Source organism: Electrophorus electricus, chromosome 9 (genome assembly GCF_041902795.1).
Source record: "Electrophorus electricus isolate QZ-2024a chromosome 9, ASM4190279v1, whole genome shotgun sequence".
Classification (NCBI taxonomy): Eukaryota; Metazoa; Chordata; class Actinopteri; order Gymnotiformes; family Gymnotidae; genus Electrophorus; species Electrophorus electricus.
The window spans coordinates 20581693-20725871 of NC_137505.1; the positions used below are offsets into that span (position 1 = coordinate 20581693).

The 144179-nt window shown below is 43.5% G+C and overlaps 5 protein-coding genes across 25 annotated transcripts; 4 read left to right on the top strand and 1 right to left on the bottom strand.

Moving 5' to 3' along the window:
* Window positions 1-7348: 7348 nt before the first annotated feature.
* mrasa (muscle RAS oncogene homolog a) lies at window positions 7349-16067 on the bottom strand. 11 transcript variants are annotated; one of them, XM_027032884.3, is made up of 7 exons: window positions 15929-16067; window positions 13302-13375; window positions 12516-12722; window positions 11424-11577; window positions 11009-11108; window positions 9955-10034; window positions 7349-9394 (listed from the first exon to the last, which is right to left on the bottom strand). In XM_027032884.3, exons 3-7 carry the CDS (start codon window positions 12706-12708, stop codon window positions 9292-9294), a joined length of 630 nt encoding a protein of 209 aa, XP_026888685.2. In that variant the 5' UTR covers window positions 12709-12722; window positions 13302-13375; window positions 15929-16067; the 3' UTR covers window positions 7349-9291. The 11 variants fall into 11 exon arrangements, with proteins under 11 accessions (XP_026888685.2, XP_035378735.1, XP_026888678.2 ...); XM_035522842.2 differs by lacking the exon at window positions 15929-16067 and adding an exon at window positions 14204-14302; XM_027032877.3 differs by lacking the exon at window positions 13302-13375.
* Window positions 16068-16729: 662 nt separating this feature from the next.
* tmem177 (transmembrane protein 177) lies at window positions 16730-18479 on the top strand. Its single transcript, XM_027032848.3, has one exon. It carries the CDS (start codon window positions 16730-16732, stop codon window positions 17678-17680), a length of 951 nt encoding a protein of 316 aa, XP_026888649.2. The 3' UTR covers window positions 17681-18479.
* Window positions 18480-19458: 979 nt separating this feature from the next.
* Window positions 19459-52824, top strand: ptpn4a (protein tyrosine phosphatase non-receptor type 4a). Of its 7 annotated transcripts, none has more exons than XM_027032999.3 (27): window positions 19459-19595; window positions 26612-26766; window positions 30958-31065; window positions 31633-31675; window positions 31771-31849; window positions 32315-32359; window positions 32519-32571; window positions 33898-34018; window positions 34559-34646; window positions 35658-35746; window positions 36649-36712; window positions 39226-39398; window positions 39597-39665; window positions 40814-40948; window positions 41377-41547; window positions 43468-43612; window positions 43950-44033; window positions 44176-44232; window positions 45070-45226; window positions 45683-45849; window positions 47081-47171; window positions 47255-47316; window positions 47415-47561; window positions 47768-47896; window positions 47983-48131; window positions 48540-48675; window positions 49320-52824. In XM_027032999.3, the coding sequence occupies exons 2-27, from the start codon at window positions 26629-26631 to the stop codon at window positions 49443-49445; spliced, it is 2826 nt and encodes a 941-aa protein (XP_026888800.2). In that variant the 5' UTR covers window positions 19459-19595; window positions 26612-26628; the 3' UTR covers window positions 49446-52824. The 7 variants fall into 7 exon arrangements, 6 of the variants coding, with proteins under 6 accessions (XP_026888800.2, XP_035378790.1, XP_026888788.2 ...); XM_035522897.2 differs by having other exon boundaries at window positions 19494-19595; window positions 26575-26766; XM_027032987.3 differs by lacking the exon at window positions 19459-19595 and adding an exon at window positions 20363-20447.
* Window positions 52825-54494: 1670 nt separating this feature from the next.
* epb41l5 (erythrocyte membrane protein band 4.1 like 5) lies at window positions 54495-83513 on the top strand. Of its 5 annotated transcripts, none has more exons than XM_035522814.2 (26): window positions 54496-54711; window positions 55249-55451; window positions 59914-60018; window positions 60711-60753; window positions 60968-61046; window positions 61142-61186; window positions 61781-61833; window positions 62887-63007; window positions 63585-63672; window positions 63816-63904; window positions 64200-64269; window positions 65209-65378; window positions 66479-66585; window positions 66696-66714; window positions 67631-67670; window positions 68018-68133; window positions 73956-74107; window positions 74558-74649; window positions 75139-75267; window positions 75458-75522; window positions 76158-76277; window positions 79657-79741; window positions 80022-80099; window positions 80287-80349; window positions 81207-81340; window positions 81711-83513. In XM_035522814.2, the coding sequence occupies exons 2-26, from the start codon at window positions 55272-55274 to the stop codon at window positions 81757-81759; spliced, it is 2292 nt and encodes a 763-aa protein (XP_035378707.1). In that variant the 5' UTR covers window positions 54496-54711; window positions 55249-55271; the 3' UTR covers window positions 81760-83513. The 5 variants fall into 5 exon arrangements, with proteins under 5 accessions (XP_035378710.1, XP_035378707.1, XP_035378708.1 ...); XM_035522815.2 differs by having other exon boundaries at window positions 81787-83513; XM_035522816.2 differs by having other exon boundaries at window positions 73956-74098.
* A 1546-nt stretch (window positions 83514-85059) lies between these two features.
* ramp1 (receptor activity modifying protein 1) lies at window positions 85060-108330 on the top strand. The gene is made up of 4 exons (XM_026995700.3): window positions 85060-85076; window positions 87429-87543; window positions 100382-100517; window positions 107437-108330. Exons 1-4 carry the CDS (start codon window positions 85074-85076, stop codon window positions 107690-107692), a joined length of 510 nt encoding a protein of 169 aa, XP_026851501.2. The 5' UTR covers window positions 85060-85073; the 3' UTR covers window positions 107693-108330.
* The last annotated feature ends 35849 nt before the right edge of the window (window positions 108331-144179 follow it).

Sequence of the window (144179 nt, forward strand, 5' to 3'; positions counted from 1 at the left end):
GAGTAAACATAGTCAGATAGTATATGAAGGATTATCTCAGAATTCCCCATCCAGAGCATTTCAAAGTATAAATGCATGGGCTTGTGTCTCCCATTTCTGTTATATAATATTTAGAAACTTTGCTTTGAGAATTGCCTCAACGAGAATGCGCACTGGTTGCATTAAACACAGCTGCCCCTTTGAGAAATCAAATTCTCGGGACTGCGCATTCATTGAAAAGCCGGCACCGGAAGGAAGAGGCTCACGAAAGGGTTTATGGTCACGTTGTGCCTCATTATTGGCGCTAAACAATACAACAGCATTAAGGTTGAAAATATATGTGTAATGCAATGGTTTTGCATTTATTTTGATTAAAAAATATTTATTTATTTCGTTTTCCGAGATGTCAGTGCCCCCATCGTTTGTCAAAATATGAGCATGGACATTTTCTGATTCTGTCATTGAGAACATGAAACATAATAGCAGATTGTCACTCGAATTATCACTGAATAAATTAAACAAAGCCATCTGTAGGGTAAACCAAATATTTTCAGGATGTACCTTCAAAAAAAGTAATGGGGACAAACTTAACATCCACAGCGTAAATGACCCCTGCGCTTATGAAGGGCCCTTAATGTAAGTGTGACCTCTTTCTTCCAGATAAGTTACACGGTGCCTCTGAAAAGCTGCAGTAACTAGAGCTCAATAAATAAAATCACCTTTACACTGATGGAATGTCTGCCACATTTAATAACCTCTTTACCAAATTTAAACTCCCAAACACAATAGCTTCAAGTGAACCCTGAATAGCACCCATGTTTAATCATGTGCAGAACAAATGAGAGCATTACCAGACAACCAGGCACTGCATGCAACTGCCATGTCAATCAATGCAGTGCATTCTCTTGAAGGGGTCTGAAGCGCTGTGGTTCAGCAGCACAATGGCAAACGGAGTGATGGGGCTTTCTGAGACACTCCAGAAGGTGATCACACGACATTGAGTGGGAAGGCTATTAACCGTCTCTGTGGTGATGAGTGTGCAGCGTCTCACCGCCGCGATGCGCTTTGATGGGAGTCATGCCGTCTGTTCCCTTGGAAGAAACGTGGGCAGCCTAACGGAGAGCCTATTAATTGCTTTGCTGGAGAGACAGAATGGAGGACAGGGGAGTGGGGCAAAAGGCGAACTGAGACACAGGCACATACACACAAACTTGCAGACACATGTCCGTGTGCACGCTTGGTTACTGATGAGCCTAATTAATACTTGAATCAAGGCACCATTCGGGCTCTAGCATGTCCAGGACAGCCCATGTTCCACAGGGTAACTGATGAAGGCAGAACACTGCTTCTGCCGTCTAAGCACTTAACTACTAAAAGTAGCTATTTGTAAAAACAATTAGTCCTATATTATCTCAGACAGATATGGAAGTTGCCTGTTTTGTCTGTTTCATGTTTGAAAAGTAATGATATTTCAAGATGCATTTACATTTCAAAAGGAAAAATCCTAGAAATAAATATAAGAAATATCACAGCAAAAAAAGTGTTGAATAAAAAACCGCAGTATAGAAGTAACTACTGTACTGAACTAGGAATTTTGATCCTATACCTGTTACACGGATGCTAAAATGATGTGCTGTTGCTTGGGTGCAGCGATTCCTAGGCCTGGCCCTGGGAAGCTATCCCCCTACAAGCACTTTAATCCAATGATATAATCTTAATCTAATCTAATTTTAGTTGCCACTCTATTGCAATGATCCAGATTTTTAGGAATTCACACAAGTCGTCCTATATATAAAAGTTGTGGATGTTCTGGGACCAGGTACTGGTTTTGGATTTTCTTCTGACTCATTTCAAGTCAGCTTCCACTTCTAATTCAATATGTATTCTAATGAACAGTAGAGAATTACTGGTTCAGGCGCAGTGCAAACACTACCACTAGGTGTGTTATAGTCAAATCACACTTGGCAGGGTGAAAGATCTCAAGGAGCAGTAAAAGATTATTTGTTCCAACAAGAGTGCCAGACTTTGTTGAGCGCACTGGTTTACTACACCAGTCCTCCATTACAGCTACAACAGTACGTACACTTACAGTTCTGTGAGTGGTTTATAAGTGGTCTGCATTCATCAACATCTCAATCCGGTGCCTTAGACCCGTTCAAGTCTGAATATTCAAGACTAATTTTGACCAAAACCAAGGACTGGTGCTGCAGAGAGTCAGGATTTGTAAACCTATTTGTGCTCATTACACAGCAGCAGAACACTTTGATTGCTTCCCTAAAGGCAGGGAAGCTATTTATCAGTTAAGATAAAGCATTTGAAAAGCATGCACTCAAAATCATTAAAGTTCAAAGAGCTCCTTGGGGCATCGTTTTGTAATGTCAGTAGTTCATTTCTGACAGATGAATGTGAATTCCGTGTGTTTTTGAGTACTGTACTCAGCATCAATGAAGAGGTCAAACGAATGAGCTCTCCTCTCTTCAACAAAAGAAAAAAAAAGGAAAACTTGAAAATGCTTTGATACTGATTTTATGGCTCTTAAAGGTAAAAATATTTGGCTCCGGCTGTGTAGGGGATGAAGTTCATTTCTTTTGAATCCTCATTGTTTTCTCTACTTCTCATTCAACACTGATTGCCTTCAGAGATTCTGATGTTGAAATTAATGAATACCCCTGAAATGTTTAACTCTAAAAATACCCTCCAAAAATAAACAAACAAAACAAGTAACAACCAAAGAAATGTAGAATCCTGCACCATTTGAGTGGCACGCTAATCAGGCAGGGGGATCACTACTCACAGCTAGATGGTGGGTGAACTGAGCAAAAGCAGATATCAGGAGCTTCTGAGTACTGGTATCCTACAGGCAAAAGGCAAAGCTGATAGAAAGGCAACAGTAACTGAAATAAACACTTGTTACAACAGAGCTATGTAGAAATTGGACAATAGAAGATTGAGGGAAAAAAAATTGTGCCTGGACTGTTTGGTCTCAATTTAGTATAATAATGTGGGGGATATTTTCACACTTTAGGTCCCTTAAGACCAACTGAGCATCTAAATGCGACAGCCAACCTGAGCATAGGTGCTGACCATGTCCATCCCTTTATGACCCCCCAGTGTAGCCACCTTCTGATGGCTACTTCAGCAGGATAAGGTGCCACGTCACAAAGCTCACATCACCTGACTGGGTTCCTGAACAGTGGCAACGAGCTCGCTGCGCTCAGACGGCATCCACAGTCACCAGATCTCAGTCCAGTAGAGCACCTTTGGGATGTGGTGGAACAGGAGATTTGCATCATAGATGTGCAGCCACCAAATTTGCTACAACTGTGTTATGCTGTTTTATGTCAATATTTACTAAAATCTCTGAAGAATATTTCCAGCACCTTGTTGAATTTAGGCAACAAATTCTGAAGGCAAAAGGTGCCTTCAGAACCTTGTACTAGCAAGGCGTACCTAATAAAGTGGCGTGTGTGTGTGTGTGTGTGTGTGTGTGTGTGTGTGTGTGTGTGTGCGTGTGTGTGCGTGTGTGTGTGTGTGCGTGTGCGCGTGTGCGCGTGTGTGCGCGTGTGTGCGCGTGTGTGTGCGTGTGTGTGTGTGTGTGTGTGTGCGTGTGCGCGTGTGCGCGTGTGTGCGTGTGTGTGTGTGTGTGTGTGTGTGTGTGTGTGTGTGTATATATATATATATATATATACAAACAACACTTCAAATGTACAGGAACTAGCTTTACTTACCAGAAGAAAATAAATCCCCACTATGAAATTTATAGTGCTTTGTTGATAAATATATAATGTCCACATACAGTATACACACTAGCAGGAAAACACATCCCACACAAAATGCTCCATGTGCTAATGCACAAGGCCCAGCTTTTGCTAACAAGCAGGAAAAAGGAGACAACCAGTGGCAGTATACACGTGAATAACTATTTTTGAAATATGGGAAAGATAGCAGCCAGGTCTGCAGGTTAGGGCTATTCACAACACACTGGTGAACACTAATAAAGCAGAACCTAGTTCTCCTATGATTCCACCAGCTATTACAATTCCCACTTCCCACCTATTCCACAGGGTCCCATTTAGTAGAAGATGTGCAGCTTAACAAAGGCTTACACCTGGTTGGCCCAGAAATGTAATAGGAAGTGAACTGCTGACCTACAAGTTACTGCTTTCCCAGCAGTAAAAATAAGTGGTGTACAACAGCCTTGCAATGAGAAGTCAATGCTGCACAAAGAAAAGTAAAAGGCTGGCCAGCTCATGATGGCAGATTCAACTATTGCACACTGACAACTTTCTACACTCAGTCTTCTCCACAATATGGGTGACAAGTCAAAAACCCCACTAAAAAAATCTAGCATCTGCTTGTAGAGCTTTAATATAGATGATCTAATATAATCTTAAAATAAGCAGGGTTGTACATGGCACCAAAAATACCGGCTAGAGTGAACTTAACACCATTTGATCTAGTCCAGCACATATTTCCCTCCACTGAAGGAACATATGGATACATCCCTTCAGAGATGTAGAGAGATGTAGTTCCATTTCCTGTGTTACTTTGTCTGTGATATGCACATCACTTTTCAAGTATGATTTCTCACAAACATGAACTTTTACCAACAATTCTATACTAACCAAGATTTCATAATACTAAAAGCAGGAAAGCAAGCATCACACGGTTGTTCGTCTTTATGAACTGTTTTCCCTCCCAGCACAGTGATTGTAATTTGTTCTCAGTGGAGAATGTGTTCACACCTTTGAAATTACTAATCAGAATACATTTTTATTCCCCTCTTTAATTTGCTAGCATGAACTTGTGTCAGCCTCCAAGTAGATTTCCACCTAAGTGTTAAATCTTTTAATCTCTGAGGTTGGTGCACACCGTAACATAAATCATCATGGTAGAGAAATTATATCAATGGCGTATTATTCATTATATCAATGGTATATTATTAGTGTTAGTGTTTATTTAGTTTATTAGTTTTTATTTTATCATTTATTTTAGAATCATTTATTATTAGAGTGACGAGTTGAAATGAGTGAAAACTTGTGAAGAGTATGGTCAGTTGCGCTCGGGGGTCCATTGTCCACTGGTGGGTGTTTAGTGACAGTGGAAACTGAAGTGGCTTTTCCTCTCTTATACATGAAAATTCTAGAGATAAGCAAAAATTGCATCAGTTATAGAATTATATCACTTATAAAAATTATATCAGTGCTTCATAAAATCCAGCCCAAGCATGTCGTATGAAAGTACCACGTTGTCATTCATTTTCACAACTTGATCAAGATTAATCTCATCTTCAGATGTTAAAAACACCAGGGCATTGATTGGTGTCAAAGGAAGATCAGTGAAATCCATGTACTCCCCAGGGACCTTAAGCAGTGCCTGCTCGAATGGGCTCACGGCAACACGAGCAATGTGGGAACAGGGAGTTTCTGTCCTTGACTTTCGATACTTTTAGTTCTTCCTTTAGTTTCTTTGTGTAGGCTGTTTGTCACAAGAGCTTCAGTGCTGGACGTTCATGCAGCATGTTGTGAGCTCTGCCATGGGCCTTTATAAAAAGCACTTCACTCACTAGCTGAAAGAAAATTGAGATTTTCCACTTCATATTTAATGCTAAGACTAGGTTTTAGGATATATACTATAGACTAGGATCTATACACATACAATAAGTACTTAATGCTGCATCGTATGTGTAAACCCTACAAATGCATACACACAGACACTCTCTTTTTTCTGTCTCTCTCTAATAGAAATACAGAAGCGTTGCTGTATGTATCCCTCTGTGACTCTCTCGATGCTCAGACAACATAAGCATGTATTCGGCTGTTTTTGAGGGCTCCGTTAATCAGGCTCTTTGGCTCTTATGTCCTTTGGTAATAACTTGGTGGCATTCTGCATGCAGATGCAAGAGGAATAACAATGTGCTTTTGTACATACATTGCAAGAGTGCTAGAGCACATATTCACATGTGCAGTACAAAGGCAGCACCCATGGATTCGCCACCCAAGCCTTAGCTTTTGCAATTTATTGTGTTGATTTATTATTGTGCTGACATTGGTAGCAGACCAGTTCCAGTCTAATTCCCATGTCACGAGTAAGGAACATTATAAAATCTGAAGTATTATAGCAGGCAAAAAAGGGTCCACCCACACCAGCATAAGCCGGACGTTCTGACAGGCAGGTTATGTTATAAGGGTGCCTGCTGCATGAGAGCTGTTACAGGATTTGGCAGATGTAAAGGACTTATCTGAGAGAAATAGACCTTGGCACTGTTCATTAGCATAAACCAAATAAGTAAAAACAAACGAACAAAAACCTTGAAGACTAATTGATTCCGTCACAGAGCCTGTATAAATTATGAACATGTATATGCTGATTGAGAACTGAGTATACCAGTACACCATACATCAAATAGGTATCTTATGCAATTGTACTGTATCAGTTTAGCTGCTGTACAGTTTATTTGTTGTACACGCTTGGACACGTGACTTTTTTAAGTGGAAAGGGTGTCCTAAGTACACCAGGAAGGAGAATGTTAGAAAACACGCATTGTTAGATGTGTTGATAAACTCCCCAAAATATTTAATTTTATATAAAGGACTTAGTCTGTAGGTTCCCACCATAGCCTGCATACAGTCTATGGTTCCTGCCTATCTGTAAGAGCTGTTTTGCAAAAACTACATTTTCTCAAATAAATCAGTTGTAATTCGGAATGACAGGAGAGTAGATTAGATCCATCTTTTTGGAATTAATTTGTTCAGATGCCTGACAAGATTCGAAGGGAAATATCAGCAACCTCTGGCACTCTCTTCATCGACTGTCGATTACGCTAGATACACTCAAACTTTAATGCTTTGCTGCCATCTAATGGCCATGTCCAGTACTGTAGTTTGGTTTCAGGCTAAAAAAAAAATGAGTAGCCAATGCTGACTGTAAATACCAAAACCAGTAACATTTCTGTAAATCTCTTGATTTTACTTCTAAACCTTTTCTGAAAGTTCCAAATCCTCCTAAAATGTCGGAAATGTAAATTTACGGTTAATTGAATTAGTCTAGTGAGCAAAGCATCATTTTGCAGGCTGCTGAGTCATATGAAGATGACAAAAATAATCGCAACCCCCCCCCCCCCCCAATTATTTCGAAAATAAACTTAATGTATAGGCAGTCTTCTTTTTGTAGAATAATCACTTGCATAATTCTGCTGGGTGGATGAGTGTCTTGGATTAGCACTACAGAGTAACAGGTGCTTCTTTTAAGAAAGGCTCGAGAATAAAGCAGCGTGTGTTTTAACCAAGCCTCTCAAATATGAGTGCTTCTCAAATTCACATAAATAAACTAAAAACACTTTTGCTTGCAGTTCAATAAAACAAAAGGATGTCGTTAATCTTCAATTGTTTATTACCTGTGCCAATGAAATAAATATGAAGGTTCATAATAATCAAAATTATAAAATCAATGCATACCAAATACTGATGTACCAAAAAAATGTTTAAAATATTACATAAATAATAAGCATGCGTCAAACAATGCACAATAGCACCTTCTCTAAATTTTTGTTTTATAATCAGATGTGTGTTTAAATGACTGGTTAGTAACAGCACAATTTTTACACTGCAAAACTTAAGAAAAACTAAAACACAAACTTTTACATGTTTTGACCTATTGCATGTGGGAACTGGTAGTAATTATTAAGAATCTCAGACTTAGCCAGTGGTCATAAAACAAGCATACACAAGAATGTGTTTAACGTGACTATCATTTCAAAAATCTAACAGAATGGAGATTTTTAACTAATTTTTAAAAAGCCTTCTTTTGACATTGCAAATAATATTACAATTCAGCCTCTGCCACAAATGTACGACAACGAAGTAATACTAACTTTGAAATGAGCATCTGTTGAAACATTTTTATCATTGCCCTGTAATTCTTTGTGTGTTAATGCACTTAATGTCCCTTTGAACGCAGGATGTAAACGCTGGGTATTAATATCCATGTTAATATCTAAGGCATTAAGTCTTTGAGTCCCTTGACGTGAGCAGTAAAGCTGAGGGTTGACTGCCTTATACTGTGAATCGGGCACAGTACGCTTCCTGTACATCTTCTACTGTATCCTAAACAATGCTATTGAACCTTACACTTACACAGAAAGGCCAGCTAATGTCAGGTGATGCCTTATGACCTGTGGGCAAATTTGCATACAATATGCAAACATCTTTCAGTGCTCGTCGAGCCTTGATTCTTTATGCCATGCACGTGCTCTTCATTGAGTGTAACAGTTTTAGACTTTTACGGGCTGGTCCCGTGCCGCCTGGGCCCAACACGATCTGACTTACCCTCAGGCACCGATCTGGGATCAGCTTTTCCTTCTAAAATGACTGCTAAGATAAAAGGCCTGAAGGGGATTCATTTGAGCCCCCTGGAGAGAAAAATCAGCCAGATACTTAGAAACAAAACATTTAGCAGCTTATCAAATTAAAACAGAGGCAAGCAGGTACAGCCAGAACACTGTAGAGAAAGGACAATATATCAGGATATACAGCGTATTGGGCCTGTGTCGTGTGGACCATGTCTGCAGAAACTGCCAGTTTGTGAACTTAAGCCTGAACATGGCACACTGATGAAAAGAATACACTCTCTCTCTCTCTCTCTCTCTCTCTCTCTCTCTCAATAGCCATGGGCAAAGATGTAGGTCAACTCTGACAAGAAACAGTGTACTGCTTTTAGGAGCTGGCTCTTGAGTTAGTGGTGTAGCAAAATGATCACCAGATTGTGGAAGCAAAAAGCGCCCAGATTCGGGTGCAAAAAGACAGGCATGTGTATTAGTGCAAAAGGGCAACTTCCATTTAAGCAAACGCTTGTACTTTTGTGCTTAAAAGTGAAGGCTATTTTTGAGGAGGTTTCCAATGCACCACAAAAGAAAAAAAAAAAAAAAAAAAAAAAGTCATCAATACAAATGACTGGCTCTGTTTCGGCCAATCTACTACCAATCTACCAACACTCCAAATGTGCCAAGAGTCTCAAAACGACAAGGCAAAATTCTGTCCATTCCGAGTCACTGGAAGTTACACTCATGACCAAGCAGACAGGAAATCAAACCGAGTTAGGCTAAATGGTCGCAGGGCGCTATGGAGGGCAGAATCCCACTTCCCAAACTGTCCCTCTTCATCGCCTCCGCATGTGTGCAAAAATGCTGCATCTCTGTTGGCGTTTCCCAGATGTCACCGTGCCCCCCCCCCACGCCCCCATGGTGTTCTGAGAGAGAGGATGAGCTGGATCAGCTGGGATGGGGGTCTCAGCCCCGGGGGGGGGGTACGGCGGTCACAAGATCTGGCAGCGGAGCCTGGGGGGGGCTGTGGCTCGCTCTCCACGCCACTTCATTTTCTTCTTCTTCTTCTGCAGGCTCCGCTCCGGGACTTGTTGCCTGGGAAAGAGACGGCCGGAGGAGGGGGAGAGAGGGAGAGAGGGAGAGAGAGAGAGAGAGAGAGAGGGAGCAGAGCGAGAGGAGATCGCAGTTACGCTGAGATAAGTGCCTTTCCCTTTCGCTCCTCCTGGACAGCCCTGCACACTGGTTGCGTGGTCCCTTAAACAGGATATGACTACATTTAATGCCACTGTGTGCTGAATTCCACAGAAATGACAATGCTGGCCCGTTCAGGAAATAGCAGACATGCTGGTTAGTATCTCTTGAAAGATCCAGCTTTTCGAAGGTGTCACTCCAGCGCCGATGTATTCAAAAGTGAAGGGGTAGGGAGCATGCTCTCCTGTGGGGATGAGTTCAAACTGTGCCCGACACACCTGCATCTAATACTCAGCAACACAGGTGGGAGGACTAAGGCATGTCTAAAGAAGTGGCACCAATGTCTGCCTATCTGAGCCGCACACCAGGAGAAGTTATGCCTAACCCTGCACTAAGCCATATACTGTCAGGAGTAATATAATTACATTATTAGCTAGACATTCAGATGGAACCATTTTACCTACCTAATTACCCTGACCAGTTCATGAAAGGCTTTGTCAACATTCATTGGAGGGTCCTTGGCACTTGTCTCAATGTAAGTAATCTGTTATGTGAATGAAATGAAAAAAGATACATCACTGTATGCAATTCTCGGTCTCTGTGACTCACTCAGTCTGTAAATAGGACATTCAAATATAACGGGGCCGTTTTTGATTGGCTCATCACATGGCAAAACAGCCCGTTTCTAAGGGTGAGTCAACCCTAGAACTCACAACCCCATGGAACACCCGCCCCCCACACACACACACCCCAAAATAATACATGGGCTTAGTATCTACCAATCCCACTGCTGCTGGAGAAAGCTCCCTACATAGGCCTCTTCCTGTGGTGGTTTCCCATTTGCCAAAAAAGAGAAACTGTATTTTGACCTTATTCATCACTTTCTAATTCAAGGAAGAACTCCGGGTTGAAGTGTGTGTACTGTTTGTCAACACCAGTTTTTTCATCAACATACAGTGAGTGCTAATGTAGTCATCCTTGCATTCTAGCCATGGCTACTGATCAGAGAGCGATGGCATATATTTATGCTGGATTACATTAGTTAGAATAGTTGTATGTATATTAATAAAGCCATCAGGAGACCATCTCTTAAAGGTTATTTTTTTGACTACACAGCCTGGCAGTAAATAATTTTACACAAAGCTCATCTGTATTCAGACCCACTGAAGATGTATTAACTTTTTATAGGTCAATGCATCACACTGAACGTCCATTAACGGAACCAGGAAAACGTCGCTAGAAATTCACCCGAAACAAACATCTGCGTCAGACTGCAGAGCCAAAGTGCCAGACGGGAGCTGCACACGCCACACACCTCATGCTCCCACACCCACCTCACATCCTGTGCACCCATGCCACACACCTTGCACAACCCCTCACATGACCCACAAACCACAGACCCCACACACCCTTTAAACATGCTCCGCACACACCTCACATGACCCACATTCCCAGCACACACCTCACAACGCCCTGCACCTACACCACACACCTCACACACAAGCCTGGCAGACTCACGCTGTGTTTGGCTGCCATATCACAGCCCTGCTCACTTGTCACCTTCCTCAGATGCACCAGGTCCACTTTGTTAGCCACCAGGATCATGGGGAAGGATTCTCTGTTAGACAGGAGAACACAACAATGGATCATTTATACAGCCAGCACCATATTGCACCAACTAGCAATGCACTAAAAATCAAGGTGGGACGCAGGAAGCCAAACACTTCTGGGGATCAAAATCTGATTCTTTTCTGGTATGGAACGAACTGTTTTGATATAATCAAGTATGAAAAGATGTGTTTTGTTACCAAATTAAAAAAAAAAAATTTTTTAAAAAGGCAGTCTTATTTAAGTGTCAGAGATACACCCAGCCCTCGCCATGCCTGCAGATAGATCCAAAGTTACCCAGAAGAAAAAGGAGAGCGCCTCTCACCGGTCTTTCACCCGAAGGATGAGCTGGTGAAAGCGGTCCACATGCTCAAAGCTGGCCTTATCTGTGACTGAGAAGACAATGAGGAATCCATCTCCAGTCCTCATGTACTGCTCACGCATGGCACTGAACTCCTCCTGACCTGCCGTGTCCAGCACTGGGGAAGTAGAGCCACAAAGTCTTTAGCAAAGCACAGGGCAGGCAAGACAGATGGGTCCTCAGCACAGCACAGCTCAGCACAGGCAAGACAGACGGGGCCTCAGCACAGCACAGCTCAGCACAGGCAAGACAGACGGGGCCTCAGCACAACACGGCTCAGCTCAGCTCAGCACAGGCAAGACAGATGGGTCCTCAGCACAGCACAGCACAACACAGCTCAGCACAGGCAAGACAGACGGGTCCTCAGCACAGCACAGCACAGCTCAGCTCAGTACAGGCAAGACAGATGGGTCCTCAGCACAACACAGAACAACACAGGCAAGACAGGTGGATACAGGCTAGAAAAGAGCTCATGAAGAGATTCCAGTACACTAGTTTGACTGTAGAGGGATAGAACTACTTTTAATTTGATTATCTGTCTTTTTTAAAATTAGTTAATTTAATAAATAAGCTTGTCATAGATTTTTTTTTTCCATTTTGTATATTATTATCTCTAGGTTATTGTCATTAAAGCTATAAAAGAAAGTAAGGGAAGCTATTTACACAAATGTAGAAATATAGGAGCCATTTCTGGACTTGCAAAATATTCAGTCCAAAAACATTTTCAGTGATGAAAATGACCACAAACAAGTGACCTTGTAAATTAAGCCAAGACCGTGTCTAGACCGTGTCTAGACTGTGTCAGGCAAACAATAGGCTGAAACTAAAATCTTCATAGAAAACTACAGAAATAAGATACTGGATTTATGCACTAATTTTATACTGAAACAATAGTATGTCCATTGATACGCACTGTAGTCTAAATATTGCACTACAAAATAAACACATTTAGCAGTTGCATAAGCACAGTGAGACAAAAAAAGCCTGATCTAAAAAAAAAAAAAGAAAAAAAAAAGGCCAACACAGAAAAGATTAACACGGTGCAGAAGGCCCTACCGTCCAAAATAGCCCACTGGCCATCAATCTCGGTATGCTTCAGGTAGGAGTCCTCAATGGTAGGATCATAGTCAGGCACAAAGATCTTCTGGAAAAACTGGATGGTGAGAGCACTCTTGCCCACACCACCGTCCCCCACCACTACTAGCTTGTATGTGGGGAGGTTGTCACTAGGGACTGCACTAGTTGCCATGACAACGGCTACACCTGCAAGACAGGGGAGGAGAACACACCACTAACCCTACTGCTGAAATCAACTATCTCCTTCTGGCATTAAAAAGGCAACTGGTTATAGTAGAAGAATGACCCTCGTCGGGGCACAGTGGCTGGACACTTGGGAACAGACGTCTATCGTTTGAATCTGGTAATACGCTTCCCAATGAGACACCGAGGTTTGAAGAAACGTTGTAAAATAAGTTTGGTTTTCTCTAAGCTCATTTGAATTATGTTCCTTTCCTGGAGGGCACATTTTTATTTTTTGCCCCATTGTTTTTATGCATAATTCCATTAGTGACTATGTTTTGCGGCATGCGTGATTAAAACAAAACTGCGTTCTGTTAGTGCTATGGGGGCCCTGGATGAAAATGATGAAAGCTGTTTGGAAAGCCCATCAGCTGTGATGAAATGAAATTACTGCGATTCTTTTGATAACGGGTCACAGCAAAAAGCCTAATAATGAAGCCAAGTCTGAATCATGAAGAGAGACCAAAAGAAAGGGAAAAAGAACATTGATTATCGATGCAAATATTCTTTTCTCCCTGAAAACTTCTTTGTAATCTGAAGAACCTTGCTTTTGCTGTGGTGGGTCCAAGCTCTTCACATCTGCAGCCAAACCATGGGTCTGAAGCCTCTGATGGCACCTCAGAGTAAAAAGAAAAATGCAAGCTCCAATATCTACTGTCCTCTGTGATATGTACTGTACTTGGTGATTTACACCTCATAAGGATTTTTTTCACATGTGGGGATGCAAAACATCAAACAGATCATTTCTGGGGTTCAGTCAATCTTTGATGTACAAGACCATAACATGACACCAAAACATGTTTTTATAGTAACTGGGAAAGCCCAAAGGGTTTGATTCTGTTCTTCTATGCACAAAATAAACTGTAAGTGCCAGCTTTTAAGTTCTTCTCCATGTTCCGCAAGAGATAACATTATGATCTAGTGAAGTGGTAGTTAAATGTCATCATCTTTCTGCTTCATTAATGTAGAGTCTTACGAAAGACCACGGTTAAGATTCCTTTCCCTTAAAATCACCTTCATGTCTGATGCGAGCTCTGCAGCATCTGGTTTCAAACATTAAATCAACCGTTTTGCACATGCGCTGACATACAGTAGCAGTCAAACATTTGGACACGTCTGACATGTTTTTAATAGTAATGAAGGCATTTTAATCTAATAGATTATGCTTAATTTTGCTTCCAATTTAAGAAAGGCATCACAGCATAATCACATATGTGATATTTCATTGGTTTGATAACTTGCCTGTTTTATAAAATGTAGACAATAGTAAAAATAAACAAAGAGTAGGTGTGTCCACACTTTTGACTCGTACTGTAAATCCAGGTGTTATCCAGCTACTCCAGGCGTAGCAAAAGTAAACACTTTTTCTAAATCCACAAGCAAAGGTTCGGATCTTAGTGGAATTCTTATTGACAATTAGATATGTATTGTATCTTGATTCTTACCTAAAAAGAACTTTTCTTTCTTCAACAGGAAGACTTCAAATATTAAAATGTTGAAATGACCCACTGATACTGCCTTCTTAGACACTATTTCAACAGGACAGAGTCCGCAACCAACTGAACAGGGGGACCCTGCATTGCTCTGGGAGGAAACACTTGTCATTGGTGGACGACCGCCCCCTTCCTGCAGTCCACAATGTGAGGAAGATGTCAGTTTCCTCTCCAATTCCAACTCCAACTCCAACTCCAACCCCCCCGTTCATATCAGTACACCCTCCTTCAAAGGAAATCTTAAGACACATCACTTCTAGACAAACCCAAGACAGGGGACCTCAAGCTGCCTAGTTAAACTAAAACTTCCTCATCCTGAGAAAAACTCCTTACAAGACTAATTCTTATAGACCAAGATTAAGACAAAATGTTTAACACAACCCAGCATTGCAGAACAATGGTGCTAACTGTGTTAGTTGTAGATAAGTTATTAAAAATGCAACACTAATGTTGTGAATGTTTAACTTTTATTGATAAAATATTCATGCTCAATAAATAAGTTTAATAACAAAACTGATGCTTTCATTTATGAAAAGTCTGATCATGCAGAACCAACAAGGTCTGACCATTTACAATGTTTACATTAAAAAAAAACAACTTTTCACTCTGTGTGGAGTACAGAGCAGGAGTTATTTTTATTAGTACCTGAAATGTGTCAGTGTGTTCCTGCTCCACAAACTGATATCCCACAGCACAATATATCTTTTGTTTAGCACAGCTGCATGGCAAAATGGTCTGTTTGTCAGTTGGGTTTTTCCATCTGAACACAGGTCTGCATCACTGTGTGCAGGCTATAGATATCCCTGCTTTGTAATTGCCAGTAATTTCATTTGGTAGTAGACCACAACACTGCTTGCTTGCTCTCAAAACTTTCCATGAAGTAGCCTGGTGTGATAGTGCTACTGGCCCTAGAAGCAGCTTTTTCCACCTTAAATAACAAATGATGCTACAATAAAGGTAAAGGGGCATTTGCAACATAAAGTTGTTTCAAACACAGATCGGCAGTGCTCATTACACCGGGCAATGTTTCAACTTTTTTTTTTTGTCCCACGGACTAAAATAAGTAAACTGAATTTTGATGCTGAATTCAAACCTTTTTATGCTAACTGAAACCCAATTTTTCTATTAGGGCTTGGTTTTTAAATGACAGAGCGGTTTACATTTTACAAAATGTATATATTACTTATACAGAATAAAGCCGGTGTTACACTTCAAATATGCACAGTGGTGCTTCTAAAATGCACAGGTGTATCATTTTCGCCTATATTTGACCTAAGGAACATTCCTCTTCAGTGTCCAGTGATAGTCTGACCTGATACCCTTTCCCTGATACCACTTTTCCATACTATATATAAAGATATGCAAATATACTAGAACAACTTTAAACAAAAACTATGGGTGATTCTGAAAACATTTAGATTCACCAGACAACAAAAATACACAATAGCCGCTTTTTTTCCCTTCTTGCATGGGACGAAATCTTTGTTAACCACTGCTAACTGACTGCATAGTCCCTGTCTTTTAGACAGGACAATCCCAACGAACATCGCTCGGACCACTTTCTGTCCCTTGCAATTTCGCCCGGAAAAATAAAATCCTCTCTATCCTAAATGCCTCCCCCTCCCCCTTTCTAAACGAATAACATAAATTGCATCAGATTTCGGGGAAGGAACTTACCAGATAAGGGGTGAACGCCTTGCTTCGGGAGCTTATCCCCAAGTCAAATCCCTTCTCCACATCTCTTATACCGCAGTCCAACGTCGTTGTTAATCAACAGGTCCTCCACTTCGCGAAGCCTTATGCGCGCTTGCGGCACTTTATTCCGGCGTCGTAGAATTACGGCGTAACAGCCATTATGTCGTCACCGAGCATGCTATAAATAGAATGGTCTCGCCCGGGAACGCGCGGCTTTGTAGCAAACTCCGGAGGGCATTTGCAACGCCTGGCCCACAGACCCGGAGAGGCCCGTTCGGAAAGGTGCGTAAACGAAAGACGCAAACGGGACCTAAACCTCGAGTTTTATAATGAAAGTAAAAATGATTTGGTAATCGGAGTTTCCGTGGCCCGAGCAGCCGTGTGTGCTCGGTTCTTCCGGAGTCAGGCGTGGTGTCCGTGTGATGTGAAGATCAGCGATCGCAGATGAACTGCGCGGACGGAAAACTGTCGTGACATCGGCGTCTTCGCGGCGGATAGCTTACCCCGCTGTGTGAAACGTCCTTGTGGAAACGCGCCTTGTCTAATGTGTGGTAAATAAAAGTAAACATCAAATGTAGCGACTTCATGAATGCGGAACATGGATCGCGAACGAGCTACTTTCTTTATTGTATAAACATTTTAATAACCTGTGCGACAGACTCGAGATGATTAGCTAGCCAGGGTATCTTGCGCTTGACACTGTCCTTAATATCGAAAGTAAACAGTTTAAGTTAATATAGAAACGCATTACATTCACAGATACACCAACAGCTAGACGAGCCCATGGCGTCTGGCTTGTTGAAATTCTCTGTGTTGGTGCTGAAGTATCGGACCCCTCTTCTGCTGACTGGATGTTGCGGCGTCTTTGCAGCAAACGTTTTCTACCACGTGTTTCCAGATTACACTTACAGAAAACTGTATCAGGCCTGGAGCAAAGGAGAACCAGCCGTCCTTTCTGAGAAACTAGAGAACGTATTTCAGACGGTATTGAATGATTCAGCTGTTGGATCTCCTGATAACTACAGTGCTTTTGCTGCATATGGCTTTCACCCTGTCGGGGCAGGAATTCCATGGCTTCCCAGTGGTGCCCAGATTGGCATCCCAGCCAACTTTAACAGCACCCCAGATGACTCAGCTGGAATCACTGACCGAACTGTTCTCATCAATGGCCGAGAAGTGGAATGGGGCAGTGAGGCAGGTGCTACTCTGAAAGACGCCCTAGTGTTGTCCTTGGATGCTCAGAGGTTCTCTGTGGCACGAGAGGTAGCTCGGCTGGAGTGTGGCGGGCCCGTGTTGCATGCTGCCGTAGCGCCGGCGTGCCTGAGTGGGGCTTGGATCTACAGCATCGCTCTCAAACAGATCTTTGGGCTCCATGCTGGATCTGTGGTCTTCAGAGCAGGGGCTAATGCACTTGCATTAGGCCTGGGAGCTGTGTCGTATTTTTTAGCCACTGACGCAGTAAGCCAATGGCTGGAGTACCGCTCAGACAAGCGGGCTGCCGGCCTGTCCCGTGACTATGCAAAAGGCGGTGTTGAGTTTTATGAGAAGATCTTGTCTCGGAATAAGACCCTGCGTGTACTGATGGGGCCAAAGGGAGAAGAAATGTACGCGCCAAGTGGAAATCTGTTTCCTTCTAGTCTGCTGAGTCTGAAACATGCACCATATACTTCAAGGCGAGATGGTATTCTGAGTCTTCTGAAAGAAGAGAACATAAAGGATGCTGTGGGGACTTGAAATAAATCAACTAAACCAAATTACTGCTTCAGATTATTAGGGGGGGGAAATTATTTTTTGTGTATTATTTGCTCAATATTTTTGCTGTGGTATATAAAAGACAGCAGTTCTTAACATCTGGTACAGTACATGTGTGTAATATACTGTACATGTAAGAACCTGTGTCCAAGCTCATATGAATCTCACTGTCTTGTCCGTGACATTAGAGTCCTAAAGACGGACCAAAATTACTTTAAAAATGTTGAAAATTGAGTTAAAGAATCCTAAAGATACAAAGACCATAATCTAATGCTGGGAGAAGTCTCTTCCGTCCTAAATATGTTGTCTTAGTCTGGTTATAATGAAAGTTTAGTTGAGGTGTGCATACTAAAAAAAAATATATTTGAAATGCATATTCATGTTGGTCAAGTAATGTTTGATAACCACACAGTGCTACATTGATGTCTAAGTGATGGAAGCAATGACAAGCAAATACTCACTTTGTATAAGACATTAGAAACATCTTATTTAATTGCTGACACTTTACATTTTGTTTTGATTCACATTATTTGGGGTAATTTTAATGTATTCTCTATCTTGAAATGGACCAAAAATGTTGACTGTGTTGGTGCCTAGCGTCGAACTCAATTAAAAAAAAAAAGTCATTGTTTAAATATTTCCATACCAAGGTACACTAGTGAACACTTTACAGTAAAGCTTTTACAATGTCTGTATTTCTGTCTGAAATGTAGACAGTGTATTTTTTTTTTGTCTTTCGGTTTTGTCGAATAAATTCAATTCCTACATTTTCCAACAAGAATTCTATCAGGAGGGCTCTTTAATCTCTTCAGTGGGAAATTCATTGTGTCAGTCAGGGTGAGGTTGCAAAAATAAGTATTTTGACTTAAATTTGAATTAAAGAGAATTTGGAATTAAAGATAATAAATTGTTATTAAAGAAAGTTCTGGAGCTTTTCTTTATAACATTTTATATGCTTGGTTTTTAGACTTCACCTTGGTATTTCGGAGTTTCCAGTAGGCTATGCTTTGCCTACCGTATCGGTTTTTAAAGATCTCAGTACTGTCTGAATTGAACGTCATAACTTGGTGTACCCTTACCCATTTAACCCCAAGTTACTACCCGTTTAGTCTATTAATAAACTACTACATATCTTAACACGGCCGCCTTCTGGCCACGTAGTAGGCGCAAGTGTCCACTAGATGTCCCTGTTCTTTGCAGAAACAGTTTCACACTACCACACTGGCCGCGTTCTACTTCTTACGACACTAAATCAACTTTTTATAGCGTACCCGTTCATTTTAACACAACACTATCATTTTTGCAATTGTGCAAACAAAAGCAAAACCTTTCGTTCGTTCTCGTTTTTTGGGATCTGTAACTACATCGACCTTTTTCACCAGCTACATGAATCGCCCAGTTCGCTCGTTATTTAGCTCTGATCAGGCTTCATAAAAACCACGGTAAATGTGTAGTCCTGACGTTGTCTCAGAAATGACTAACTACCCCCCGCTCCCCGGGCGCTGCCGAGACTCCCCCGGTCCACTCCCTGCGCTGGAGCCCTGGTTGGGTCTATGAATGGAGAGAGAGGGGGCCAAGCTCTCCGAAAAGCGCGATTCCGGCGGAAAAAAGCCCCTACGCGGTGGTAAACGCAGGCGTTGGTCTGCGAGGCTGCTCCCACGGCCGCGTCCGTCCCCCCATGCACCGGACCTGCGGGGCTGGATTCGTGACTAGTGCGGCGGTCTTGCCGCCCCCCCCCCCCCCCCGGTGCGAAAGTGCGCGCGCGCGCGTGTGTGTGTGTGTGTGTGTGCGTGCGCGCGCGCGCGCGTCTCGCGATGGGTTTTCTCCTGCTAGCCGTTTCTCGTCTCTGAACAACACATTTCCTCAAAGCTGGACACCCCTGAGGCAGTTTATGACGGTAAGACTTCTTTTTACATCGCCAAACACCCGAACAAGAGGAACCTTTAACTCGTATTTCAGTGTTTGAGGTATTATTAGCATCATAACTTGGATTTTGAAGACTGAAATGCTACCGAAATAGCTAACCCAGCTAGCTAACCTAGCCAGCAGCGCTAACTGCCAGGATCTCTGCGTAGCTCGGTTAGGTTAGTAAAGTTTTAGGCTGACAGTTCCAGGCTCTGTCCGGCAAAATCCAGCATTTATTACTTAAAAAAACCCGGTAACGGTAAATAACGTTGGAAAAAAATCAACATATGTTAGTAGCTTGCAATGCCCCATTTTCAGTATATAGGTGCAGTACAGTAATGTTAGCTAACCTAAAGGTATTGAGACCGTGTTTTCTGATTAAGTTTGTCATTTAGAAGCTTTGGCGAATGTAAATAAATATTTAGCGCTGGATAGATATAGTTATATTATCCAAACTAAAGATATTCTTTGCAGTGCAGCCTGTTCGTTTTCAGTAAAAGCGAGTTCTTCTGTTATGGTACGTGCACAGTAACAACACGGTGACATTCCGGTATAGCAGAATAAAGCTGATCTTTATAGCTCATCCACCCTGAGAGTCGAGTAGAAAAACGGCCCCAAAACAGGTTCCCACATGAGGGGGTGTGTGTGGGTGTGGGTGTGGGTGTGGGTGTGGGTGTGTGTGTGTGTGTGTGTGTGTGTGTGTGTGTGTGTGTGTGTGTATGTATGTATGTATGTATGTATGTATGTATGTGTGTGTGTGTGTGTGTGTGTGTGTGTGTGTGTGTGAGTGAGAGAGAGAGAGAAATTTCAGCCCTCGAATGATGCCTTCGCATGGGATGTGACGGTGAGTTTGTTGCATCGTTATGCTGCAAGTGCAACACACCCTGCCAACATTGGGAGCTGTGGGCCTTGCATATGTTTGGCCTGTATATGTTGGCCGTAATGCATTTGCATTGCAACAGCTTGGCCAGTGTTTTGGGACGCAAGATCTGAACTGATGGTGCATTCTCAGTTCATTTGAAGAGGTGAATTCACTAAAAGTCCCGTTGCTGGTGTTTTTGAGTGAGTTGGCTTGTGGTGCAGGGTTGAGTAGGTGCTGGCACACACCTGAGCTGAGACCCGCCGGTGCCGACGTGGGGGTCGACGAGAGGGGCTCAGCAAAGACAGTTGCCTGGGCAGCTGTTTAACACCTGCCCACTTTTTACTGGTAGTCTAAATATCTGGCCAGGCCCATCTGAGTTTGTCATTAAAGGGTTAGGACATTGGCTTGTTGTATTTTCAGTCTGTGCATAAACAGGTTATGTTGGATTTTTTGTTTTCTTTAATATTTTAAGGCCAGCGTGGCAAAGAATCAACCATCATCAGTAACCAAGCTACACATATAAACAAAGTTAGGCCAAAGAAAGAGACATTACCTTGAAAATCTATTTATTTATGTATAAATTATTTCAGAAATATTTGTCCAGCTATTAAAAATACCCAGTTTGGCTATTTGCTAGTGCAACAGTTGTCCAAGGTCTCAGTTTGTAGCAGTATACATTCAATTACCTTATTGAATTCTGATTCTTTTCAAGACCAAAGATTAGTTCAGTTCTATTCTGTTTTCACCCTTTCCTTACGATATAATCAAGACATGAGTCATATGCAAAAGCTTTCTGATGACACATCACCTCATTGTTGTGTTTCAGTAGTGATGATAGTCCTTTAGAATATTAGTGAATCAATTGTTTTGTTTACCAGTTCAACATAACCCATTTTTTCTTATGTATTTTAATTGTATTTCACTGTACATAGCCAGAGTTAGCTAGCTAGAGATAAGGTAACTGGCATTAATAAGATATTTGATAGAATTGCTCTGTTACTACCCAAACAACTCCCCACCACTTCTGCCCCCGCCCCCTGTAAGCCCTAGTCCTGACGTTGCCTGTCCAGACGGAGGGTGAACTGGGGACTTGTCCAGGCTGGATCAGAAGGAGGCATGCCCGATATGGGGAAATGCCTTTCTGTGCATGTTCTGTCTGCCTCACCTTACCAAGGAAAGCTTCCTGTCCCTATTACAGGACAGATGATTCGTCCTTTCCTCATGCAGCCCAGAACAGAGAACCAAATTCCTGTCATGCACATTTCAGTAGCTCTCAGAGAGATGGCACGCAGCTGACTGTCATCCTAATGAATTACACAGAATGAGTAATGCAGAATGTAGTTATACTGAACCTGGCACCAGGTGAGACATGGTTAGCTAATCAGGCAGAGGATGAAATGCTGAGTGAGGCCTTGATTATTAAGTGTTCAGGTAAGACTCCATTATTTATCCAGCTTAAACAGTTATGAACAAATCATTTGAAAATCTTACAAATGATTGGTTGTGTGGTACTTTTGTTTTCTTGTTCTTTGGGAGACACAATCGACATGTTTAGTGAAAGAACGAGACCAGTCTCTTTCACCTTAACTCCGCAATGAACACTTTAAGTGGGAGTGCAAAATGACATCTGTCATACTGATTTGTATTTAACATGACAGCTAAGTGTTTATGGATAAGAATGGGAGATTAAACTGAAAATTAATGAGTTTCACGCTTTTTAATCTTTGATAAAGGTGCCGCATTCAACACTTATAATAGCTAAACAAAACCAAGGAGAGTCACATACAATGTATTGTCTGCTTACTACTCTCCTTTGTTGTAATGTTGCTGTTATTAATTCTACTGTTTGGTGTTGTAATCATTGTTATATCTGACTTTTTGTGGGCCACCGTTGGTACCGTTAATTAAGGAGATTTGTAATGGTGTATTGTGAGTAATGACAGAACTGAGTTGAAGTAACATTTGTCATGTCCATAACATCTTAGTTGCTGGTCATATTGAACATGAAATAAGAGCTACGTCTGAAACACCTAAACCATCCGGTCATCAGGAGTTTATATGTATCCTAAAAAGTGGCTGGAATTTATTTCCTTGTGATAACTGGGAACAATTACATAACATGCCACTTTTCATTTTGACCAGTCATTTTTGAACCAGTTTGAGGATGTACTGTTTGGTGCCATCATCTTAATGCTCCTTTGTGTTACTTGAAGCAAATAGCTGGCAAATCTCTATCACAGTCATCCTTGAGTAAATATTACTTGTTTGTTAAAATGGGTTAAAAGGTTCTAGAGTACTGGAACAGGTCTCAGTGCTGCTTTGGGCTTCTCTAAAACAGTGATCTTGGCTCCTTTATCTGCCGGCCCATTAGGAAAGGTCACCAACTACAGGCTACTGCACTGAAGTAGATGCTGTTTCTTTTTTGTAAGCACCTGTGGGTCTGTAAGTATAACCGTGACATGTAGATAGGAAATGTGCAGCAAACAAAAAAAAAGGGGGGGGGGAACTCCTAAAAATCTCCATGTAAATTTACTGATGATGTCTTCAAGCTTACATTTCTTTCTGATCTCATTCCAGCATAGCTGGGAATGTTTTGGCTCAAGACAGATTGTGTGTGTGTCTGTGCGATTGTGTTTGTGTGTGCGTGCGCACACACACACACACACACGCGTGTGCGCACACACGCACCCCAGGGGGTTGGAATGTGACTATAATAGAAATGACAAAAACAGCCCAGATAGGAGGAATACAAATGAGAACTTGCATCTTGCTAAAAAATGTCCTGCCTTCACAAGACAGCAGTGTGAATTTCTTCATGAAGTGTTATGTTAGTTAAACGTTCTAAGTGAAGGAGAATGCTTGAATACTAGTTTCCTTCAGACGTTTGCAGCGTGTTTCAGATGGGCAAAACCAGGCTGCTTCCTTTTCCCCCTATTATTGTTAATTCAGTGCTCGGACCGAGAGAAACAATGAGAGGATTTAAGCAGTAAGCAAAAAGCTTTCATGTCAAGAAAAGGAGGGGGTGAGCTGTATTTTGTAGTATATAATTTTCATTAATTTAATGTTAAAATGTTTGCCCTCATGTGTCATCAGAATTCCTTTGCAAACCAAACCAGTCCATTTGCTGAGTAATCTGACCTGCACCTGTAGGCATGCAGAAGCCCTGCAGGAATTCCCCCTGCACTCTGATGCTAATGGAGGCAAAATTGATGTCATTATTGTATTAAAGATAATGAGCATGGAGCATAAATGCAAAATGTCATAATTTTATCTAAATGGTGTTTGTTTGTTTGCTTGTTTGTTTTTGGGTGGCTAGTGTGGGTGCGCTGTCGACTGGTTAGAATAGGTTTGGACTATAATAGGTTTAAACTATGTGTTGGTCTCTTGTACCAGCCGTTGGGTACTGTCATGGTACTGCCTTACCTGTGGCCAGAGTTCCGGCACTGAGCTCAGGACAGCAGCGGGACAAGTACGACTGGAGCAGCGCTTGTTGCCTTGGCCGAAACAAAAGTAAGTGAGAGCAGCCAGCCTAGATGGGCTTAATTCAGGTAGGATTAAGAGATTAGGTAGATTTCGCTGCTATAGTGGTTTCATGTGTGGCAAAGGTTACTGTTACTCTGCAGATGAAACAGGGAAGCTTGTTAAGAGATTAGGGTAATCTCTGATGATTACTCTTTGAGAGCAGGCACCACCGGGCTGGACTCGGCCGAGAGCCCGTGCTGACGGTGCACCTTCTGAACACTGGCGCACTGAAACGGCTAGTGAGGATGCTGATGGATGATGTGAAAGGATTTTTATTTTTTGTTAATGGTTGTTTAAAACTTGCCTTTTGGTAATACTACAAACATTAGTGTACTTGAAAATGCTTATTTGTACAAATTCCCCACCGTCAGCAAGGTTTTCTTCAGCTCCTCTATATCCAATCTGTTTGGGGGTGTGTGTGTCTATTTTTCACCCCCTTTATAACTTCCTTCAGTAGTTACGCGTGGGTGCTGTGCCATATGTAGCCAGAGGGTGCAAAAATATCAGGCTCTGTCAGAGATTGGCTACAGAGGTGTGCGTGCTGTTCAGATCTGGTTACAAGCGCCTGTGGACTTGGTGGATGTGTGTGTGTGTGTGTGTGTGTGTGTGTGTGTGTGTGTGTGTGTGTGTATGTGTTGTGTGTGTTCATGCATGCGTGTGCACACCTGAGTCAGGAGAAACGCCTGGTTGACTGGAAATCCGCTGCACATCATGTTTTCTGTGAGTTTGCCACCGGCTGGCATTGGCTGGCTGCACTGCAGGAAAGTGTGTTTGTCCTACAGAAGTCAAAGTTGGTGCAAAAAAGCAGCAAGTGTGTGTTTGGGCCACAGGATATCCTATGATTTTCAGTTCCCATGATCCACCGGCCTCCCCTCAGACAATAACTGCCATACCCTTTCTAGGTTTCTAGCATTTACTCATTTGGCAAAATTACTATTGATGTTGAACTCAGTTTTTAGGTTCTTGGACAGTTTGTCAGCGGACCTACCCAGTCCGCCACTTGTCAGTTTCTGACCAGAGGACCACTGCTGACTGGATAGCATTTGTGCGGTGGGAAATCGGCGCTGCATTAAGGCTTGACACGGGAGTGGAGGTGTGCTGGTATGACTATCAAGCTTAGTAGTGTTACCGCTGCGAGCACACAGCCGCACGTATCCGCAGGGCCGAACAAGTGGTCTTTTGAATCTGTGTGTGCACAGTGCATCTAGAATTTAGTGATCGACGGAATAATCAGATAAATCTTGTGGGGTTTTTTAACCATTCCGTGCCCAAGTGATTGCCCATCTCTTGCCTGCTCCGAAATGCCTGTTTTTAATGAGGGTTGTTAGCTGATGACTAGCTGATGACCTGAGTTAGGTCTGTTGGAAGCATTCTCAAGAACGCTTCAAGTCTCGTTTAGGAAAATCCATAGTGTAATTGGAATAATGACCATTTGACATTCAGCCAAATGGGGTGGGAAAAATGGATTATAAGTAAAATGACTGGATTATGCATGCAGTCATAAGTGATTCACTAGCAAATGAGTGAGATTTAGACAAGTGTAAAGCTCACCGAGTAGGTGAGAAGAGAGAGGGGCCCATTCTGTTACATTCTAGAATGTGCTGGTCCGATTGAATGGTAGGGCAACGGGCAACTTGGCATTGTGGACAAAGTTTCATATATGGACATGCACAGACACGTACAGACACCTTTTTAGTATGTACTTGTAGACCAGCAATTCCCTAGTAGGGATGTCTGGCAAAGCGCAAGGCTGAGAACTCCATGACGTGCCTCTCCAGGTCAAAGTCGTTTTAAATCGACCTTGATGAGGATAAGGGTGTGAGGATGAAGCTGAGGGGGTGTTTGTGGAGGGGGTTCTCCGAGGCTTGGAGACAGCCTGATTAGCATCAGCTTACCATGCCAGTCATAACTGCTGCTCACACAATCTCACTGGCCTGCAAACCCGATTTGGTGTGTGACGGATCTTGCAGGACTCAAGGTTGACAGCAAGATTGCATTCAAATCCTTGGCCCTTGATTCTACGGCCACTGATTCTGCAGTTGAGTGGTTAATTTCAGCTTCCATAGGTATGTCACGGTTCACATGCTGTTACCAACAAACTACAGGGCTCCTTGTTTGCCAAAGGGCTTGTTTGTTTGGGGAACAGATTTCTTCATGCTGCGTGTTCTTTTTTTTACCACCTTAGTTTTGTACAAAGCCTTCTGGGCCTACAGGCCTTAACTAGTTTTAACACTATCCCGATTCCCATCATCTGAGCCTCCATGGCTGCTAGAAGAGTTCTAGTGTGGTAGACTGGTGCACATGTTTACACTCAGGAGAGCCCTTGGAAAAACTGTCCTGTCTTGCTTACTGTATCATTGTGCATCTCCTTGGCTTGCTTGGTCTTGTTGTTCATGAGAAAGTGCAAGAGCTTATGTACCTGTGCACGTGTGTTTTCAGCTTGATCTGGTCTGCATGCTGTCGAAAGATTATACGTCTGAGTATGGTGATGGTGATATGGCCGAGTATGGTGATAGGATTATGGTGATATGGCCGGGTATGGTGATAGGATTATGGTGATATGGCTGAGTATGGTGATGTCTTGCAGTGTGTCTTCATGAAGTGGCCTCATCCTTGTGCTACAGACTCCGGCTGGACCGTAATGAGCGCCCGCTTCCGGTTGCCTGCTAGCAGATCCTACAATGTCCGGGCATCGGAGCTGGCGCGCGACAGGCAGCACACGGAGGTGGTCTGCAACATCGTTCTCTTGGACAACACCATCCAGCCCTTCAACGTTAACGTAAGTACACCCACATGCTTTTAGCTTATGCCTGTTTCCGTTCAACCTTAATGGGGTAATCCACACGAGCACATGCTTTAATGGTGTCTCTAGTACACAGAACAACAAGGGCAGACAAAAACCTGAGCCAAAAAGATTGGCTCTGATGGTAAGCAGTGCTCTGCCTTGAAGAAAGTAAAGGCTGGGTTTTTAGTAATCTGACACAAAGATGAGCAGTAATTACTTCAATAACAGGTTAATAAGTGTTAAGCTTTTGTGGTCTTTAAATAATTTTTTATTTTTATTTTCCAAATACAGCTATGTCAACAAGAATAGATTTGCATTTGTGCACCTGATTCTTTAAAGATGCAACAATACTGGGTGCTAACACTGGCTAAAGTGAAGTTTGAGATTTCCCACCCAGGATATTGTGTATAACGCACCCATGTGCACGCAGCCCCCTGGATGGTGGTGGCTACATTCTGCACACAGTTTGGTTACGTGCCTGACATTCCTCCAGAAGGCGGAGTCTCCCTCGGCGTTCCTCCAAGTCAAGTACAAGCGTGTACCTGTGGCGTTGCGTCACTGGTGCACATGCACGCCCGTGCGTGCCCACGATGCTGCCCTTGCACCTCATCTGGGCAACTACACCACAGTGAGGTCATGGGGTCACGCTGATCGCGATATCACTGCCTTTGCCCGGCGCTTTAACTGGACCCAGTGCAGGAGTCCTGACCACAGAAAAACACTCGCGCAAGAAGGCTTTACCTTGCTTAAAAATAACAGTAATCACAAAGTGTTAAGACGACTTTGTTAATAATGGTAATAACAGCTCAGAACGTTGGTGTCCTTTGGGAAGTTTACTGGGATGTGCTGCCGTCCCTGTCCGCTGCTCTACTGGTTCCTTCCCACCCCGAGGTTGATGCGTGTCCGCATACAGAAGCACGAGGATGAGGAGGAGAATGTCCATGGGGGCGGTGAACACACACAAACAGGAAGGCCGTCGTTGGCGCAGTGTAGGTCACCATGGCGCACGTCGTTATTGTGATTGGGTAGGCCTCTATAAATATTTCACACCTGCTTGTCAGTGGTGGTTTGAGTTACGTCTGCAGTGACGAAAAGAAGCCAAAGAAACCCGAGCATACCTGTAAATATTAGAATTGGGTGACGACATTTTGTAACTCTGCACCTAGCATAGGGGACACTGTCTTCAAGTGCATTTGTAAGTAGACACACAGCTTGCACGTCTCTGTGGGTGATGGGAAACTAGTCCTAATTCACCCGAAAGATGTGTGCTGTGCAGTAAAGCAGCCGTGCGCTAAATTAAGGGTAACCTTAGTAAAGGTGATATTTCAAGAGCAGAAAACCTTCAAATCATGTAGCAGACTCAAGCTCAAACTCTACTGCCATTTATGAGAGCATTATGTCACAGTAAAACACTGTTGTTGCTGTTGTCATGTCCTAGAAAGTTTCCAAAGTAATGGAACCCTACGCCACTTGTATAAACAGATGTTTCATTACAATATGGAGGATAAGGGGAAGTTGTCGCGCATCGTGTCTAACCTTGGTAAAGTGAACTTGGTATCTGTAGCAGAAATACCCAGAAGTGTTTAAGAAACAGCTAGTGTTCTAGTTGTTGATGATTTGGGTAAATGTTTTACATGCCATCTGTAAACATCCATATACCCCTGTGTACTCCTGGTACAGAGTACCTCATCTGGGATGATTGACACAAGGAAGACAGTAGTCAAGGTGGGAACCGTTTGGCGAAACTACATCAGATGTTAGTTTGAGGCAGATTGGACTTTATTTCTTTTAGTGCATTTTGCTAAGAAAAATGTTTTCATCACGTGATTGTTGAAAGCCTTTTCAGTTAAGCTGAGTTGTATTCAATGTTTACAGTTATTGTGAACTTGATTTTTAAAGTTTACTGTAAATTAAAAAAAAAAAGGTTGTTAACGATCATATAAGCCATGCAGCCTATTGCTGAGAGGAGTTATAGCCCAGCGATGTTCGAAGTACTGCCAAGTATCGCTTTGTTGCGTCACTAGTTTACCACAGCTCTCCCTCAGCAGGGAGTCTCCATTGTTGGAACCGTTAGCAGCTTCTGCTGTTGTGAGATGATTCTAGGACAAGCTGTTTCCTGCCAGCTCGCATGTCTGTCATTCCGCCGCGCGGGCCCTCTCCGTTCCCGTCCTCTCCCGATACTCGACCCCCATCTATCTCTCTCTGTCAGCATTACAAGTGCTGTCTGATCCTTTTATTACCCCCACCCACACCTCCTCTCAGCCCGGTCCAGACGTTGCAGCTGGGATCCGGGGAGCTTGCTTTCTGTTTTACACGGGGGTGCATTTATCCATCGGGAGGCCATGGGAGGCATTTTACTGCTGTTTAGGATCCGATACCATTCCCTGTTCTACTCGACGCTCCTGCTGGGACGCTGTGGGACTCTGCTTGAATCCAGTTCCTGAGTGCCATTTCCCTTTATTTGCAGAATTTTAAAAACACACACAAACATATTTCATCATTTATCCTTTGTCTTCCGCATAGTTGTGGTCATTTAGATCTGGATGTTTGAGTAGGAGCCTAATGCCAGATCAGCTTCTCCACATCTGCGGGGCTTCACAGCTTTAACATACGTTTCCTTCCTTGTCTGTATTTAAGGCCGTTCCAGGTTCTCCTGAAAGCCCAGCGTCCCTGGCCACATCCACAGCCATGTGGAAAATGGAGCTTTTGTGAGGACCAAAAGTTCCCAGAGTGACAGGAAAATAGCAAAATGTTAACTTTTAGTGTACAAGCCTTTAGAAAGAACAAGAAGAGCCCAAAAGTTTCCTTTTGCTTACTGAGGATAGAGTAAGGGTTGGTGGACAAAGCAGTATTTAGCTACTGTAATACACATGTCAATGGAAATAGAGAGAGAGAGAGAGAGAGAGAGAGAGAGAGACCTATTGGGTGTTGCCTTGGCCACAGCGACTAATTCTGCTGAGCGTGTGTGAGTGTGGCAGCAGACCAGCAGCTCACTAAAGCAGTACAGTGGCCCCTTTGCTTTTAGTGTGTCTCACACACACTCTAGAAGATCCGCTGCATATTCCTGCTTCCAGTTCGTACTGCCACCTCAGGCAGGGCTTTAGCAGAGACACAGACACACACACACAGTAAGCTTGCCCTTATAGAATAGGCTGCAGTGGTGTTATAATCTGTCTCATTTTGGCGAACAGCTCAAAGAGCCATGGGCATGGGAGGAAGCAGAAAGGACAGGATCTGTTCCATTTCCTGCACCTAAAACACTGAGAAGTGACTAATGCGCAATAAACGCCTTCCGCCTTGGATGGTGGAAACATCCTCCAAGAATTTGGTGTTAACTTGGTTAGAGTCAGCAGAAAAACAGTTCTCAGGACTGTACCATGATAAAGGAAGTCTTTGTAACTTTGATTGCTTCTTGCTTTAACTGATTGGTAACATGACCTATAAGTCAGAGCTCATGGTGTGAAAGGCTTGATAAACTTTGATTACACTTCAGTGGTTGGTAATTTGATATTGTGCATGATTTTCGTTTGATTTGCATTTACATTTACAGCATTTGCAGTGATTTATAGGCTTCATCAAATATATACTCATGAGAATAGATAGGTCAGTGTTACATTACATGTAGAGATGCGCGCACACACACACACATGATTGTTCAGTCTGTAAGACATAGCTGGAATGTTGTTAGACTGTTTCTGTCTGACAGAGAAATAAGAGGGCAGTGAACAGAAATTGTAAAGTATTTAATTGAACAGCAAACAGGACGAGTCCAGTTGTCTGCACTGCCAGTGTCTCCCGAGTTCTTCTTTTTCTTGAGAAGCCGTCTCTGCCAGAGATGGTGCATGCGGTAGCCTAGATACAAAATCAGAATGGGCTGTATGCAGCTTTGTAACGTTGTAAATGTCAATACGGAGAAGAAGGATCACCTAGAGCCACCAAGATCTAGAGCCACCCAGATGTAGAGCCCTCTAGAGTGCAGTGTTCTGTTACTCGAGTCTTTTGGCTTGTCAGGTCTCCTTGTTGTCTTTAACTCTCAAGCAAGTGGCTCAAAACATACTTACTGTGGCAAGCTTGAGACAAAAGTGTGTAAGAGTGTGTGTGTGTGTGTGTGTGTGTGTGTGTGTGTGTGTGTGTGTGTGTGTGTGTGCGCGCATGTGTGCACGTGCGTGCGTCCTCGTCCTGCAGAAACACGATCATGGACAGGTGCTTCTGGACACAGTCTTCAAGCACCTGGAGCTGACTGAGAGAGACTATTTTGGGCTGCACCTGGCTGACGAGTCCTCTGACAGTCCGGTGAGTTCAGAGGTCACACCCGGAGCCGGGCAGGGCTGACGCAGCTCCCTCCCACGATTGGCTCTTTTGAAGCGGTTGTAGATTATCCTCGGAGGGGGCGCTCACATGGCTGCTGGACCAGGCCTAGATTTAGCAATGTAGGGCAAAACGTGGCTTCACACCATTCAGTTTGAGGCCACGGCACCGACGGCACATGGAATCGCCACTTCTACACATCTGGGATCCTAGTTTTCCCCACCCCCCCTCTTTCCTGAAATGTTTGACCATATTTTTTTTTTCTTTTGCATAATGAGCAGAATACTGAAGGAAGGCCTTAGGGTGTCAGCTAATGCACCATCAGTGGGTCGATAGCGTTGTTCTGCAGCTGGGGCCAAATCGAAGTTAAATGGCTACCTTGTCGAAAAAATAGTCTGGCTTTTTGTGCTGTAACTGCACATCAGAACACCCCCACCTCTGTATATCAGAGAGAGCCAGCGTAGTGAATTATTGAGTACAATTGTGTTGCCTTGTTGCTGAGGTCTTTTTATTTTTTCCCCGTCCCTTTCGCGTGTCATCAATATTTCACAGAGGTGGCTGGATCCCAACAAACCCATCAGGAAGCAGTTAAAAAGTGAGTAAACTGAATGATGTCTCTTAACCACACAGTTAACGCGAGCCATTGGCTCCCCGTGTTCACTGGCATGCTCATGCGCTATTCTGCTACAGGGGGCTCTCCTCATCATTTGAACTTCCGGGTGAAGTTCTTCGTGAGCGACCCTAGCAAACTTCAGGAAGAGTACACACGGTGAGTCTGAGCGAGCAAGCAGTCCTTATTGTGACTGAGTAACCGATTACCTGTCAGACATGCACCACAGCAGCACAGTGGACCCTCTACACACTCCGCCCAGTGGGCCCCACAACACTTACTGCTGCAGTGGGCCCCTCTAAGCGCACCGCTCAGTGGGCCCCTCTAAGCGCACCGCTCAGTGGGCCCCTCTAAGCGCACCGCTCAGTGGGCCCCTCTAAGCGCACCGCTCAGTGGGCCCCTCTAAGCGCACCGCTCAGTGGGCCCCTCTACACAGACAGCCATCATCTGAACCATTTGAGCCTTTAAAAGTGATCATGTATCCCTGCATTGGGAAACAAGTGTTCATTTATTTAGTTGTTTATTTTCTCTGTGACCACAGGTTGTCTCAATGATTGTTTCTCTTCTACCCTCCCTCTCCTTCTCTGCCCATGTCCTCGTCTGCCTCTCTCCCTGTCTCCAAAGGTACCAGTATTTTTTGCAGATCAAGCAGGACATTCTCAGTGGGAGGTGAGTTGGGGTCATTGAGTGTCCCGAGCCTGCTCATTATCGGTTTAGCCCGAACACGACTTACAGATCGCCACTGTGTTCTAATTATCCAGCACCCTGAAGCTGCCGCCCTTGCATGGTCGTTGTGTGTGTTAACCCAGTTCTTATGGTGTCTTTTAGGCTGCCCTGCCCGCACAATACTGCCGCCCTGTTGGCCTCCTATGCTGTCCAATGTAAGTATGAACTTGTATAACAGCTCCAGGACAATGTACTCTGGCACCAGACTTGTACATGAGCCAGAACAATGACCAAGTTAAGTCAGTTAAGAGGTTTTGATAGTGCTGTTCTGTGTTATGAGGAAGTGCAATGAGGCATGAAGGCATACAGTCCTCCCCGCTGTCTCTGCTGCTGAAGCAGTGATGCTGTTTGAAGGCCTCAGTAGGCCATTTAGCATATCTGGAGCGATTTATAAGGGTATATTTTGTTTGATGATTTACTGCGTGTTCGTCTTCTGTTTTCTGAATCATCGGTTTTTGAAATATGCTGGGAAATTGTTCACATAAGCACTTGTGCCGCTCAGTGTCCCTTGAACTCTCCCTTAACCTTCTCTTCCACAGATCATCAGTAACCCTTTAGCCTAGCAGCGGGACTATAATTAGAAACGCTCTCAAACTCGAGGATTGATGTGCATCTTTGACTTCTTGACTTCGTCTGAATTAGAACTCTCCCGCATCCAGATATGTAGTGCAGCGCGTGACTTCCCCCGTCGGGCACAGCAGAAAACTGGGGTGATGTGCTGTATTGCATGTGAGTGATGCTGTACTGCCTGGTCTGTGGTTCTACTCCACACAGTCCTTCAGGGACTGTGATTAATGATTACCATGATTAATACTGGTAATTATGGTAAGTGAAGCCGTTACAGTGCGTTGCCCGTTAGGCCGGGGTTTACAATGCGTGTGTGAAGTGTCGATCAGAGAGAAGGCGGCCTCTCCCCTATTTAAGCCTCCCCTGTGTAAAGCCTCACGCCTGGCCAGCACGGAACATTCCAGCGCCGCACAGCCTCCAAGGCGCACAAGCTCCAGCTTGTAAGAGTGTGAGGTACGTGCGCTGAGCAAGCCTCCCAAAACGCGGCATTAACCAGCCGGAGCCCACTCAGCTTGTGCGTGCGCGCACAGGACCGTGGCGTGGCTTCTGCTGGGGCAGCTCCTAGCAGGCTGGCGGCAGGCCGTAAAGGATGACCGCTTTGGCATCAGAACCCACAGCCGTGCTCACTTGTTTGCGTTTGACAAGCTTGCTAGGCTGCGTCGTAGGCTGGTGAAACCCAAGGACCGAAAACCAGTAGCAACGCACTTCCCTCGTGTCGGAAATTTGACAAGAATCAATCTTCCTGGCTTTGCGCTTCAGAGTTGCACCAACCGCTAAGTCCAAGGCATTGTTAACGCGTCCTTTCGAGGCTGTCTGGTTTCGGTGGTCGTTAGCAGAACACACGCGGTCACAGTCGGGTGATGCGGCCGGTACCCTCCGTATGCATTGACTGCGAGGCGTGTCTCGCCCTCCAGCCGAGCTGGGGGACTACAGGGAGGCGGAGAACGCGCCCGGCTACCTGTCGGAATACCAGTTCATCCCCAACCAACCGCAGGGCTTTGAGAAGGAAGTAGCCAAATATCACCAGCAACACAGGTGAGTCCCAGGGGATTGTGACACACGATATCGTGCTGCCGGCTGTATGGTGCATTATATTAACCAATTACATTATATCAGCCCATGGTCTTATATTTACACATTATATATAGGGTGTCGGAATCACTCCTTATTAACACTGTTTACGGAATATCACATGCAGTTGTTAATTTGCCCTAATCTGTCCTAATATGATTTATCTGAAGTGTGTAAAAACAGCAAGAAGCTCAGGGTGGGGTTAACGCTTATAGTGTTTACAAGTCCAGCTGGACAGAATTAAACACTGTGAGAGTCTTAATGCAGAACTCCAGCTTTTGCTTGGTGTGTTTGAGGAAGTGGGAGGTGGGGGCGGGTTCGTCTGGCGAGCGCTGTCTGCCTGTGCTGCGGCAGCCTGGCAAGAACAGTTGTCTCGTTGTTCTCCGCGCCCTGGTCTCACGCTTGTAGGTCACAAGTTGGCCGGGCCAGTGGTGCCCATGCCAGCGCCCCCGCTCCCCCCGTGGAGCTTCTTCTCATGACCCTCCTCTCCGACTCCTTCCGCAGCGGCCTGAGTCCGGCCGAGTCCGAGTTTAACTACCTGAACAGAGCGCGCGCCCTGGACCTCTACGGAGTCGAGCTGCACTATGCAAGGGTAAGCATATGCGCCGTCGCCCCCTGCTGGACAACAGAGACCAGTCAGTCCAGTCCAGATGCCCGGACGATGCATGGTTTTGCTGTGACCCAGCTCCCAACACACCTGAGCATTTCCAGCAGAACTGGAGATTAAACAGGTGGCGTTTAAGTTGAGGTTTGGAGGTCTTGGCATGCATGCTGTTTTCTGAGGGGCAGGAAATGTGCTCGCGTCTTTATGAACGCACCACACAAATGGTGTGGAGAAAACAGAAGGTGTTTAAAGAATATGCTGAAAGCTTTTCAGATCTGTCGAGATCACTGGCTGTCTCCACTCCGCATTAGCTGGGCTGGAGGTGTTCGATAGGCAGAGTTTTTAGCACCAGCGTTCAGAGTGCCGCTTGCGTGCAGAGACATTAGCCTCTTTTGGGAACTATCACATCTAAAGGGCTTCGTCAAGGCCCTCTGTGCTGGAGAATGGCTTTGTTTTTTCCTTATTTTTTTCCCCTACTGTGACTATCAGTCACATTCTGTAACGTTCTGCAGACTCCTGGCACATTGGGCTCCAGGGAGACGACAGAGGGTTCGTAAGAGAGAGAGATGGAGAACATGATACAGAGGTCTGGCCGGAAGCCCCTTCGTTTCGCTGGAGCAGGGGAAAGGGAGAATGCGTAATGATGCGTTTCTGGGGAAGTGTGTCGGAGAGACAGGATTAAGTGGGCTGCTCTGTGTTCTATGCCACTGAACAAAAAAAGAGGAGCCCCAGTGTTCCCGCGCTTCCGTTATTAGAGTGACGTCTCCAGTCTGTTTTCAGCTGGGCCCCAGTGACATTTACACACCCTTCCGTGGAAGAATGTAACCTTGATGACAGATTATACTTTCTTCCACATTAGATCAGATCTTTCCTGCAAATCCAATGTGGTGGTGTGTATTTTTCCACTTTAGCACAGTCTTCTTGCCTGATGTTTGAGTGTTTGGACATCGATGATATGTAGTTTCTTTCCTGTCTGTTTGCTTTTCCATGTTCTTCCAGGATCAAAGCAACACTGAAATTTTAATCGGGGTAATGTCCGCTGGGATAGGAATTTACAAGAACAGGGTACGAATTAACTACTTTCCGTGGTAAGTGAAGGAATGGAACCTTCTTGTTTGGTCGACACTTTATTAGAGTTTTGTATCATGTATTAAAATGTTAAGTGTGTGTGTGTGCGCACGTGCACACATGTGTGAATGTACCTGTGTTTCAAAGCTTGTATATGTGTCTCAAAGTTTGTTGATGTGCATTGAATGAGCATATTGATGGCTGAAGGAAGTCTTGTATAAAGAGAGAGCCCCACGCAGCAGCCCGAGAGCCCACCCACGAGCCCCTTCCTCCCGCAACAGAGCGGCAAGGGCTGTGCATATTTACAGCACGCGCTCTTATTTTGTCTTTAGCTCGGGGGCTTTACCATGCTTAGAAATTCCTGAGCTCCCACGGGTGTGCTGAGCTGTGGAGCTCACTCGAAATTGCAAGGGCTGGGATAGTGACACCCAGATGCCTGCCAGATGACGGTTAATTCCTCACTCAGCCACCCCAGACACACAAACGCTTGCACGCGCACACACACACGTGCACACACACACGCTGAATGGCTGCCCTGAGAATCTTCTTTTTGAAATAGATGCACAGTTGCTTGTCCTGCCAGGCTAAATTTAGCCCAGGACAGGGACCCGTTCCATGTCTTCCCATGGCATGTGCTTGTAGGTATCGATTATTTTGTCCCTGGGCCTGCCGGTCCAGAGAAGGCTTCGTGTGGCTTTGTGGGGCATGAAGACTTTTCTCTTGCCCTTGTGTGTCTTTATTGTGCTGCCAGCTCAACAGGCATGAGTCATGGTGTGTGTGTGTGTGTGTGTGTGCGCGCGCGTGCTTATAATGTGCAATATATTGTTGCTCATTGCTGTCACAGAGCACATCTCAAGTATTCCAGCCTGAAACGTACTTCATGTTTCCTTTTTTCTTTTTCTTTTTTTTTCCATTCTGGCAGGCTGAAGATTGTGAAAATCTCATTTAAATGCAAACAGTTTTTCATCCAGCTGAGAAGAGAAGTGGTAAGTGCGTCTCTCTGGGTTCTGTCCACCCGGCTCGAGATGTACTCTCAGACCAAAAGGGACCTCGGGCACGAGTGTGCACATAAGATTTCCTACCGCATGGTTTAAAAGATGTGCAGTCTGAAATGTGCCAGTCAAACCCTGCACTTTACCCGCAGGGCACCAAGCGCCAAACTTACCTTGGCTAGCGTCACAAGTACTGATTTGCCTGTCCTCATGAGCACTTTTGAAAATTTTTCGTTATGTTTTTAGTGAACATCCAGACTTTTCGGACCCCCCCCCCCCATGCCAGAAGTGAAATAAAATCAAGTTAGCAACTGCCTACAGCTAACACAGAGAAGATAAAACCAGTGTCATCTCCGTAGCCATTATGGCGAAACTGGTATCAGCGTTCTTCCTTTAACCCCTCACGCCCAGTAAAAGCCTGCCGGTTGTCACACCCGCCTGCAGCTGTCAGCTCTTCCAGTGAAGCGGTTAGCGCGAACCACCGCGGTCAAACCGTGGAGCGTTAAGCTCTGTTTGAAATGCACAGCACATCACTGACTTCCTGCCATCCGTAGTATCGTGGAGAGCGACAGACGGGGGGGAGGGTGCTTGGGGAGAGGGAGGGAGAGTGAGCGAGGGATAGGGGGAGAGAGATGGTGAGTGTAGGATGGAGAGAGGGAGCAGGGGGCTCTTCACATCGTATTAATTATGAAGAGTAGATACTGCACTTTGCACATGAGGGAGTGGGGCATGATCTGAAACCAGAACTGTGGTGGAGGCTCCTCAGTGACACACACACACACACACACACACACACACACACACACACACACACACACTTCCTGGGTCATGAAGGCTCCTGAGCAGTGTGAATAATGCACCATGCAGCCCTTTTCAGTGGTAGTTGTTCTAAGAGCAGGACTCAGTAGTGTACAACATCCCACTTGTTTGAAGTGTTCGAGTGTCCAAGGTTGTGGGTGTGCTTATAACCATCTTACCAACAGAACTCAAAAACCTGGAAACCTAGTGCAGAGAAATGCATTTTTGTCCCCTGCCGCAGCATCTGATGGAGTCCTGGAGCCTGCTGCTTTAGAGTTGATGGGTCTTGCCAGAGCGGAGGGAAAAGCGGGCACATGTTGACAGCGTAACAGGGCTGTTGGGTCAAAAGCGGGCATGGAGCCTGGAGTGCCAGCTTGCTGGGTTGATTGTTTATTCTGTCCAGTTTATTCCCCACCAGTTGGGTAGGTCAACTGGTACAACCAAAGCGTTCTCATAGTAGCACTGCTGAGCTCGGACGAGCTTGGACAAGCTTGACAAAGGTATTGATTAACATCAACAGCTGTTTTTGCGCACAATATCACTATAAATGGTGCATGTGCGGTGAGCTTGATTGCCTGGACTTGCAGTCTGTAGTAAGGAAGGCTTTTGCAGGGGTGGGAGGTCTATAAACCTGAGGTGGCTGAGGTAGTGTATACACCAGTGTATGAATGGTGTATGAGAGACTCTTACTTCAGGATTTACCTTTGACCTCAGTCATTTTGCTGTAGGCTTTTCTAAAACTGGAGATGTATATAATACAAGTCAGGAGTCTTACGTTGGTGAGTTAATGTTGGGTTTACTTCAGGCTTAGATCAGTATCAGATATGTTCAATATGTAACCGGCTCAATTACTTTGGTGACATTCACTCCACAGCTATCCAGCTGGGATAGGGCAGGGCAGGTTATGTTTCAGTTTGGCCTCAAGTAAGCAAAAAAGTCAAAACTGAAAAAAATCAATTGCCTTTGCTCAAAGCAGTGGACCCTCAATTTAAGCATAATTTTTCCCCATCTTTCTCAGTGTGCTATGATCATTTTTCCTTTTGTTCAGACAATTAAAATGTTCGTTCTTACATTTTTTAAATGAGTAGCAAGTCTGGAAAAAGTGTTGCATACAATTCTTACTCTCATGTCATCATGGGTATAAATCACACTATAAATCTAAATGTTCCACTTGTATTCTATTTAACGTTTTTTTGTTTTTTTTTTGGGGGGGGGGGGGTGGGTGTATTTCTAAATCTTGGTGTAACCTGTCTTCAAAATAATATTTTTTTAATGTAAAGGTAATCTGATATTTTCCTGTGAAAACCTTTTTCTTTTAAATCACCAAAAGTATTTGCAAGCAATTTAACCAAATGTAATAACAGCACGGTTTAAGGCCCTGGGTAATCCATGTCATTTGACTTTGAAACACGAGCACGCTGCCCTCAGGGAGATGATCAAAGCCTAACTAAGCACGTTTGGTTTAGTGAAACACTGACCCTGTTGAGCCAGCTCTGTGGCACACTCCTGCAGGCGTGACTTCACTTAGTTACCCTTCAAAAATGCTGTGATGCTCATGCAGCATTTCTAAACTATATGACTGGAAGAAGCATGTGATGCTGACTCTCTCATGCCATGTTTTTCGCTACATTTCCTCTTCTTCTTCTTTCTACCTACCACAAGCTGAAGGTTCCCTATTACTCTCCACCCCCCCCACACCCCTTTTCCAGAATGAGACGCGTGAGACATTACTGGGCTTCAACATGGTCAACTACAGAGCCTGTAAGAACCTCTGGAAGACGTGCGTGGAGCACCACACCTTCTTCCGGCTGGACCGGCCTGTGCCGCCCGAAAAGAACTTCTTTGCGCACTACTTCCGTCTAGGGTCCAAGTTCCGCTACCGGTGAGGAATTTCCTGCCCACAACCTAAAAATGCGACGGTCCAGTCGAGTCTACTTTATTGTACATGCCAAGGTGTTTTGACAAAACAGGAAAAAAAAAAGGTGCTATGGAAACCATTGTTTCTGCATGATCAGTAATGGGTTGTGTGTAAAGCAATCTTCAAATTGACACGCTGTGGTGAATGTTTGTTTCTTCCCAGTGGCAGGACAGAAGCCCAGTCTGTGCAGTATGGCAAGGAGAAGGGAATCAAAGACAGGGTGTTTGCGAGGTAATGTCTGAGCTGACCGTTTCGCCTGCAGCCCAAAGGCACCATACCTACCACGTAAATGTAAAAAAACGTTCACTTACAGCAGTGGTCTGAAGTAAGCGACCACCCAGCCAGCAGCAGTTTTAAATGCTCGCCAAATCACTTGGGCATAATTGTGCTAATTTGCCGTTAATCATGTTGGCGGCGCAGTCAACACGCCCTGCTGGAAAGGCATAGTTTTAAAAAGGAGATTTGTAGTTTTTCTAGCGTTCATTAGGTGTGTCATCTCTCCAAACGGCCCACCGTGGCGTGGCTGGAGTTATTGTAATGTTTGATGCTAGCAGGTAATTGGATGGAAACACATCTGAATCATGCCAGATTCCAGATTTACCACTGCCAGGCTTCTGATACAAGAGTTTCCACCATTTAAAGGATTTATAAGTGTATGAAAGGATGTAATCAGCTTCTTGCAAGACAGTAGAGGATCTTCATTGTTCTTTTTGATCTCGAGGGTCATAGGTCAAACTATTAAGTATATGTATCTATGCAAATATGTACAATAACATGGAACTCTCATCTGCTGGTAATTAAATAGCCAATGTGTTTTTGCAGTTAAGATCCAAAGTATTCAGAACTCATCTTTTGTTTTCTGACTGAGAAAGTATTCAGGACTAAAGTCTTGGAATGAAACGTTCTCCTGGCACGTCTCTTCTGGAGAGATGAATTACTGGTGACAAGTCAAGTTGCTCCACACTCCTTAAATGTCCATATTATTCAAATGAAACGCTTATTAACTCTACAAGAAAAGTATGGATCTCTGTGAGATGCCGTTTGGAGTTTTCCTGGGAAAACAAAAACATGCCATCATCAAAATCTCAGGCAGGAAATGGAAATACTGCAGTTCCGTTGAATAAACAACATCGGCATCAAAAGAAAAAAAAAAAAAAAAGCTATCAACCTGTTGCCATTACGAGAGACAACTGTGACCTTCCCTAGTGGCCTCTGTCAAAGAGGGTTTTGGACATTGTTCAAGCTACAGACACGTTTAATGTGACTTCTTTTGGCAAAATCAGTTGTGCCCGAGTTGTTGTCAAAGTGGTTTGGCAACCCTCTCCTTCCATGTGACGCAGATGCTGCATCATGAATGTGTGTGTATTGTGTCCACCTAGATCTCCCAGTAAACCACTGGAGAGGAAGATGATGGCCGTGACAGACTGGGAGGTGGTGAGCAGGAACTCCGTGTCCGAAGAAAGGCTGGAGACGCAGAGCCTTCCCACGCGTTCACCTCCCGGAACCCCCAACCAGTGGGTGGCGCTCAACACTGTGCTCCTACACCCATGTACCATAGCTCACGTGCTGTAATCGATGGTGTGAAGGTAGTTGGTTACGTGGCGTGGGGTTAAGGAGTCCGCGGTCTAAGCCACTTTAGAGAAAGATTGCAAGGTGAGCTTAGTCAGCAGCCTTTGAGGAGAGCCACGGAAACTTGGCTTAAGCAGAGCAGATTGGCAGCAGCTGTAGTCAAGAAGAGGCTGCTTAAATGGGGGGGGGTTGTTCAGGTGAGGACTTAGCAATTGAAAGTCGAATGAATAAAAGAATGATTAATATTGAATGAAAATGGTAGTTGATGAAAAGTCAAAAGATTTTCCCCCTTTGTTCTAAGCCTGGCCTGCCTGATTTCGTAAGTTAAAGGTGAATCAGGTCGAAGCCTGCACGTTCTGTTTCTTACTCACAGCAGGAATTCAAGGTTCGTGCAAGAGGGGCCCAGGACGCGGCCGTCTTCCGTGGGCCACCTTGTGGAGCACATCATCCACGCCTCTCCCAGCCTTCCTGCATTCACCAACCACCGAGTCTCCAAGTCGGCCTCGTCGACGCAGGCCAACAGCATCAGCCTGGATTCCACGCCGTAAGTCTCCCATCCACGCACGAGCCCATCCGCAGGTCCTGCTTCAGGGTCGCCGCACCGCCGCTCTGTTTGTGCACAAACCTCGCTTGGACTTAACAAGACTCTGGCACGAAGCGAATATTACCGACAACGCCAGCAGAGATGAATGCGCCAGTCAACGTCGCCAACTACCGTGCCCGTGACCGCGTCCCGTTTCACAGCATGGGGTTTTGAAATACGTTTACCTGTGAAATGACGGCCAGAACGTAATGATCCCTAAGTGATCGGGCACGGAATCAAAAGTTTAATGGCGCGGTAACCAACACCCTTCAGAACATCTACAGCTGCTCCAGCAGCGGCTGTGAAACGTTCAAGGGTCAGCTGTGGACCTCTGAAAGGGAACGTTGAGGGGATTTGGCGAATGTTTGTTTCGAGACTGCTGCCTTCGACACGGTCCCGGCTGTTGTAGTTTACAGTGTGAATTTGACAGTCCATGTGCCAGCCCCCTCCTCGCGCGCGGTCAGCCAAAGCTCTACTCAGCCCCACTGCCTCTTGACGTCTGTTTTTACTATTGCATAAAACCTCCTCGTTTTTGTTGTGTCTGTGGCTCGCAATTATGTTTCGCACTCTGTCACTGTCATTAAAGAGTCTCAAATGGAAACTGTGCATGTTCAGAGCTGCTGTTATAGGTGTTTACTGCTCTGAGAGACAGCGTATTGCTTCGGTCTAGGGAAAACGCACCACGTTCCTCTGTGCTCTTTCCGTAGGCTTGCTATACACCAAGTCCTAATGACATTGGCAGGTATTCTTATGGCGCCTGGCTGTTTTTGAACAGATAAATAACTCCCCCTTCCCCACTGCCTATCTGTGTTCTTTGTGGCTGTCCCCCTTAAACCGTTGCTGCAGTAGATGGGTCTGAAAATGTATGTCCTGCTGTGGAAAATGATTAATTTTTCCTCCTTTGCCCCTTGTTACACAGATATAATCCCGAGGCCATTTTAGAAGGGCTTTAGTAGGTTCGCTGCATTTACATAAACGTGAATTTGGTTAATTGCGTTCAGACGTTTTGCTGTCGTCCGTTGTTGGCCAATGTCCACTGGATCCTGTGGAAGCTTCACTTCACACTGCATCAGGGAGGTGCCCAGAAAGACTGAGCTAAGTAAAAGGACACAGGTCTACCCCACCCCTCTCCCAAACTCCCCCCACCCACGCTCAGTAGTCTTTGCTCATCTCAGCTCACTCTGCTCCAAAGGATGACACAACCACCTGCTCCGTCTGCCTGAGCCCACAAGCCAGGCACGTATCGGAGCTGCTCCACCCAGCCAGATGGGCACGGACATATACATACTGTACGCTTTCTCTGCGTGTGTGCACCTGTGCAGGCGTGTGTGCAGGCATGTATAACCCCCCCCCCAAAAAAAGGCCCCTTTTTCCATGCTTGTCTCACCCATGCACACATTCCTACACGACATATTGGTGGTAACTGCTTTCAGTAGAACATTTAAAATTACATACAAACCTCCACTATAGCACACGTTGTGTAAGGGCAGTGACCATGGCACTCTTGAGAGTAGCGTTTAGTTGTCTGTAGTGACATGCAGCTCCAGGGACAACAGTTGGAGCAGCTCTGGGTTAAGTGGCTTTTCGGAGGGCGCAGTGGCGATGGGCGTCTGCTCCGATGCCGACTGCCACCGAGGAGCAGCCAAGACTGCTGAGCTGGCACCACTCTGCTCCCCGCCGCAGCACTTCCGCTGCGTGCACACATGGCAGGCGAGAGCTGTAGCCCTGTCTTACGTAATTCGGTGGACCATCGATTCTGGACTCTGCTGCTGCCGTCCACTAACACCAGCACCTTACAGAGTGAACCGTGCTGACCCAGTATGACCCATGGAGGTACCCTTTATTTCATTAACTCATTGTTGGTTTGTGGTGTTGATTCAGGTCTCCGGAGGGTGTAGATGGACTGCCCCCTGCCCTGCCACCTAAACAATCCAGGAAAAACTTGAGCCAGCTCATTCTCTCCCACTCCCAACAGGATCTGGACAACCACGTCAACGAGCTATACGATATTCCTGGGAAGGCGACGGTACGTCATGCGTGCATCGCATGCTCCGGTGCCGGAGGGACGATTGTGAAGTTCCTGTTATTGAAGCAGGCTGGCACACATCTCAACAGTGTGGCTGCTCTTGTAATGTGGTTGCCCTCTCACAGCGTAATAAAATGCTTAGCTGTGTTTATGCGTGTCTGTGCATCTAATTAAGTTTCACTGTCTCGTTGTAAAGTACTGAAAGCACATTGAAGCAACGTGTTCTCCTGGGCTGTGGAAATTAGAATTTGGCCACTGACATGCGTCAGTGGCCCTGGTTGATGTGTTTTAAGGGATCTGCATAAATAATGGTGTTTGGGTTGATTGTTCTCCTCAGCTTAATGGGGTTGTTCCTCATGACAATCTTGTGCTGATCAAGATGACGCCTGATGAAAATGGGAGATTTGGATTCAACGTTACAGTAAGATGTAGTTTTAATTTAAAACAAGAAAAAGAGAAGAGCGTGGTGGGGGGGGGGGGGGGGGTCTGAAATTGAGATCTTACTGCTAATTTTCTAAACTGAATGGTGATGAACATTCTAGCTTCTGAATGCTCTTTCCTAGGGTGGTTGTGATCAGAAGATGCCTGTTATTGTGTCTCGGGTGGCCCCGGGAACATCGGTAAGTGTCAGTCATAGTTTGTGTGTATGTAACCTTCTCCTGTTGGATTGCTTTTGATGAGGTCACTACCAAACCTTATTTAAGGCTGCTACTAAACTCTGACATTAGTTTAGTTACTAAACATGCAAAAGACAAAGTAGGGGGACTTGACTTTATAAACTTTATTTAACCCCACTGGGTCAATTTAAGTAGCAGACATTAAAAGCATATGGGAAGACAAAAAAATAAATAAATCAATAAATCTCAGCCTAAATCAATCAGTAGTCCTTCAGGACTAATGAAAACATGGATAGATGGTTGTCCTAACCCCAAACGACCTCAGCTTCCTTACAAAATACTGCCTCTATCACATCACTATTCAATTCAAATTTAATATTATTGTTAAGAATAGTTACTAGATGTTTATACTGATTAACTGTTTCAACAGCTGCTCCATAAATATGTCAGACTCGATAGGAAAATTCCATGAGCATTTGTTTTGTTTTAGGAACATTTTAAATTGCTCTGACACACCAATCACCAGAGTCACCTTAAAGCAGGCCAGTGATCAGAATGCTATGCCAGAGAGGCAAATTTAACGACATGCAGATTAGGACCTCCTACAGTTGTTGAAGCCAAGAATAAAAAGCAATTGAGATTAAAAACTTGACTGTCACTTGCTCATAGAAATGTTCTAGCAATTTGAACCCTTCAAGGACTTCCTGGATACAGCACAGAATCTAGGCCGTAGCATGTGACTGCAAAGGCGTTCACTCGATTCCTCCGGTGTGCGGCCTGTCGTGGGGTTTTTTGTTTGCTGTTTTATTCCCATCGTAACCGTGCCCTTCGTCTCCCCAGGCCGACATGTGCGTGCCCCGCCTGAACGAGGGCGACCAGGTCGTGCTCATAAACGGCCGGGACATTTCCGAGCACACCCATGACCAGGTGGTCATGTTCATCAGGGCCAGCTGCGAAAGCCACTCAGGGGAGCTCGTCCTGCTGGTCAGGCCCAATGGTGAGAGCCGAGCTCGGGCCGCCGGGGCACCACAGATAGGCCCGCCATGTTCCCTTGGAGCGACTGTGTCGGATATTTTAGGAGTGGTGTGCCTGTTTTATAGGGGTTATAATTTTAGTCTCTGCTATCGTTAAAGTATACATTTCCACTCGTCTGTCTTTTTTTAGCAGTACGTCTCCTAACGGGAGCTTTATGTATCTTCCAAATGGCTGAACATGAGGTTATAATTCAGCCATCGCTCTACCTGCTTTACAGGGGCAGGTTGCGTCTTCCTCTCTCAAAGATTAATCTAAATACCAGATAATGTCACTTAATGTAATGCACTGCCAACTATTCAGCCTCTGATGATGATTTGAGAGTGCTTCTGTACTGATTTATATGTTGGAACTTTCCTTGAAGGTTTCTAATGTTATTCCTGTATTTTGAGTCCAATCAACCATACTTTTAACTCTTTAGCTATCTATGATGTGGTGGAGGAAAAGCTGGAGATGGAGCCGGACTTCCAGTACATCCCAGCGAAATCCCCGACAGACCCTTCCCAGCTGGACCAGAACGCCTGGACGGAGTCCATGCAGCAGCTCCGAGAGGGCCTGAGCGGTGGAGCTCTGCTGGCCCAGTTCGACGTGAGTCTTGATTGGCATGGGTTCGGCCAGAAAGACTAACCCTGTCGGCAGTGAGCGTTATGCAAACTCTTGAAACAGTTTTGATTTTAATCTCCTCTCAGTAAGGGGCAAGTCGTCTGTGTGTTAATGATGAGGGAAAATGGACGTTACTACGTTTGTATCCATGATGAGCAAAATCTCTGATGGACTGCTTGTTTACTTTAGCAAGGTTTTTGGGACTTGCTTGTTCAGCGATTCGTTCTGAACTGTATTCTCTCAGTGTTATGCGGTTATCTGGAAGCTGACATAAGAATGCAGGAAAATGTAGGAATGTAGAAAAGTAAGGAAGATTTTTAAAAAACTAACAGGGAACAGCTACACCAGACAATCTGTAGACTATAGTAGTGTTATAAGCTTTGTAGTACCAAAACAGAGCACCAGTATGGGATTGGATTTAAAATGCTGACCTTACAGTAACAGTTCCCTGAATATATATATAGACACTTGACTTTGTGTAAGGTGCCTGTAATCGTAAACAGTTGGGTTGATGCGTAGTACAGTGTTGCATTAAGTTTGAACCCTCCTAAGGGTTATGTAAGCAATCACATCATTTATCAGGATGTGGTCATATCTACAATTTTATTCATACAGGCTGTGTGTGTGTGCGTGTGTGTGTGCATGTGCGTTTGTGTGTACGCGCACGTGTGCTTTATCCACAAAGTATCTGCTTCAAGCCACACAGAGGAAGAATGGCTGTAAGAGAACCTTTTTTTTTTTTTTTTTTCGGTCATGGTTTCCTTGCAAAATCTGTGGTAGACGTGCTAAATCCAGTCGGTACTCGTGGTTTAGCCTCATCATATGCAAATTTTCTGTGTTTAAAAAAAGAAAAGGGAAAAACAAGATAATGATGGTTTTGTATTCTTTATTTCATTGCACTGCATGTGTTACATGTAGAACACGGCAGGTACATTCTCTTTAAACATTCATTTTGGCATTATACTGTTTTGGAGAGGTGAGCTGGACTGTAGAACATGTCTCTAATGTAGAACTTGTCAGCTGTCCTTAGACTTTTTTTTATTATTATTTCTTACAGAAAACTTTTCAAATCTCTAATCTCTACTTGCTTCCTTATATAATCAAATTATCAGGCAAAGACTAGGCTCTACAAGGAGGATGTGTCTGGTGTGACTACATCTGTTAATTTATGCTTTGGAGGATGTATACTCATTGGTATTTTTATTTTTCTTTGAAGCAACTTTACCGTAAAAGGCCTGGAATGACAATGTCATGTGCCAAATTACCTCAAAACATTTCCAAAAATCGCTACAGAGACATCTCACCTTGTGAGTATCATCATGCCTCTTTTTAATACGTGACTTGGACTGGGGCTTTTATATTTACCATGTTCCATGACCTTCTACTTTAGACGATGCCACACGGGTCATCTTGAAAGGCACAGATGACTACATCAATGCAAATTACATAAATGTGAGCTCCAAATTATTACAAGTACATACAAGTACAACTGCATAGTGATTACCGTACACTTCTGTTTCTGAGTTTGTCTTTGGCTGGTAAATTTTCAGATGGAAATTCCCGCTTCTAGTATCATCAATCGCTACATCGCCTGCCAAGGGCCCCTACCCAACACATGCACTGACTTCTGGCAGATGACCTGGGAGCAGGGCTCCTCCATGGTGGTAATGCTCACCACTCAGGTGGAAAGAGGCAGAGTAAGGGTTACCCTCCACTTCTTTCCGACAAGGATTCTGTAAAGAGGTCCCACAAGGCACAGTTCTAAATCCATCTAATTTGCTAATGTTTACTATAATTTAAACTCTTTTCCCATTGTTGTTGTTGTTGTTATTGTTGTTGTGGGGTTTTTTTTTGGGGGGGGGGCATGTATTCTCTTTTTATAACCCATACTTCCTTGCTTCAGGTGAAATGTCATCAGTACTGGCCCAATTCCTCAGGGACTGACACCTATGGTGGATTCCAGGTTTCCTGCCAAACTGAGGAAGGAACCTCTGCTTTCTTGGTTCGAGACATGACTCTCACTCACACTGAGGTAAATTTTAAAAAGCACACACACAAATGGTCCAAACCTAAAACTCATGTTTCTGAAAGATGCTTGTATTTGTTTTGTTACCTCAGACTGAAGAGAGCAGGGGGCTGACCCAAATTCAGTATCTGGCCTGGCCCGACCACGGAGTGCCTGATGACTCCACCGATTTCTTGGATTTTGTGGCTCTGGTCCGGAGTAAAAGAGCAGGAAAAGATGAGCCGGTTGTGGTGCATTGCAGGTGATTAGTTACTGTGGTTGTGACAGATCCCAAGGAAGGTCCATGCTCCTTTTTAGAGGTGAATGATACAACATTATGAATCAGACCTATGTTCGGGTGCTATTTTCAGATCCATGTTCCCCAGCAGTACAGTGACTTGTTTGTCTTCTCTCTCATCCACCATTCTCCTCTACCCAGACTCTCATACGAGATTAGCTCAATATTTAACAAGGAGTGCATGTGCTCTCTTCAGATCACCAATTCCAGAATTTAAATTTTTCTTTTTCTTTTTTTTTTAAACTGTACTCAAGACTGAGACCCTGGGGCTCAACAGAAATCTCTAGTCACTCATCCCCATGGCCCCTCCCTTTCTCTCCTTTCTCTCCTCCTATCTTTGCTCCTCTCCCTCTCCCTCCTCTCTCTGCCCAGCGCTGGGATTGGCCGAACAGGAGTTCTCATCACCATGGAGACAGCAATGTGTTTAATGGAGTGCAGTCAGCCAGTGTATCCGCTGGACGTTGTGAGAACCATGAGGGACCAACGAGCCATGATGATCCAGACCCCTGTGAGTTCTGTTTTCCAGCTCACCCCCCTTACACAGAGGATATTCGACATTAAGGGAAGAAAACAGTATGGGCTCCAAAGATGTGAAATATTCATTGTGTTGAAACTTGGACAAGGAGAACATTTGTCTTCCTGTCATCTTTTTTTTTTTTTTTTTTTTTTTTTTTTTTTTTTTTTACTTTGTCCTTTTTATTGTTTAGTTTATTTTATAGTCATCAGCCACACCTAAGAGCGTATGGATCCAGAACAGGGATAGATGGTGTGTGGCGTGTAGTGATGTCATGTGGCCCCGAACAGGGCTAGCCAGGTCTCCACAACCGAGCTGCCGATGTAGCAGCTGCTCTAATTCGGTTGGGTTATGTAATGACCTTAATGAAGGCTTCCTGCCCTGGGGCTGCAGCACGGCTGCAGGCTAATTAGACACGGGGAGAGGGGGAAGGCCTGCCCGCAGATGTACACACACACACACACACACACACTGAGCCTTACTGTTTTCCTCTCGCTCCCACCCCTTGGTAGATACATTTGCCTTTCCAACGCATGGCAACTTGTGCACTATAGTTTTAAAGATGCTAAGTTGACAAGTCCTACTACACCTGCTTGCGTGTCATATGTATTTGTGTCTTTTGCTTTCTTTTTTCTCAGAGCCAGTTCAAGTTTGTGTGCGAGGCCATTCTCAAGGTCTATGAGCAAGGGCTACTGAGAGCAGTGAAGCCCACAGCGCCCAAGGCCGACCTTTCCAGACAGAGCCCTGGATCCTGCTCTACTTGAGGATATTCAGGGCCTTGAAAAAGTGTTGCACCGCAGATGCCCCCACATACAAGGAAAGATCTTAGATTTGAATGTTTTCCGGTGGTTCCAATGGCAAAGCTTTGCACATTTGTCATAACAAAAGAAGAGAAATTTGGAATTTCCAACAGTAATACAAATACCAAGCTGAAGTTGTATCACTATTATTATTTTTATTTATTTTTATTTTTTTTAGATGGTGTGCAATGCCTTTTAGATCTTTGAAGAAAAAAAAAAAAACACCATTTAGGGCAGATTCGGACCGTTAGGCAACGTAATAAGGGTGTTCGGTACTGCATAGTTTTTCAAGGCACCGCGCAAAACCCCAGGAAACACACCAAAAGCAATGGAGAAGAAAAAAAAAACAAAAACTGTTGAGCCAGAAACATAACCTACATAGGACATAAGCACTGTTGCACTTTATGCTGGCAAATGGACTATTTGCCAAGCTTCAAGGAGAGGGAGGGGAAAAACAAGACAAAAACAAAACAAAATCCAATAAAGTTGAATTTGGTACTTGTAGGGACTTTTTCTTCTGAGTGTCCAGGGTTTGAAAAAGTATATAAAAATGTATGTTGAACATGAAAATAATGGAGTTTGCTGTAGTGCCATATGTGAGTATAGAAAGGCAGTCCTGATTGAGGGAGTGAGAAAGAGTTGTGTTGGGTGTTTTTTTTTTTTTGTTTGTTTGTTGTTGTTGTTTTAATTATTAAATATGTGCTCGCCTTGCTAATGGGAATAGAATAAAAATGGAGATGCACCCAGTGGAAATGCACTCAAGGCCTGGGTGCCTGTGTGGCAGATGAACAAATGTATTTTTTTTTAAGGGTATTTATTGTGCTTTAGTTTTAATGCCGAGCCCTATCCGTTGAACAAAAATGCATTTTATAAATTGATTTGTGTTACTTATTCATTAAGAGAATAATAGTACTTTAGCTGGATGTTGTTAGCACCCCATAACCCCACCCCTATTGTGGTGGTTTGGTTTGTTGTTTTTTGTTTTTTTTTGGGGGGGGGGGGGGGGGGGTTGGTTGGTTTGGGGCTTTTTTTTTGTTGTTGTTTTTTTTTTTGATGGGGGTACAGGTGACAGTTTTTATTTATTAATTTCTTTGTTTTTATTGAAATCCATGCGATTGCCAAGAAACCTAGAGCACTTTGAGTTGCTGTGTGTGCGTGTGCGTGTGTCCATAACCCTAAGTGACCATGCTTGCTGTCTTTTTTTTTTTTTTTAAGCTTTTTTTTTTTGCTTGACTTAATTGAGTGTTGGGATGGGATCATCACACGTCACTGAGCAACTTTTACAAGACTTTGTGCACAGTACTTACGTAACTGGATCTTTAGTTCTATAGTACGGGGGGAAAGGGGGTTTGTCATGGACATGCATCAGTGTTTACATTTGTGCCTCTTCAAGTTACAGGTAGTTCACATGGTCTAATCGCTACAGCTGCGATCACTGATCTTTTATCAGTCTGAATAGGCCCACAAAAACTGCTTTTTGGGGATTTTTCACATTTTACAGCTACTTAACAGAGCTGTTATGCTGATGGAAAAACCTGATTTGTCGTCTTGACGACAGCATGTCCAGAATTCATTATGCATTCACACTGCCACTGAACCTTCTTCGAATGCCTCAGCTCAAAAAGACAAATTGGCTATCATCATACAAGCTGTACTTTTATAGAAAAAGTTCTATTGACATTTGCCAGACATATCGTTTATGCCTACAAATCTTGAATACATTTAAGTTTATTCATGAGGCCCCCTTTAAAAGTTTCGTATGCAATAGCTTTGTAAAAGACAGGAGACAGGAATTGAACATTCTCTTGAAATAAACTGTTTCCACTTAAAAGCTCATCTTCTGTCAAGGGGTGTAGTTGACTCTTCTTGCTGCAGGCAATTTTGTATGTGTGCATTTTTTTATATAGAAATTACTTTATACATACAACTATATTGTAAAGTTGGTGCATTACATGCTAAATCGAACATCATGGGTATAGGCCCTGGGGTTTTTTTTTGTTGTTGTTGTTTTTTTGGTTTTTTTTGTCAGCCCCCCCCCCCCCCCCCATGTGTTGGTTTTGTACAAGGGGTGTTTTTATACACACACACACACACACACACACACACACACATATGTATGTATGTATGTATGTGTGTGTGTACGTATGTGTATAATCTGACCTTTCCATTTCTGGTCTGTAGCTAGGAGATCACATATGTTCCTGGGTTTTGATCGTGCTGTCAGCACGGCTCAGTGGGTGACACTCTTGTGCATATGCAGCACAGCATCTAACTATGCCGAGCCTGCATGACGGTGAAATCATTGCCAAGCCTATTACCCAACACTGCACAAACAGAGAAAGGGGACTGTGTGCACGAGCGTACACGCGCATGAGCGGGTGTTCTGGCTTGCTCTGCTAGTACTGTATGTTTGTGTATTTATGATGCGGCCATTTGTGGTGTTTGTGTTGTGGTGGAAATGTATGCGTGCCTCGTCATGACCTTTCCCAGACCCTGGCCTTAGGCGATTCAGCAAAATGATTCAGTGCGGTGTATGCTTCAGGATAGCAAGTTGACTTGTTCTGTTAACTGTTTCTTGTGTTTTCTTAGCCTAGCCTAATTATAGAGAGCCTGATTCAAACTAAATATGCTAATATATATTTGTACACAACAATCAGCAATTTATGAGCTTTACCTACATCAAAAAGCCCATGTCCCATTCCGTCAGCTATTTCACACGCCCTGTTCAGCATGCTGCATTTTCAGGTTCATCATTTCTTACTGAGGAAACCGCTGGACAATAAGAAACAATTTTGGACTTGCGAGTCTTGTGAACCCTGCACAGCTCTGCAGAACATGAAATGTTACATGTTAGTTCTGTTGCATATTCCTCTAATAGTACTGGAAATTAGTCCATGGTCAAGCTTGAGCCCTAGTAGTGGGTACCGTATGCATAATAGAAATGTGGGTTTTTGCTTGAGAATCAGGCATTTTAGGGACATGAGTTAAGGGGAAGGATTAATATCTCTCTCCTCCTGAACACCCAAGCAAAACCCATCCAGCATAAAAATTCAGGTTTTGATATGTTGAGGCAAATGGAAAACTGAGCAATTTTTGAAAAATTAAATGTTTCATGCCTTGTGAAAAAGGACAGCACTTTCCACCAGAGAAGTTCATGAAAGCTCCTCAGACATACATAATGAAACATTTATAAAGTCTTGTTGACATTATATTTTTTTGTTCCCTATGGACACCTGTAAGAAAGAAAACTTGTGCCAATTGTTGAATTTTGTAAATATTCTGGACAGTGTGAATACAATATTGTATATTAAAAAATCTTTTAAATAAAAGGAATGTGATGTTACATTCAATTTTTTTTTTTTTACTTTGCCAAGGACGTAATGTTTAAGTAGATAGGATAGTCTTTCCCTTCCTTTCCCCCACTGACTTACTCTAATCATTTGTTTAACTGCTTTCACTACATTTTCCCCCCAGATTGGCCTCCCTTATTCATGGGATGCTTTTACACTCCATAGACCTCCATTCATCTTTCAAATTCCTCTTAACTGACCGATTTCACCAACCACCAAACTCAGTGTGAACTACATAGAAAGGTAACTATATTCCTTCCCTTGTCTTTTTGGTTTTTCATCTTTATAAAGGCTTTCATTGCTCCTACTGCTCCTTCTGCTTTAAAGCTCAAGCCATTAAATGTGGAATGTAACTTCAGGCTATTCTCCAGTGTTTTCCTCCGTTTTCACACACTGACTTCGGTGGGGCGTCCAGGGTTTCTCCTTCTCGTTGCATCCAACTCTGGCACCCCCTGCTGGCAAAGGCAATAACAGGAGGTTCCCAACACATTTGTTATGCGTTTAGAAATCAGTGGCATCATAATGAGTGAAGAGGGGAAAAACTGGCTTGAGGTCACGTAGTAAGAGTACGATCTCAAACGCTCTCTTTGCCTCTCGGGGTTATCACATTGCACGGGACTGCCTAAGGCTATATGAGCGTCTTATTTTATGCCAAGTGTTTATATAACTTCTCTTTAGTTTGTAGTCAGTAAACACTCTTCCCCACCTGTGCGTCCCTGTATCATTTGGGAATTTCTGCTTCCTACAGGTGGTAAAATCCTCAAAAAACCCAGTGGGTGGCACTGTTGTAAAAACCAGCAATTGCCTAGAAATGCCTGGCCAGCTGTGTAAAGGGAGGTGACAGACAAAAATGGGGAGAGATTATGGCACAATTCTTGATGCACAGTGACATTTCATTAAATAACGTTTTGTTGCATATGGCTTGCCTTACTATTTCTTTACCAATTTCAGATAATGCTACAGACGTTTACACAAACGATTTATAGTCTACATTGCTTTTTAATGTTAATATCCTTGTTTGTGTTTATAACACTTTATTTAGTGTTCATCTGTCAGATTACAAAATATTCATTAATGAAATAAAGAATGAATACTTCAAAACTTTGAGGTGATGTTACAGTTTATTTGATATAAGACTGCAAATATAAACCTTAATTTATGTCCATGTGCATTAAGGCTAGAGGACATTTCTTACAGTTCAGTGTCTGACTGAATAGGATATTCTGAGAGGAAGAAAAAAAAGTATTATACCATTAAACAAATTCCAGTTTAGGTGTAACAAATCCATGCCAATTGAAAGTATAGCTAAGGCCGTATCTGCCAGCTCCTCTTAGCTCAGTTATAAACCAACCATGTCTTTGCTGACTGGGTAGTCTTGGGATAAAAAGATTTGTGCATTGTAGTCACCAATCCAGTCCAACATCAGCAACTCACTGCTTTTCCATTCAGTTTTATGATGGAGTCGTCAGGGGGGAAATAACATTGTGCCTCATCACAGAAATGGGTTAGTTATGTGACTGGAAACCTTCAGCATATAGACACTAATCAAAACAAGGCGATATGCAGCCATTAAACATTCCACTACCTAAATATTACATCCAAATGTGGTTTGCATGTAAATTCTGGCCCTTTAAATGTAAATCCACTCTTAGGGATGTAGGTCAACGTCATTTCCTGAGGGAAAAACACCCTCCTAACGCTACATGGGAAATTAGCTCGCGTTTGTATTTCTTGTTGGAGGAACACCGCATTAAGGAGGGCTTACGCGATGGGCATGGGTAATGCAAAACACAAGGCTGGTTTCTGATTAGTTCCGAAGTGCAAGGACTATCTGCACTGGGATCGTACTGGGATCGGACTGGGATCGGGAGAAGCCACTGGTACGTGCCGCTTTGTCTCGGGACTCCGGATCAACAAGTGGAGTCGCCACAGCCATGCAGCCTGCACATGCAATCCGCAAATCTAACCATCTGTTTGAGCTATGTGGCGTTTGTAAATGTGCATGTTTGTTGTAAACAAACAGGTAATGATAATGTAAGCAAGTGGATAGTTGCATTTGGAGTTTGCATGAATTCTGGCAGTTGTCAGCTGTATTTGCAGTCGGATAGGTCGCATGATGGATCGCTGAACAGCAACAGGCTTTTTGGGGTTTTTTTTTTGGTTTTTTTTTGGGTTTTTTTTTTTTTTTAAAGTTGGAAACGCAAGTGCCGTCGTTGGAGAGAATTTGGCAGATTGCTACCTGCATCCTAATCTTTAACTTCCTTACAATTCCTTAGAAACGCTACAACGGCGTGGCTTCCTCCTCCTGAACACCCACCAGTTACTTTTGTGCCTTAACCAGCTGACGCTGAATGGGTAGTGTCCTGTAGTGTCCTGCTGTTTAAAGCCACTGAGACCCGTCTTATTCCTCTTCACAGGGAGTTCACACGGTTCACCGACCATGCTCAGCTTTCTCCGCCGGACTCTGGGCCGGCGGTCCGTCCGCAGGCAGGCGGAGAAAGCCCGACACCGGGAGGCCCAGCGCGCAAACACGCACATCCCTGCGGCTGGAGACGCCAAGTCCGTCATTACCTGCCGAGTGGCGCTGCTGGACGGCACAGACGTTAGTGTCGACTTACCGGTATGGATATATGAAGACTCTAAAATAGCAGTTTTTCAGATGAGTAGTGTACCTTTTTCAGGCTGTGTTAGTTCTTCAGAAGATTCATTTTAATAATAATTTGTTGTTAGGTTATTTTTTATGGTAAGAGCTCTTGCAATGCCAGTTGGGTTGCGTTTGTTTCGTGACTAATACTGTAATTATGAAACGCTTTCGTGTTGCCCTCCCAGTTTTGCGCAAGTATTGTGGCCTCTGCAGTTCCAGCTTATTATTTAAGGGCCTTGTTAAAAATTCTTGGACTTCTGGCCAGGAGGCTGCAGCGAATGACAGAGTTAACAGGAGTTTGACCAACTGAAGCCTCTGTCGAGGATTAATTTTCCACAGTAGGCCACTGAACTTTCCCTGCACATGCTTTTCATGATGTGTCTTGTAGACAGACGATTGTCCTGCTTATTCTGGACTTTACAAAGGTAAAGTTCCATCATTTTAGCGTGGCTTGTATACTCCAAACTGAGGCTGGATTAGGTTTAGTAGTCAAGGTCAGTGCTGCTTCACCAAGCTCTGGAGTGGTATACTCTAAGTGTATAAACTGAGTTTATATAAGAAAAGTGCAGATTAGCCAGAAAGAGGAAATTTATAGCAAAGTATATGGCTGGAGATTAAAAAAATAAAAAAAATCATTTAAAAATAATTTTATGAGGAAACTAACCCAAAATTAGCTCACAATCCCTGAAAACTCAGTTCACTTTCCAAACCCCTCATATTACAGTTGTAATTCTGGTGATTTCCATCTGCAAATGTTTGACGGATATGAAAAATGTGAAAGTCTTAATCAAATTCCTTGGAAGTTGATCTGCCCAGAAGTGGTTTGGCCGTACAGGCTTTTTATCTGGACTGGTTCTGCATGCTGTTTGGGTTCTTTCCAGTTCACATAGGTGGAGGATGGAAGGCCATACTGGTGCCAGTGAGCTCCAGTGTTAATGACTAACAGAATCAGGCTGGAATCACTTGGCTGTGACGTGACCGGCACACGTCGCACCACGTTCCAATCAATTGCGGCCTCGCGATCTGCTGCAGACAGGCTCACTCCTCTCAGTCTCCTGCGGGGTTTACTGGGAGCAGGGAGTTAGGCTGCCACCTCAGGCCACTTCTGCAGGGCCTCAGCCTGGGCTGGCATGCCCAGGGTGGGCACCATTTGGTTTCTTGATGGAAGCGTGTGGGGGAGTTGAAGCGGTGCGGGGACATGCAGAGCAATCCTCGGCTAAGGGCAGAGCAATCGCTAAAGGCATTTCACTGCCAGTTATACTGTGCAAATAAACTTTGAACTTTGATGCTTCATATCCCTCACGTGAACCGGGAGGATTATTACGCTCCTGAATGTGTTTTTGCAATAACAATCTTTTTTTTTCTCCCCCCCCCCATAATTTTTATGGCTTGGTAAGATTGTTCTTGTTTCTTGTGATCGTTTATTCCTAATGTGGGGTATAGCAGAATAAAAGCTTCGAAGACTGAAGTTTTTCAGCAGTTCAGAGAGCTTCGCGTATGTGTATCTGTCCGAGGGTATGCCTGCATCCTTAAGCATTGATGATCCTAGGCTAGGTGTTGGGTGTTATACACACTCTCTCCTTTTAATGAGGGCTAACTGCTCCAGGCTGCACCCACCCAAGGCCTGCGGGGGTTTTTTCTGACCGCACTCTGAGAGGTGTCCACGGAGATGTTTGCCTGTTGGCTTGCAGGCTGGAAGGGGCCCGCATTGAAATCGAATATGCGTGTCTCGTTTCGGTCTGGTTTCAGCTGGCATCATAATCAGCCTGGGCTTGCTTTGTTCTCACCTCAGACGCACGTTCTAAATTCCGCACTGCTCCCATCGTTATCAGCAAAGTGCTGAACGATTAGCGGATGCACCAGGGATACATGACTAATGGTTGCAGGAATGTTTACCAAAAGTGTCCCGTGCGGGTGAGAAAAGTAAATAAAAGCATCGAGGGGCGTCGGTGTGGTCACTGTTGCCTCCTTTTCTGTTTAGAGTCTAAAATGGTTCATGCATACATGTCTCAGAACTAGCGCATTTCCTGTAAATATTCTGTTACTTTGAATGCAAGCCATTATGGGAGCTAGCAGAAGGCCCCTGCATGAATCTGGGTTATTTGGCCTATCAATCAAAACTCCCATATTTTATTTGAGGCGGAGATTTATACTAAATCCTATGTTTTCTGTTATATGTGGGCTGTTTTACATACACCATTCGCTCATGTTGATGGTCTTATTATATCACAGTCTCTTTCACAGTTTGAAATCAGTAGACTAATGTTTTCCATGTGGTATCTAATTTGTTAGAGTTTAATAACTGCTGCTGAAATTTCTATCTGTCTAAATGTCTTGTCTACCTGTTGTTAAGACACATACTACAGAAACTGACAATAGGGAAGAAAGATTCATCTTATGGAGTTGAGCATGATTTTTCAGGCCTGTATTGTCGTTATTTCAAGTACTTGTTAGACTGAAATTTCTAAATCCAGACAGATACAGAATCAAGGGGTCCATTTCTACTTGACTTGTCCAGAAAAAAAACAAAACAAAACAAAGCATTTGAATCAGCTCGCCGACCAATGAATCGTACTTGTCAACAATCCAACAATTCATACCTTTAGAGCTCACTAGTTGAACTTGCCATTACACCTTAATAAATCCCATCAGGGCAGCATTTACTGAGAGAGAGCATGCATTTCTTCAGGCCAGAGATAAGCAACTCAGAAGCAAAAAAAAAAGACCACGTTTCCACGGGATACCATGAAAATACTCTGAGTCTCTCTCTCTGCGGCCGAGCCCTGTCTGCCGTCACTTCACAACATGCCCAGGATTCACTGCCTTGGCGTCCCATCCGTCACCAGACGTGGACCCCGGCCCGTGCGGCAGAGGCCCCAGTGTTCGCGGGCCTCCGTGCCGAGGGCCGTATTTCTTCATCCCCTCTCGCGTCCCTCCCGACGAAGGGAGCCAGCAGGACGCCCTCTGCGCTGCACTGCGAGCCTCAACGCTCGCCGCAGTGCACAATGGGCCCTTTGTGTGCATCCCCAGGATCCTTCTAGGGAGGTGCAATTAATCGTTTGCAGTTATTCACAATATCAGGCACAGAAGTTCACATTGTTAATAAACAACAGCAAATAAATGTTCTGTACGTAAGTTGATTGATGAATCAAGGCATTTGTGTATTTCAACAAGCAACATTTAAATCTACTGCAGATAATTTTTTTAAAATGTCAGATTAAGGGTTGCTTTTTATAACTGCATTTCAAAGCATATCCCGAATGCTGTCTGTTTTGTGGAGCTTTCTGTTTTTTTTTTGGGGGGGGGAATGCTTATTAAGACTCCACTTTGGCATTTTCTAAATCATGAAAGCAATGTTAGGTGTGGAACTAATGAAGAATGTGCATTTGGTTCAGTGAGCAGTGGTAGCTCAGTGGTTAAGGTAGTTGACTTGTAATCGCAAGGTTGCTGGTTCAAGCCCCTCCACTGTCAAGTTGCCACAACCCTGAGCAAGACCCTTAACCCTCAATTGCTCAAGCTGTACCCAGTCATAATTGTAAGCCGCTTTGGATAAAAGCGTCAGCTAAATGCCATAAATACAATACAAGCAAAATATCATATGACTGTTGTATTGTTCTGCATTGTGCTTTGTGGTCAGACATTGGTCTCCAACACTATGATGCACATTCCCTTTGGTTCTGCTAGAGGTCGCAGGTCAGGGCCTAGCTTTTGTTTTGATGAGGCTATAGGCTGTGACTCACTTGTCTGAGGAGAAGTTTCAGTTGAGATCCCAGTTCAAAGGTGCCATAGCAGTCGCTAACGTCCTTCCTGTAACTCTGAAATGGATGTGTCATACTGTGGGGTGGTGCTACTCTTCTCCTGAACCTGCCCTGCTCTGCTGTGAAAAATGAGAAGCTTTGACCTGTTAAGTAGCATTTGCTTCTGAACAATCACTGATGGGTGGAAATTTTAATGGAGGACGAATATCCTTTTTTTTTTTCAAATCAAAGCTTAGAGTATTAGTTTTCAGACCTGAGTTATTTACGTAGCCACATGCATGTTTAGAAAGCAGCTAGGTGCTATTTTCAGCGCATTCATTCATAAATAAATGCCTTTTGGCTTCAAATCACCACTCTGCTGGGCTCAAAGTTCCTGGGCAGTGTGGGCATCCTTCTCGGTCACACCCTGCCACTTTAATGTAGCTTTAATAAACAGTGTAAAAATGCTAACTTGATTATTCTGTTGAACTCTTGCAAATTCATATTCTTTTCTCCTCATACTCAGTCTGTCTAAAAATGTGCACACACACATTTACTAGACTGCTTGTGCAATGTAGGTTATTTGTGTAGTATAAAACACCCCGTTTTAAGACCATGAGTGACTTTTGGTTTGACGCTGATTAGAATAGTAAGCGATGCCCGGGTCTTCAGAATTCTGAAGCTGGCTCGTATCTCGGCAGAAAAAAGCCAAAGGTGAGGAGCTGTTTGACCAGATCATGTATCACCTGGACATCGTTGAGAAGGATTACTTTGGTCTACGCTTCATGGACTCCGCACAAGTGCCGGTAAGACCAGCGGCTGAGATGTATGAAAACGCCTGAATTTTGTCTCTTCCTTTTTTAGGTCAGATTTGGATTTGTTCATCTGTTGGTGGTGTGTTCGTGTGTGTGTGTGTGTTTGTGTTTGTCATCAGCGGTCATACCTTCTGCTGACCGACTTTTTAACTTAAAGCTTTCCTTTGGGACCTATAATGCGATAGCTTGCCTGTTGGAAGGCCTGAGATGTCGTATGACCATTAGACTCCTTTGTGTCTGTATATATTTACTGAATCGGTAGTCCTCTCCTTGGTTGGAGAAGACTGAGCCAGAGCGAGGTTATGTGGAATGTTATGTGCATGTTATGCGGAAGGGAAGGAGAGAGCGAGAGAGGGAGAGAGGAATGTGGGAGAGAAGAGAGCGAAGCCTTTTATTCTTAAATCCCCCCCACGCACACTTGTCACGGCCTTCAAATAGACAAACCTAGAAGGAGAGCAAGGAATCTGTGTGTGTGTGTGTTCGTGTTCCTTCCAAGTTGTAGTGAGTTCTTAAAGGCTAATTCAGACCTTTTTTTAAGTTCTTGAACAGTCTGCAATATCAAAGGTGAATATTTCCTTTGTGAAATAGGACATTATTTTTGAAATACCATATTCAGAATGTAATCTATTTGCACTTACAGTGACTTAAACTGGTTTTGAAATGTAATTTTCTTATCTTTTCAGCACTGGCTGGATGTCACAAAAAGCATTAAAAAGCAAGTCAAAAGTACGTTTTCTCAGCTCATTGCGGTAAAATGTTTCAAGAAAAATTATTCTTCTTTCCTGCATTCCACTCACTTCATGTTCATTTGGTTAGTAGAAATGGGTCGGAATAAATCTGAAAATGAAGGGGTTTCTGGCATAAATGTCTCCTTTGGGGCAAAAAAAGCAGAAGTCTTAAGGTCTTAACGTCTTCTGCTGATTTCATGTATTTATTTCAGTCGGACCTCCATACTGTCTCCACATGCGGGTCAAGTTCTATTCCTCAGAGCCCAACAACCTACACGAGGAACTAACGAGGTCAGTTAACCCGCGAAACACACACTTCGCGTGGCGACGTGCATTTCCAGACGAAGGAGGCTGCCAACCTTACCACCTGACCGCTTGCCTTACAGGTACCTGTTTGTACTGCAGCTGAAACAGGACGTCCTCACTGGCAAGTAAGGGAACACATTCAAGGTGCTGGAGGAATATCCTCTATAACATGCCGCACGCTGTCCCCATTTCCCAGGCACAGCTGTTTATTTGGACAGCCTCAGTTCTGTGCATTATGAACACTGGTTTGAAACGGTATTCTCGTAGTAATTTGTTGCAGTTTTATGCATGTACTGATGCTAACAGTAAGAACACTGGGTAGATTATATTTTGAGACTGGAATGGAATTATTTAGATAAGAAGATTTAGTGCTTTTGTCTGTTCACAGTACACGGTGTTGGTATCATCTGGGATCCCTTAACATTGTGCTGTATCTCCAAACCCCTTAGCAGCCACTATTGACTTCATTAGAAACTCTCAAATGCGGTTCGTTCTGGTTTTAGCCATAACAAACAGACCTCAAGTGCTTCAACACCGTGCAAACTGCATTCTAAATGCACATGCTAATATATGTTTGTCATTTGCTTATTCTAAAAAAGGTTCTGCTAGCACTAGGTTAGCAGGCCACTGGGACGCGCGGTTGTCGTGCCGCGTTTGTAAACAAGCTTCTCTTTCCCGTGGACATGAAGCTGACTAACCTCTGTCCTGCTTGGGCCCAGGTTGGACTGCCCCTTCGACACGGCCGTGCAGCTGGCAGCCTGCTCTCTGCAGGGTGAGTGGAGGCCCTGCGTGGCCACGCCGGCGCTCATCAGCTGGGCCCCTCCGTCACTGGCATGTGAAAAGCCCCTCCCCCTTTGGCAAAACGTGTTTTGCCTTTTGCAGGTCGATGGGGCGGTTTATAATGAAACCACCCTGGGCAGAAACATTATTGCTCATTTGTAGACTCCACTAATCCCAAACTGCAGACTGAATGTGTCAGTGTCTGGATTAAGTGCTGCATAACAGTGGTAAGCCTCCACTGGGGATCGTTTGAAATAATTTGCTATGAAAATTAATGAATAATTAATGCTAATATAATAAGCGGAAGATATTCTAAAATGAGATTTTTTTTATTTTTTTATTTTTTTGCCTTCTATTCATTTCCTTTTTCTCTCTTCCTGTTTTGCCTTGCGCTCTCTGTCTCTCTCACTGTCTGTCTGCGGTCTCCAGCCCTTTTCTGTGGGGTAAATGCCCAGCTCATTAGTGGAGGCTTACAGCAGGGCCCCTTAATCCAGTACCTTCGCTCTCTGTCCTGGCACGCTGCACTCCATGGCCCTGCGCGCCTGCTGCGTAGCACTGCGTGCTTTGGCTTTGGTGGGCAAAACCTAGAGACACGCAGTTTAAAAAGTCGTGCCTAATTCATAACGCGCCGTGCATGTCTTTGACCTCCAGATGGCTACGTTTGTCATTTTATGGCATTAAAGGAAGGAGCCCATTAACTGAAATGCTCAGGCAAAACCTGTTTTAGAATCTCATTTACCTTTTTGTATTGTATTAGAGTATAGCACCTGATTTCCTAAACTGAAACACTAACAGAAATGTTTAGCCAGAAAATGGGCAATGAAAGCAATTTATTATGTAGGTCATTACTGTCAGGGGTTACGATGATTATTTGGTGATTATTTGCAGTTCTGCTTCAAGGTTTATAGGTCCTGGCCAGGTCCAGTTTAGATTTTCTTTGTCAAGCACATTAGAGCTGTGGTCTCCACCATGGCATCCAGGTTGAATGCACTACCTCTTCTGTGGTTCACCTTTGAACTCTTGGCACCCCCCCCCCCCCCCTCAGCTGAGCTGGGCGACTGCGACCCTTCAGAGCACAATCTCGAACTGGTTTCGGAGTTCCGTTTTGTCCCGGAGCAAACAGAGGAGATGGAGGAAGCTATCTTCAGCGCTTGGAAGGAGTGCAGGTATGTACGGCGGAGATCAGACCAGAGAACAAAACCAGGGCTCTGGGAGAGGGAGCGAAACCGGGAATCGCGCACGGATCGAGTGCGGATGTCTTACGTAAGCCATCGCCTCGGTGGTGCTGCTGAAGGACTGTCAAGTTCAGTGCACATGAGTTATAAACACTCATTCCACACACAGCAGTGTGTAATCAACAACACATGTAGCATGTATGTACACCACTGTCTTTTTGGACATATAGCATAAAGGATTGTATTGTTAAGACAGAGTAATCCTTTATGAATTGTGACTTCAGGTTAAAGGTTCGTTATTTCATGCATGAAATGTTTGTTAAAATGTAATAAGTGTATTATTATATATTGTTATTACTAAGGTGTTTATTGCTAGGCCAACATGACATGAAATCACAACATTAGTAATTGAATTCATGTGTAGGTGCTCTTTTTTGTAGTGTCCACATTGTCCTCTCAGAGAAAAGTACATTATGATAGTTAAGTCCCAAAAAGGAATAGTTAGGAGGCATATATATGCAGGAACTCTGTTCCTAATTACCTTTTCTCTGTTCTCGCTGTCTTGCAGGGGCCAGATGCCAGCCCAGGCTGAGATAAACTATCTCAACAAAGCCAAGTGGCTAGAGATGTATGGCGTGGACATGCACATGGTCAAGGTAGGTGAACACTTCTCTGTAAATACTGTGTTCAGCAAATAAAACAAAGGCATGTACCAGACAGGAGTGGGTTTCCTGGGGCTCGGCCTGGTCCGCGTAACATCCCGACACGCGTCATTTCCTTCTGCTGCAATCCCCTCCAGGCCCGTGACGGGAATGAGTACAGTTTGGGACTGACCCCTACCGGAGTGCTCGTGTTCGAGGGGGAAACCAAAATCGGCCTGTTCTTCTGGTACGATGGCCCTGTTCTCTCAGGCAGAGAAGAGTAGGCCTGGGGGAACGGACAACCATGGCCCACTTCCTGCATATGTTAGATGGTTTTGGGTGATTTTTTAAAAATATTTTTTGTATTTTTGTTTTTTGTCTGTAAGGGTTTAAACTATCTAGCTTAAGGTGTTTAAGCTGTAAGGTGGTAGTACCAGTTTTTTGTTGTGTTTTTTTTGTTTGTTTTTTTTTTGGTTTTTTTTGCGTTGTAGCTGGGCACACGAGGGAGATTGTGATTGTGATTGTTTTCTTGCTTCCCGCAGGCCCAAGATCACACGGTTGGACTTCAAGAAGAGCAAGCTAACCCTGGTGGTGGTGGAGGATGACGAGCAGGTAACAGCAGACACGCCCCCATTCCCGCTTTCGCTCCGACATGCACGTCTGTTCCTGGGAGCAGCAGGGATATCATGTCCCTCCAACCTTGGACGCGACGCCCCGGAGCTTGTAATGCTCCCTTTCCACCTCTCCACAGTTATCCCCACAGTCCTTCCTTAAGCCAGGACGCGGCTGTCCTGCATCATTGGATACCGCCAGTGTTGGGTAGAGGGTATGCATGGAAACGCTCCACCATGAGCTGTGCGTGTCCAGCACAATAGTCCCTTTTGGTCACTATATTCTTCCAGGTCCACCTGGGTTCTGAAGTCACCATGCAGCCCTTTATTGTCCACGGCGTCAAGAGCCAAAGGCGTGCAGAGTGAGTCAAACGTCTGGGCTCTGGAAAGCCCAGTGTCGATCAAAGCCAACTTGAAAGAGACTGTTTCTTCTCTGTTAATGCATCCAATTAAAGGGCTTAAAGTACAATGGGTGCATCCAGGGAAGGTGTTTGCATATGTAAGTTTGTGTGTGTGTGTGTGTGTGTGTGTGTGTGTGTGCGCGTGCGCCTATCCAATGATGAGTGGCTCATGTGTCATGTTGACTCTGGTGCTGCGTGCATGTGTGTGTAGCCTGAGGAAGGACAGTGGTTTATTACCTCCTGCTTTCAGGCATCACTACACTGAAGACCGCAAACCCATATACCACTAGTCAAGAACCTGTTAGCAATATATAATAATATAAAAAAAAGAAATAAATGTTCATGAGCATTTTGAGCAAATACATCACTCTTGTATTGAATCACTTCCTTGCGCTCTATGGTGCTTTCGAAAAAGGTTTAATCTAACCTACAGGGGGAAAATAAACAGTGTTCCTCCTTCCTTGGCACTCGCGGCTGTTGCTGGAGGGAATGATTCCCCGCGCGCGTGCGGCTCTGACCGCACGTCTGCTGTGTTACAGGGGAAGGAACAGGAGCACACGTTCGTGTTCCGCATGGACCACCCGAAGGCCTGCAAGCACCTCTGGAAGTGCGCCGTGGAGCACCACGCCTTCTTCCGCCTGCGCGGCCCCGTCCAGAAGGGCTCCGCCCACTCCAGCTTCATCCGCATGGGCTCCCGCTTCAGATACAGGTGAGCGGGGAGACGCCGTGCCGCTAGGCACGCCGTCCGGACCCACGGAAATCGAGCGCCACGTGCCAAACTGGCTTGTTTTGAAGCTGATGTAAATGGCTAGCACTGTGTCTCGCCGACTGACTGCGCTGATTTCTTAACCACGCAGTACTGGCCCGGCGCGGTGGAGCAGAGCCCAGAATATGCGTCAGTCATGCTGCTGAAGGGTCTCCTCCTCTCAGATCTTACCGTGGTTTGGAAAGGGCGCAATTCATCATTCAGTCAGGGGAAAATGTCCAAGCCACTTTTACGTTTGGCCACTTTTCTGTGGGCTTAGGGAACTAGGTGTTAATTTTCGTTCATTACTTTTTAGAACATTCATTACTATAATTTTTTTTCCCCGAACAGTTATATAACAGAGTTTTTTTTTTATTTAGTTTTTTTTTTAAATGTACTACTTATGACTAATATCTAAGTTTCTCAATCCTTGCATTGCCCTGTTGTTTCAGTGTATGTTATTAGTTTAGCACATCAGTAAGGAACGGGGCTTCCCCAGGGTTTAGACTAGTGGTGTCTTTTTACATTTCTGCTCTCATCAGAGAACAAAACAGCACACTTGTTGTCATATTGGTTGGAATGTCCCCTTGCTTGCCTCTCTCTCTCTCTCTCTCTCCTTCTCTCTCTCTCTCTCTCTCTCTCTCTCTCTCTCTCTCTCTCTCCTTCTCTCTCTCTCTCTCCTTCTCTCTCTCTCTCTCTCTCTCTCTCCTTCTCTCCCTCCCTCTCTCTCTCTCTCTCTCTCTCTCTCTCTCTCTCCTTCTCTCTCTCTCTCTCTCCTTCTCCCCCTCTCTCTCTCTCTCTCCCTCCCTCCGTGTGTGTGTGCGCGCGCAGTGGTATTTGTTTCTTATCTCCAGCTGCCATCCTCTTGCTTTGACACAGCGCTGTCAGATGTCCACTGGGCCAGCACTCTTTTTACCTCCCCCCCCCTCCCCTTCATTCATATTTGCCTGTTACGGTTTTAAAATGCACTCTTAAGGGTATACACACAAATCTCCAATTACACAAACAAATTTTGCATATAAAATCACCGTTATTGTTGAATGAGTTTCCTGTGCTCTTTGCAGTGGAAAGACAGAGTACCAGACCACGAAAGCGAACAAAGCCAGAAGGTCGGCCTCGTTCGAGAGGCGACCCAGCCGACGCTACTCCAGGAGGACCCTGCAGAACCGAGGTGACTGAAGATACCCCCCCAGGATAGAAACCTTTACCTGAACCGTTAGCTCAACCTTCTACTGTACTGGGTCATTGAGCAGTAATGCCACTGGTCATCTCTCTTCACAGGTGGCCCTAAATCCCTAGAGTAAGTATGTCTAATTCTTTTACTGGGTTTATTGTGCAGTGTTTAATATGGGAGCTTCTGCAGTGACCTCTGAAGCTGTACTAGTATGATGACTGAAGTGTGTGTGTGTGTGTGTGTGTGTGGGGTGGAGGGTCCAGTTACTTGCTGAGAAGCTTATGTTTTGTGCTACCAAAGCCCTGTTGTGTTCATAAAGGCCACTTTAGTACACTTACCCAGAGCTTTCTGTAGTGAGCTTGTATTCGGATCGAATACCAGACATGATTTGTAAGTACTGTGTGAGGCTAACCATGTCTGACACCCTCCTTATTATACTGAAGTGCAGTATAAACATTTCTAACTAACGGGTCTGTTCCATTCGGTTTTAATGAATTAGAATATTTCTATTTTGCATTTTGTCACTGCTGTCGCATTCATTTGGGCATATTTGCACATTCAGTGGAAATGATTTGAGCAGTTCATTGTGGAAAAAATAGCTAAATGAGAGGTCTTTTAGATTCCAAAGTTCTGAACTCCTAAGTCAGTGGTTTCTTATCCAGCGAGTCTGAGTGCTGGAAAGTAGTAGCGGTGTGTAGAGATCAGTTACAGCCGACACCCACGAGTCACTGAGCAAGACTTCAGAACAAGACTTCAAAACCTAACCCACTAAGAGGGACTAAACTTGAGTAGAGCGACTTTCTGTCTCGTATTCTGATGCTGGCAGACACTGAATGTAAGAACGTGGCTTTGTGCAGAAGATGAGGGGGGCCGAGGAGCACGGTGTGGGGGAGTCTGCTATCGCATTACCTCGTCACAAAGCAGACACTCAACCTCAGCTCGGTTCATCCAGACCGAAGCAAGGTCTATAGCCAGGCTTCACGTGCTCAGGAGTTCAGTGTGTTGCTGCTCATAATGTCTGTTGCATTTCTCCTCTCTCCAGGATGCACAATAATGGAGTAAGTCCCAGTAAAGAGACACAGGTACTAAACCGTCAAATGTTTCATCTAAGAATGGCACTCAGTTGGATTCCTTTTGTTATTTAATCTTAAGGTGCAACATATCTGGTTATTAACTACTAAACTACATCTTACCTTTCAGATGTAGTCGATGTCTTAAATTATTTTAGGCTTACATGCCTCTCAGATTAAGAATTAGGCTGCTGGAAGAATAATTTGAAACTTTTGCCTAACTGGGCGTTCCATGTTGACGTGTAAAGATTACAAGGCTATCCAAGTGGCTTCATTTGTAGCTGCCTGGCTTTGCCGATGCATCATTGCCATCCAGTAGCATTTGTTATGCATCTAAGCCTGACCACCCCCCTACGCAGCTGGCCCATTCTCGACCTCCCTGGTCTGTTGTCCGTGGACCGCCCTTGGCCCAGAGCCCCTTAGAAGTCGAAGTTCTCCCCAGGAGCCCAGGTGGCAGCCAGTCGGAAAGGCGAAGGTGAGTCAAATGCGATTTTAATGTACTAAGACAAATAAGCTGGGTCATCTTTGGCCATCCTTTCGCTCCAGGGGTCCTGGCTGGCCGGCTATGTGCAGTACTTCCTTCAGGCAGCTAGTGGGCTATGTGGTGGGAGTGGTTTTGGTGCTGTGGGGGCTTGTGATTGGTGGTGAGAGCAATACAACTTTGAGCAGAGGGTGATTTTTCACGGGAAAACCTCCCTGCTGCAGTGGCAAGCATGGACATCTTTCTCTTCCTCATGCACCCTCTCTCTCTATCTTTCTCTGTCTCCCACTCTTGCTCACTCTCCATCCTCTCATTCTCTCTTCCCCTTAAGGCAGCTTTTGGTTTTACTGTACTATGAAACGCTTGTGCCTAAACTTCCTGCAATATTGAAAAGTAATGAAGTTGGGCCGTTGCATTAGCGCTGTGTGTGCATGCCTGTATGAAGCCCAGAGATGAGCGTGGATGTTTTTATCTCTCATGAATTTTTATCCTGATTCCTGGTGTGTTGTTTTGGGGGGGTGGGTTCTTTTATTAAAACTGTTGTTGTTTTTGTTGTTGTTGTTGTTGTTGTTTGTTCTAGTCTGATGTTCTGAAAGCATGTGGCCTTTTCATAAGGTGAGGTATGTACTCTTACGGCTCGCGCTGTGATTGAATTGTGGGTGAGCTCTCATGATTGGCTTGGGATCAGTTGGCCCTCTTCTAGCTGAGCGAATCAACTTCTACAGCACTGTCTTGCTGTGCTTCCAAATCAAGCCAATCAACAGACACGACAGACTTGTCAAATGTCCACAGTGCTGTGGGGTAAACCAACAGTTCGCACTGATTCTCTTCTCTCTCTTCCACGATTTATAAGCCTTGGGTCTTTCTGGTCTGGATATCAAAATTATTTATTTATTTTTTACCCTTTCAAATCTTAAACGGGCCAATGCTAACCTGTAACTGTCTCCTCTGTGATTGCTCGACTAATAGACTGATGTACTTGCTGTCAAGAGCAACTTCCATGGACACACACACCATCGACGGTTCGGGATCTTGCTAGCTTCAGGGGCTGACTGAAGTGGAGCAGTTGACAATCACAACACAAAAAAAAAAAAAACATTTATTCATATATAATGCTGAACAGCTATATGACACATTTTTGAGTCAACATGCATTTAATGAAGTTTAAAGAAAATTTTAATCAGAAAGATTTCTGCAAGTTAGGGCAGATGAGATGATCTACAGAGCCTGGGTCAGATCTAATTGCCATCTCTTTAATTACTCCAAGAGCTTTACTGTGTTTGCCCACTCATGCATATGATACCTTTTCCTGAAATGGTATATATAATTACATTTAGACCTCAGGGTCTTACAGAGTAGCTCCCATTTATGATTACACAAAATTAGGCCTATTTTCCCAAAGAAGAATAAGGTTTGTAAGATGAAGATAGAGGACTTTGAAATTTTTTTTTTTTTAGCAGAATTTTAAAAATGCTTTTGTCTTTTTCTCACACACACACACACACACACACACAAAATACTAATAATAAATAATAATAAACAGTACGCTTCGGCATTTTTCTTTTTTGGTCATAGAATGATGAATCGTCATGTTAAAAAAATGTCTAACCTTAATAAGGGGTGTGAGACAAGTTAATATCTTAATTTATTCAGAGTTTAATGGGGATGTTAAACTAATGAATGACATGAAGTGTTCATGAATGTCAAATTATGTTGACCACTAAAGGGTCTTTGAACCTTAGACTCTGGCCAAGTATAACATGCCTGTGTTTCACAGAGACAACAAGGCGCTTTAGCAAGCTGCTCTGGACATCTGCTAAATTGTGTACATGCAAAACGAAGCATTACAGTATAAAGTCCTTTACAAAGAACTATTCTGCACTTACATTGTAGAGTTTTTCTAACTGTATATTTGAATTCCATTGTTACTCATCATGTCTTTAATTAAATGTTTAAAAAGTAGACCTTTCCTAATTTCAGCAAAAATGTATATAAACAACAATTTACAATAATAACAAAAGGGTTATCCACTATAATCCACCCTAACAGCAACATTGCTATCACCAAAGTCTCGGACGTCATTCTTAATTTTCCCAGCCTGAAAAACCCAATTTTCTCGCAGAATAGAATTTAAAGCAAACGAAGTAGACTTTGCATGCAGGCTTCTGACCTGTGTGTGTGTGTGTGTGTGTGTGTGTGTGTGTGTGGTGGAGGGTCCAGTTACTTGCTGAGAAGCTTATGTTTTGTGCTACCAAAGCCCTGTTGTGTGTGTGTGTGAGAGACAGTAAGTGCACATTTTTTACCAAAGACATTCATCATCACTGACAGAGAACAGTTGAGCAGAGCTCCTTGAGACCAAAGCAAAGGGCAGAGCTTGTAAGTGAAACCGTATGGAAGAAGTTGAGTGCATCAGTGCAGATGACCGCGTCAGCTTACTGAAATAAAGCAGGGCTGGGGGGGAGGTTCGGACCTCCTCCTCGGTCAGCTCTTCTTCATCTCACTGAGGTTTGGGGAAAAACTACCCTTACCGGCCTGACTGCGCTGGTGGACGTGTGCGGTAAAGCACAGTTAGCACTAATGCATTCCGCTTTAGCATCATCTCTGTAGGTTCCCCTCTGTTCTGTGTGTTTCTGAGCATGCACGGTTGAAAACGAATCTCCTCCCACTCTTCTTAAACTAACCCAGCGCATCATTCAAGGAACACTCCATGCAAGTATTTTTAGTGGTTTGCTTCAATTGTTTTATGCCTCTGAACTTATTTGCTCTGACGTCTCATCAGGCTGATCAACATCTCCACCCTTCTGACCTGTGACCTCTGCTCCCTTTTCCCTTGACCTCTTGTTCCTAAATAACTGGGATCTCTTCTTTCGACAAGAACCATGTCGATATTAAGAACGTAGTTTCTCGGCGCGTTATTGATGATGAAGCATGTTTATCGGGGCGGCTGCAGCCTGGTCTCGCGTCGGTTTTGCAAGTACAGAAATTCGGAGACTGTTAAACATTTAGAGTTTGTGCCGAGATGAATCGGTCAATTTTTCCTCGAGCGCTTTGGAACGAGGAAAACACTGGTGTGGATGCGTGGACGCAGCACCCAGGCCAGGCATTTGAGTCCATTCAGCTGTGTTCCATCACGTAGTGGGAGTGTTGGTCTCTTATGCCACAGATCACAGTGGACCAGAGTGCGTAGAGGTAAATGAGACATGGAAGCTGTTTTTTAACACCTTTTTGCTGCCTCCCTGATAAGCTGCTGAAATTTCAGACGGGCATAGCTACATGTCGGATCACGACCAGTGCCAGGCGTGTAAAGAAAGCGTCCTTAATCCGAGTCTCTCGACTGTTTTGTGTTCCAATCCCCCTCATTTGCTCCAGAGTCCCTCCTCCTCCGTTCAAGTGTTGTCTCTTACCCACACTCCCCTGACTGTTCTGCATTCCACTCTCCTAACTACAGCCCTCAGCTCCTCCGAAAAACCCTCCCACTCGGGCAGCCTGCCTCCGCCCTGGGAACCCGCCTCTGCCCCACCCACCCCTGCATTCTTTGGCTGCGGCTCCGCCCCCAGACTGTGCTGGGACGAAGGGCGTACCAGAGTGAAACCACCTGAGCTTGAGCCTAGTCTTGCTGTAACCACAGAAACTGCTTTAAAAAAAAAAAGAATTAAAAAAACCTCCACCCTTCCTTTGCTCCTGTGACTGAAACTAGCCAGAGCAAAGTTGCGTGAGTGTACAAGTAATCGAACAAATGTCTCCCATAAGCCAGCTGGGAAACGCCCACCTGTTGTAAACAGCTCACTGAAGCGCTGGGCTCACGGCCTTTTACTGAAGACGTGAATGAGCAACAATACATCTCTTTCCTGAAATTATGCTAAATGCTAATATTTTATCATCGTTATGGTTAACTCTGTCTTGCCTTAAATGTTGTAGTATGAGGTAACTCCTGGAAGCATAGATTTTAAATTTTTTTTTTTTTTAATGGTATCCTTTTGCCATTTCAGTTCATCTATATTTTCACTGAATCCCTGTTGAATCGGAGTGGCAGGAACACAGAACAAGTTTTTGAGTGTGTTGTGTTTTTGCATGGGGTTGAGTTGTTTTGGGGGTTTTTTTGTCCTGAAAGCTTGTACCAGATTCATGTGTTCCTTCCCTGTATGCTGACTCCCTCCTTACACAACTTTACCAGAAAACACTGTGTCTGCCTTCTGTTACATATAAAGTGTGAACAAAAGATTTTCTCAATTTCACTTCGCTTTTACTTCACTTTTCCTAGTGGATACCAATAAAAGTGCATTGATGTGTTTGGATTACATTTTATTTTGGGGGGGAAAAATGTTTTATACACAGCAGTCAAAACCTGAGAAGAACACAATGTGGAAGCATGAAGAAGGCAGTGAGCTTTTCAGCTATAACGTACAGTATGTTCTTCTTAATGAGGAGAGTAGATCTGGGAAGCGTCTTGCTTTGACTCTGATATGAGGTTGCAGTAATTCAGTAATGACTTGTATGAAAGTCATAACTGCAGCTTCAGTGTATTAGAAGTTAATTATATATTCTTTTTTGACCATGTAGTTTATTAAACTCTTACATCATCAAAAAAGATTCGGGGCACTGTCACATTGTATAGATGGGCGAGGTGCTGTCTATTCTGAGCTGAATATCACTAAATGGTGACATTTAAACCGCTACCAAAGTTCAGTCTCCTTCTAGCCATGTGTGGAATGTGAGTGACCTCCCTCCCTCCTGAGTGCACCCTATCACACAAGGGTAGGAAGGCTTTTGTGGTGGGAGAGCAGGGTGTTTTAAGGAGAAGCCTCCTTGAGTTTCCTTTCTCTTACATTACTGCAGTGTGTTTGTGTGGGTGTGGGCTTTGGTTTAACCAAGCCGTGTGTGCGGGTGTGGTCAGACAGGCATGCATTTCTGTTATGTAATGTTCCAGTTGTTTTTTGTTCGTCTGTTAGAAGTGTGTATTATTGGATTTCGTCTCTCTCCACGGGCCATTTAAAATCACACTGAGTCCACTACTAGTTAACTTCTTGTAGTAGTAACATGGTATTTCTAACATGTTGATTTAATGGACGTTACACATTCATGTTAAATAACATTTATATTGAGCTTTTTAACTTTTGTCAGTAGTTATTTATGGAATCCAGTTATGAAGTTTGGTGTTTATTAATGATGAAACTTCTATTCCGTTTAAGATCTTGCAAGAACTAGTTACATCATGCGGGTTGTACTGGTGCACTAACACCAATGCTGCGTATGATTTGGTCAACTGTTTAACTCTTGGAAATGCTGTTTTTCTATGAAGAATGGAATATAATTGTTTAAATTTTATTTTCCTGGAAAGAAGATTTGTGTATGTTATGCCAGTATTCCTTGCCTTGGTGTTCTACAAAAACACCAAAGACACCTACATATTAAACTTTACACTGCCTGGAGTTTTAAGTAGTAGCAGGTTTTCCTTATTTTGGTAATGCTCAGGTTTTGAAAAAAATCATGCATACTATTCCTTCATCATACATACTCAAACAAAAAAATCATTCTCAGACAACAATCATACATACTATTCTTAACACTTTAGCCAAACTTAGACTACAAGGAGCAGCAGTATACTTAACGTCATCCCTGGAGTTTTACCGTGGGGACCCCACTGTAGTATCTTTGCTCATCCCACTGTGAGGGATCTTTGCTCGTTAGACATGGTGTGCCAGACTGCAGGTAAGTGGAGACCAGATCCATGGACCAAAGTGAATTCTACTGCAGAAGCCATCAAGTACCGGCTCGGTTCTTGTTCTGCCTTACCCGCTGCCCTCCCACCCACCCAGCACACCTGGTGCGGCAGACCTGCCGGAGACGTGCGTGGACGAGGTAGTCCGGATGCCTGTCTCCATGGCAATGGCAAGTTTGTCAGAGGAAGCGGGCCCCGGGCCTGCCCCCATCAACATCGCAGAAAGCCTCTCTCTCGTGGGTGAGTCAGGCAAGTGCATGCACGCGCGCGCACACACACACACACACACACACACACACTTTTTTTATAACATTTATATTTTTAAATATGTATTTATAGAAATGTGTACATGTATAACATTTTATTAGTTACAGAATTACATGATTGCATAATCATAATTTGCTGACTGACAGAACACCGACAAGAAAATGCAATAAAGGGAAAGTTTACATCATGCAGATGAAAAACTGCATGTTGAGCAAACAGACCCTTCGGTAGTTTAGACCCTGCTGGGTGCAGATGGAAGCAGAACCTCTGGCCGTACTGGGAGCTTTGCTCTCGCGGTCTAGTCACCTTATGTCTTACCAACTTCACTTAAATGTAAACGGTGGTTGCCCCAGAGTAAGGCATGCTAAGTGCACGTGCACGTGCATGGTTCATGGGTCACGCTGAGTCTGGGCCCTGCTCCCTTCTTCCCAGAGGCCGCTGCTCGCCTGAAGCGGTTGGAGTTGGAGAGTGTGCCAGCTTCCAGTCCTACCCGCTCCAACGTCAACGTCAACATGAACAACCAGGTAGGTGCAGCCACTCGGAAGAGTAGGGTACGTGGACTCTGTCCCCACACGCACACCCAAACCCTCGGATACACACACACATGCTCACACCTCACGCTTCACAGAGCACAAAACCTGGTAAACGGCACTCACGCAACCCTCTGTTCCTCCGTCTCCGGCCCGCCACACACGGATGGCGGGTGTGCGGAGTTCTGCGTGGTGGTCGTTTACACTCAGAGGGGTCAGGAAGCATGTCTGCACAGGCACGACACAGTAGAAGGGCATGATCACCGTCATCTGTGTCGGACACTCGACTGCACACACACGCAGACACACTACAGTCAGGCCACACTGTACATTACGTACGAATGAAATGATTTGCCCTGCCTTAGTCAGCGATGAATTGTTACACATGAGTCTGTGTCATACATCACACTGTATACAGTCTAACTCTTGAATCCACGATGTGTGTGTGTGTGTGTGTGTGTGTGTGTCTGCGCTTGTGTTCAGGAGGACGTGCTGAAGCTTTCGGAGAAGGGTCTGAACAGTGTGGGCAGCAGTCCCATCCTGACCCATCTGAAGGCTGCTGACCAGCTCAAAAGCAATGTCCTGAAGGCCCAGGCAGATGCTGAGCTGCGGGTGAATTGCACCCCCCCACTAACACTCTCCCCTCTTGCACAGGCTGCCCCCGGCAACGGCACTTCAACAACCTGTGTCCCATGCCAGTCTGAGGGTTTGCTTTTAAACGGCAGCATGTTCTAATGCTGAAGAGTAAATCGTTTTTTTTATTTTTATTTTTAATGGATCTAATGCTGGCTTGTCTGCTCAGAACACGAAAGAACAGGCCCTGCTGTCTGGGGAGAAGAACTGTAACCTGCAGGATGCAGCAGCCAGGTGAGACTCTGGGCTAACTGAGAAGGGAAAGAGTTTGTTTTTGTTTTTCTTTGAAATGGGAAAAGGAGCTTTTGTTTGGACTATAAACAAACAATTAGACAGTGAAGTGAATTTTAACATTCCTGTAGTTTTAGCATGCAGTTAGTAACATGCAGTTGTGAAGCTCATTGGTTGTTAAGAATATTCATCCGGTCTTTCCCTGATTCAGCACGGAGGGTGGGGGGGGTGGGTTGCTTTAGGACTTCATAAGGGATTATTAGATGGTGCAGACTCCTACAAGCATGTGGTTGCTGTGGGTCCTTCGGATTATCGTTGCGTATTTCTGTGTTATATGACTGATTATATCTCAGTCATGCTTGTGGACTGATTAGTTAGGAATGCACTGAAGTGTCCTTGCTTTTGTAGAATGCTTAATGCTTCACAGATGAGCATTTCTAATTAAACAAAAAAAATTAATAATCACTACCGTGAACGTTGCCATGAATGCACTAAAGCCATTGGCTATTTTTATTGAGCCCTCAAGTCCTGTACTGTTTAATCTAATAGTCTTACATTCCTGGCATTGCTGTTACTCATTTGTAGTTATTATTGTTATTACTTAGAATTATCTAATCTCTTTCCTCACCCTCCCCCAGGTTAATGGGGCGTGGCGGGCGTACAGACAGCACCTCATCCCCGACGGTGGGCGGGCGCGCCGAGCCGCAGGAGGCCAGGCAGCCGCTCAGGCAGCCCCCCCTGGGGGCGTGCTCCATGAGGTAAGGCCCTGTACATGGCACTCGCGCTCTGTGGGAGAAGGAACGGTTTGAGTGTGGATTTGATTGCAGGAGCATGTGGAATTCTCCAAGTACAGTGACTGACTTCAGATGGATGACTTGACTGTGCAGGAGTAATGACATTTGGGAAGTCTGAATATGCAGGGAGGAAGGTTGTAAGGCTTCATTTCAAACACCACCTGTGAATGCTATACATGACCCACTTCATAACAAACACACATGTTGTCCTTTAATGCTGAAAGTGGTTGCTTTGGTCTCTAACCTAGTAAAAACTAAAGCCACTTCATTAGTCCATTTCCAGTTCTCTGTTGCCATCTAGAGGTAAGCTGGCTCTGTGGGTCACGTGACCAAAGTTCTGCCTAGATACATGTTGTCCTTACATAACCACATGCGCTCAGATGCATCAGCTAGACTGTGCAGTTAGCGCTGTGGCATGACCGGGATACGTTGAGCTTTGATATTCTCAAGACAGAAGGACTCTTCTCCCCAGCCAAGGCACAGAGCAGAGAGCGAGGCAGGCCATAGCACGGGGAACGTGCTGGGGTCCACATCACCCCACACGTCAGCCACACACAACTTTTCCAGCTGTGCTGGGGATTTGAGTCATTTACCCATTGTGTCTGTTAATGTGCTCCAGGTTTTGTTTTTTTTTACCCAGTATGGATCCAGCAGCCTGTCTCTGTAGATGCAGACAGGAAGCTTGCAGGAATAATACACTTTTGCAATTAAAAGTCTGCCTGATGCGCTTATGATCTGCTCTGTCTGTGATGAAACTGGAAAAAAGTTTTGCCAGACCAAAGGATACTACAATTCATAAGTAACCAAATAAGTCTAGGGCTGAATTGAAATAAACTAGGTCATCAATAATTAATTTTTTGTGTGTGTGTGTTTATAGGACATCAATTTCACTGGCGCATTTTAAAATCCACTTCAGCTGTGTAATAAGTTGAGTGCTACATGCATGTATGTAAATCATATTTAAACATCCGATGATGAATTTAAATGTCGTTGACTGTGTTCCCGCACTTCCTGGCATCCAACACAATGGATTTTATTTTCTTTTTGTCTTTTTATGCTTCCTCCAATCCTCATTTCCACATTCGGAATCCAGTCTCAGTGCAGCTATATAACACCCTATACATTTACATTTACGGCATTTAACAGACGCTCTTATCCAGAACGATTTACAAAAGTGTTTTGTCATTTACTCATAGAATACATCCTAGTACAGTGCAGTAGGTTAGAATCAAACATACCAATGAACTAGAATACTGTAGAATACAGGGATGAATGCTGATACCTAGAAGTACAAAATACACAAGGTCTATCTTAAACAATAAGTGCTATGAACAATAAGTGCTAGAGTTTGTTAAACAACATAAACAATACCCTACAATAAGTACTAATGTAGTCAGTCAATATGGGAGCAGTGTCAGTTGTCCTTTAAATATTCTGCAAATAGATGGTTCTTCAGTCTGCATTGGAAGACTGCAAGAGACTCTGCTGTCTGGACAGCAAGTGGGAGTTCATTCCACCATTTTGGAGCCAGGACAGAAAATAGTCTCGATGCTTGTCTTCCATGAGACCTGAAGCACGGTATTTCAAGCCGAGCCGTATTTGAGGTACGAAGTACTCGAGGTACGGATCAGGCTTTGACCATTGACCTCATGTATGAAGGGGCTGGTCCATTTTTGGCTTTGTAGGCAAGCATCAAGGTTTTAAATCTGATACGTGCAGCTACAGGGTGCCAATAAAGGGAGCACGGCAGTGGAGTAACGTGTGAACTTCGGAAGATTGAATACCAGTCGTACTGCTGCATTCTGGACAAGTTGTAGAGGCTTGATGGCTCTTGGAGGAAGACCAACAAGTAGTGAGTTGCAGTAGTCTAACTTTGAGATCCCAAGAAACTACACAAACACCTGGGTAGCTTCCTGCAAGAGAAAGGGCCGAATCCTTCGCATGTTACAAAGGAGGAATCTGCAAGACTGGGTTAGATTAGAAACATGAGTTGAGAATGACAACTGGTTGTCCAAAGTTATGCCCAGGCTCCAGGCAGCTTCGGATGGTGATACCAGGGAGTTCTCGTAGGAAACAGTGAGGTCATGGTAAGGGGTGGGAGTACCTAGGATGAACAGAAGCTCAGTTTTACTGGGGTTGAGCTTCAAGTGGTGGGCTGTCCATGACGCGATGTCAGTCAAGCATGCTGAGATACATCTGGAGACCTGTGTGTCAGAGGGTGAAAAAGAAAGTAATAATTGAGTGTCATCAGCATAGCAGTGGTAGGAGAAAGCATGAGAAGATATTACATCACCAAGAGAACGAGTATACAAAGAGAAGAGAAGGGGGCCCAATACTGAGCCTTGTGGAACACCAGTGGAGAGTCTACACGGTTTGGATGTGGATTCTCTCCATGTCACCTGATTGGACCGTCCCACCAGATAGGACTGAAACCATCTCCAAGCAGAGCCAGTCACACCAAGCCTGGAGAGAAGAATGTTGTGGTTTACTCTGTCAAAGGCTGCTGAAAGGTCTAGAAGAATCAAAACTATACACACATACACACACATACGTGTGTGTGTGTGTGTGTGTGTATGTGTGTGTGTGTATGTATATATTATGTGTGTGTGTGTGTGTGTGTGTGTGTGTGTGTGTGTGTGTATGTATATATTATATATATGTGTGTGTGTGTGTGTGTGTGTGTGTGTGTGTGTGTGTGTGTGTGTGTGTGTGTGTGTGTGTGTGTGTGTGTGTGTGTGTGTGTGTGTGTGTGTGTGTGTGTGTGTATACAGGCCAGCTCAGAAGTTATGACAGGATGATTTTAAAATGCACATATGTTTTCTAAAGCTTCACGGTGAATGATGTGGTTTCCTGCAAACATGCCTGCCCCTTCACTGAGTGAGTGATAAGGGGCAACAGTGAGTCATCAATAAGATGAACGTCTCTTTGGGTTGCCATGTGGCATTTTTTTTGGTCCTCTTTTGAGAGCTCAGACTAACCCCAACACTGCTTGAAAAGACTGCATTCAAACAGCTTTATAGCCAGCGGGTCTCAAAAGCTAAATCTGACTCCAAGCCTGGTTTTCGGCAAAGTCCAAATGGGTATTTGACAAAACAGGCTTATTGTCTTATCTGGATAATTGCACTTCAAATCCTGAAACTGCTTTTTTTTTCTTTCTTTTTTTCCTCCCCATGGTCCAGATATAGAAGACTTTCAGGTTTCATGTGGTTTTCAGTTATCTGGCTCACTCAGAAACCTTGCTTTGTGAATCAGAATCAGGAATGTGTTATGTCACTGCTCAGGCAGACTCACAGACCGACTGAAACGTGATCCAGCTCATCATCTGCTTGTTGTTGCCCTTCAGCCTCGACGTGACGGGAGATGAGGTCACATCTCCGCCGCCCGGCACACCGGCGGAGCTGAGGAGCGAGGAAGCTTACTCCGCCAAGGTAACAGAGGCGCCAGGCGGCTCCGTGCCGCACAGCCTGCCCCCTCCAGCCGCAGAGCCTCCGGGCGGCGCCCTGCGGCAGGGTGAAGGGCCTCGCTCCCCTCACGCCGCTGCCCGAGAGCAGAAGCCTGGCTAGCAAAGCAAAGGAGCTTGTGCAGAGCAGCTGTCATGAGCTTCTTTGCAAAAACGACAGTCCATAAGCAGCTTTTAATGCATTTTTAAGGTTTTATGCCTTTTAAACCAGACAACAAATGACCGTTGGAGTGTTTGTCCCAACGCAGGGCAGGCTGGAGGAGCAGGAGCCACGCCCTGTACCCCAGAGCGATAACCTGATTGACTTCACTGATCCTAACCCAGGAGTGAGTCCAAAGACACTACAGACACGCCAGCATTCCATCAAGCTTAGGTGTTGTGATGCTTTTAAAGGAAATGCATTTCAAAACGGTCAGCTCTCGGCCAAAGAGGACACGCCGAATCATCTAAGTGCAACAAATTGTAAGGCGATATGGTGCTGAAATTGGAATGACCTTGTCCCTATCTTAACAGCCTACGCAAGTGCAGCTGCCCAAGCCTATTACCGGCCCCCGGTGGATCATTCCAGCAGCTACGGTGAGTTCAGGCAGTTGACAGGCTCCAATAACTGGATCACATAACAGCATCATGTCGTTACCATGCGGAAGCTTTTCATGTCACTAATAAAGCCACACACTCAAGCTCCATATATTTAATTTAAATGCCCGTGTTTGCCCTCAGTTTAATTAACCGCAACACTGAAATGTGGGTAATTTAATTGAGGCATGTGGACCTTGCATGGTGGGTGTCTTTTAACACCGTAAGGCATAGGATCCATTACCAGCACTTCATAGCATTACTGCTTCCTCTTTGCATGATGTCCACAGGAACAAGAACAAGATGGGCTTGTTTTGTTTTTTGTTTTTTTAACCTCGTAATCATCTCAGATGTATGAAGTGCAGCATCGTGACGCTCACAGGGACAGCTGGAAAAATATGAGCATCAAATAGATTTTCATATTTTCAACACCCATCTCGAAATGTTCAGCATCGTATTGTGGCTTTTCAAGAATTGTCCAATGATTTCTGAAGCTCTTTGGTTTAAAAACAACCCTCGGTGCTATCATTACTAATCTGCAGTCCAGAGTCTTGGGATGCACTGTTAGTTGAAAAGAAGATGAGGGAAAAAAGATGACATTTGTAAATCTCTGCGTCCTGCAGACATATTGACCTGTACCGCGCACACTGCGTGCGTTTGTAGACCCGTAGGGTCGGCGGCCTCTCTGGGCGTTCAGTGTGCCATGACACTGGGAGCAGTGCTGCCCATCGCTCTGACCATGCATGCCAGCGCTCACCTTTCTGGTGTCCGTTTTGTCATCCTCTCGCTCTTCTGCTGACACACAGCCAGTATAGTGACCTCCGTCCCCTCTCTGTGACCCCCCCCCCCACCTCCAGCACGCCGCCGGCGCCTTTACTAACGGCCTTCTAGAGCTGGATTGCACAGCAAAGGCGACACCTCACCATCCTGAAGGGGGCGCTCACGCCTCTCTTCCTCAGCTTTCTCACACTCATAATGTGATTGGCACCAGGTTTGTGCAAGCCCTGCTTCATTCCCATGTTGTTTTAAGACTAAAATCTTGCTACTGTTAAGTTTTTTGGTTTTTTTTTTTTTTTTTTTTAATTATCATCAATTTGCTGTAGTGATTAACATCCCCATAATTATTTAGCAAATTTTAATGCAGTATGCAGTCCTCTACACAATTAAACTGCTTCGCTTTTCTTGTTAATTATCACTAAGGGATGCGGCTTTTGGATGTTTGTTGATGATAATGATGATTAATATTATTATTATTATTATTATTATTATTATTAATAATAACAAATTAACACTGAAACTTGGTTGAATTTGAAGTGTTTTAAATAGTCTTTAAGTGTCTCAGATTGTTCCTTTTTGTGTAGAAGTGGTCCTCACGGCTCAGGCAGTGGGATTCACCACGTCTCCTCTTGACTACAGCGTTGTTCCTCCTCCTCCCAGGGACAACAGCCACAAACCAAGGACCCTGCTGACCACTGAGCTCTGAGACCCGCGGGCCCCACACCGCCTCTTCACCGCCAGCTGCTCAGCCGCCCGCTCTGGGCTGTTCCAACCCCCCCCCCACTACATTCTACTGTGAGGCTTCCTCACACACATTCCAGCACACCCTGAGCTTAAAGCACAGCAAGACACTAATGCCCCGTGTACGGTACATGTGACTCTACCGGCTGAACTCCACCAGACGCTCCACCTTTGAGCAGCATCAGGGTTCAGAAGGGGCCTCCAAGCTCTGACCCAGGATCAGCCTCACCGGCACCAAACAGCCTCATCTTGGACTTTAAGGACGTGGAGGGGTGTGGACACTGATTTTCCGAGACATCGTTTCCGTTACAGCCACTGCGACATGGCGCGATTTGATATCACCGCAGCTGTTCCAGGGTCAGGGCTGGGAGGCCTCCATTTGGCGGTGCTGGGACTTCTTTTCAGAGGGCTGTGGTTTTGCTCGGCCACCTACTGTTCTCAAACTCCGTGTAGTTAGATCACTGTGACAGAGCAATTTGCCAGACCGCTATGGATCACCGACTTTGGAAACTTTTATTTATAGAACAGCCGTAGGTCTTTTTACAAGCATGTTTTTCCCTTTTGTTTGCTTTTTTCTTTCTGTCCTGTCTGTTCTGAGGCACGGTAGTATTCAGTATGAAGCTTTAAAGCACTGTACTTCAAACCTGTTTATTGTTAGGACAGTTGTGTTGCGTAGCACTGGACCACATGCCATCATGGCATGGCTGAGCCACTTTGGTTTGACCTTCGATCTGTTGTTGCTGTTTTCATGTCTGTCAGAGACGTAGTTGCCTAATTACCTACCTTGTCTTAACTGCTCATTTTGCAGATTTTAAATACTTCACTCATTTTTTTAGTAAATCAAATCTACTAGCATGTATATTGCTTTTTGGATCACTGCATTTTACTGTAATTCACTGGATAATGCATGATGGTTATCATGTAGTCTTGACACTGGTTATGAGAACTGGCTAGAAAGAGGAACAGAGAAAGGAACTGTACCCAGTTCTCAAGTAGTTCTGAAATTGCAACTAACGACTGTGTTGCCATGAAGGCTGGCTGGCTAGTCTGAGGCTAGTCTGACCATAAATATGGTCACACTTTAATATGTCCTGTGTCTATTATTGTCCACCAGTTACCTCTGCACAACCAGATAAGCTCTTTCATTTACCTCTGTTGTATTCTTCGTTTTTTTTTTCCTGCTGTCTGCATCACACATTTGAATTTACAACTAGACCGTCAGATGAAGATCTCTGGACAAAAATCTGAAATGTTTTCTTGATCTTATAATGAAAGTGTTCTGATGAGAGCTGTCAGTTTTTCAGTTTGTTGTCTTCTCCAAGACCACGCTGCGATGGGCCGTTACGAGTCCTAGTCGGCCTTGAGCGCTTTCACGTTCACGATTAATGGCTGCGAGAATATGTGTAATCAGAAGTGCAGTTTCCTGTAGCTGTCTGGCTTTAATTTATTCTTTTTTCTCTCTGTTCTGTACAAGCACCCTGTTTTACTCTCTGTAGAATACCATAGATGTATTAATGACTTCTGTAGAGGTCGCAGCACTGATTGGTATCATGTATGTACACTGACTGAAGAAGTTTGAGTAGTGTGCCTTTTGTCATTTGGTATGATGTAGGTCATTCTCCAAATAAAAATGTATTTTAACAGTATACTCTTTCTCGCCATTTTATTTTCCGCACAAGTATTACTTGGCCTAAAGAGAACATCTTCCAGGTACTACTAACAAGCAACAGTTTATCTTTATAGGTATGCACAATTGATCCATTGCCCCAGTCACTCACGATGTCACCCAGGGTTCTCTTCTTGGACCCCTGCTTTTTATATAAGCTATATCTAACCTAGGTTGGATAATTTGTAATCAAGATTTGAAGTTTCAGTGTTATGCTGCTGATATTCAGATCTATATTAGTAGTGCTTCATCCACAATTTTATTAAGGGGATTACATGCATTTCAAACTTAAAACACTGGTTTTTGATGCCAGTTTTCCTGTTGGATCAGCTCCGCTTATTAAAAACATAAAAGCTTGTTTTATGACCTCTCTCTCACATATGAACCCCATTTCAAGTCTCCTTACTGGAACTGCATTATTTCATCTTTATAATATAACCAGTCTCCACCCTCCGCTGGTCGGTGATACTGAGGCCAGTAAATGCCTTTTTTTCATGTGGGTTTCTGCAATTCCCTCATTGATTAACTCCCTACTAAATGTCTTAACCGCCTTCAGTTCACCACTGTCCTCACATATGCCAAACGTTCTCTTCATCTTATCCATGTACTACATCACCTTCGCTGGTAACCCACTCATTCATTCAACCCATTTGAGTGCAAACTGTTCCTCTTAACTTTCAGAGCCCTTGACAGTTTTGCCCCCGTCTAACTCACTGAGCAGATTCATGTATACTCTCCCTGTCTCCCGCAGTTCTGAAATTCTTGCAGGTCATTCACTGCTGGTTTTCCTAAACTCTGGAATTCTCTACCACATAATTAAAAATTGCTCTATCTTCCTTTAAAATTCAGCTCAACACTTTCCTCTTTACTGGACATATTTTTCTCTCTCTACATCCCAAGAGTTTTGTTCATCCTAACATAATTGGGTTTATGAAAAAGATTGTTGTTGTTATTGTTATTATTATTATTATTATTATTATTATTATTGTGGAGGTTTTGTTTCAGTTTCCCAGACCAAGATTAGTTGGTTAATCACTAACATAGTTAGGCCACATTATCCCAAAAGCATCATTAATAAATCTTAAACTACAAGAAACTGGGTGTGTGCAATGTCCCAAAGCCACTGTTTTCACAGATCGCTATTGAGTGTTGAGCCCTACATTTGTTCCTGGTCTGGGTGAACTTTGGGACATTGCACACACTCAATTTCTTGTAGTTGGTGACATGATGTCATCTTATACTTCTTATACTTCCTTCTGAACTTTGAACAGTGAACTTTTACACACCACATGACATGTACAGACTATTACATGATATGAACGTTTTACTTCACCACCCTCATCGCTTTTGAAAATGTAAATGTTTATTTCAAATTCAGATGTGCTCCGTTTTTATAAGACTATACTTGTGTGATGTCATTGTTGAAGGCCTGAAAAAGGTCTCTTAGGACAGAAGAAATATGTTCTTTTCACTGTGGTTCTCTGGAGAGAAGCAAAGACACAGAAAAAGCCAGCATTAAAAATACGGGACAGGCCACACTATGGTAAGTCCTTCTGTTTACTCTCATGATTGTTGGGGGGAGGAATATGAATGTTTACTAGACATGTTTATGCTGTATGATTTTTAATGTTCTGGTTTTTATATATGGGTAATAGAGCTTCCCCAGTCATCCTGCTCTGGATGGTCTTTTTCTTACCAGCTCAGGTCCTCCATCAGAGGCCTGGGAGCTTGAGATCGTACCTTAGTGCTGTTCCTAGCACTGCACTCTTCTGGACACAGAACTCGGATCTTCTTCCAGTTTGGGTGTGACAGCCCCTGGTGCTCCGATAACCGTAGGAAACTCTTTTTTTCAGACCTTGGTGTCTTGGTGCTATCTCTATAAACTAGCCACAAAATACAAATTAACCACATTAATCAAGAATATAAGGCACTTTCTAGTATGTCCAGATTACTGCCAGTAATAGAGATTTTAATCTTATGTCTGTAAATGTAAGTCTACTGCTGGTTAATTACCATTAAAGGGAAAAGATTCAGTGTCTGATGTCACAGACATCAGGGCTCAGGAAGGAGGGCAGGTAGGAGTTCCTCAGAAAACATCTTGGGCTCGAACCATCTTTGATGTTGAGCAAGGCTTCGAGAAGTGCGTCCGTGGGCGGGTCGGGGTGGATGGCAGTGGTTTTAGCCACTGTCATCTCAACCTGGGGCCACGTGTGAGCTGAGGACATGCCTGCTCAGATCCAGGAGGAGATTCCAAACAGCATCCCACTGTGTGAACCAGGACCCCATGCTTTCCTCCTAGTCATTCCAGTGGGAGACTTCTCAGAGAAATGGGAAGGTGACTGAGAACATGCTGGGAATTGTGGGTGCCGCTGTGTGAGGGCATACAAAAGTCCTGCTCACCTGAAGGTTAAAGCTTGGACTCGAACGTGAAGAACAATTCCTTGTGAGGCAACCAGAGTCGAAAGATCTAATAGCAAAGTGTAGAGGTCAGCTTCATGTATGTGAAAACAAAACAATGCCAAACAAACTGCGAACTGTTTGAAAATTTAGCTTTAGATTTAGTCAAGGAGAACTGGGGTATCCATTTCTCTAATCACACCAATTTATTCTGAACTGAAGATGCATAAGAGAGAATAATACGTTCTGGCAGAAGTATGAGAGCATGCACAAAACCAAACAGAGGGAACTTGACCGACTGAAAACAGGTTACACAGTGAACCTAAATGAAAGGCAAAGATATTCAAGACTTCTGTTGTGGCAGAAGATTGAGGGCATGCACATATCCAAACAGGGAGAATTTGAGGAAATGAAAACACACTGATCCTAAATGAAAAAGACAACGATATTCAAGAAATCTCCACAAGACAAGATAATGAAAATTGAAAAAGACACGGAGAAGCCAAAAGCTTCACATGAGAAGATGATTATGGAGAAAGAGAATGAAATACAAGACCTTTATGAAGAAAAGTTGTAGGAAAGGGGCAAAAATACTGACAAGTTGAAGGGGCAGTGTGAGTAACACATGGCGGAAAAACAAAGTGAAAGATTAAACAGGTTAATGGCCTAGCATGAGGAAATGCAGATGAAGGTATAGCAAATAAGGTGGAACCGCATGATACCGACTGAAGAGACGTCAGACAAAGATGACGAGAGAGAGCGGCTGCACCAGAAGCTGGAGGATCACAAAAAAAAGTGTGAATCGCACATCAAAACGTGTGAACATAGTGTGACAGAGCTGGAAGAGGTAAAACTGCAGTATGATCAGAAAACCCAGGACAGGGAGCATGACATGGAAGAACTGAGCAAACAACACAAGAAGAACAATTCAAATGTTGCATGTATAAATAAGAAAAGAGATTGTGGAGCTGAAGACCAAGTGCCAGGACGTAGAGGTTTGGTGATGAGAAAGAGACATATGTATACTGGGTAAAAACATATACAGATGAGGAGGCTAGATGGCTCAGCAATGAAATAGAACAGTTACAGCAGTTTTGTTGTGGATATCAAGAGCATAATTCATTTAAAATGACTGAGAAAAAAAATGAGGACATAAACAAGTTTAAATTAAAATATGATGGGATGCAAGTCAACATAAGTGCAGGGAATACCTCGAACGAAGTCAGCAATGCTTGAGTGAAAGAAAGTGGTCTATGTTAATTAGAACTATAGCCAGACACCAAGGCATTTAAGGGAAACCTAGGAGGTATTACCAGAGTCTGAGATGTGAACTGGTGAATCCAAACTGTCCTTTGACAAAAAGGAGAAACAGTAAAGGAAGTTTTCAATCCAACAGTAGGTAAAACCAAATTAAATGTGTTAATGAGATTAAAATTAGCCTTATGTCATGTTCAGGGAATTATCTTAAAATTCTCTTCTTTGCCCTCACATTACCTAGTGGAGACAGAGCCTTCCGTTACCAGCAGGGGGCAACAGACGCCGCAGGATGAGCAGGAATACCGGCATGGCAACAGGCTTCTCTGAAGGACTGACAGATCTGAGGAATAACAAGGGTAATGGGCACAAACTGAAAGAGTGTTTTAAATTCGCCCAGATACAAAGTGAATGGGCTTCAAACACCTATAGTATCTTAAAACTAAGACGACAGTAACTTCCACCCAGCAGGCAAAACGGATGTTGTACGGCGGTTACGCGATAAAGCAGCAACAAGTTGACTGTAAGTGCGTATCCTTTATCGCGTTTTCTTATAAAGGTTAAAACAACGTGAATAGCAGTGCACGCCTAGTTACTGACATGTGAATCTTATTTATGGCTGTAAGATTTTAAAGCATAAGTAATGTAACAAATACACGTCCTGCACCTTCGGCGGTGACGATGACATTAAATTAATGCAGCGACGCGAAGTTAACGCGTGCTTTGGAGGAAAACAAACTTCACTTGCATGCATCTCAGAGAATAATGCGTTTACGCCCGCGCGACGCCAGTCCAGCGCAATTCCACTGACACTTTGATCCCGCGCTCTCCGCCGTGTGCTCGCGACCCCTCCCCGCGCGAAACGCGCTCCTTTTACCGTGCGAGCGCGCCACTGCACGGACCGCTCGTGCTGTCGCTAAACGCGCGCGCTCGAGTCTCTACCCTCTCCGTGTCCTCGCGGCCGCACGGACTTTGCTTTTTGGCAAAGACGCTTCCCATTAAAAGGGTGTTACCGGGTGTGCTGGGACGTGCGCCGGGAAGCCTAAGCTTCGTTGCGCCGTGCAGATTCTGTGCTAAACTGTCGTTGCTTTCAGAAATGTTTCCAGCATTGTTTGGACATGTCCAACGCGCTCTCTGCGGAGAAGTCCCCCGTGCCGTGGAGATCAGCGCGCTAGAATATTACTAACTCGGATATAGCAGAGGACCCGTCAAACTTCTCCGGTGCTGTGTGGGCACACTCACATGACCATGGGGGTCAGCAGCGCGGCCGCCCCGAAGCGTGTCACTGTCTGTCTTATAATAGGTAAGTTTGCTCAAGCCGCGCATATAACCTCACATGCACACCAGAGATCGCCTGTGTCCGAGCACGCGTCATCTCCAAACTGCTGCAGCCTCCCGCAATCCCGCGCTGGACTTACGCGTTTATTCGCGACTGTTCGCCGGCAGGAACGTGTGGGCAAGTTGTGTTACTTTCCTTTCACCGCCCGAGAGGATCTGCCCAGTGAAACTACAAAATTAAGACATAGGTTGGATTTATACATGGATTTGCCTAGTTCTGCAAGCTCCCTAAACTACTACAAATTAGATTTTAATTAGTAACACAGCAGGAACCAAAACATAAAACGGAACGGTTTATACTGAACATTTCTTTTGGGAACTTATTAAGCCATGAGTAGTCGTTAAATTGCTGAATCAAAAATCTATGCAACAGACAGAGCCGGCTACACATGGGTGAATTCTTAAATGTGTTAATAATGCATGGCGACCGCCTTGCTTTGGAGAGACTCCACTTCACTTACTTTGCCAGGGCGGTTCAGGTGTTATGCACGGGTAACGAAGCTTTTATGTCGCCTTTGTTTCTAGCTACACACGTAGTACCTCCGTGTTTTTTGTGCATGTGCTCATAACGTTTCACTGCAGTTTGGCCGTGCACGGGCGTGAAGAGTGATGATGGTGCGGTTTTGTCCCGCTGTTTTCGTGCGTTGGACATGCAGCGACAGATCGTGCTGCTCGCGGGCGAGGGGCCTACAAACGAGGAGGTGGCTGGCGCCCCCCCCCCCCCCCCCCCACCAAAACAAAACAAAAATAAATTAACATAGAAAAGATTTTATTAAAGTGCTGAGAATTCACGAAGGTATTATTAATACTGTGTAACTGTTGAGCTTTTTGCGATTAAACTATTCGAAATATATGAATTGATCTGTTATTCTTTACACTGATTAGATTTAGAAGCTAAATGTACATGAACTAAAACTGAGAGTTTTGCTGAGAGTTTTGAATTTAAAGATTTCACTGAGAGTTTTGAATTTAAAGATTTAACAGTTCATACAAAATATTAAGAAAGTGTGCCAGAAAAAAAATGTTGAAAAGGGAGGTGAACAAGACCTACTATTAAAACAGCATCCAAAAATCCAATTCATCCTAAAATAAGAATTCACACCAACAGCTAAGCCTTCAAATTCAACCCACTAACACCTTAACATTAAGCATTGAAGGTGGAGAATGACCTTGTAATCTACTCAGGTTACAGTTTTTTAATAATTTAATAAATGTGTGGGATTTAACACACAGGTGGAACATAAACAAAATAATGGTTGCTAATTGCATTAAAATAAAAATGTACCCAAATATAGGTTTGCTAAGGCTTTTTTACTGCTGTTTTGAAGTAGTTGGACATGTCCTGGTGTCAGTGAATGATGTAGATGGACTTTTTACTCACTGGGGGCCTGCCAGATTGTTTTTGCATTTTATTGCAAAGGAGGGTTTTGCATTTAATACAGACAGCCACGTATTGGGGTAAAACTGAAGGTCGTCTCCCTTTTTTTCAGAGAAGATGTTTCTTGGTAACATGAGGAACCGCGTGTGCTACTGTCGCAGTTTTCCACATGAGCTGCGCTAATGGCCATATCCTCACCACTCAATACTCCAGTATGGAAAGCAGCTCCTCATAACGTTCCAAGCTTTTATTGCCCCCTTAGATCTCTGCAGTTGCATTTTGTGCCACAGCCCGTTTCGTGGAGGGTGTGGTCGATTCCCCCTGGTACCGCGGGGCCCCGTGGGAGCTCCTGAAGAGCCAGAGAACGTTCCACGGCCCACTGCCGCTCGCTTTGGTATAGATTAACCCAGAAGCCCATTCCGTTCTGCATGGCAGACGCCCTCGGACCACGATGTCCGCAGCGGCCATTTTCCAGATAGGGCCACACACTGCGAGTATCTGTGGGGACGAGGACAAGGACAAACAAACACATAATGAAATATTTAAGAAATGTGGCTCAAGCCCTCCTCCACCCGCTGAGGTTTGTGTCTTGCATCGAGCATGTGCGGTTTGTCGCATTACGCAACAGGTGTATGGATGGCATACAGTAAATTATTGATGTTTATCTGAGGCAGAATGCCAGTGAGGAGCTGGGCTCTGCTGGCTACACTGCTGCAGAATGGAAGTAGAATGGAAATCCTTCCAACGAATATCCATTAGTTCACACCCTCCAGTGAACTACAGAGTGACACTGTCACATACATTGGAAAAGAAAACAGGAGGAGGAAGAATGACTCTTCCCTCCTTTCTTGCGTGATTGACGGTCAAGCCAGTGCTGCCTGTCAGGGAGGCCCAAGTCAAATGGCTTTTTGCACACATTGCTTAAGGTTGGGCCTCAGTTTTTAAAGGTTTCAGAGACAGATTTCCTTTATTTTCATTCGACACGTAGTGTCACCCGATGGGAATTTGAGTCTAGCTGTACCCCACGCTGTCCTTTTTAACAACTCTTTTCAGACTATGGCATGAGAAATGAGACCTCAATGAAAAGAAAGTTTGAATAGAGCCACAACTGCGTGCCCTCGAGCTGTTAACCCGGCTCTTCAGATAGCCACACACAAACACTAATATTTTAGGCCACCCATTCATTCATTCATTCATTCATTCATTCATTCATTCATTCATCACATTCATCAGATCTTTTTCATTTTTTCAGTTCCCAAGAATTCAGGTTCAAATTAAAAGAATTGCTTTCAAACATTCAATTTAACTTATTTAACTTAACTTAGATCATTTGTACTTTGGAATGGCTACTAAAGGTTTTCTTTTTTTATTGAGTGTCTACTTTGATTGTGGCAGCGTGTGGCTCTGTAATCTCATTTGGTTAAGAGGACTGATGAATGACACCTCGTTAGCCAATCCCACATCTGATGATGTTTTAATGAGCTCTTTCGCTGTGGCTTGGAGTGTGAAGAGGTAATACAATCCAGTGTTACCACAACACTGTAGACACTGCTACAGTAGACATTAATGTGTCGCCTGATATAAATAATAGAATGATAATAACCTGTCATACCAATTACTCAATTATAAAATAAGCACAATAAAACATTTTTAAGCTCAGGTTAACTGTCTAAACTAACACCAGTACGTATCGATTTGCCTCAATATATGTTATGTATTTATCAATTTTTGTGCTGTGACAATCTGTCTAATTATAGAAATCCTGTTGCACCTTCTCCCATCTTGATCTCAAGACATGCATACAAATCGGAAGGGTCCCCACCCTCTTAGGATAGATTTGTATGCCATTCTAGCACAGTCACGTTGAGCTGCAAGCTCAACTCAGTCGCAGATTACAACAAACCAGAGTGCAAGGTGTCAGTTAAAGGCTGCAACAGTGAGTCTCTACAAGCCCCCAGCAAATGCTTCTGTTGATGGGAATCAGCTTCTGTATAATGACTGTGAGTGATCTGTCACCAGTACAGCAGAATGGGCTGACATCCAGTGACCCCTGTAATTACAACATCACAAAGGGCCGCTGCCATTTGGATTATTGCAGGAGGTGGTGATGAATTCCTAGCGTGTAAGCGCGAGCGTGTTGTGTGTGAGGTAGCGAGCGAGCGAGGGTATCACATTGGCGCTTGCTCTGTCAATAGTTGTAAAGCAGCCATGCCGAAGAAAGTGAAGGGACAGTTTGCTTCAACACATTTGACTGTTTTCCTGTGTGATAGATTGTTACAGCCCTGAAGCTGGACTTGTAGGTGGACTATAAACCAAGCCTGTCAGTTCAAGCAGTCACCTAGAAAACTGGATATTATGATACCACAGCTGCACAAAACCGGCGCTAAAGTGGAGCTGTTTATGCTGTGGTTGCAGTGAAGGCTGTTTGCGTTAATGCTGTGCCGAGCTTTGCTGCTTGTTTTCCCATCATGCACCGCTACCTGTGTTTCTTCACCTCCCTTTCTGTATGCTTTCTAATCCATACGTTACAGCGGAGAGCAGATCCATATCCTTTTTAATGATGCTGGCGTTCTGCTTCTGACTTTGTTAATGATTTAGCCTAACCTGAATGGCTGTTTATGTAATCTTCAGTTGAAAACGACAAAGTCTTTGTATATATGCTTATTCAACCAGTGGACTCTTGTTTACCCCCAGCCATGTTTTAGCGTGAATAGGACTATTCAACATCGAACCCAGTAAGAAAAGGAATTGTTCATTATTCATTTCCTCTCTTATAATAAGCAGTGTCACAATGGGATTAAAGTATAATTGTTACGTGACGTGCGGAGAGCTAATCGATGATGCGTGCGATTCACAGCAGGGATAGGAGCGAGACAGAGGATATGAGGTTGGGTGAGCACGTCCATGCCTCGCCACTGCTAACACGTCACCAGGCAACCTCTAGGTGCGGCCTCGTGTCCTGTGCGTCTGTGGGCTTGTGATTGCAGAATGCAGCCCCGCACTATCTCAGGCCTTTGTTCACCAAGCAGCGTTGGCTGGTGGCATTCACCGGGCCAGATGCTTCTTTCCCCTGTTACATGGCCATTACGTTTAGAAAAGCACGGACGGTTTGACACAGACACAAAAAGGCGATTTAATTTCCAGATTTGATAAGGGGTGACCACTGTGAAACAAAACGTGTCTAGAAGCTGCATTTTCAAATGCTAATCTTTATCTGTAATGACATTGTGCCGTAGGGGATGTTTGTTGCCAGAATTTTATTTCATGTTATTGGAAGAAATTTGTTTGATATTTCAGATGAAGTCCCATATGTTATATATTTCATTGGCACTTATGTGTTGAAAAATATTTCATTCCTTATGTTAACTTCTAGCATATATTATACTTTCCAAGATTTATTTATTTAGGAAATGAGAAAACATAAGGACTGTTATAAGACCACTGGCTGTAGAGACTTGTTATTTGCTGAACAGTCTGCAGTAATGTAGTGTTTGAATCAATGAAGCAAGTCAAACCCAGAGAAATGGACAAGTATATCTCAGTGCCCCTGCAGCTACGGCCGTCCCCAGCAGAAATCCTGCAGTCTGGCTTCCGCTATGGCCTTTTAGGTATTTAGGCATTTTATAAACATTTAGAACCCCTCAAAATACATTTTGGGTAAACTTTTAGTAAGCTTTTAGTCAAATTTAAATTAAATTAAGTGAATAAAGACATCATATGCAAAATGCCTTAACCTCTGCGTCTCTAGCACCAAGTACTTCACTCTAGTACGTGATTTGTGTTTTCTTCCGTCAAGTATGTTTATAGGCTCCGTGCTCCATTGCATGTTTGTGTATGTTACACAACAGTAAGTCCCAAGTTGAAAGGCTCCGGAAATACACAGCAAAGCTGGCTTTGAGAGTGGGTGTACAGGCACGAACAAGGCCCACAGTGAAGGACGCAATACTCCATTAACCTTCCACTGGAAAATGTGAAGTATTTCATAAAGTATTTTTAATTCAGAATTGTTACAGTTTAATTTTTGATTTAGGCTGTTTCTTTAGTAATATTTTTTGTCATTGTCCCCATCTGAATGTAAAATGACTTCCAGCACAGAGTATATAGCAGTCAAATCGCTTCTCTCTGTTTCTTGCTTGTTGTGCACCAAGTCTCTTTTCTCTTCTGAGTATAAAAGTTATGTCTCTTTCACTGTGCCTAACAACATATCTGCCTGGAATTGCATTGCTCCCTAACATTCTCCAGGGCTTTTGTGCGTAAAGGTTTGGTGAGCTCAAGCATTGTGCCAGTCATTCAGCGCTGCCGATCACAGCGGCAGAGTTACCACAACTCTCCCATCCTTTCAGGTGAAAAACACAACAACTGAAAAGCACTTGTCTGGTAGCTGACCAATTAGGCAGGACCTGAACATGTGAATGACCCACCTCCCATGCTCCCTTTCAAGGACGTGCCCTTCACGTGCACCTCATGCCTCTCTCTGCTCAGGATGCAGTTTCTGCATAAATTGTACATTAGATTAGTATTTAGCATTAAGGAAAAAGGATGTTATACTCCTATTTTTCATTTTGTATGTTTATACTGTAAACGTTTCATAAGCTGTCCACTGAAAGATTTGGTGTTGGGATACTGCATCTGTAGAATAAGTAGTAGCCGTGGTCACTCTTAGTCATTACCACCACTTGCTTCTCTGAGTTGCGCCTTCAGAATAATGAGAAACACTAAAACAAAATTATACCAACAGTTGTTCAATAATATCCCTGTTGCAGGGAATCCCCAGTTCCAGCAGTGGGACATTCTTTTGAATATGCAAGCTATCACAATATCATATACAACAATGTTCAACAGTATTGTTTAAACAACACATATATGATACATTTTGAAAACAAGAAAGGTTAGTACAAACATTAACTCCCATGAGAGTGAGACCCAGTCTTTGTTTTTGCACTAATTCCAGATGTGCTGGATGCTGGCATGCACACTCGCCCAGCTGTGCTTATTTTATTTCTGCTATAAAACCCTGGGGTTCATTGAGAAGCGGCTGGGCTGGAGAACCATCACAACCGCAGCATTTCTTACCTGGAATTGCGAAGGAGGCATTCACGTTGCTTCTGAAGATGGAACCTAATGTGAGGAACTAAGTGGGCTGCGCTGTTATCGAACTGTTCCCCCTCCTCAGCGTGAGAGCTCGCTCTCCTTCGAGTTCCTCACAAGGAGTCCGTGAAGGTGCGGCGCCTTTGCCATTTCACGGGAGTGGGTGCTGTGGTGACCTTTCGCAGACAGCCCCCGGCGTACGCCGCTGCGCTGCGTGCACCTTCCACTTTTAGCACGACTCCACCTTACGGCCGAACCCTTGGATTTAATCCCAGCTGCTTGCTAGTGACGCCCCCTCATCATAGGTGCCTTTTCCCAGCTCATCAAAAACAATGAAGCATTACTAATTACTGGGCAATGAAGGGTCCTGGCCTCGATTCACACTCTGACCGTATTTCTAATGCTTGGCGCTTCATCACACAAGCACGCTGACTTACACATGCATGCGTGAGTGGTGACAGAGAGATACAGTGGGTGGATGTTTTGAATGCTATGACCGGACACTATCAAATAAAACAATAAAGCAATAATGTTTACAGCATCAGAGGACAATTGTTACTAGGAGAAAGTATTGGAAAAAGCATATCTGCCTGCTGTAATTCTTCCACTGTCTCAGGTTAAAAAATATATATATATTATTCACAATGGGAGAGTGTGTGGATGTTCAGGCTGAAGTGTGTGTGTGGATGTTTAGGTTGAAGTATGTGTGGATGTTCAGGCTGAAGTGTGTGTGGATGTTCAGGCTGAAGTGTGTGTGTGTGTGTGTGTGTGTGTGTATGTGTGTGTGTGTGTGTGTGTGTGTGTGTGTGTGGATGTTCAGGCTGAAGTGTGTGTGTGGATGTTCAGGCTGAAGTGTGTATGTGGATGTTCAGGCTGAAGTGTGTATCTGGATGTTCAGGCTGAAGTGTGTGTATGTGGATGTTCAGGCTGAAGTGTGTGTGTGTGGATGTTCAGGCTGAAGTGTGTGTATGTGGATGTTCAGGCTGAAGTGTGTGTATGTGGATGTTCAGGCTGAAGTGTGTGTGTGTGGATGTTCAGGCTGAAGTGTGTGTATGTGGATGTTCAGGCTGAAGTGTGTGTGTGTGGATGTTCAGGCTGAAGTGTGTGTGTGTGGATGTTCAGGCTGAAGTGTGTGTGTGTGTGTGTGTGGATGTTCAGGCTGAAGTGTGTGTGTGTGGATGTTCAGGCTGAAGTGTGTGTATGTGGATGTTCAGGCTGAAGTGTGTGTGTGTGGATGTTCAAGGTGAAGTGTGTATGTCTGGATGTTCAGGCTGAAGTGTGTGTGTGTGTGGATGTTCAGGCTGAAGTGTGTGTGTGTGGATGTTCAGGCTGAAGTGTGTGTGTGTGTGGATGTTCAGGCTGAAGTGTGTGTATGTGGATGTTCAGGCTGAAGTGTGTGTGTGTGTGGATGTTCAGGCTGAAGTGTGTGTGTGTGGATGTTCAGGCTGAAGTGTGTGTGTGTGGATGTTCAGGCTGAAGTGTGTGTGTGTGGATGTTCAGGCTGAAGTGTGTGTGTGTGTGTGTGTGTGGATGTTCAGGCTGAAGTGTGTGTGTGTGGATGTTCAGGCTGAAGTGTGTGTATGTGGATGTTCAGGCTGAAGTGTGTGTGTGTGGATGTTCAGGCTGAAGTGTGTGTGTGTGGATGTTCAAGGTGAAGTGTGTATGTCTGGATGTTCAGGCTGAAGTGTGTGTGTGTGTGCATGTTCAGGCTGAAGTGTGTGTGTGTGGATGTTCAGGCTGAAGTGTGTGTGTGTGTGGATGTTCAGGCTGAAGTGTGTGTATGTGGATGTTCAGGCTGAAGTGTGTGTGTGTGTGGATGTTCAGGCTGAAGTGTGTGTGTGTGGATGTTCAGGCTGAAGTGTGTGTGTGTGGATGTTCAGGCTGAAGTGTGTGTGTGTGTGTGTGTGGATGTTCAGGCTGAAGTGTGTGTGTGGATGTTCAGGCTGAAGTGTGTGTATGTGGATGTTCAGGCTGAAGTGTGTGTGTGTGGATGTTCAAGGTGAAGTGTGTATGTCTGGATGTTCAGGCTGAAGTGTGTGTGTGTGTGTGGATGTTCAGGCTGAAGTGTGTGTGTGTGGATGTTCAGGCTGAAGTGTGTGTGTGTGTGGATGTTCAGGCTGAAGTATGTGTATGTGGATGTTCAGGCTGAAGTGTGTGTGTGTGTGGATGTTCAGGCTGAAGTGTGTGTGTGTGGATGTTCAGGCTGAAGTGTGTGTGTGTGTGTGGATGTTCAGGCTGAAGTGTTCTCGCTCAGGTTCAGTTTTTACTGCTTCTTCCAGATTTTCCTGGGAGTTTCTATACTGCAGTTCTTCAAACTCAGCATTTATGCAGTAAATAAAAGGCATCCCAGCCATACACACACACACACACACACACACACACACGCACGCACACACACACACACGCACGCACACACACACACACACGCACGCCCGCACGCACAAAAATGCACATGTTGTCAAAAAATGTGTACTTTAAGACTGAAGGAAATAAACAGCAGGCCTGACTGCCTAGGTACTGACAGTCAGTTGAGAAAGCGGATGTGGTTTGGGCTGCTTCAGGACTCTATGCTGTATGTATCTTATCACAGAAGCCAATGGCATGATGTGAGTGAAATCACCAGGAAAAGGAATCATTGTCTTCTGTCATCTATTTCCTAAGGCCTTGAAGAATGCTATGCTATATTGCTATAATGAGTTCCACACAAAACATGGTTACATTTGATTTCTCCCAGGATTCAGTGCAGGAGTTGATCTTTACGATGAAATCCCTCCAACAGGCCTTGAATATGTGGAAAGCTTTGACAGAACCAAAACAAGAGGGTCACAATAACATCACACAGCCACACCATGTCTTTAGTAAGACATATATATTCATATATTCAACATTTGATCTGATAGCTTGTGTCTGAATTCACACACACGCGCACCCCCCCCCCCCCACCCCCCCCACGTTTCCAGAGCAGAAACCAGTTTATTTTAGAAAAAGTGTTTTTTAAATCCATGGGGTTGTAAAGTTCTGAGTTAGAACTTTTGCTGTCATAGCAACTACTGGCAATGCAAACAGAAATGTTGTTAAGGCAATGCAAAGACCATAAGAATTAAAATGACTTGCCACTGGAAACGATAAATCTGAATGATCTGAATGGGCTCAACAAAACAAAAAAAATCTTCTGGTCTATATAAGTGCATATGGGAATATGCAGTGTTATTGTTTGTTTCTCCCGCTCTCATTTTCTCTATGGAAATGCTTTGAGTTATTACACAGAGTATAAAACAATAAAAGCAGTAATAGCAATAAAAGCACGTACTCATGTGCCTCCTCCACATGTGTCTGCATGCTAGTAATTAGATGTTTCAAAACCTGCTCCAGTTTGCTCCGGTTGGTTGGGCTGCAGATGTACTTATCAACCTCACATTTCCTTTTCTGCCCGTTCCCACATGTTTACTCACTTTCCCCCTACAAACAGCCCTTTACATACTTACGTAATCATCCACACACTGTAGCCTGGCACTCACTATAAAAGCCTGGTGGCTAAACACATATCCACACATAAAAGCATCGATCTGTCCCTGGCTTCCCCTGGACATCTCCCTCTCCAGAAGGACTGTTGCCAGAGTTGACATTCCCTTGACAAGCTATGACAATGGCCCATCAACCATTAACCCCTCACCCATGGCATTATGGGTCATAGGTCATGGCTGCAAACTCAAAATGGACTACCGATAGAGGCTATAATGAGAACAAAGGGCATAAGTGTAGCCAGTAACCAGTACGCTTTAGGCAGACTGGAAAGGGCTACTGGTTTTCCCAAGTGCTGCATATTAAGCCAGTTCTGTCAGAGGTAATTACACTACTCATCACCACTTCCCATCTCGGGCATTCTTCCTCTTCTGTCCGCCCAGCCTGTGCCATTTAGACCCTCACATTTAGATGTGTCCGAATTTCAGCAATTCTTTGATGCGTTTCTTTACACTAACAAATTAGAAAGAAAGAAAAAGAAAAAGAAAAACACACACACGGAATTGGACTTTCTGAAAAAATGCACATATTTCCAACCAGGCAATTACGCTGACCCCCCATGTGTTTACTGAACAAAGGTCAGTCACTTCTTGACAGCTGCATGTCAGTTGTCCCCAAGATGGTCTTTAATATCTTTTTTTAGATTTTGTTTAACCTCCAAGCATCACAATGAAGACAGCTGAGTGGAATGACAATGTAATGACAATGACAAGCAGTTGTTGTGCTTGTTAGCGTGTGTATTTAGGGTCCTGTTCTGTATTTCTCCTTGTGCATACTGCTGTTTATCTGCCCCATTGTGTTCTGAATTCGTTCTGTCGCTTATCAAGTTTTGTCTTGTATTCGCTTAGCGCTGCTGCTCTCAGTTCTGTTGCGTTTCAGAGTAAACATCAGTGTCTGTTTTAATGACAGCTCTCCTCTATATCCTGCCTTGCCTCCCAACATTACGTTTTTCTAAATACTGTAGCTCTTGATTTGGCCCTGAGCTTTAGATGGGCACTTAATGACCAAGGATCCCATTTCTGATCTTGCTGAGATATAAATTTAAAAGTTGAAGTAGAATTAATAAATAATAAAATAAAAGAACAATATGGCAAGCAGGAACTAGTGCTTGTATCAGGAAGCAAAAAAATCCCAAGTTTAAATCTAAAAAGTAAAGGGCATCAAATGAATAACATTTAGTGCTTATAAAGATAAGCTGCTAAGCTTTAAAAACCAATAAGAGGATTTGGAAATCCATGCGGAATGAAGCAGACAGTCAGTTGTACTGGTGGTGCTAAAGAAGGTGTGACAGGCTCCCAGTGCCTGGGGTGCTTTAGTACTCCTGCTGCTTTGTTTCGAAAAAGCTGTAGTCTGTCTGCACTCCTGCCAGCAAAGTGTGACAACAGTCTAAGCAATAAATCACTGAAAGTCTGAGTCAAATTCATACCATAAAATGTTGGTTCTAAATTGTACAGATGGGTTATCTGTAAATGACTAACGTGGTAACAGGACTAATATCTTTTACTCCAGAATGGCCTTTTTTTTCGTAGTTTGCCATGCAAATTATATGACAGCCTGCTTATACAAAAAATAATAGACAATGCAGGATGAAATAAAATGCTGTGTGTGGCTCATGACTGATACAGTGTAATGCAGAATTTGATGTTGATCTGTGCACTTATGTCAGTAATTTGCTCATCTTAGTCAATCCCATCATAAGGGACAATTTATGCTCTGCAATATTTTAAACACCCGCTGAGTGATTTCAGCCACTCCGACCTGCCATTTATTGTACAGGCAAAAAAAACCAAACAAACCAGGAGACAGAGAGAGTAGACAGGCGAGTTTGCTCCTGACCAACCCTGCATAATCATGTCCTGTCTTCCCTGCAGCGATGCTCCCTGTGGTAGCGCTGGCGTGTAGCAGCCATTATGAGTACGCCATCGAGGAGTTCTGTCTGGCCAAGTTTAAGCTAGACATGGAGGGCCTGGACCAGCAACATTGGTGCAGCTGGGACGACACAGTAGTGTGAGTAATCGCCTCCTCTCTTAGCACGCTCCAGCTGACTTGGCTTCTATACAAGAGTCCAGACGAATCAGATCAGTGAAACGTATGATGCGTCGTCCTCTGAAGTGGATGAAGAGTGTGAGGCAGATTATTTGGAGCACTTTAAGCCTTTTATACTTCCTGCTTTTTTTTTTTTTTTAACTGCTTTCAGCCTTTGAAATGTGTCCAAAATGGAACAGAGTCGGTGCCGCGAATCCGGCCTGCTAAATCTCCAGCGCATCTTCAAGTAAGAAACACTCTGGTTTTAGTACAGTCAGGCACATTTTAGTGTGAGCCACATTCATATTTCATTGCTCAAGCACAGCACAGGAGTGAAGGGCAATTCCCTCAACTGCACTCAGAATACGGACTGTTAACAAACATGGCAGGCGCGCTCGCCGCTAAGCCCACGGTGCAAAAAGTGTGATGGCTTTGTTTGTCGTCATGCTCCTAGGCTGTTGCTTTTTTATTGTAAGTGGCAGGTTTGGTGCCGTGCTTTACAGGGCCAGACGCCCCCCTCCTCAACCCCCCCGACTGTTGCAAATAATTAGACCAGTCACATCTGACATTGAGCAGTGAGCTCCCCATTTGGTTGCCATGTCTCCTTAATTACAAATTTGACCAGTTTGTGCAGTTCGTTTGCTGTCTCTATCGACAGTGAGTGATTTGTTATGCTACCCATGACCAATATTTGCTGTGATAAGCAGGATCAACCTTGAACACTGGTGTTTAATATCATTAATATCAGTTATGCTGTGCAATACAGGCACTAGCACCAAACAAGTAGAGCATTCTCATTGCAAATTCCTGAACCATGAATCATACTTGAACACTTTTTTTTCTGTCTATAGTAAGACAATGGATTTTTTTTTTACTAATATTAGGTAGAATTCTTAGGGTTTATCCATCAAAGAAACAAAATCCTTCTGGAACCCTTGTACAACTACTCAGTATACTGCAAGCCAATGTTGTCAGGATAATTCTCCTACAGATCTTCAGATCCTAAAACTAATCTGCAGGAAATGGGAGCTTCCTTGTAGCTGATGGAGGGCCAGTGAACTTTCCTCAGGCTGCATTTTGCCTATATACAGTAAACAGAATATCAGGCACCTGGTCTTTCTGTTGGTCACTTAAAGTGCTTTACTCTCCCCTCCAGGGAGTGCCTGGAAGCAATGCTCAGGGTCAGAGGTCAGGGACAGTAGAGTGCCATGGTGTAAGCGCTCTGAAGCAGCTTACGCTAATGCCTGTTGCTCAGGCAACAAGATTATTACACCAGGAAACCTGTGACTACATCAATTCCTGATACAGAGCTAGAATTTACCCCACATCAACCCATTACTGGGTGACGGAGACCTTTTGCACCTTCACTGAGCAGTGGGTTAGCTTGATTACCAGCCAGAGATCCAATACAGGTCACCACACTGTACCACATGGCACATGGCACACTAAACTTCCACGGCTGCCCTCCCTGTCCCTGCTGGGAGCAAAGACATTTCCCCTGATATCCACCTGACTTTTTCCAAGGGACTCAGTGAAACTGACACTGTGCAAGTGTCAAAAAAGAAACAAACAACATGACACATCGCTTGTTTATAAGGGACTATTTATCCAAAACCAAGTCTTAACCAAGTCTCTTCCCACATAAAGAGAATCAGATTAAAAATGAACATGAAAGCAGTCCTGACTCATACGGTATCTGTTTTAGCCACCCCTTAGCAGCTCTGTCTGGGTTTTACTGCTTATACTGAAAAAGATCAACAGCTAAATACTGACATAAATCAATTCTGTAAGCCCACTGGACTGTGCACCAACTGCATTTATGGAGATATCTTTAAATCTTGAACTTCAGGTTAATGCTGGGAATTGGATTTTTATCGTCCTACATAACTGAACAGGTCTCTGGTGGAAGGCTGCAATCATTTCTTGCCATATTTCTCAGATCAGAGTTGTAAATCTTCCTACTGCGTGTCTTGTGAACAGATGTTTCTCCCCATCATTCTCGCTTTTCAAGACCAGGCGTGAAGTGTCAGTCAGTGTGGCACATATCCTGTTATCTACTTCAATCAGTTCCTTTCAATGTCATCTCATTGACTTCATAGAAAAAGCAGCAGCCTGTGGGTAAATCAAGGTCAATGTCCCATTTATTTCTTTTACAATAGCTAAATCTGTCACTGATCGAACAAGGGGTCAGACACTCCTATTGGGAATTGTTCTGGGAAGAGTCACGGAACGTGAAGGCTATTTTTCGATGCTAGATACAGTGGATCCACCACCTCCCGGGAGATGGTCACCCTGTGAATGGGAGTCCCTCTTCCATGCTGTGTAACTCCGCTGAAGCACCCGAGCTGTGTCCCCGGGCCGGGGCTCCTGAGCCTGCAGGCAGGGCAGGGAAGGAGGCAGCTCTGCTCGGGAATGCTGCTGGCGGGAGTGGCGAGTGGCCTCGGTCTGTGTGGTCCAGTGTGTAGTCTGGCTGCACATTCGGAGCAGTAACATGGTGGAGGAGAGAGAGAGAGAGAGAGAGAGAGAGAGAGAGAGAGAGAGAGAGAGTGAGAGAGAGAGAGAGAGTGAGAGAGAGAGAGAGAGAGAGAGAGAGAGAGAGAGAGAGAGAGCCAGAGGCTGTGCAGAGCCGTGCCACGGAGAGCATCATTTAAAGCATAAGGAACATCAGCTGAGTAATGTGCCAATCCGCTGATTTTTATGAACAGTGGGAGGTTTGCTCGCTAATCAATGTAGAGTGGGTAAGGAAGGCTCCATGCTAGCTGGCAGGGACATATATCTGTGTGGGAAAGAAGCTACAAAGTGAATATTTACATTCTCATTTACAGAGAACCCCTGAGATATTGGCCCAAATAGAATTTATGTTTGATAATTAATAGTATTATTAAAAGTATTAATGCCTGTTTCTTCATTTTCATTTTTGCAAGGAACAACTCTATGAGGTAATGAATGGATATACATTCAGGCTAGAAAGTGTTATACAGTTCTGAGCATGACATAGTGGACAGTGATGTTTTAGTTTGTTCCCAGGTAAATTTCTGCAGTGCTGTTTGTTAAGATCAATGCTTCTTACAGCACGTGAATCGTTTTAGGGACCTAAGAGAAATGTTGCATCAGGCCAGTTGTTAAAACTGTGTGTTTGAGTTAAAAGCAAGCAGACACATGCTTCAGGCATGTGTAGTGGTAAATGAGCTTGGCCAAAACACAGTACACTTATTTTCACTAGCACCCTATAACTCGTGTAAACTGATTACATTTGTTATTCGCAACACTAAAGCAGTCCTAATATTTACTGGGGGAAAAGACATTCCAAGATTTTTTTTAAACACACACACACACACACACACACACACACACACACACACACACACACACACACATATATACATATATACATATATGATAGATAGATAGATAGATAGATAGATAGATAGATAGATAGATAGATAGATAGATAGATAGATAGATAGATAGATAGATAGATAGATAGATAGATAGATAGATAGATAATTTCTATCCATGTAGGATTCAATTAGACAAAATCGGATCAGTATGTCAAAGGGCAACCCCCTTTAATGTGAAGTGGCATTTAAAAATGTATTTCAGGTCAGGCAGCATCACAGATCTGTATACAAGTACAACAGCAGGGTTAATAAAAGTCACAGCAGTGACCCACAGTCGTAGTCCCTGGGTGTGGATGCTTGTCATTGACTCTCACCACTCTCACTAGCTGGTTATATTTAGTGGTGCTAAACCAATTGGAAATTCAATCTGGCACTGAAAGCTGCAAGATAATTCTTCCTGCCCCCACCCCAACAGCACTTTATAACCAGACACAAGCTTCCTGGACATGCCAGTTTTAGTTACTGTGACGATACTGCCACAGGTCAGACAACAGAGGCTACAGTGGGTGTCATAAGACTAATCACAATTTGCATGTTTGTTGCATGTGCAAGAAGGATCTGGTTCCTTTTAAACAGTGTTTAAACAGTAGTAGTTAAATAATAGACATTTGAATAGTAATTCTCATAATAATGATCATGATTGTAATAATATTAAATATTAAATGCAGCATGTGGACCAGCTGGACATAACTCACGTCACATATGAGCTGGAGAGAAAGAAGGAAAGAAATCAGAATGTGAAAGTGAAGCGCTTCCATAACGAAACCCTACAGACACATTATCAGCGCAGCTGCGTTTGGTTCACGTGGGTTTGCGCAGACTAGCACGTCAGACCATTTTAGAACATCATGCTGACACTGAGCTCCAGGAAGACAACACCAGTTCTCATGTAGATCCTCTTAGCAAGGATCTGTCCTCTCCAAAGGCTTGGGCACCAGCAGGCGCTCACGCAAAGCAATTTCCTGTCCAGATGAATCTGTGCTCCTCATGTGAAATTACATCACCCAAGTCTCTGACCGTGTTGCTTTTCCATCTCTTTTCTCCAGCTAATTACATGATAATAACACCTGACAGGACAATAACAAGCCGATTCACATCCATGTGATTAGATTGCCTGAATCATTTCCCCATGCTGATAACTTGGGCAGCAGTTTTACTGTGCTGCATCTGTTTGTAGCAGTGATAAAAGCACACAGTCAGGCTTACTGGCTGCATGTGTATAGTGAGTATCATTAAACACCTGTTTCCTTTCTCTCTAACTGAAACGAATTTATGGTCTGGGTTGTCTGTGGGTATTCTGTTCATTTAATTGTGCATTTATTTTTTATAAATTAGATTGATCCTATTATAGAACAGCTATATTCTTACAGGGATATTTATTATTATTATCATCTTTGAAATTCAGGCCAGTTTAAGTTCACATGGACAATATGTAAAGACTTTCTGATAATGTGGGAATTCCAAGCATTACAGTGGCGTTATTCGGAAGCTAGTGGCTCCGGTCATGACACAGTATTTGGCTACTTTGACCAATATCAGCACCAGTGGCACAGTCTTGTGTCTGCAAAGGAAAGTATTTTCATATTTATAGTACATGAATAATGAGGACCACACTTTATCACTCGTCTCTCAGATGGACAGACAGACAGACAGACAGAGTGAGGGAGCGATAAGGGGAACAGGGAACATACTCTTCTCACCAGCTAAGAACTCATTCCTCTCCAGTAAGCTCCTACTATGAGGGCTCATAGTGACTACCATTTCTTAAGCCTTCCTGTTTGTTCTGTTGATGTGCAGTACAGCAACTTTCCCTGCAGGGTCTGGTTGCACCTTTGCTGATGAATGCACTTGTAAATAATTAGTGTCTAATTCATGCTATATATCAGCAGATATGCAGAGAAAGGCGTGTTGAACTAATAAATAAATAAATAAACAGAAACCTTGTTAACTTGATAGATTTTTCATAGCTGAAAACATATGTGGGTATTTTGTTTTCCTTTGTCTATGATCATAAACTAAACTGTATATCTTGTGCTCGAAATGGCTGCTGTTCCAACAACAAAGCTTTTGTCTCGGACAGCTTGGTGAGAATCTCTCTACTCTCCCATGCCCACCACTAATGAACCTGGCCAGTGCTTGAGCAGCTCATGACTGGGTAACTGCCTGTATCCCCACATCTTTGTATAAAGAGTCTGTCTGCCTTTGTTTCCAGTTGTCAAATAATGGGAAAGACAGGTGTAGCCACAGTAACCGTGCACCTGTCTTTATAAGCACAGCTGCACGGAGCATGGAAATGTATTAAGCGTCTAGATTTACACCGATCTTTAACGAGAAGCACGTGAAATGCTCTCACAGCTAAAACATGCGCTCCACACTGGCATCAGACACAGTTCCAGGCACCAACATTTCTCTAATTCTCCTCCTCTTAACACTCCCACCCTCTGCTCAAAGCCTCCACCTAGGCCTGGTGGCCAGAACTGACCCACACGCTCCCGCCTGCCCCGCATTCCGTGGCGGAAGGATCAGCCGCGCTCTCCGAGAGCTTGGCCTGCTGTTCCATGGACCATCTTTATCCCTGCAGGGGAAATGTGGCTGGGGGTGGGGTGAAAGTGTGGGGGGGGGCAGTTATGTGCTAGCCCGGAAAGCATGGCAGGAGAGGGCCCTTGATGAAACGTCTGCGCCAGCAGTGGCATGCATCCCACGCATGGCCGGTTGGTCTTATAAATAGCCTGCTATTTGGGGGGAGGGGGCTTGGGGTGACCGAATGGGTGAGAGAGAGCGTGTGAGAACTGCTATGGAGATCCTATGGGGAGGGAGAGAGAGAGATTGCCTGAGTTTGCCTATTCCACCAGGCTCTGTTTAGACAGTGCCCACTCTCATTATTGAGGGTCCATGTCACTCCATAAAAGCCCAGATCATCAGGAGAGAAACAGATGAAAAGTGGACACAAATGCATATAAACCATCCACTGTCCACAGTAGACGGTTTAAAATACTTAAGGGAGTTAAGGATATTTGCTCAGGAACCGCTGGGTGCATGTCATTACAATGAATGACTGCAGTAATGTGCTGCGCATGTTCAGGAAGCAGAAGCAATGAATGCTTTATAAAATGATGACTTTCCTGGACTAGGGCATTCTCTTTGCCACAGAGATGACATAACCATGCACACACAGGGAACAGCCAAATGATTAATCACTATCAGAACCAGTGCGTGTGCATAGGATTAATGCATATTCACAAAATACACACTTATTTTAACCATTTGTGTCTTCATTAAACTCAGCTCTGCCTGGGGCATGAGCAGGGTGTTCTGTAGCTATGAATAAATTGCCATTGTCATTTTCATCATGTGTTTTGATTATTCATTTTTATATTATATCCTATTGTTAAGATGACATCGCTGATTCCCAATGACATGGCAAATGTATGAATTGGAAACAGCTCATTCTTCTGTACCTGGACACATCGTAATCTGCCCTTTTCTGTTTTGTCATACAGATCCTATCTAGAACTGACAAATTGCACCTTCCTAGTGGCCCTGAAGATGAACTGCTTCTGGCCCAACAGACTGGTGGATGAGTTCTTCATTCGCATCCACCGCCACTACTTCCACGACTGCTCGCCGACAGGTCGGCTGCTGCACGACCCGCCCAACCGTGTCCTGGGGCCTTTCATCATCGTGCCCGTCCTGGTCACCCTGCTCATGACTGCCCTAGTGGTGTGGAGGAGCAAGCGCAGCGAGGGCATCGTGTAGGGCCACCGTCCGGCCCAAAGCACCCCTCTGCCATGCTGCAGCACCTCGCATTACGTCTGACAGCGAGGGGTCACGCAATGACATGCGCTATATACTGCTGCAGTACGGAGATTTGCGGACAGGGACTTAATGAATCAAATCTTTGAACGACAGAGCAGCTTGTAACATGCCCCCCCCCCCCCCCCCCCAAGCTCATAAGTAATGATCTTAGTGTACTAAAAAACTGTCCACAATTTGGCGATATACATGGGATTTGCGGAGAACCTCAATTCATAAAATCATACATCTACAGGGTCCTGGATAGCAGTGTTTGAAACAGGACGTTGTCATGACAATACCTCACTGGTTAGCGAGCTGAAGCAAGATCAACCCTTTTGAAACACTGGCCCTGGCTGAATAAATATTATTTCTGAACCAGAAACCCACTGATGTAGAGCAAAGGAAAGGCACCTTTCTCCAGCTGTGATATGCCTACTCGTTATCCCTGAATGCTGAACTTGCCTGTTCTCTCTCTTCTCACACTCACGTGTCCTTATTCTGTGTTGTGCCAAATGCTGATAACACCGAGTTTACTGAATATGCTGATTTTTGTTTATTTAAAAACGGAATAAAAATTAAAAGCTACCATATCATGTAAATGCCATTGGCATTTTTAAAGTTTACTTGCGATGCAGAACTGAGGTTTGAACGAGCTTGAACTTTTGAGGAACCAAAGACTAGATGGTCTACAATTATTGTTAGCAGCCGTGGATCACGCCGCCTGAAGAGTTTGTTGGGTTAGCCGTAACTCTTAATTGCGTATTCCCGCACTGGGGACCTTGTTTGTAAAGCAGCCTGCCCTGGTACCAGTGCTGTTTGCATATGAATTCCTCCATTTATTAGGCATAATACTGAAAGAGTCTGGTTTTCCTTCAGGCCATCTTACTACCTTTCAGTGATTGCATTTCTCAAACAACCCAGAGTATCCTGACCCTAGGATGTAGAGATTTCTAAAGGGAACAAAGTACTTGATGTTTTTTAACATAAATTCAGAGAAATACATTTTCAAAAACCTGTTTAGAAGAAGCAACAACATGAGTCACACAAGATTAGATACAAAATTCTGCAGCAACAACAACCCAACTGATGAAACCAACATGTTACAATTACAACTACACATAGGGAGAGCCCCCAAATGTATCACTTTTAACTTGAAGGCAGAGATTCATCTCAAAATAAATTTTAATCAGCAGAAGTGGCTTATCTGTGTCATAGACAACAAACAAGATAAATTGTTACCCCTCCATAAATATTTATGAGGGACTATCAACCTCATTTGAAAAATCTAGGAATATTTCTACACAGATATTCTGTGGTTAGGGTTAGGGTTAGGTTAGGGTTAGGGTTAGGGTTAGTACTGCACATCTTCCTCCCACAAATAACCAATACTTATATTAAAAGTTTCATTGAACCTTATTTTTGAGGTTTAGTTGCCACAGCTTTGGAAACGTACCCAAAATGCACATCTGTCAGAAACAGGAACACACACAGTCAGCAACTAGTGAGCTTGCCTCACTAACAGAAATATGTAGAAAACTGAAAAAAATATTTACACAGTGTTCTCTTTTATTTAAAATGTGTGAAAGCAAAAAGTAAATGTTTATCTTGTAAAATAAATAAATAAAAAATATATAGCCACAATTGTGGCAATAGCGAGGTTGAAGCCCATTTTTGCACTTTGTGCAGTTGACATGATAGTGCTTCACGATGATACTGGTTTCTGTGGCTTGTTTTGCAACTCCAAAATATTATTTTTTAATCTGTTTTATAAAGATTATTTCAGCAGCCCTATAATTCATATTTGAAACAAGACTGAGGCCGTTAGCACTCCCCCACGTAACAACATGTAACAACATAGCCAACAAAACGAAAGGCCATATAAGTCTTTCAGATTTCATGAAAATTGATGAAACTTTTCAGTAGTCATAGCCATTTTAGTAAATAAAGGTCCCTGGACTATTGACTGGCATATGACAGCCATATTGTTTACAGTAACAAAAACATAAATTATTTTAAACTAAGTTCAAACTTTTGTGAATACCAATTTTGTGTTGGTTGGGTGAAAACCCTAAAAGTATTTTATATTATGCAAATTAGCAACAAAAAACAACAACAACAACAAACAACAACAACAAAAAACATAATGGCAGAAGTTTTTGGGTGGGGCTTAGTGGAATACATCAGAAGCCAAGGATTTAAGACCAAAAAAAAGAACTGTGTCTGTGAATTAAGAGTCAGAGGTTATTGGTGAAAATGTCTAACACAGCACTGTGGTATCCCCTTCATGCCGCTGAGGCTCATCTCACTAGCTGTTGATGGAATTTCATGTCTTTCGGCCTTACTGTTTGGTCTGCATGATTTATTTTAGCAGAGAAAAATAATCTCAAGAAACCACCTAAGCCGTTGCAATAAGGTTAATCACTTGGACCCTAATTAAACTGAAGATTTTATGTGATATTAACAGCATAATATTTACATGCAAAAAATATGATAAACTGGATCCTGTATGTATTTTCCTTTTAATTCATAGACATTCACATGACCCCAAAGAAATAACTCAGTTTTGATTGGACACACAGGAGACCACTGTTGTAGGTGATGCTGGACAAAATGGGACTCATTGTCAAGTATACTGGCCAGAACCCCAGGCCATGTGCTCACAGACTTGAGTTATTTATAATTGCTGTAGCAGCAAGTACACTGTACATCCATAGTTATTAATCACGTGTTTGATCTATTCCATTTAAACCCTCATCTCACATGGGTCTTAAAATAATTTCTGCACCCATAAGCAAAATCCGTGCAGATGGTCATTTTGTAAATGTAGTCCAGGGTGCAGATTTGCCCTTCTCTATTAGGACCCTCGGACATAGTCTAGATTCATCTGTTCTGCGGTTTCAGCATGTCCCAGCTGAGCTTCCGGAGTCTCAGAAACTATTACGAATATTGAACGTTACAGCGGTGATGAGACGCGAAGGCTGACAAGGCAGGAAAAATATCCCAGCAACTAGGAGAAGAAAAAAGAGTGCAGTTAGGCTGTACTGTATCACTAAATCATGGCCAGTGAATGTTTCTAAAGGTGAGATCTATGTGGATCTGGGATGATCTTATCTCTGCCCTAGCGTGAAATTCAAAGAGAGTAATATTATTCTGACGTTAAGATTATGTGTAGGCTCTATAATAATAATGTGAACCACTTCATCCGTCCCTAGGTGACGTTAGGCTGCCTGTGCTCAGGCATGGTAACTCTTTTCTGTCTGAGCGGGACATTCCATTTTTTTTGCACAGGAGCGTATTACTGTGCTCATTGAAACGTGTATTGTGTGATTATAGTAAATACAGTTTTACAAAGTATATGAGTATACAAAGTATACAACAATCTGAATCAGGGCAAGAAGTTATTTAAAATTTTATAAAACTTGGTAAGGATATGAAAATTGAATAAAAATCAACATTTAATATTAATATTTGGACAATATTTTTAAAAGATATTCATTCTAGGAAATATTCATTCATTCAAGGAAACTCATATTTTCAACAAATGTCTGTACATGATAGAACAAAATTTAGAGCATATGAAATATTAATAATGAGTATGGATATACCATCTGTTGTTCAAAATTTATTTAGTAATAACTTAATGTGACACTAATTTAGTGACATAATTTCATGATTGTGATGGGGGAGGCTTAGCAGGATGCGAAGAGGAGCCGTGACACACACAACGACATTTATTTATAGACACAGAAGACAACGTAGCTCTAAGGCCATCGGAGGATCAAACACTGACAATACTAACATTTACCCAAAGGACTTATATACACTCACATTAACAACACAAGGAGGAGCAGGTGTGAAACGTGGGGGTGTGGCCACACACACACACACACACACACACACACACACACACACACACGGGTAGACGTCTGGGGGGAGGGGCCGTACCGTGACAGTGATGAGTGTAATTTGGCCCTAATTAACAATGTAGAATGTGTTTCTTATTTCAGTTAACCACACTTAACATATATATATATATATATATATATATATATATATATATATATATATATATACACACTCATAGATCCAAAAAAATCAGATTGACACCAATGTTTAGCTTAGATGCAACACGTATAAATGAATTTATTGAAAAAGCATTTAAATTACACAAAGCTGGTGTGACAAACTTTTTCTAACAGTCATCGGACTGTAGCCTTCTCACCTTTATTCTACATGCCGTCATGTCCCCATGACTTCCCTTTTGTTTCCATTTCTTTATATCTTTAAAGTCAGCAGGAATCTTCTTACAATTACCCCTACATGTCCCACATCCATTTATTAAGTCCAATTATAAGAGCTGGTGATGTGTAAAAATTGTCAAACCAAACTTTGTGGCCCATGTTTTTAAATGCCTGCACAAAATCCTCACCCACTTTTGTAACTAGAGCTGTCACACACCCATCACGACTACCCGTGTGTCAAAGTCTAAAGTGTAGCACGAATCCCATGTTGCAATGATAGAAAAGTGTACCTCGTGTAAGGTGTTTGTAGCTGACCACACAGCCCAATGTACGTTCCAGGATGTATTCCTAATGAACGTAGAGGAGTAACTGGAATAGCTTTTTGGAGCTTCTGTGTATATGTTGGCATAAGAGGGGAATCATTTTAGCTTCCTCCCTGACCTGGAATAAGAATGACTAGCAAATTACAAACTAATATAAATAATTAGTACAAATATAATTATTTGTATTATCTCAAAATGAATATTTAAATGTAAATATTAATAATTAAGCATGTCTTGTGTTTGACACAGGTCAGCACATACATGCGGACACACCCACACAGATGTGTACTCACAAACAGGCTTAGAACACATACAGTATACTTATCAAATGGAGGTCGATGGCACATTATTCCGTTCTTCAGCATCATCATCCTCCTCCTCCTCTTCATAATCTTCTCCCTCGTCCTGCAGCTGCCTGTCTGTGGGTCTGCAGAGTCCACGCCCTCGCGGTCTTCACCGCTCTCGTGCTCTGCAGTAATGTGGCTTCACCAGCTTCTGCCTCCTCCAGCTGCAAACCCAAGAACGTGACGCAGTAACGTGTCACTTAGCAAAGCTGCTATCCGAACAGCCTTTCATGGAAGTAGCATCGCGAAGCCCTATTAAGTGATTCTAGGTGTTGATATTTTAAATACTGATTTATGCGCCACACATTTTTATCATGTTTCCTAATGCAGATGTACTAGAGCCACATAGATATTAAAAACAAGCTATATTATAATGCCTGCAGAATCTTATATCTGAATGGGGGAACAGTCAGTTGTGCTTCATTCTTTTTATGTTTTGAAAATACAACAGGGTCTATAGCACCCAGAGCCAGAACCGGTAGACATTCATTCTGGTCCTCGTTTCTCCAAGTCTCCAAGTAACTCACTTTAAAAGGCTGTGTGATTGTTCAGAGTGAAACCAAATTACTTTTATTCTTCTGCTGAGGAAATGTTCTAAAACTTCTGCCTATACTTCCAGACATCACTTCTTTTATAGGGGACCATACAGTCCATTTATTCAAGGTGTAATTTTACCCTACATTGCCATGTATGTTCACCCAATGTACTTGCTATACCTTACCTAATATCCGTCAGTTGTCAAGATTGACCTGACCTGCCTTCAAAGATTTCAAGTTGTTCCAATTCATGTTTTAACCACCACCCTTCTTTAATAAGTGTGAATAACATTTTAATAACAGTATATTTTAAACATAAAAAATGAATAAAGATAACTCCTATGCATTTTTAGATGATGAGAGAAAGTATAATTATAATTAACTAGTTTATGCATGTGTAAAGATTCATCATAAAACCTGGTTAGTATTACTACAAGCTTGCATGCATCAGAGTGCAATATTTTATGGAATTTCTTCCTTAGCTCCAAAACAAATAATAGTGGAATCATTGAGATGAACAGATTCTTCATAATGTGATAAAAGCCAGTCTTTGTCCTGGTTGGTCAGCCAGATAGCAGGGGAGACACGCCCACTCCTGCTGGGAACTACACCTCGCACCTGCCTCATTCCCAATCCCCTGACTACTGATTGCTTTCACCTGTTCCACATTCACTCTCTGCTCTATTTCAACCCACAGATCCCAGGAGACGGAGCTGCACATTAGTGGTCCTACTACGTCAAGTCGAACACGTATTCTGTTGTTTGCCTAGAGGAAGACTAGATCTTCTGTATTTTGTGTTTGAGGTTAAGTGCTTCCATTGCTGACAAACCGATGGAGAATAAAGAGTACCTCTTTGCTGACCTGCCTCTCGCGTCCATTCACCAGCCGTCATCAGAGTCTTAGATAATTAAAGAGCTGCTAGCATCAAGAGCCAAGATCTTTATTGTCAGAGATGAGTAAGTTAAGAATGTGAATTTTGTCTCCTACTTTAAAGATTATTCATAAGGTCCCTTTGATTGGCAGGACAGCATCATTGCTTGGTCACTGGGCTGCTTCATGTGAAAAAGGTACAAAAGCATATCTGTAATAACCAACATCCCAGAGGCTCTGCCAACCAGTCATAAACCTCAGTCATGCATGCTGGAAATGCTGAACAACAGTGTAAGGGAGCCCTCACAGCAGAGAGCTGCGTTGCGAAACAACAGTGAGATTTTCACTTCAGAGCACTTGCTGCAATAAAAGCAGAGGTGAATCTGCGGAAAGAGACAACACTCATTGTTTTGTGTTAGCGCCTGGCTCCATAAAGGCTGTACTTGGTAGAGATGAAAAGAAAAAACCTTCAGGTAAAGATAAAAATATAGTGTAGGCAGAGAAGAATCAGAGAACCCCATTTTTTTAAACTGACTGCAGTCCTGAGAAAGCAAACAAGCAGAATTGGACTGAATAACTTATTAGCAAATAACACAAAGATGACAACGCACTACTAACACATTAGTTAAATAAAAAAGCACACAAATTTTAAACTAAGTAATTGCTAAGAAGAGGCACATGGGTACGCTGGTGTCCCACACAGCCCAGACAAAGTTCCCGAACCAGAGCTTGGGCCTGCGTCCCTTCCGATGGAATGGTTGTGTGGCCACAATCTCATCCCTGGCGAGAGTTACTGTCCCAGTCAATGTCCTTGGTCACTGTGGAGCCCAAGCAGAAGAACTCCTCAAGTAGCCAGTCCTCTATCATGGATGTGCTTTTGTCTAGGGCCACTTTGTAAAGTAATCCGTGTCATGAGGACATAGAGGTCCCTTGCATTCGTGGTGGGGAAGGGGCACGGCATGTTTACGGCAACTCTCTCCATACGCTCGCCATATATCCAGCCACTGGATCCTTAGACACACAGTGCAGCATTCCGTCATGCACCCGGAGGATGTCCTGGCCAGCATGAATAGCCTTTTTCAGTGGGCCCATCACATCTGCTCAGTCTGACCTTCAACCTGCTTGGAGTCATTCTTGCAGTGCGGCTATATAATCAAACCTGTGCACAAAGCACTAGTAGTATGAAGGCAAACGGAAGCACCGCTGCAGCTCAGCAATGCTGCATGGCATGGGCCACCGCCACACCGCAGTCACATTTCCTGAGGCCATTTCCACTCTTATCATGACCCAGGAAGCTCAGGCATGAGCTTGCACTTCTTTTGATGCAGTCAAAGAATTACTCACTTAAGGGTGATGAGTGTGTTGTTGAAGCTGGAAGCATGGACCAGTACTGAAGCTGGGAGCATGGACCAGTACTGAAGCTGGGAGCATGGACCAGTACTGAAGCTGGGAGCATGGACCAGTACTGAAGCTGGGAGCATGGACCAGTACTGAAGCTGGGAGCATGGACCAGTACTGAAGCTGGGAGCATGGACCAGTACTGAAGCTGGGAGCATGGACTGATATTGAAGCTGGGAGCATGGACCAGTACTGAAGCTGGAAGCATGGACCGATATTGAAGCTGGGAGCATGGACCAGTACTGAAGCTGGGAGCATGGACCAGTACTGAAGGTGGAAGCATGGACCAGTACTGAAGCTGGGAGCATGGACCAGTACTGAAGCTGGGAGCATGGACCAGTACTGAAGCTGGGAGCATGGACTGATATTGAAGCTGGGAGCATGGACTGATATTGAAGCTGGGAGCATGGACCAGTACTGAAGCTGGGAGCATGGACCAGTACTGAAGCTGGGAGCATGGACCAGTACTGAAGCTGGGAGCATGGACTGATATTGAAGCTGGGAGCATGGACTGATATTGAAGCTGGGAGCATGGACCAGTACTGAAGCTGGGAGCATGGACCAGTACTGAAGCTGGGAGCATGCACCAGTACTGAAGCTGGGAGCATGGACCAGTACTGAAGCTGGGAGCATGGACCAGTACTGAAGCTGGGAGCATGGACCAGTATTGAAACTGGGAGCATGGACCAGCATTGTGGTCCATACCCCCTTCATCTAGGATACATCTTCTTTGCCACCTGCCGTCAACTTCACTGATGTGCTGCTTGATTTCTTTAAGTTCAGTGGTGACTTCTCAATTCAGACACCAGTGTAGCCTTAGCAGAAGAGAAGAATCAGAGAACACCACTTTTGTTCTCAACAGTGCTCTTTAATTCACAAAACAGACTGCACATGGCAAACAAGCACTTTGGGGCTGACTAAATTGGGGGGAGGCTAACTAATTAGCAAACACAACATGAAGATGGCAACACACCACTAACACGCTAATTAAACTAAAAAGACCATGATTACATCAAGACATACACAAAATTCAACTACTCAACAGCATTGTTAACATTAAGTTTTAATCAAAATAAGGGCAGAAGGGAGGAGGACAGCATCCTGGGAATCCTTGCCATGCCCTGCTCTCCCTAACAGCAAAACCATTCAAAGATGCTGCAGTATGTTTGGCTTTAAGTCACTTCCGATAGCTATGATAACAACGCAGTGTTCAGACAGCAGGGAGCACAGGAAGCAGCACCCAGGAGCTTCACCCAGAGACATACAAGCAATTGCAGTCACATCAGAGCCCAAGCTGCCTAGGCCTTTTTAATGAGAGGGAGGCGGGGAGAAGCTTCACAGAGCTTAAACACGCCATCTCTGCTATTCTAGGAGACCAATTTAAAATCTTCCTTTTGATACAAGATGACGTGTTCCATCTCAGTCATAGAGTCTGAGTTGCCTTTTCTTTGGTTTCGATCTTTAATAACAAACCAAACAGAGAAACATTTTGAAACTCAAAAAATATAAGGCGATGTAAAGAATTAGAAAGGACTGGATGTTAGAAAGTGAAAAACAACTTTTTTGATTATTATTGGAGTTTTGGAGTATTAGATTCTTCTAAAGTATGTTTTTATTTCTCTATGCAATTAACTGCCCCATTTCCAATGTTTAATCTGGCAGTGGTAAAAGGTGTTTGTTTGCATGAAGTAAAAGTGCTTCACACTGCCTCCCACGTACAGACTAAATGCGTGGAGTTTTTTTGTTTTTTTTTCCCTACCAGTATGAAAAGAGTGTGCTCCAGCAAGCGGCACACGCAACTCGACTCACAGCATGTGGGTGGACTTGATGAGGTAGAGAAAAAAGTTCAAAGGCAACTCCACAGACTCAAAGCCTTCCCTGGCTGCCAGTGGAAAGGCTAAAGACACACTGACTCAGTCCCTGTACAAAAAAAAATAAAAAATCTGGATTCAAATCCACCAACTAACAAAACAATGATGACATCTGCCACTGTGGGATTAAACAGTTTCCTTCTATACAACAAAACATTTAAACAAATATAACAAGTTTTGCATGTCTGCAGCTGAATGGAATTTTAGAGACGACTGGGAAATACATGAATGTGGTTGTGTGCTAACACTCCTGAACTAACTTGAGGATTGTATTATCTAGGTTACCCAAACAAAGTGTTGCTCCCAGCTGTGAGATCACCTGCCGACACTGAATTTTGGGTAATGCAGTCTTATGTACAAGTTCACTGTAGCCCTCGCCGTCAAAGGCGAAGGATCAGTGTCTGTGTCTGAGTACATCTGCTCAGAGCTGATGTAAAATAGGGTGGCTTCAGCTACCTTCGTCATTATGAGAGTCAGAGAGACCTAAGTGCATGAGGAGAGAGTTCTCATGGAGACTCTTTCCAATGAAAGCAGTGGGGTGCTGTTTTAATACCAGTTCCAAATGTTTTAACTTCTAGGAATCGCTGCAAGCAATTTGTCATACACAGCTCAACAGCGATTAAGAGTAGAAAACCTGGCTCCATGGGTGCCCATGTGCATGAGTGACATTTCTGGAATTTGACAGTTGCATTCCAGCAGCATTTTAAAAAGTTTTAACTTGGGTGGGTGTATTCTTTGGCTGCTTAAATAGTGATCCTTACCCTGCCCTTTATAATATATATCATTCTCTATTAACAGCAGCAGAAGTAGAAATAGGGTATGTCAGATTTATGGTACAAAATGCCCCTGACTTCCAAGAGGTCTACTAGACACACACACACACACAAATATTTCCTTATCACGTGTTATTTTGAGCAGACAACCAAACCCCCACCAAAGAAATCACAGTGGCAAGCGTAATCTTCATCTTTCCAAACCACATATCAGTTTTATTGTACTGAAGATCAATCATTGCTATAGTTCTTATACAATGCTAAACTTAGGCTAAAGCATCAGAAATAAATCTCCAAAACTAAGTGGTCATAACACCAGCGCCACAGAAAGGCAACAGAGAAAAAGAGAGTTTTCCAAACTCTAAAGCATTCATTTCATGTCTCCCCTCCAGGCCGTGAGTAAGGGAGGAGGCATATTCTAGCTTTTGCCATCCTGTAACGCGTGGAGGCAAATCAGGAAACAGGGACCAGTCACATAAAACAGAAACGACAGTCACACATAAACAATAGACTTTTATACAGGTATACTAACGACACACAATGAGGAGCAGGTGGGGAGATGTTTGGGACGACGGGCCGTACCGTGACAGAGCCCCTCCCCAACGGCGCGACTCCCCGCACGCCAGCTTATCGAGTTTTGGCCCCAAAAGCAGAGGACCAAGCGACCTGACACAGGCCAGCATGAGCAGGGCAGAGGGGGGAAGAACAGAGACCAGGACAACAACAGACACAGGGAAGGACACACTGACAGGGACAGGCACAGACACAAAGGGGCACCAGACAGCGACTGGCACAGACAGCGTGATGGGGACAGGTACAAAACTACGTAGAGGATTGATAAAGAGTCCAGATAACTCAGCAAGAGCCCCGGCCTGTCCCCCAGTCCTGGGCTGGGCTGAAGTCCAACCCGTCTGTGGGGGATTGCCCCTCGCTGATTTGGGGGGTGGTAACTTTCGTTTCAGGATGCGCACAAGCTACTTTGCCTCTTCGAGGCTTAGGTACAGGCGCACGAGCTCCGGGGCTGTGTGCCCTAGTGGAGGGAGTTTCTTCCTTGAACGAGGTTGCACGGGATGGCTTGCTTGCTCCACAGCAGCCCCTCCTGGGCAGAGCCAGTATCTTAGGTGCCGGAGGCTCGTCGCTCCCGGAGACTGCAGACTCAACGTCACTGTCAGTGGGAGGATCCCCGTAGAGGACCTCCTCTACCTCCATTGACGGATCCTCCACACAGTCGAACCCCAATTCCGACCACAGACTGACGTCGTTGCACTCCCCGTTCCCTCCATAATCTGCGTAACCCTCACAATAGTCCATGTAGGGGTCATAGGACCCAGTGGAGTCCACTTCCGAGTACTGATCCTCAACGTACCGCTCCCCGTAGTCCGGCTGGGGTCTGTAGGACTCTTCAGAGTCCGACTCTGGACCGTACCCAGGGCCGCCCCAGAATCCACCAGTGGCCTCCTCCCCTGTTGTGGGAGTGTGGAGTGAGGCCAGGATGACGGAGGGTCTCGCTGCGCGGGATGTGGGAGGGCGTTTACCTCCTTTCTTCCCCTTCCTTTCCTTGCTCCCCTTCCCAGGCATCCTTCATCGGCCGGTGTTTCTGTTACGCGTGGAGGCAAAGCAGGAACATATGTTTATTAATACATATAATACGGATGACGCAGCTCACAGGCTACCATAGTGAAACACCGATAACAGTCACACATATACAATAGACTTTATATACTAACGACACACTACGTGGAGCAGATGTGGAACACAGGGAGGGCGTGGCCACACGAATGAACATATACCCACACACACAAACACACACGGGGAGGCATTTGGGAGGAGGGGCCGTACCGTGACACATCCCAGATATGTGTTACTGTTAAATAATAAAAAAGAGAGACTTACTGCTACTCTACTCAGCCACTATGCTAATTCTTTTTTACAGTGATAATATTCACTCTAGGCACTTGCTCCTGATGTTTACCATGCTTGTGGGGTTTGTTCCATTATCCTCTAAGCACTGCCAGTGATGCTGAACTATGCAATTCCTTCCCAGCTGTAGGTCTGGCTGTGGGCTGCAGTCCATGGCCTGGAGCATTGTGCATAAGTATTCTATTATGCTGTATGCACAAAGTTGTGTAGGCTGTATGTGCATGGTGGTTGTTTTGGGGGTGCTTCGGGTAGACAAGTGCTCAGCACCCAGCCATGGTGTGAATATGCTGTGATCAACATCAAAAATGTAAAAATGCATTCAAAGGCTTTTCGTATGATGGGAATAATGGAAAGGCACTACGAATTTTGGCTTGCCCGTGATCCCAGCACTGAAACACTGAAGGAAGCCTGGCCTGTCTCCTTAAAAGGACGAAATCAGCACAAAGAGGCGAAACTATCATTCTGTTCCCACCACCCCTGTGCAAATCAGTGAGCCTGCAAACAACTCTGGCATTAAAAAAGTGCTGAAAGAATGCGATTCCCAGCTCACCTCTGTTGAAATAATTACAATACAGCACCAGCTTGGGCCACTGTGTCGAACAATCCTCCCATCAACCACCCGCTGCATGGTGGCATGGTGGCACGATGTCCACAGCTGTTAGTGTAAAGCAGGTTTCTACAGTGCTCGCAAAAATCCTGCAGACTGACAAGAGATTTTGACCTACCGCTTCTCTAATTACTCATTAAGCATCAATACAAACGTGTTCAGAAATGTGCGAAACTGGAAAATCAGATGCTGCCATTTTGGAAGGGCACAATGAAAAAACCTATGACCAGACCAACTCCACGGGAGTTCCTCACAAAACGTTTTACGTTTGGTAGAAATCATGTTGCTCCTCAGTATCTCAGCTGCCCAGCGTGAGAAACGTTTCTCACCACAAAATTGCATCAAGGATTCTAGCCACACAGTAGGGTGCACACTTCCCCAACAGAGGACCTCATGTGATTACCTCTTTAAGGCTGCAGCATTGACCACTTTGTTCCAAGCAGTCCAGAAAAGACTTTCTAGAAAACAGACTCAGAGGCAAAATGACAAGAACTTCTAGACTTAAATTTGTGTTTAGATTCAGTACATCTTAAAACTTTAGTAAAAGGACATACTGTTGATTAACTGTAAACAGTCTTTAGTTCATCCTTAAGTGAATTAAATACCATTATCCTCTCTGACTAATGGGAGTATTAAAAGAAATAAAAGAATCTCATTAAGTTTGTGCACATAGATTTTTCTATGTACCCGTGTTCATTTAAAACCATGCTCCTTGGTAACATGCTTACTGTTGAACTGCAAAATGCTTACTTTAGAATGATAAACCAACTCCAAAAACACAGTGCAATGACTACACTTTATTTTGAATGTATAAGCTTACCAAGTGCATCAAAAGTGCTGCTTCCCAGATGGCCCTAGATTAAAATATCTGATGCATTTACATAATTACATGTGGGACAATCAGTGCTGAAAAAGCCAGTGAAGAGAACAATGATGAGGACTATTTTTAAAGCTCAGGGATGATGAATAGTGCACCATACTGCAGAGTTGCTTTTAGAGTCTCAGGAATGATGGGATGAGAGTCACAGTCAGTGGGCTGCAGGTAGGGAATTGGCATTGAGGCCTTCATGGCAGTGTGACTGGATTGGCACAGTGCTCTAATAAGGTACAATTCACTTAGGTTCTTTCATTATGCAGGGAAGCCCAAGTGAGACCAAATACCTCATTTCCAGATGGGGCTTGATACACAACACAATAATGCAGTTATGAAATATCATACAGAGAGATGCATGAATACCAAAGAATATACAGGTATGTTTGCAATAGATTTCCGACTCTAATGCTAGATACATAATCATAATACATTTGAGTGAATTGGGTAGTTCAAATAATCTAAAAGGGATTAAGGCTAACAAAAACTCAGTAGCTATTTTAAGATCATCACAGATGTGTGATTACAAATCACTTTCTTGAGTTTTTCCTCATAGTGTTTTCCTAAACAACAAAGCACTGAAGTTAGATAAATAACTGATCTCATTTTAAGATCCCTGGGCAAAGAATAAAATCCCATTTCCAAGTCATTAGGAGAATCTATGTCCTAGGGGGGTTCAGCATGGCACTGTATCTGTTAGAGACAGATACTAGTTGGAATCTTTCCCAATTTCATATCAGAGCAGAGTTGTGTGGAAGAAATGTCAATCCAGAAGTTATTCAGGACAGAAACTAAAGCCTGGGAAAGCCTGGGAGACCCCAGGGATCTGTGTGTCCAGCACACAGGTGGGAGTGTAGGATTGAAGGGACTGTCACTCTGCGTGCTGAGATAAAGGACAGCCCTCTCCCCTCAATCGATGCCGCCCCATTCCCTATGCCCGTTGGAACGACTTCCTGGAAAAAGAGGTGATCTCAACTACTGAATGGAACTGAATGGAAGTGTTGACACCGACAGCTCTGGAAGGTTTTGACAGCGTGAAGGTCAGTCGGCAGAGATTGTAGCTCCTTTTGGAACCAATAAGATCCCGGTTGCCAATATCCTTCTCATGACTCCGTGCTGAACTGTGACAAGCCGCAACCTGTTCTGTTTGACCAATCAGTGTGCAACCTGTTCTGAGAGACTGCGTTCAGCTCTGGGAGAGGACTGCAGGTATCATGGGCATGCATGGCTGTGGACTGGTGCAGGACTTTGCAATGGCAATGCTACTGAATCCTTGTCTGCGGTAGCGCAGGACTGACAGCTGTCGGCGCGTTCCAGGCACACAGTACTCAGTACACAGTGTGGCAGGACTTGGAGGACACTGCACCCTCTGTGTCAGTAGTCATCAGACCGTTCTGAAAATTCATAACTCCTAAGTAATAAGGAGAGTACAATAAGGAGAGTGTGAACATTTGGATAAAAAAAGAAATGTAAAAAATGGTATTTCACTGTTTCACCGTTGGTTTCTTTTCAGCTAGAATGTAGCCCACTGAATGATAAAAGAAATAAGTAATTAAAGCAAGACAATAAATTGGCTTCTTATACCTTATATCTTTAATATGTGACACACTGCCTACAATCAAATGATACATGATTTATGCAAGTTTGGAATGTTTTCAGGGTATGACATATCTAACACAAAGAAGATCTGCTTTGTTGCTCATCTGATTATGTAGCAGTATGTAGAAGTACCTGCTCACAGCAAACAACCTGATTTCACATTTCAGGTTTTTCTTTCATAAATTGACCGCTTCAGTGTCTAGTATTAAGCTGTGCACACACCACACCAAACCTTGTTCGGCTCACACTCCCAATCCCCCAAAGAAGCCAACCAATTAGCAGGCAGGGCGTGAGTAGGGAACAATGCACTGCATTCAGCGTTCTGCACATGGCACCCTCTGCCATGCACGTGAGGCCCCCTAGTGTCAGGCACGTGCTGTTGCAGGGATGCAGGATGGTCTAGTGGGCTTTTCGACACAGTGCATGAGGAGCTGGAAGGGCAGTCAGTGGATGGCTGACTGCATACCATATTCATGCCAGGCAACAAGGACAGCATGCAGGATGCGGGTATTGTACAGATTTTAGGGTTCTGTCCACCAGGCACTGATGCAAACAGAGCTCTGAGCCCTCTTCCTCTTCATGGCAGATCCGACTGCAGGTACCAATTGGATCGTTAGGCCACAGGTGGTAATGAGCCATTCAACCAGTCTGGTAGGTGAGGAACACCAGTGCCATGTGGAGTGGCTGGGGGGGCCCTAGTGCCAGTAAACTTTTTGAGCTTTCTGCAGATATCAAATTTGCTGTCGTGGTGTACCAGATCAGACATGGAGGCACAGGGCCTCAGAGCAGGCAGGCAGCTGAGTGGAATTGGTCTGGCACAGGGCTTAGTGTAGTCATCCAACTTATTTTAGATTCCTCCAGGAGAACAAAAACATAACAGCCATCTCAGCCGCCATGTGCTATTCTCCATCCATTCAATAACCCCAGGTTTTTTTTTTAGGAGACATCCTATAGAGTCTATAAAGTCAGACAAATATTTTTAGCCCTGCTGTAATTAGGGATGTTTAATGTGGAAAGTGAAAGAGGAGAGCAGGGTTCACACACTCTAAACTCTTTCCTCACACCTTGCTTGGCTACTTCTTCACAAATGCAGACTCCTCAGCGATAGACTCTCACCCTCAAACTTCAACTGTCACCCCCACCTTGAAAACTCTCCCCATCTCCATGTTCTACGCTGAAGATTCTGCAATTTTTCAGAAGCGAAAAGATTTGTCTTTCTGACAAGCATTATGTTGCTAGATTTTTGTCATTGCTTGCGTTTGCGATAAGAAATGACCAGAAATTAATGCTTACATGATGACCAATATTCAGTGAATTTACAATTGCAAGTGTCTAAGTGTTAAGAAACCAACCCTGTGATTCATGCAGCAAACACATTTACATTCCAGAGTTTCTAGGGACTTATATTACACATAAATAACTCATTTGCATATAATTAACAGTGTGTGAGATATTCTGTTGACAAGCCCAGGTGATACGCCATAGTGACGGTGTAGTGACACAGGATACTACAGTGTGCAGGCACAGAGAACAGAGGGTCACATGCACACAGGAGAGGCGTGATTGCTGTACTCCGTGGTAATATTGAGGACAAGGCTTATTCTTAATCATCTTTAAGGCTTGCCGTTTATATTAGCAACGGCATCAGGGAAGGTGGCGAGGATGAACCTCTTGAATATCAAGTCCTCCATTCTGGCGCTTCTCTGTAAGGTGCTGTAAGACTGGGAGACAAGCTACCAAAGAAAGGCTTCTGATACTCAACTCAACTGGCTTTGCATTCAAACCTTAGGCATTCATTAGTCATTAGGCGTTTTGTCTCAGGAATTGATCAGAAGGCATTTTAGGGTAAATAAATTCTATGGACATCCGAGGAATACTATCTTCTATTCCAATTGTCTGGAGAGGGAAAAATGCCTAGTGTAGACAGTCCTGGCACCATCTCCGGATAGCTGGCTACGTGGAGAACTCCCTTCCCATTGGCTTTCCCATTTGCAAGTCTGTTGGTTCACATGAGCCCTCTGCTTTTCCCCAGCTAATACTATATTTAACCAGGTATTGCTCACTATCCTAACTCTGCTCAGTCACATGGCAGGTGGGTCATCTCCAGTGTCTGATGGCTAGGATTTCCAGGGCAACATCCCAAGATGGACTGCACATCAAAGACCTGGCGAGTCCAGAGAGCGTCTGAGCAGTAATTGCACTTCCGAGGCTATTACCTCCTAAGCACATCCTCTGCTTTAGAGCTAAACCCCCAGAGCTTTGCTTTTCCCCACAGGTTTCCTCTGGATAGACAATCTAACAAAGCACATGGATGGCCCTGATACAAGCCCCAGGAGAGAGGCTGCCAAGAATAACATTACCATCTGTTACAGGCAACCATGTGCTGTGAGAGACTAGACGGAGAGCAATGCAGAACACCTCTGCCACAGTCCATTGCTGATATCAGATGGCCTAAATCCTGACACCGGGTCACAGTCAAGGTAAACAAACATGCTCTCTCTTTTTCAAAGCAAGCTAAGAACAAGCTAGAGAGAAGCTGACTGGGGAGAATACAGTAATTCTTGTAAGTCTTTAACCCAGCAGTGCATGAGGAAGGAACACCCTTTAGATTAAGTTATCTGCTGAACCACAGGATAAAAGAATTTAGCTTCTGCACTGAAATCCAATAAGCATACAACGCAAGAAGGAACAGTGGGTGCCACAGTGGGTGTTGGTCTGTCTAGCCAGTCAGCAATTGGTATTATTGTCACTGTAACAGTATGACAGAGACAGAATAGCTGGATATGTCCTTCACCACCTGAAGGCTCTGAGCTCCCTCAAGAAGCCAGAACAGAAACATGAAATGGGACACAGAATACAGAACCAGCATGCTTGGGAAACACACTGACTGACTGACCACTGGCAAAGGAGAGCAACAGAAACTCTCACGCCTCGGCTAAAGCGCAGGGTGTTACAGAGGCCAGCTGCAGGCCGGTCGTAGAGGTGGGTCATCGGAGATGAGCAGAGCGGCACAGCAATCTTCACAACCTGGTTTGCTCAGGGAGAGGCTGCCTCTCCTCCCCCACAGCTGCACTTAAATCGTGCTGTAGCATGCGTGGGCTTCAGGGAGGTCCTACGTGACCTGCGAATAATGCAGTTATCTAATTTATTGGAGGAGTGAGTCAACAGAGCTCTTATTTAGTCTTCAGCGTTTAATCAATTTAATCACATCATTAAAATATGAATCACACTGTTCACACGATCTAGCAAATGTAATGTGTGTAATGAATGTAAAAAAATATTGCTTGTGTTTATATATATATGTGTGTGTATATATATATATATATATATATATATATATATATATATAGAGAGAGAGAGAGAGAGAGAGAGAGAGAGAGAAGGGAATAGTGCTGTGTGAGTGGTCTTACAGTGGGGCTTCTGAAGGCCCCCTGGAGGCACTGGAGGGCCAGAGCGTTACTCCCTCCAGACACGCGTGAGCCATTCAGGAGTGCTTATCTCCCTCCATTCAAGCTATTCTTCAAAACAGCTGACAGCTTTATCACTAACTAGCGTTAGCCTCTGATCCTCCCCCATCAGTCTTAATAAGGACAGCGAAATCCCAGCAACGCGGCAACACTCTCTGCCTGGTCAGATAAAGCATTACAAAGCTAGGCTCCTAACGCCGAGTAACAGTGGCAAGGACAATGACAATCTGATCATTTTTGGCATAGCGTATGCTAAACAGAGAATGCTAACCTGAGCATGCATAGATCTTAAGTTTTCAGACTGAAGCAGTCTGACTCCTCGTTAATGGAGGCAAACTAATGAGACATGAAAGATGCTAGATCATATAACAGAGAGAAAAATGCCATAGAATATTGTATTATGTAAGAGAATATGACTTCAGCAGCTGAAATGCATTTTGAGATGGACATAGTCTATCATTAAGGAGTGGAGGGAGGAAAAAGTTACCTCATTGATTGTTTAATTGATTGGTTGACTGATTGATTAATTGCACAAAAGGTACATTTAACACAAACACTACAGAGATCAACAGTACCATATCTCACAACATCTAACAGGATACGTTGGAATGTCTGTGCCAAATGAATGTCTTACAGAACAGGTAAGTGACCATGTGAATGAGGATCTGTGTAACTGATATCATGTCTGCATCTTAAGGTTGCTGTCAGAATTCTTAAGCTTTGAATCACCGTGCAGAGAAAGGCACAGCACCTGTTGGCTCTGTATTCTCTGTTAAAGTACTGTGAGACTCAGACAAGAGACAAACAGAGGATATCTAGCATTATACACACAGAGCTCACACACACACACACACCCTGCCCTGCATTATACACAAACACAAAACTCACACAGGGACAGCATTCCCCATCCTACATGGAGAAAAAAAAAACACTGATATAGATGTGAATAATTTTCCACCTTTTTTTCTGAGATTTCACAGACAAGATTAAATGCATTAATGAAATTTAGATGAAAACATTAATATTATTTAGTGCCTGTAATTTATAGCAAGAGTGCATATGACTACATGATTTAGCACACTGTGCTGTGGTAATCAGACATCAGCCATATCTGTGTGTACCCACGAGGTGCCTAATGACAGTACTGCTGCCTGGTTGATAATAACCACTCTAGAATCCCAGTTTCACTTGGAAGCCCCAGGAAGAGATTACGTTTGGGACAAAGCTATGAGAGATTTAATACTATGATGCTGAAATAATGTTACATTTTCTATTCTCTATAGAGAATGCATACATATTCATAGCGAGGATATGTACACATAACTAATTATGCCATTCACTGGCTGTGCAGGTGTGTTGTGCACCTGGTGTAGACAGTTTGCATTGAACCATTTTCTTAATGAAAGCTAGTCTGTTACAAGCATGGCAAAGTTAAACAGGTCATGTCGCTGGCTTAAATACCGTAGCAGAGAGGATATAAAGAGGCAGGATTGACACAGGTCATTACAATCAAATACACAGCAGCTTGAGCCCTAATTTCAAAGTAAGAGTTGGTTAGGAAAAAACAAAACAAAACTGGTGACAGAGACTTTAAGTTTGTACTACTGCTATAACAACATACGATACATTAAAACATTCATACACAATATATATACAAATATATACAAATGTGCATCTTTGTTTATTCTAAAAGTAACACAACCATGGGTTGTGGGAAATGACTTTTTTCTTTTTTTGCTACTACAGTAAAATCTCTTTTCCATGATAAAGCAAAAATAATTAATGCCACAACCAATGCCTTGGTCTGTCGGCTGCATTTGATTCAAACAGTTTCTTATGCTCAATTCGGTCTAAGCACTGGGAAGAAAAACAGCTATGTGACTTCAGGAGGAACAGACACATAGTCAGTCATGAAGTGCCCAGTGAGGGCACACATGTGCTTATACCCCACAAACACCCAAACCCAAACCCATGACTCATGCAGAGGTGTGTCAGAGTCAAAGCAACAACAGATCAAACAATACTAAAAAATAAATGATGTTTGAGAGTGAAATTGTACTCTTAAGTAGTATCTCAGATGCTAGCCTCTTGGATGAATTATAAAGTTACGGGAAAATGACTATTAAAGTCTTGACTTTGCTAAAACTGCCATTCAAAAAAGCAGAAAGCTTACTGGAAAAGCAGAAAAATGATCCCCTAATGTTTTTTGCCACTGAAGTCCTTGGTGCCCACAACATTTATAAGTTTCCATTAATTCCACTAATCCTGTTCAGTGTGGGCAATAATACAAAATATGTTTTTGAACAAAAGCTGAAAAATGTTGATACTAAAAACTGTTATTATGTTTGGCTGCTGTTCTTTCCTAAATGACTTGATGTTAACCTGCTCCTGTCAGTCATGGTCACGAGAGGCCAAAGGACCTTTGCATGCTAGAAACATGGGGCAGGTTGGCAAAGCAGTGTGCTGTCCTTTGGAATACTCGAGTGGCAGGTGTTCATAATGAACAACCAGGTTCATGTCTAATAATATGTGGCTTCCGATTTAATTCTGTACTAATACCACTTATTTAGAGGCCAAAAGAGCTTCAGTTCGGACTAATGCTGCCTTATCAAAAGGCCCATTATGCTGTTTCAGCTTAAGCATTGTGTGAATAAGAAATACAGTGGCGCAAGGAGAGGGTGTAAAAAGAAAGATTTTTTTTTAAAGCACAAGTACTCACTTGTGCTTGTTTCAGCAGGCTGTATCGATTAGAACCCTTGCAAATAAAATCCCCCTTCCTGCCATTCTAAGCTCCTGAAGTGAAAACTTTGCAGGGAAATTCTTTATTTTTTAAATATTGTACATTTTGCATGCTTGAAAAACAATGCTTCTTGCAGGGGTCATAAAGTTCTGAAAGAACCTGTTTTAACAAGAAAAACCTTTAGCCTTCACAACCAGTTTCCTGGGCTTCCTTAATGTCTGATAACAATAGCACAGGGCCAATAGCATTCACTACTGTCATAGAGCAGTGCTAAGGGCCTTAAATCTTACCTCATACATCGCAAATATGCAGCTAAATGTCAGGGATCCCCAGGCTTTCCCACAATTACTTCACTACTAAATATGTCCATAAACATTCCTGGGAATATGTGATGACATAAATCTATAAAGCAGCTACTTCTTCATGCTTACTGAAAGAGTTTACAACAAGAGTTATTCTCAGAGTTTTAACACTGGCGAGCACAGCACATCTAAAATATTTATAAGCTATATTAACTTGCAGAAACACACTGTGATATGCTTCAAGGCTCGGCCTCATGACGTGGAAGCACGTGATGTTTCATAAGGCTCTGACAGAGACTCCTTAAGGACCCATCATGACTGGAGGGGTGGAACTGCTGGGAGTGTGGGAACTATGGAGGAAAAAATCCAGTTTTAGAGCAAAGAAATGTCAAACCCAGAAAATCTATTTGTGCTCTTTCTTTCTTTCTTTCTCTCTCTCTCTCTCTCTCTCTCTCTCACACACACACACACACAATCACACACACACACACACACACACACACACAATCACACACACACACACACACACAATCACACACACACACACACACACACACACACACAATCACACACACACACACACACACACACACACACAATCACACACACACACACACACACACAATCACACACACACACACACACACACACACACACACACACACACACACACACACACACACACACACACACACACACTTTCACTCTCTCTTCTCTCATCACTGAGCCAGTTTCAAAAATTTACAAAAAAAACAAAAACAAAAAAACCCCAGGTAGACAAGAATGCTAAAGGGGGTTTAATTTTCTCAGTGCACAACCATTTAGGACTAGGTTGAGACTGAGGAGTCTCGGCAAATGTTCAGATCATAGGAGAGCTGTAGTGTAGCTGATGTAAAGTCAAAATCCAAGTGATGAGCAATATTCATGTCTTTCCCTAAATATTGTATTTAGTTCTCAACATCAGTGGAGAAGATATGCCACTGTCTGAATAATTTATGGCAATATATTCATTTTGCATTTTGATTGCTGTTCAGTGTCTCTTGTATTCACAGTATGACATGTGTTCCGTCTTACAGCTGGGACTTCATGCTTTTAGTGTGCACTTTACTCTTGGTATTTACACTGCAGAAACAGTACATCTGTACCCTATAAGAGGAGACTCTCTATTAAGTTTGATCTTACGAAAGCATGATTTCCGAAGAAAGAGAACCATGTTTATCACCCCCTGAAATGTTTCTCCAGCTCAACATTGAGACATGCATACAGCCACGTGGGTGCAGCTGGGGTGTGCAGACAGAGGACCAGTGTGCCCTGACGGCCAGCATAATATGAGGCCTTACTGTCCTCCACAGGCAGGAGGTGAGATTAAATACGAAGGGCCAAATTTCTCTATCTTAATCTGCTCCAAAACCAGCCTCTAGTGTTATCAGTAGCCCAGCTTGATGGAGTCAGGGTTTCTGGGGGCATTACCTTATCGCCAAGGTACTTCTCAGCAATGGAAATGTTCAAGAGGTCACTGAAATTCAGCAGATCCTGAACTAAAAGTTCAAATTCAGCAGTTTCTGGCCAAGTTAATTTATTTCCAACAGGGAATTCAACTGGTTCACTTCCATTGGCCCATTTGGAACAACAGGCTATCTAGATTGTTCATGTGCTAAAACTCTCAAGATGTGCGTTCTTTACCTATGCAGTCACCTTGGAGCTTTAATAACCTTGTTAAACCTGTGGCTCAGTAGAGATCATAGCCTGAAAAACCCATCTGGCTACGTGAGCTGGTGTTGCTGTCCTGCTGAAGAGTCTCAAGTGTGATTAAGTGTTTTCATTCCAGGCTACCTGAGGGAGCAGTTCTTTCTATACAGTGATATTGAGACATCTACCTGGATTCACCAGCCTAATCTTGCACACTGCCACAGTCCATTATGCTATAGAAATGCTAAGCAGAAATGTATTTTCTTAAAGTGTTAGAATGGTATATATTTCCACTATGAACTTCTGAGAAAATCTAGGTGTCATATCAAATCCAAATGAAATCAATATGTATTTATATAGCGCTTTTTACAACAGATGTTGTTACTAAGCGGTCCAAGTCCAAGTCCAAGCCCCCAGTGAGCAAGCCAAGGGTGACAGTGGCGAGGAAAAACTCCCTAGAGCACGAGGAAGAAACCTGGAGAGGAAGCAAGACTCGGGGGGGGGGGGGGCTATTCTCCTCTGGCCGACAACGGTCACTACAATAATAACGATTCAGAAACTTGCTTGAACGAGAACAGAAACATATGCCCATCTTATAAGCTGTTTTATAAACATAACCATATTAAATATATCCTCATATTCATAAGCCTGATCATTACATCTGCACACCCATATATTACAGTCAGAAGGCTTACGATAGGTAATTGAAGTAAATAATCAGATTCAAGCCATGACATTCTGTAACAGAACAGAAAGAAAGGTCACACTTTCACAATTAGCACACTAGCATTCACTGTTTAGCACTGCAATATCTTCCTGCAGATATCCCCGAATTACAGCCAAGATGAAAGCCATGGAGCTGGAGTCTAATTATGCTGGCTTGCAGCCATGTTTCTAATGAAGATGGCAAATCTTTGTGACAGTCTTAATGGGCTGCCTCTCAACAGAGACAAATTTCCTTAAAGATCAAAGCTGTGAAGAAATGACTGCAGTAGGTTCTAATTAGCATGTGAGCTACTTAAGCCTGTTCCTTACGCACTCTCCACGTTTAAACTGAATGCCTTGTGAGAGGTGAGTGGTTGGGAGGGATCAAGGATCCTGGAACACGCAATATTAATAAAACCGTGTGAATTCCTTCTGGATTTGAGCAAGTAGACATCAGGTTTGACCACAAAGTTTCAGCTCTAGTATTTCTGCTGTTATTTATCTTTGGTTTTATAATAGCAAAGTCAAACTGTCCTGATTGTATTTACACAAATCTCCCATTAAGCCCTAGAACACACAGGAAAACAGGCCAGTGAAGCACGAGGCACCCACGCACAACCACTCAGTGACTAAGCGCTTAATATGGGTGCATGGAAACTGGCTGAATACCTGAAGGAGGATGGCGGAGGAAGAGGAAGGAAGAGAAAGAAGCTCTGCATTTCAAAGATGCGCTATCCTTAGTCTCCATCCTGCATCAGCAGGCACCCTGTTTGTGAGAGAACACCCCACCGCGTGCACCTCAACTGCTTGCTGACAACACACGGGTCATTTCATTCATTGGACGTACATGCGCTAACCACAGAGAGACAGCTGGTAATTAACTAATCTTTTGTTGTATCCCACACCGCAGAGTGGACATGTCTATGACGGCGTTACTTGGCAGGTGCGAAACAGTAAGCATGCTGATTTGAATTCCACTTCCGGCTCCGCCCCTAATGGCAGCTGCCTGAGCTGCGTGATATTACCATGGCCCAGAAGCCTCGGTGGAAACCAGAGGAAAAAAATGTGCGTTGTTCACATCAGAGCCGGTTTCACAGCTCCCCTCAGGGACTCAGTGACACTGCAGACACACAGAACCAGGCAAGCCTGACAAAGAGATGCGATGGGGGGCGAAAACTAATCAAATGCAAATGAAACAAACAAACAAAAAATCCATACAAATACAAGGACAGAAGGCAGGGAAATGCAGAAATGACGAAGAAGACTTTACCGCTTCCTCACAACAAAAGACCTGAACTGTTCTATTATATAGGTCATGTTGAAAATGTCACACTTGGCCTTATTAGGTGTGCCTTCCTCAGTGACAACAGACACCTTCCACTGTGATGCCATTATAGCCCAGCTAGAAAAAGCTTATCAAGAAGAGGAACGCTGGAGTGGAGGCAAATGATCACGGCAGGTATTTTGACACTAGTGATTTCAGGTGAAAGCATGCTGCAAGTGTGTTTATGTGTGGTCAAAGCTCAGTGAGTGAGAGGATGAGTGGGTGAGTGAGTGAGTGAGTGAGTGAGTGAGAGGATGAGTGAGTGAGAGGATGAGTGGGTGAGTGAGTGAGTGAGAGGATGAGTGAGTGAGAGGATGAGTGGGTGAGAGGATGAGTGGGTGAGTGAGTGAGTGAGTGAGAGGATGAGTGAGTGAGAGGATGAGTGGGTGAGTGAGTGAGTGAGTGAGTGAGTGAGTGAGAGGATGAGTGAGTGAGTGAGTGAGTGAGAGGATGAGTGAGTGAGAGGATGAGTGGGTGAGTGAGTGAGTGAATGAGTGAGTGAGTGAGTGAGTGAGTAACTGAATGAGTGGGTGAGTGAGTGAATGAGTGAGTGAGTGAGTGAGTAAGTAACTGAATGAGTGAGTGAGTGAGTGAGTGAGTAACTGAATGAGTGAGTGAATAAGTGGGTGAGTGAGTGAGTGAGTGAGTGAGTAACTGAATGAGTGAGTGAATAAGTGGGTGAGTGAGTGAATAAGCGAGTGAGAGAGTGAGCAAGCTGCTGAGAGAGAAGGTAGCTGTTACGTGATGGCTGTGTGGGTTGAGGTGACCAGAGGTTGGGCCTCAGTGAGGCAATGGCAGAGGGCCTGCATAACTCTCACTGACTCACTCCATCCACGCACTCCGAATAATACTCGCTCCATAGATGCGATGACTCTAAAACAGGACTCACTCCAGACACGTGCTAACTCCAAAACAAGACTCGCGCCATATATGAGACATGGCAAAAGTGGGCTAGAAGGGAAGAGTGTGTGGACGAACAAGTGGAGAGGAGTGGAGGAAAATCAGAATGATGGCTGTGCCTCTTTGATGGTAAACACTGGACGTGTCTATTTTCAGCTGTTTTCAAAAGGCGTGAGTCAGAATCACGAGAGGATGATGTCACTGCTCTTTTCAGAAGGTGAAAGACATAATGTTAGTTATTAGAGCAGTTATTCTTTGCATAAAAGAAGAACTTTGCTGTGGAAAACAAACTGTTATCAATCATCTGTCTGGCACCTTGATCTGTGCTCCTCGTAGCACAGGGGACGTGCTTCTGAAGAGCGCTACCCGCTGCCATCGAGCCTCTCTGCCTACAGTGCCTGTGTCTTTCCTAACCCTGTTCCCTTCAACCTCTGACAAGCGCCGATGGAATTCTTAACAACTCACAGGTCAAAGTTCAGTTCTAGAAGCTTCCACTAGATAATATCAGACATTTTGGCAGTTGCATAAATTTGTGAATGTTCGAAATTCATGAAATATTTATATTTTATAGTTTTCAATCAAAAGTCTCCTATTCATTTGTTATTCCATTTGTGTAAGAGGATCCACAGAACGGGAGGAGGCCACATTTTATTTGGGACGCCTACGTAATATGCGTTTCAGTCAGACGACCATTTACATTAAATTGCATCGCAATTAAAGGGGCAAAGTCAGGTTGTTCAAATGTGGTGATTTTGATTGAACAGTATATGTAGATCTTGAAAACTCTCCCTGACTAAATTGACATACATATTAGTATGATGTAAAACCCATCATGAATGTGGATTTAACAATGCATGCATTATGAAGAACTACTGTAAAATGTTGTGCATGTGTTTTGTAGACACTTTTATAGAGAAATTATAAAAATAATAGGGATGCATGGTTATGTGCAAACATTTGATACAGCCTCATCGTTTAGTTTAAGATTATGTATACAAATATCCTTAAATATCTGCATATATTCACGTTCCTTTGTCTAGACCTAGCCAAAATGTCCCGTTACATACGCGCATTAATTCAGAGGTAAGAGCAAAGAAAATTAAAATATGAAAGTGAAAGGTAATTAGTAATTAGTGTGTGTTTGATAATGGCCGTGATGGTAGCAAAGAGGGAGTGAGAGGCGTGTGTGGTTGTGGAGAATTTTTATTGTCCATTATAGCAACAAAAGCACAACAGCGAGGGAAAAAGAAAAAGAAAACAAAAACACAGAGTCTGTTCTGGCGCTGAATCTGCAGGGGTTTTCGTAGCACACGGCGGCGAGGACCAGCGAGCAACGCTACAGGAAGGAACCTGCGGGCTTAAATAGAGAGGCAAATAAACTAGAAACAGGTGTAGAGGATCAGTAATCAGGTGACTGGGAGCAGGGCATGTGCTGTGTGTGTGTGTGTGTGTGTGTGTGTGTGTGTGTGTGTGTGTGTGTGTGTGTGTGTGTGGGCATGTGTGCGGGCGTGCCCTCACCTTATAGGTGCCGAGCGCATTGTGACAGTGAATGATTGAGAGAATAATCATGTAGGAAAGACATAAAAGGAACATTCATCTCAGGAACCACAACTAAGACAAAAACCGGGGCTCAAATCTCAGGAACCAGAACTAAGACAAAAACCGGGGCTCAAATCTCTGGAACCAGAACTAAGACAAAAACCGGGGCTCAAATCTTTGGAACCAGAACTAAGACAAAAACCGGGGCTCAAATCTCAGGAACCAGAACTAAGACAAAAACCGGGGCTCAAATCTCTGGAACCAGAACTAAGACAAAAACCGGGGCTCAAATCTCTGGAACCAGAACTAAGACAAAAACCGGGGCTCAAATCTCTGGAACCAGAACTAAGACAAAAACCAGGGCTCAAATCTCTGGAACCAGAACTAAGACAAAAACCGGGGCTCAAATCTCAGGAACCAGAACTAAGACAAAAACCGGGGCTCAAATCTCTGGAACCAGAACTAAGACAAAAACCGGGGCTCAAATCTCAGGAACCAGAACTAAGACAAAAACCAGGGCTCAAATCTCTGGAACCAGAACTAAGACAAAAACCAGGGCTCAAATCTCTGGAACCAGAACTAAGACAAAAACCGGGGATCAACGCTTATATGGACTGGGGTGAATGTAAGCTACTCACACTGCCCAAGGTATGCCACTGCATGTGTGGATGTGCTATGCTACAACCAACTACACTTTAAACATAGCCTTGGGAGATAGATCTGCTTTGTGGTCAAATCAGACATTGATTTAATGGACAGACATTCAGACACACACAGACACACACACATACACACACACACACACACACCCTTTTGTTTCATTCAGCTTTGAATCGAGATTCAGGGGCTTGAATTAGCAAAGGAGCCTGTTGAAATGGATTATGCTGAGTGATTGACTCTTTCAGCAGATTTGTTCTATGGCCTCTCCTCTTGATCTCCTTTATATCATTCCTGCAATAGTAGTACTTTCCTTTTGCTACTGAATTTGGGCAAGTGTACAAACACAAGAGATACAATACCATGTGGTCCTGAGCTCCCAGAGACAAAAACTCAAACAACACACTGGTTCAGATGCACAGAAATAACTAAAGCCTCGCCTCACCCCACAAATTAACGCACACAGAACGGGATGTAGAATAAACGAGATCAACTTACTACAGCGCAGTTTTATGTGAAAATGGAGAGACAGAGAGAGCAGGTGAGTGTCGGAGAAAAAGACAGCAAGACAGAGGGCATAGTGCAGCCTCGATGAATGATGAGGCTCTTCGGGTTACCGGTGGCTGGCGTGGGTCTACAGGCTGCTTTTCCGGGGCAGGTAGACGGCAAGAGAAGACTACTAATAAAGCTGTCGAGCTTTCTTTTATCCAGACACACGCAGGAGCGCTAAAGAGGCAACAGTCGAACTAGCCCCAGAACTGCAGGTGGGACGACAGATCGAAACACGTAGCTGTGCTGCTGGGCAAGAAAAGAGTCCTATGTTGCCACTTGTTCTCGTCCTCATTTTTTCCTTTCCTTGCTTTTCTCCTTCTATCTCTCTCTCTCACTTCTTATTTCTCTTTTTCCGTCTCCGTTGTAAACACAAATGCACATCTGAGTAGCTGTATTATGCAGTCTTCCAAAGGACCTCTGCCCATGATAGGGGCTCTGGACATTAGGAAACACCTCAGTTACTGTCTGAGGACCTTCCCAGAGATTGCACCAACGTGCCCAGAAAATGAAACATATAAGAAAATATAACAGAATATAAATATAAATGCAAGCAGAATCATCCCCCGTATCTGTGATTGTGTCTTTGCTAAGCACTGTGGATGGATGCCATACAGACTGGTCTTGGCCTGGAGATCTAGAGCACCGCATCGTTTAACCCCCCAGCTGCTGCCTGTCTCCACCGCAGTCATTAGATCTTCGTTTTTCACAGGTGCAGGGAAGGATGTGGAATGAGCAGACCCTTAATTACACTTCCACTTGTTAGAGACGCCTGCGCAACTCTGGGGATTCGCTCTCCATGGTGGAAAAGGTCATTAGACACAGCAGGGTGTTTCTTCTGTTACCAGTGCGGCTCATCCATCTCTGATCGATGCTATGGCTTTCTTTTACTCTGCACAGTCAGGCTGTCTCAGTGTTGAACAAGTCCATTTTTTATACATCAGACAGTAAGGCACCGAAGCAGGGCTGGAGAAAAACTAGGCTAACACAGAGCATGCATGTGACACCTAGAGGGAATGACTGGAATGACAATTAGCGGAAGGAGTAGCTCAGTATTACATCACAATAATGAGACCATACTTGCTAATAAAGAAAATAACAACTATTATCCTTTTTATTAACTATTAATCCTTTGCATATCTAAATACACATACAAACACTGACTAAGTATATCTAACAAAGTGCTAACTATATATATGCATATTGAGATTGTTTTGGTCGACAGTACAGTCCTACATGCACTGTGGGGGCAAAGCACATTTGTGGAATTCCTAAAAAGGTTGCACATGAACTTAAAGTGTGCTGTTATACTTCTATCAGTAAAGAGTTTATGTAAGAAACAGCTGCCATAAACATGTTTGTCAAATCACGTAAGATTGACGTTTGGTTAAGGCCGTATTTCCAAAGAACTGAGTATAAAAGTTGTATAAGCTGCATTGGAAAGCAAAAAATTTGGTTTCATATGACATGTTCTGACAAAAAATAACATGCCTAATAACAATTAAGATCTAAACAGTCTTACCATCTAAACATGGTTTGTCTGTTTTATTGATTGATTGATTGATTGGTTCTTTGGAACTTGCATTCAGGTGGACAGCACTTGCCTCAGTTCAGTGGAGGAAGCGTATATTAGATATAAATATACGTTATATATATATAACAGGCATGAATCAAAATAATTGTGAAAAGCATATTAGGTATGTGAAAGGCCTGAAAAGTGAATGCATTTAGAAGCTGCCTTTGTAAGGTCAGACTGCTTTTCCTTCTACGATTTTGACATCGCAGGTTTGTGACTTATCTTCAAAAAGAGTAAGCAGGCACTTTATATTACTGGTTTCTAGACTATAAATAAGGCAGTTACTGAGCTGCCTCGAGATGCCAGCTATTTAAAAAAAAGAGTGGCACCCTTCCAAGACTTGAAAATGCTTTGGTTGATGAGCTTGGAGCTGAAATGTGCCCAGGACTAATATAAAAAAAAAGCAACCTGTCTGGATTAAATAGATATCCAGGGACCAATGAGACATTTCACGAATGCAGGGAAGATGTGTTAAAATACTTCAAAAATGATGCTGAATTGCAAAATATTGGCAAATAACTTGTTTTACATGACTGCATCGAGTATGTTAAAGTACCTTTGCAGTGAATAAACGAGAAACACAGAGAAGTCACATTTCCCTCCACACATTTCTCATAGCATGCAACTGAACTGAATATGTATTCCAAGAGCAAATTGTAAAAGATACAAATCTGGCACTGTGGAAACATTAAGATACTTATCTATTTGGAATATCTGCACAGAATGAACAAGGTTTTCTTGTGTATGAGATGTCTTCTTGTTCAAATCAAATTGGAACAGACAGAAAACTGAGACCTTATACTCAAATTGTTATTAAGCCAGTGACAGGTACCATAACTCCAGAGGTACACCCTGTCTCCTCTGAATTGTAAAAATGTTCTATCTCTCACAGAATAATACACTCATACAAACATACCAAAAGCCTTCTGTGACAGCCAGAGGGAACATGAGACTCTCCTAGCACTCTTCTTAGGGATAATCCCCTCCAGTAAACACCAGTGAAGGGTTGATTTCTTAGAGAAAATTATTTAAAATACAACCATACTGACTATGAAGCACTTTAGCACATATGGGAACAATTATAAGTTCAGTTCAGAGTTTTCTGAAGAGCAAACTGGCTCCAACAGAAGGGCACTAAATCCAGTAAATCCATTGAGGAATATTTGGTTTCAGTGAAAGAAAATGTGTGTAGGGCTGAAGTAGTTACAACAGCCTAAAGTTTAGTTGCCTTTTCTCCTTCTTACAACTGTCATGAAATCAGTAAATATGCTCACACTCTTACCATCAATTTCCATAACAGTGAATGTTTGTCTTTGAGTAAGTTTAATTCATTTGGTGCGACTTTATTTGTGGCTCATACTTAAAATCTTGCAAAATCTCACAAAGAAATGTGGTCCATATTGAGCTGAGATGAATTCCTGCACTTTGGCTTTGTGCTTGCTGTGGGAAAGCCACACAACAGTCACACTCATACTCTTATTTATGCCGACCACATTTTCAATTATTTCATTGTTTCAATTACAACCTTTGTCATTTTTAGGAATTAGAGATGAAACATGATACTTTCTGACTAGCAAGAAAGTAAAGTCAATAACAAGATGAAATCTCTCACTTGGTAAACTACTCCAAGTTTCTGGCTCACATGTCTACTTCAGAAATACAAAGTTGCCTGTAGTCTGCATACCATATGAGGCTCTTTAAGTGCAGATAATTACCCTATAATTAATTACGTTTTGGGGCTGCTCTAAGCCAGATCCCCAGACATACTTTCTTAGCCTCTAATATGTTTCAGCTGCACATCACTGAAGCTATCGTTGTTTTAAATGAATACAGTATGATGAGAACTGATGTGCATTGCAAAATAAATGTAAAAGGCAATAAAAAGAAAAATCCATTTCACACAGAAATAAACTGCATATACTGTATATAACACTGTATCGTGGCTCGTGGGACCTTGCTTATGTTTGCGTATATTTACATATGGCTATATTTATATATATTCTTATGTTTACATATTCTTATATTTACATATGGCTATACTTACATATTCTTATGTTTACATATTCTTATATTTACATATGGTTATTTTTATATATATTCTAATGTTTACATATTCTTATATTTACATATGGTTATATTTGCATATTCTTAAAAGTAGCACAGTGCATGAGAGATTTAATCATTTTAGCAAAATTGTGAAAGTAATGTGTTATATTACTTTGTTAGACATCAAAGGATCATTATGCAGTGTGTTATCTCCAACAAAGTTGAGCAGATAGTGTATGACAAAAGCCCCTTTATCCTGCCAGCGCAGCACTCTCACAAACCAACATTTTTGCTGGAGACTTTTCTGCATAAATTTCTGTATCCACGAGGCTCATGTGCCTCCTTTTGGATTTCTGCTCCTGTGTGACTCTACAGCCTTTTTGGAGCCGGTCAACAGATGGGCCCTCACCGTGAATCAATTAACGGGGAAGCCAGCAGAGCGTATTTGAATCCACGAGCCAATAACAGAAGTGGCGACAAGCTGATCGTTGTGTAGAAATGTGCTGCACTGACCTTTAATGTAGTAGTAGCTGTCCATCCAGTGTCATCCACTGATTCTCACAACAAATTCTCAAAATGTATTCACACCACAGGATGTGGTGTGATGTATTCACATCGGATTGACACTCATCGTTGACGCTGCTGTGTTGATAAAATCTCGCAATGTATTTTTGCAACTAATTACAAAACAAAGGAGCAGGAATTTTTATTTAGTTTATCTTTTTTTCCTGTCTGTGTTTTCCGTCTATAGTTACGTCATCTATATTGATGGCATCTACTAACTTTGTACATTTTAAACACTTTGAACCAAGGCAGCCATCTAAAGCCCCAGTAGTCCATGTATAAGGCTGATCCGTCTAACTGTGATGAATGAGAAATCCAGATGCTATGGTCTGGTGTTGTGTATTTTGTCATGATGGCTTCACTAAGGCAAACAATGCATCCAGTTTGAGAGGAAACAGTTTAGCTCACAGGAGTGGATCCCCACTTATTATGGTGAGGTAATAAAATGTTTTTAGGCAAAAGAAACAAACTATTGAGTTAAATATTATCCTTTGATATGAAACCAAATAAGAAAAGCAACCACAAGCAAGGCATGGGCCAACAATGTCCAGCAACAAGACTGCACAAACTTAGGGTTTAAATACATAGGTAAATGAGAACTAAACAAGACACAGGTGAAACTAATGAAATTAGCAAAAGCCAAAACTGGAACAGGAATGGAGAAAATGAAACAACGACATGAGACAGGGAAACCATGGAGACAGAGATGCTAGGAGGGGCCAATTGTGACATTATTCATTCAATTAGAATCTTTAATAATGTCTCCATGGGCATCTGGGGACACGTTACAGTGAGCTTCAAGGACACTGAGCAGGAGAAAAATGAGATCATATTTTTAAATAAAGGAAAACCTTTCAAAGGGATATAATGGTATCAAACTTCAATTTACATAATATTGAATAATGAGTATTTTGGACATAATGGTGGTGACTTCAAAGACTGGAATGTAAAAAAGGAGGAGCAATTATCCTATCGCACCTGAAAAACTGTGTAAAAATGTGAATTCTTTGTGTGATTGTTAGACATTCTCCAGAGGGTGCCTCAAATGCATGTTATCTTTAATTTGCAATAAAGACCAGGACCAGCTACTCGCTTCAACTAATTCTTGAGTCTGCATCTTAATTTACTATTTGGATTTGCAAATTTAAAGCCAGTAAATTGTGAATTTATGAATGGCCATGGTTCTGTGATTATTTGATTCACTAGCAGAAAATGACTGTGTTATTCACTAGCAGAAAATGACTGTGTTATTCACTAGCAGAAAATGACTGTGTTATTCACTAGCAGAAAATGACTGTGTTATTCACTAGCAGAAAATGACTGTGTTATTCACTAGCAGAAAATGACTGTGTTATTTTTTAAACATGCTTCCCTTTCCCTGAAATTCTTCCTACCCAGTCACTAATATCTAACTGTAGAATACAGTGAGTTACTTTCATTCACTAAAAAACATGCTGTAACTCTTACAATCAGACCTTATACTGACTACATACTGTCATCAGAAAACAGAAAAACAGAACCATCAACTACAAACAAGGCTCTACTCAATCACTGCACTTGATCCCTCCACAGTCTGAATCATAAAGTGAGTTTTGTCACAAACTAGTACAATGTTGAGCCTTCTTTCTATCGTATCTGAACAACTGTGTGCCTCTGAGACTGCAATTGAACACAGTTCTCTCTCAGTCTCACCAGCAGGGCTGACAGAAAAGCAAAATCGAGTATCTCTCTTGTCAGACCATAAGGAGCAGGCTATCGTACTTGCACTGGCTATCGTACTTGCACTGGCCTCTTTCTGTATCCTAACATGACTCCTTTTTCCTTAATAAACTGGAGTGGTGAAGAAGGTTAGAAAAAGTCAGACATATGCTCACCTTAGACAGATCAACCCCCGGATCCCAGTGAGGTTGGGATTTTATATTCTTGTTTGGCACTTTACTTTTAGAGGCTAAAAGGTATAATGCAGTCAAATTCAGTGTAACATCTGGTGTTATACATAATGCATAAGCTTTTGTTGTATTTATCAGAAAACAAAATGTATAAAGAGTAAATAAGGTTAAATAAGTGGCTTCACTTGAAGGATTTGATATCTCCTCCCAGACAAAATATAAACTGAAACTACATCACAGGAGAGCAAAAAAACAAAACAAAACAAAACAAACAAAAAAAACAGTTTTTTGTGTGTGGGTGAAGTGAAAAATATTTAGGATAGGATTTTAAAAAAGGATAGCTTGTAAAAGAAATTTGCAAGGAGATAAATAATACATGGATGGGGAAAAGTCCATATTGATCAAAAGGACCCAGAAAAAGCATTTCTGAAATCCCCAGTGTGCATTTAATTTGGCTTTAAATTCAAGTGAGAAACTCCCACTTAAGACTCTCAAAGAATACTTACATGCCAGTCATGAAAACACAAACATTTAAACCATGACACTTCATGCAGGGAGTTATGCTGGCAGGTTGTAATTATGGTAACCACATCCTGACCTTCCAGGGAACCTGTGAGTGTGCAGAATGTAACCTTCCCCTTAACCCGATCAGTGTCTCAGAGTAAAGATACAAAAATAAAAAATACAAAGATTGCAAACAGACTCAATGTTTTTGCCCTGATACTCGCAATGTTGTAATGGTAGGACTTTAGACACTTATTCATTTCAGAGGATACACTGAACAGAAAAACAGCCATAACTGGAAGTCCACATTTTGGCAACAGTATGACAGGTTGAACCTAACTATGATCTCACATCCAAATTTCATAGAGTGGCAAGAACCACTGGAAAACGCATCACCTAAACCAACAATTAGTGTTAGCTCAGTGGATAATGTACTTGACTAGTAATCAGAGGGTTGGCAGTTCCAGTCCCACTGCTGCCAGGCTACCACTGTTGGGCCCCTGAACAAGGCCCTTAACCCTCAATTGCTCAAGTTATGTTCAGACAGAAAGTAAGTTGCTTTTGATAAACGCTTCAGCCAAATGCCATTAACATAAGCCTATTTCTGTTTCAGGGACCTATTGGAAAAAAAGTAATCCAGGAA

Bases quoted from the DNA above. Each gene is read 5' to 3' on its own strand.
- epb41l5 (XM_035522814.2), top strand. From the start codon at position 55,272: ATGCTCAGCTTTCTCCGCCGGACTCTGGGCCGGCGGTCCGTCCGCAGG. The intron at 61,187-61,780 runs GTAAGGGAACAC...GCTTGGGCCCAG, and splicing joins CAGGACGTCCTCACTGGCAA to GTTGGACTGCCCCTTCGACA. The intron at 68,134-73,955 runs GTGAGTCAAATG...CCACCCACCCAG, and splicing joins AGCCAGTCGGAAAGGCGAAG to CACACCTGGTGCGGCAGACC.
- tmem177 (XM_027032848.3), top strand. From the start codon at position 16,730: ATGGCGTCTGGCTTGTTGAAATTCTCTGTGTTGGTGCTGAAGTATCGG.
- mrasa (XM_035522840.2), bottom strand. From the start codon at position 14,363: ATGACAAGTGTTTCCTCCCAGAGCAATGCAGGGTCCCCCTGTTCAGTT. The intron at 11,109-11,423 runs GTGAGAGGCGCT...CCTGTCTAACAG, and splicing joins ATCCTTCGGGTGAAAGACCG to AGAATCCTTCCCCATGATCC. The intron at 9,395-9,954 runs GTAGGTAAAATG...TCTCTTTCCCAG, and splicing joins GAACTGGTCAGGGTAATTAG to GCAACAAGTCCCGGAGCGGA.
- ramp1 (XM_026995700.3), top strand. The intron at 87,544-100,381 runs GTAATGGGCACA...TCTTCCCTGCAG, and splicing joins AGATCTGAGGAATAACAAGG to CGATGCTCCCTGTGGTAGCG. The intron at 100,518-107,436 runs GTGAGTAATCGC...TTTGTCATACAG, and splicing joins AGCTGGGACGACACAGTAGT to ATCCTATCTAGAACTGACAA.
- ptpn4a (XM_081720548.1), top strand. From the start codon at position 21,794: ATGCAGAATGTAGTTATACTGAACCTGGCACCAGGTGAGACATGGTTA. The intron at 32,360-32,518 runs GTGAGTTGGGGT...GGTGTCTTTTAG, and splicing joins CAGGACATTCTCAGTGGGAG to GCTGCCCTGCCCGCACAATA. The intron at 32,572-33,897 runs GTAAGTATGAAC...CTCGCCCTCCAG, and splicing joins GGCCTCCTATGCTGTCCAAT to CCGAGCTGGGGGACTACAGG.